This window comes from Mastomys coucha, unplaced genomic scaffold (assembly GCF_008632895.1).
Source record: "Mastomys coucha isolate ucsf_1 unplaced genomic scaffold, UCSF_Mcou_1 pScaffold20, whole genome shotgun sequence".
Classification (NCBI taxonomy): Eukaryota; Metazoa; Chordata; class Mammalia; order Rodentia; family Muridae; genus Mastomys; species Mastomys coucha.
This window is the reverse complement of record NW_022196903.1, coordinates 9,057,513-9,175,586: the sequence shown is the minus strand read 5'-3', so window position 1 is coordinate 9,175,586 and position 118,074 is coordinate 9,057,513. Positions and strand designations below refer to the sequence as shown.

Genomic DNA, 118,074 nt, shown 5'->3' with positions numbered 1-118,074 from the left:
GTCATTGGGTGGTCGCGTCGTCCCGAGACTCGAGTAAGGATCTCCCCAGTTCTGGGGGTCTTTCAGTAGGTGGGATACAGTGAAGTAAAGGCCCATATGTGCAGGGCTAGTTACATGAATCTGAATCTCAGCAAAGATCAGGAGTGAGAAGATACACCTCTCATTTAGTAATCAAAAATAATGGATAAATCATGAGAGAATAGTTTGTGAAAGAATAAAACATTGCCAAGCGTGATGACATACACTTAGAATCCTTGCATTCAAGAGGCTGAGACAGAATGATCTCCACAAAAGGTTTATTATCTAGTTAGATATCAGCAGCACTGACATGCATTGAGAATGGGTCTCTTCCTTCATAAGCAGGTGGATTATAAAACCAGTAACTGAGACTGCAGGTCTCTGGTCACCACTGATCCTTGAAGGCACCACTTCATCCTGTGTTTACTGAAATTGGAATACATCAGGAGACAGAGACTGCAGGGAATTCTAGCCAATGTGATACCTATATGAGTCTGCATTCTCTAGAGTAACAGAACTTATAGAATAAATCATATATAAAGGACATTTATACGAATGACTTGAAGGTTATCGTCCTGCTAATCTAACAATGCTGCTAAATAAGGTCAATGTCCACCACGACCAGATAGCCTCTGAGCTCCTTGCAAAATAGGGGATTTCCTTCATTGGCAGGGCTTCTCCTTCTCTGACCTTGTCTGGGAAATTTTAAGCCCTCACACAGGGCTCTACAAGAGGGATATGACATACCCTTAGTGAGATAACAGATTCAATTTCTTTTCTCTCAACAAAAGTCCGCTCAGCTAGCACCTGAGAATGCTTCCCCATGGCAAGGAGGCATTTCAGTACCTTAAGCCCTCAGCCATCCCGAACAGTCCTACCCTCAGTTCCCTGACATTTTATAAGCCTTGACTCTCTCCAAGATCAGTTGATCTGCCTCCTTATAGCTCTTCCTGGTGTGGTCATTCATGTAGATGCAGGGATTCCAGCTTTCCCTTTCGTCATCTCTCCTACCTTTGCCTGTATGAACCATATAGGCTTACCAATAGTCAAACAGAGCAGAGAGAACAGCTAGCAGTGGACAGAAAGCCCAAGAATTCAGTAGTTGCTCAGTCGTGAGAGTAGATGTCTCAACTGATCTTCAGTATACCCTGGGATCCTGAAGAAATAGGCTTTAGTGCCAGAGAAGGAATGGACTTGCTAGCAATGTAAACAGCAAGCAGGCAATGAGCAAATGCTTTCTTCCTCCATGTATTTATATAGACTTGCAGCAGAAGGTGAGACACAGATTAAAGACTAAAAATTTAATATTGGGGTCTTCCTGCTCCAAGATCCAAGTTAAAGTCAAGTAGACAATCAAGGATATCAATCACAACACCAAAATTCTTCCTTTGCCTCCTCTCCCCTCTTGTCTATATATGTCCATGGCCAATCTATAATACAAAAAAATTCATTCAGACTAATTTCAAAAATCTCCATAGGTTTTAATATCCCCACTGTTTTAATGCCCTAGCCCCATTTTACACTGTTCCAGTTAGAAGTACGAAATGTCTTCTGAAACTCAGGTCATTTCTTGACTGTGGTGTTATGTACAAGCAGAAAACAAGTTCTATATTTTCAGCATGCAAAGGCACAGAGTATGCATTGGCATTCCAAAAAAAGAGGAATGGAGGCAGAACAAGGAAATGTTGATCTGGAATTTTGAACTCATGATAGAGTTGCCTAGGACCCACAGTACTTGGGTGAAAATTCTCTCCATTTCTGCTCCATTTCTGTGTACGGGGTGCACATAATCTTTCTCTCTAGCCAGTTCTATACATGTAACTTTTTTCTGTCTCCTGTACCCATAGCCTTCCACTATAACTTAGTCTATATATTTATAGCTTCATGAAGTGGACTTTTAGGGTCACTTTGAAAGAATCCTGGCCCTGTCACACATTGTCTGGCCTTACATTTGCTTTTGCACAATATTCTATGATTCTCACAGTCTTGACTTTTTATGTCTACCAAAACAATGCTACATTGACCATGATACCAATGTTTGTTTGCTACCATCATGGGCTGGATCCTGGCCCCCTTTGGATCACTGTTGTGTCAGTTTCATGCTGAGCCTTGTAAGAACACTTCCATGGGCAGTATCTTTTGAACAGGGGACCACTCCAGCAATGTTGTCAGCCTAGGATGTCTTCTTTCAAATGAATTGCAAGATGATAGCTTGGATGGATGGGACTTAGTCATCAGGACACTATTCTAGTTGACCCCATACAGTATCAGGGTTCTCTTTAAAGGTACTTATCTCTAACAATTTTCAACTGCCCTCTTTTCATAGGTTTTGCTCTAGTTTTTGCTCTCTCACTGTAGCTCGGATGAAAGAAGTGAGCTACAGTCTTCATGCTCCCCTGTCCTGAAGGTTCTTCCACCCAATGAATTTAACCATCACTCCATTATTCCACTTCACTTGGGCTCTTAAGATAGGTAGAATGAAATTGGAGTCTTCATTGGACTATCTCATAAATGGCTACAAGTTCTAACAAAGATAGAACCCTTGTTCCCTTCTAAAACCTCATATTAGAGCCGCCACTGTCTGAGTTTCTCTTCACTCTGCTCTTCCAAACTCCCGCCAAAATGGCCTGTTAAGCTTCACTCACAGCTCTTTAGAGTTGCTTTAGCCCAAAGTTCTAGAATGCTCCCGCATTCCTTTAGCAAAACAGTTCTAAAGCTTGAAGAACCACGTGCTACGTTCATTACACTGTCTCGGTAGATCTGAGCTTGTATTAATCCCTTACCTCCTTAAAGCAGAGAAATAGAGATTGTGTTTAGTAGTAAAATGTTAAATTCTACTTCTTCTTACAGTCTTTCCTCAGGGATGTGTGACATAATACAACTGTTCGTGGAAGCACACTTACCCTCAGAAGCACACCAGGATGCTAGGTTAAAGATTTGATTGTAGACATAATCAGGGGAACTTATTTTTCTAACAGGATGGATGGCCTTACATAACTGCACTGGAAGGGAAAGAGGAGAGTGGAGAAGGAGGAGAGGAAGAAGGATAGGGGGAGGGAGGAAGAGGTATGGTGCTATATGACTGTGTGGGCCCCTGGCTGCAGATAAACTGTGCCTAGGCATTGATGATGGCCATGGCTCACAGGGAAGGAAGTGAAGCTTGTAACAGACAATATCAATGTTCGATGCAAGACTTGACCCCTGTACAACAGTGACATGATTGTTATGGTGGTAACCAACTGGCTGCTCTCTGCCTGTATTTGAGGAGAGCTTCATAAAAAGGATCTCTATGTGGTACTGTAAACCTAGTCACAATCTCACAGCCATATATGTCTTAGGCCTTAAAGGCTCATTTACTGCTATTTACTTAGATTTTCATGGTACCAAACTACTTTCTAAACATTTATATTTATACTGATAGATGTTATCAGTTACAGAATGTAACAGATGTTTACAGTTACAGAAACCTCTTATGTAATGGATACCATGGAATATAAGCTGCCTGCCTACTCAAGGTGCTGAGAATACATGAGTATTGAGTGCTCAGAACTGAACAGAATATTTATTCTACACTCTCTCTAAGGATCAGAGAATGCTGGAAAAGCATAGGTGGGATGAATTTAAAAGCTGAAGGTGGGTAATGGATCTAGTAAATGGCATCTTCTGGACATGGTATAGGCAATGAAGTTATAATCTGGCTGCAAAGTGTCTGTTCAAGACTGGGTCTACCAACAGTTAATCATGGATTTAAGAAGAGCATGTGGGGTTAATTATTGGCTCCTGACAGATTCTTAAAGAGAAACAGTCATTGTCTTCAGTTATATAGCAACAAGCATCCCACTGAACTTCAGTGGATATCTCTAAATCTGTTATAACATAGATAAACCTAGTTAAACTCTGTGGGTCTTAGACAACAATAGTAACAACAAAATTGTGACTGTGTGATAAGGATGTATAGGAGGGGGAGGGTAATAGAGTTTTAAGTATTGCTGAAACTACCTGATATTAGTTAAAACAGTGTTTGTATAAGTTTAAAACAAAATTCTATCCTCTAGAGCATTCATTTGGAAAATGATAAAGAAATATGAAGAAAGCAGAAGGAAGATTCAAAGCACATTACCAAACTCTCAGTTAAACACAAATGTAAGGAGTTATGAAGGAATCAATGATTCAAATAAAACAGTATTAAAGACAGTAATAAAAAAAGTGACAAGAGCAAAGAAGGAAATTATGTATTAATTAAAATATTATATCATTAGAAAAATGTGTAATGTTTTATTATGCTGAAATGAAGGGTAATAATGGGTAATGAAGTAGGTGAAGGAAAGATAATGAATTTAGAAAAGTAGATGTAGAGGAATTTTAATCTAGCAGCATGGATTCCCTGGTAAGGGATCACATCTAAAGACCTAGGTCTGTGTGATCTAGCTGGATTGCAGAGACACCACACACTTTTAATCCTGGCTGGAATACAGATATATCTTTTAAGGTAAAATTAATTTTTTGAAGGAAGCATCTATGTTTGAAAGTGACTCCTAATTGAAGGGCAGACAAAGTGATGAATCAGAAAAAGTTTGATAAAATGGGTCAGAAACAGGATATACCCAACTCTCAGGAGAATGGATAGAAAAGAGAGATGATTTAAGAGAGCAGCATACACACACACACACACACACACACACACACACACACACACACACACACTCACACACATACAGAGAGAGAGAGAGAGAGAGAGAGAGAGAGAGAGAGAGAGAGAGAGAGAGAGAGGAATTTACTAGGATAGTTTTACAGACACAGGTTACAGTTGAGGATAGAATGACTGAGAGAATGACAAGGAGCCAGAAGATTTGAACAGATTGTCAGAGTTATTTTGGGGCCAACTGGAGCAATTCAGTTGGGAGTAGAGAGAAAGAAGTCAGTTAAAATCAGTTTGCTTGGAGAGGAGTTTGAGCAATAACAACTGAGTTGAATCAGTCAGTTAAGAGATCAGATAGAGGAAGAAAGGGTAAGTTTATTCAGCAGTAAACCTCTGAGGCAACAATTGCATCTAGCAAATAAAAGTGATCTTTACAAGCGAGAAATGTAAAAAATTCTGTAGATGAACCCAGAAAGGTTTCAGGACCATAGACAGACACAGCCCTGCATTCAGGTTTTCACATCACTGTTAGGTAGGTTGAAGGTCAGTAGTGAAAGAGTGATGAGGGTTTTTCAGGCCTATACTCAGCAGACTTGTCAGTTAACAGTATTTTGAGGAACAATTCCTATATTGACTTTCAAGCTTGGTCTACTGAATAATTTTCTTACAGTTATGACATAGAATGTTATTCTTATAAAGTATGATCATCAGGAGAAAAGGAACAACGAGAACAAGTAGAGGAAGGATTAAAAAGAGCTAAAAATTATATGTCATCAATAATATGTTGTTTCAGAGAACACAGTTGCTAGAAAGACAACTGGTAAGAAACATAAACTCAGTCAAAACAAGTGTGTGGACAGCAGAATGATTGTATGGTAAATATTGTCTTCATAGAATTAACTGAATTCTTAAGTTTGTCTTGTACACTGTTGACATCAGATTCATCTCCATGTCTTTGAGCATACACCATCACTTAATATAATTAGTAGAAAAATTCAAACAATGCTTCCACAGCCCACCCTAAGCAGCTTTCTATATATGAATTTGATTCCCACCAGGAGACATCCCATGTGGTATTTTAAAGAGAAGAGTAATGTAAAATTAGATTTCTACCACCTTTATGTTGCTTTCCAAGAGAGCAGTGTGAAGTAGATTTTTAGTGAAAGTGCTTCATGCCAATGTCCAGTCCTTGGTTTTATGTGCTTAGGGGCATTTTAATCAGGATACAGCTACCTTCGGTTCCATTTTTTTCATTCAGCAATGTTGTAGCCATTAAGAGCAAAGTTAGTGATACTAGGGGCATGGACAGCTTCCTCACCTCCCTCCCTTTTGTGGTCAGACTTCTGTACACTGAAATTTCAACATCCAAACCTTGCAATAAAATCATGTGCATACAATTTCTCTATTAAATCTCTATCTATACTCTGACTAATACAAGGTTTTCCACTATATTAATGTCACACATATGTTGTCCCTGGTTCATCTCTGTATACACTAAATCATGCCTATCCTAAACAAATGTTTATTTCCAATTTAATAAACATTTTTTGGTTTTGTTATGATAGTAAAAACAAATTCAGCTGGTTTTAGTTTTGGCTTTTACTCTAGTACATTGTTTTTAGAGATTATCAGGGAAATTTGTCTATGTTGATTTGTTAAAGAAATTTTATCATTCTTTTGTAACAGGGATTTCATGAAGCCCTGCGAAAAGAAATGATTCTGTCATGTCCTTTTAGAAACTGTGTCATATGCAACTTGTATGGAGTCAATGACATACCTGTTCTAAAGAAATGAAACTTTAACATAGTGATTTATATTTTCCTTCCTTCTTTATTTAATTCCTATGATATACTCTGTTATCTCTACTAAATCCTTTTATTACAGTAGATTAGTAGTTTGTGACATTTTCATAACTGCCTAGAGTTGAAACTGCCACTCAACAAACACAACTTGTAAGTATAAGACATAAGAGACAGGAAACTCAGATTCCTGAAGACTAGAGGTACTGCATTTTGGTTTTGATGTTATAGAAGAAGAGACTTCTATTCAAAGGCTTCATCTCCCTGCAGTCTATGATTAAGACCACCTTAAACCCGGCCATTACAAAAAAGCTGCTTGTTTCCTCAACATGGCAATTTTTGTCAGCCTTTTGAAGTAAATTATATTCCTCTCTTTGCTTATTTCACAACATTGTCCCTTCCCCTTTCAAATTAAGCATCACAGTGGTATAAATGCAAAACAGATTAAGTGTCTTTCAGATTGGCTGCCCTTCGTGAGGCATGGTTGACATTGAAGCGTAGTTCTGAAGCAAATTTTAATTTGAAAATAACATATGGAAATTCATTACAAAGAGGATAGGTGGCTGATACAGAGTATAAAAATAGTTAACTGACTCAATTTGAGGCTGGCCTGGAAATAGAGTGATTTGTTTTAACATTCTTATTACACTTTTACATTAGTGCCTGTGTTGTGCAACTGTGTGTGTACATATTAATACCACGGCATGTATACGGGAATCAGAGCACAACTTACAGGAATTGGTTCTCTCATTCCACCATGTGGATCCATGGAATCCAACTCAAGTTGTCAGAGTTGGGAGCAGAAACCTTAACATGCAAGGGAGTCTCACCTCTCCCAAACTGACATGTTTTAACATGTAAACAACTGATTGTGCCTTCTTATCCAGGTAAGTCTGGTCAACTGATCTGAAATTTCTTTTATTTTTAAGACAGAGTTAGTACTAACTTTTGCCTAATACAACTGATTAGGGAATTATATAAAACATTACATGAGAGTTCTCACCAAGCATGGCATAGAGAACTGTATTTATTACTGTCACTGTTATTTTTTACTGTCTTATAAATGTGTCCTTATTGATTTGATGTATATTTGTTCGATGAAAAATTTTTCCTAGGGAGATGCAGAATATACACATATACCATACACACACACACACACACACACACACACACATGAGAGACAAAGAGACAGAGAGACAGAGGGACAGAGAGACAGAGAGAGACCTACTTACCGCAGGGAAGTAACCATTACACCAAAGTCCAACTTGATGAACCAGTGAGTTTTTATTGGGATAACTACCAGAAATTCAGATAAGAAGTTAGTTATAGGAGTGAACAACACTTAAAAAACAAAACAAAACAAACAAAAAGAAAAACAAAAAAATAGCTCTGTCCCCAAAAAGCCCACCCAACATGAGTGATGACTCACAAGAGCTGCAGCCCCAGATTTTGTTGCACAGTTTGCAGAATATCTCTCTTCTCTTCAGCATGGCTGGGCAGAATCTTTCCTCCCTCAGCTGCTTCTATTTACCTAGGGAAGGGGCTTAGAGAATGTTTCAATTATTCAGACATATGACTTTTTTGTATATCTCTGGGGTTTCATGAGCCCACCCCTTCCTCCTGGAGAGAAAGCTTTAATTAGGAGATAATTGCCCTATAAGACTGAGGAAAACTAAATCTCAAGAAATGATCAGAATATTTAGAGATTGCCCAAGGCCTCTGTGTGTGTGTGTGTGTGTGTGTATTTATCTTTTTCTGCCACACTCCTTATATTTAGCTAATGCATGATCTCTAGCAAATATCACTTGACTTTTATTTCTTGGTAAGACCCCCTTTTTAGAATATGCTTCCATGAGTTCTTACTACTTTGTTACATCCCATCCAGTTTAAATTTGACATCACACATGCTACTTAAACAAGAAAATGAAAATAATATATTATTTTCTATCAATGGAAGAGTACAAAAATTAAAAATATTATGAACATACTATATACACTGTTATATAACATTTTAAATCTTGATTGACAGACTACTTTTTATGTTGTGTTAGGCCGCTATACACCATGATGAAAACTACCTGAGTTGAGCTACTTAAAAGGAAAGAAGGCTTAATTTGCATCCTAAGTTTAGGGGGTTCAGTCCATGATCACTCACTCCTGCAATTTTGGGTTGATGATGACAATCAATATGGTACAAGTAGGGAGCAGAGGGCCTATTTCTCTCAGAGTAGCCCAGAAGCAAAAAGAAAGAGTAAACAAGTAGACTTTTCAGTGTCTCTGAAAGTACACCTACCCCCTGCAATCTACCCTCTTTCCAAATGTCCCCATCTACTAATAAGCTTTATCAGCTCCAAATAGTGCTTTAGGTTTGATAATCAAGCTTTTAGCACAGGTGCTTTGGGGAGGACATTACATCTAAGCTATCCAACCTAGCCATAAAGAACATGCTGAAATCTCTTCATTTGTGGTATCCCAAATGAGAACTAGCAGAGACAGATTCAATGTTCAGGCCTGAAAGTTGAAGTGGAGAGTAGTTATGAATTGTCATACTATTTCTCTTTAGAATAGAGGTTCTCAACCTGTGAGTCACAACCCCTTTGAGGGACAAATGGTCCTTTCACGGGAGTCACATATCATATACCCTACACATCAGATATTTACATGACGATCGAAAAGTTACAGCTATGAAGTAACAATGAAAATAGTTTTATGGTTGGGGTTCACCACAAGATGAGGAACTGTATTAAAGGGTCTCAGTGTTAGGAAGGTTGAGAACCACTCCTTTAGAGTGACAGAATATCTTTAAATTTGATGTTGGTGATTGGAGAGAACTGAAAATACATTAATGTGCGCCAAGGTATGTGTTAAAATAGGTGAACCTATGTATATACTATGTATATGTAAACATAGGTATCAAATTCTAAAAGAATAGTTGAATGTTGTTTATAAACTATGCTTCATCAGGATATCTTAAAATGGGTTTGTATCTACTATATCTTGTGTATTTCAAATTGAAATACTGTGAGTTAAGCATAGCAGAACAATAAGTGGGGGGAGAGAGAACTGGAATCGGTGTGTGGGATGGGCATCTCTAGGATGAGCTAGAAACCTACTGCAAAGAAAACTCGTAGGAATCTATGAGGGTCACTCTAGCTAATACTTGTAGCAATGGGGGATATGGAGCCTGAACTGGCCCTCTTCTGTAACCAGAAAAGACTTCCAAAGGAGGGACTTGGATACCTACCCAGCCACAAAACTTTGGGCCCACAATGTGTCCTGCCTACAAGATGTGAAGATAGAGCAGAAATTGAGGGGACATCCAACCAAATGACTGGCCCACCTTGGGACCCATGCCATGAGAGAGTCCATCTTTGACACTGTTAGTAATATTCTGCTATACTAGTGTGTCATCTGAGAGACTTCACCCAGAAACTGATGGAAACTGATGCAGAAACCCACAGTCAAACATTAAAAGGAGTTTGGGCAAACTTATTGAAGAGGGGGAGGAAGGATTGTAGGAGCCAGAGAGGTCAAGGGCACCACAAGAAAACCTACTGAATCAACTAAGGCCCATAGGAGCTGAGAGAGACTGAACTGCCAACCAGACAGCATGCATGGGATGGACCAAGGCCCTCTGCACATATGTAACAGTTGTGCAGCTTGGTCTTCACGTGGGGTTCTCAACAGCAGGAGCAGGGGCTGTTTCCTGCTCTGTTGCCTGCAACTTGATTTGCCAAAGTGGGTTGATATCTGTGGAAGGCTTCCCATTTTCTGAGAAGAAAGGACTGTACTGTAGGAGTTGGGATCAGGGAGGGGAGATGAGAGTAAGGGACTTGACGTAGAGGAGGGAGGGGAAGATGTTATCTATCAGGATGGAAAGTGAAAAAAAAAAAATAGCAGGACAAAATTTAAATTTACAAACATCTTTTAGACTGTTTTGCAAACCTGTACTCCCAGATACAAAGCATGCATTATGTTACAAGTTATAATCTTGAGGCTCAAATGCTTTGTGATTTAGAAAGAACTGAATACAGGAGTCATGTAAACAACTCCAGAGTGTCACATAGCATTGACACCTGCTACAGCGTTTAATTTACAGCTTCTGAAAGAATCTAAATCAAACAGAGCCCTCACCATTACTAGTCAGACGCTGATTTCAAAAGCACTTTCTAAGGTATACTTGAAATGTGTTACTTCCTGTGTATGGATACTTGCTGAAAGAGTAAGTTATACACTTTTTCAACTTCATTTAAAAGAAATGTAGCACTGCAAATCATATTTAAAATCATATTGTTGAAACAAATTTAATTTCTCCATTAGCCATTTAAAAAGTAGCTTTTGATTTACTAGCATGGTAAAAATTACACTTTTGAAAATAAGTTCCTAGTCTTCAGAATTTATTTGTTAACATTAAGTTATTTTTCCACACTCAAATACTCAAATATGATAGTATAAGAATTCACAGGAATTATATAGTTCAATTCTCTGATACAGTTGGTAAGAAAACAATGCACTAAAACTGCTATCAAATATTTTTAAAACCAATGTAGAAATTACACTTGTATTTGGGGACTTGCTCTTGGTCAAATATTTGTATTTGAGAAAGATAGCTGAAGTCTTGAAATCTGAGCTATAGTAGGAGGAACAATAGCTTCTGAAAACACACACACCATATGCCAAGATCCTAATGCAGCAATTTCTATGTTACTTCCAGTGTAAGTTACTTAACATGGTAAATAACTTTTGTAAAAGTGATTAAATTACTGTGGAAGATTATTGTATATAACACTGTTGTAATCCCAACTCTTCTTTTATTTATTTATTTTTTCAGTTTTATAACTTTCAGTTACTATAGCGTTTGTGTTTTATTACATTATGCTTCTCATTTTTGGGACTTTTTTTATTAGATATTTTCTTTATTTACATGTCATATGATTTCTCCTTTCCCAGTTTTCCCTCCAAAAAACAAACAAACAAACAAAAACAACAAGAACAAGCCTCTGTTGCCTCCCTCCTCCCCATGCTTGCAACCCCACCCTCTCCCACTTATTGGCTCTGACATTCCCCTACACTGGAACACAGAACCTTCACAGGGCCAAGGGCCTCTCCTCCCATTGATGACCGACTTTGTAATCCTCTACTATACACATGCTGCCAGAACAATCAGTCCCACCATGTATAGTTCTTGGTTGGTGGTTGAGTCCCTTGGAGATCTGAGGGTACTAGTTAGTTCATATTGTTGTTTATCCTAAGGGGCTGCAAACCCTTCAGCTCCTTTGATCCTTTCTCTAGCTCCTTCACTGGGGACCCTGTACTTAGTTCAATGGGTGCTGTGAGCCTCTACATCTTTATTAGTCAGGTACTGTCAGAGCCTCTCAGGAGATAGCTATATTAGGCTGGATTGTCCTTCCTTCAGTCTCTGCTCCATAATTAGTCTCTGCAACTCCTTCCATAGGCATTTTGTTCCCCCTTTTACGAAGGAATTAAATGTCCACATTTTGGTCTTCCCTTGTCTTGAGTTTCTTGTGGTTTGTGAGTTGTTCTTTCTGTATTCTGAACTTCTGGGCTAATAACTATTTATCAGAGAGTGCATAACCATGTGTGTTCTTTTGTGATTGGGTTACCTCACTCAGGATCATATTCTCCAGATCCATCCATTTCCTTAAGAATTTCATAAATTCATTGTTTTTAATAGTTGAGTAGTACTGCATTGTGTAGATGTACCACAATTTCTGTATCCATTCCTCTGTTAAGGGACATCTGGGTTGTTTCCAGTTCCTGGCTATTATAAATAAGGCTGCTATGAACATGGTGGAGCATGTGTCCTTATTACATGTTGGGGCATCTTTTGGGTATATGCCCAGGAGTGGTATAGCTGGGTTCTCTAGTAGAACTATGTCCAATTTCTGGAGGAATGGCCAAACTGATTTCCAGAGGCAACTCTTCTTTTTAAAGGGAGTAAGGACAACCAGAGATTTGAAGGGTCAGACTGAGGTCAAACAGACAAGAAGCTATTGGCTTCAGGATGACAGAAAGGCATGAATGCAGAAGGTCTCTTCAAGCTGGACACACTCATAAAACAGTTTCCCCCATGCTCCTCCATAATCCAGAGACTCCACAAAGACTTTAGGTCTGGTTGAAAACAAGTTGATTTTAAATAAATTCCCCTCTCCCCTTTTCTGTTCCTCTTTTTCTCATTTTCTTTCCTATTAACAGGGTTTTGTTCCATCGCCTACTCTCATATTAAAGGTGTAATCTTTCTCCTCAACATTCTGAATGGTGAGATTATCATCAGATTTTTAGGAAAAAAGCCTCACCTCTTGGAATTTAAATACTCTAGTCAAAGGGACAAGTTGTAGTGAGGACAAAGAAAAGGGCCTTAATCAATGTAGTCAGTGTCGGCTCCTCCTGGGTCCGTCCTAACGGGACTACTAGGAACTCTCAGATTTTATAGGAAAAGGAAACAAAAGAGATGGTTGGGGTATGCACAGTTGAGAGCAGAATGTTTGGGTCAGACCAGTGGTCTGAACAATCGTTACTTCAACTGTTCCCACAAGCTGTCTGGATAATCATTACTGTTTTCATTCTTTGTGGGGAGCAGTGTAGTAGTTCCCAAAGGTGATTGCTCTAACTCTTTGGGGCTATTGCTTTCACCTTGGGGTAGTCTGGTATGCAACTGTTTGTATTTGAAAGTACTTTCAAACAGTTATCCTCTTGATGTTAATTGATCAGTTCTGACATTCTTAGATGGCAGGGTAATCACCAAAGAGAATAGTTAACACTTCTAAAATTAGTTCTTTGAGTTTGATAATCGTCAAAATATGGATGTCTTACAATAAGACATGAAGATACATTGTGAAAGCATAAAGAAAATTTTCAAAATCATGCAAATTTAAACCACAATAACCTAACTCACATCTCACACCCATTAGAATGGCTGCCATAAAAAAAAAAAAATGAGCTGGGCGGCGGTGGCACACGTCTTTAATCCCAGCACTTGGGAGGTAGAGGCAAGCAGATTTCTGAGTTCCAGGACAGCCAGAGCTATACAGAGAAACCCTGTCTTGGAAAAAAAGAAAAAAAGAACACAAACAAACAAAATAAATAAATAAAAACAAGGGTTGGCACATTTTGGCACCTATGTGAAGAAAATGGAACTTTCATATAATACTGATACAGTCATTGTGAAAAACATTGCAGAGGTTGCTAAAAATTTTATGAACCTCTGTATGTCTTAGCAATGCCAGTGACAGGTGTATCAAAATGAAATGAAATAAAAATCGGAAGAAGAGGTCTGTACTCCTGTGCCCATTGTCACAACATGTGATTAAGCCAAGTTGTCTACTGACGAATGAATGACTAAATAATATTATGCCTGTATGTCGTATCCAGCCATAAAATGAAGGAAACACTGGCATTTATGTTAGTGAATTCAATAGCATCATTAAACTCAAACACAGAAAGGACAACCTTTCATGATTTCACATCCAGGATAAAAATCTAAAAAGTCAGTTGAATGGATAGAATCAGGAAGGAAGCAGAATGGTGGTTACCAACCAGAAGATGTTGGTCAAAGGACATAAATTCTCAGCTAGGTGGGATGCGAGAGGTTAGAAGGGCTAATGTCCATTAGTGTAACTACACCATACCCTTTGCTTGGAATCTGCAATGAGTGCATCTTAAGTATTCTCCTGACAAGAAAGAAGGCAACAATAAGATAAGAAAAGAAAGAAAAGAAGAAATTATAGGTATATTGATCATGCTATTGTAGTCACTTCATAGAGTTTGTGTTTATGAAAATAAACAGAATGCTGGGCCAGGACAATGGCGGCAGGCACTTTAGCCTGACTTCCTAAGTTACAGACACCTGAGAAAAGAGAATTACCTTCTTTCTGTAAGTTGTCCATTCATACCTGTGCCAAACCACATGCCTACCTCTCTCAAATAAATAAATGTAATGAAAAATCCATCATACTATATTTATTAACTGTATATTTTAATTTTCCAATTATGTATCATTAAAGTTGGGGAAAGAAAAAAGAAATAGTTCATAAAGAATGGAAGTTAACAATGGCAAATACGTATCAATTGATTTTATACTTCTGTTTTCAGAAGTGTAAAATAATAAAATGAAATAATTATATTAAAACTGTCATCTTTTAAGTCACTAGATTTGTAATTTGCTAAGCAACTGGAGCCCAATAATACTTGAAATGCTAAGAATTATTGTTCTATTTTGAAAATAAAATAATAAAGTTATTTGGAAGTATTTAGATGACTTGATATTTAATTTAAAGAAACAAAACTCAGAGTATAAAGCCACCCCAATTGAACATTATTCATGTGCTATTTCTTAAAAGATTTTTATGTTAGGGGCTACGAAAATTGTTCAGATGTTATGAAAGCTTGCTGCATAGTCATGAAGACCTGAGTTCGGATCTCAGAACTTAAGTTAGGCTTACTACAAAATACCAATAATAGGTCTGATAGGTATGTTTCCCTTAAACAAACTCTCTGTCTCTCTGTCTCTCTGTCTCTCTGTCTCTTTCTCTGTCTCTCTGTCTCTCTCTGTCTCTCTCTTTCAGTGAGAGAGAAACATACAGACAGACACACATATAGAAGTAACATATATTTTCTAATACTACAGATACAGACATTAAGACCCTTATTCCCTACGACTTATTTCATGGAAGAAAAAACTCTAAGATATAGATTAAATATTGAGTTTGCTTTAAATTCTAAAAATGACATAATTGGTCCAAAGCTAGATCACACCCAAGGATGATGTTTTCTGTACTGGCTCAAGGGCTTGTAGCAGTGTTCTGAACCAGTATAGAAATAAAACAATAATATCTTTGAGTTTCTTGCCAAATCTTGTCAAGGACTAAGCAGTATGAAAGAGCCAGTGACCAAGTCATTCTTGGTTTGTGATAAAGAATAGCAACTCTTGTCATTTTTTTTTAAGCAAGGAACATCAAAAGAAGACCCAGATAGAATCTGTCAGGCCAAGCAGGTGAGTGCTTTAGCCTTTTCCTTCTAAAGATCACAGCATCACACACTTTTAGATCTCCATGAAGCAGGAATAGTATGAGAGAAAGATTTTATAATGCGGGTTCTGGACTATTCTTTTTTTTCTTTTTTTCAATGGAATAAAGCTGGCCTTTTATTCATCCACATTTTATCATTAACTTTTATGGAATTAAGAAAAAGGAACCATTTTAATTGCAGGATAAAGACAAAATGGAAACTTAGCTTGGGAATGTGAGTATGTAGGCTCATCTCTTCTATGGCATTTCAGTTACACTATAACTGGTTACAATACCATTATTAATAATTTCTAAATGCCTATCACAAAGACCCAAACTTTTCTTGACCTTTTGTTTTTATTTTTGGATATTTTTTAATATGGCCTGCTAACTAGTCATTCTGCTATCTACAGATGACTCTTTATAAGGCATGATACTATGGTCCCATTACTCCACTGGCAAACTATGTAACAGCAACAAAGTACTTAGTAATTGTATCATTTATATTTTCTCCTGACCTCAAACAACACTTTTTTAGAGGTAAATGATAGTAATAGAAACAAAATATCCAAACTCATAAGCAAGTTCATGGGAAGTTTATTGGGGGGTGGGGTGGTCTCTCAGAATGGAGAGAGTTGATAGGAGGCATTATGCGAGTGTCTCATGTCTGGGTTGCTCTGTTTGTTTCTTTTTCCCTCTTCTTGTCCACATGCACCTTTCTGACCTGTGTCTGTGTGTGCGTGTGTGTATGTGTGTGTGTGTGTGTGTGTGTGTGTGTGTGTGTGTGTGTGTGGCTGGGGGTGTGAGTGGAATGGTAGGTAATGTGCTGTTTATTACTCTCGTATGTCTTTCATTCTCTTTGAGCACCTACTGTGTTCTTTCTTCTCCCCACACCCCTCACTATTTGATCACTCCTAGAGTAAAAATGGCTTCACAGCTGCTTTTGAGTGTGCCCTTATGTTCAGCTGCAATGAACTATGTAAGCAGTCCTATCATTTTTTCCTTTTTGGGTAAGAGAGTCTTCCATCTTTATTCTGTCAGTGTTGTGGCTAATATGACTTTGGGGAAAAGCAAGATTGCTCTTATTTAGTAAATCATGTAGAACTCGTATTATATAATGTGATTTCTGACTGTGTTTTAGATGATGCAATACACTATAATAGAGTAATAATGAGAAACTACATGTTTTTATGTAATTAGAGATAAAGGAAGACATAATTACATAGGTTTTATTCATTGTTTTAATAGCAGTAAATTATCATGTTTATTCATAATAGCTACTCGGAACCAGGTGCTAGACAATGTACCCCCTCCTTCCATTGCTTCACCCACACACAAACACACATACTCTTTTGATGCTTAAACTATGTAGTATCATTTTCATTCCTGTTGTACAGGAAAAATTGAGCTGAAGTGGGTATAAGCATGGTGTTTAAAGTTACACAGACAAGAAGTGTGTATTAGACCTGTAATCAGAGGGCAGGTGGCCTGTGCTCCCGATGTCATTGTGATAATTCTGTCTCTTTGTCTTTATTTCTCAGTGATATTTCAAAAAAATTTACAAGTAACATGAATATTGATGAGGGTATCACACTTACATTATGTTTGCTGGAAATCATATAAGTGTATTTTTCTTCAAGAAAGTATCTGAATTTATTCTACAGATATTGTTAATTTAATTCACAAAAAGCTGTCTGTAATTTGATCCTAATTATATTTATTATATTATTTCTGAAAGTTTAAACAATAAACCAAGATGACTGATATTTATTTTTCTTTCTCAATTTTATTTGTAAACTGAAACAACAAAAACCAATAAATTATAAAATTAAGAAATCTCTGAATTTTTTCTACTTGTATTAAGTTAATAGTTATCATGCAATCATAATATCCTAAGTAAGAAGCTAGGCTTTTATCTTTTAGTTTGTAATACTGGGTGCCCTTTTGACATAGAGGAAAAAAAACTTACAAACAAGTTTGTATGCCAAAGAGAACTTAGTTCCCAAATGGGTTAATGACTTCAATTTTGAGACATGGTTTAACTTTTTTCTTTTGTTTTGCTCTCACACATGACATTGAGACCACAGTTTTCCCTCCCTCCCCTCTCTCTAGTTTCTCCTTCCCACCTCCCTCATCCCTCAGATACCCTTCCGCTACTGCCTGTCTTCAGAAGGGAACAGGCTTCCCAGGGAAATCAATCAAACACTGCATAATATGCTACAATAGACCAGGTACATACCATCGTTTCAAGGCTGGACAAGTAAGCCCAGTAGGAGGAAAATGGTCCCACAAGTAGGCAAAATGGTCACAGATAGTTCCCACTTTCAGTGTTATGAGTCCCACAAGGCTACTCAACTGTAATGTAGATGCAGAAGACCTAGGTCAGACATCTACAGGCTTCCTGCTTTCTGCTGCAGGTCACCACGAGTCTCAGTCAGCTGATTCTGTGGGTCTTGTTCTCATAGCTTCTTGGACCCCTCTGATTCCACCAGTTCTTCTTCCTCCTCTTTCTTCTCCTATACCTCCTTCTCCTCCACCTCTTAGGCACTTCTACAGCTCTGCCTAGTGTTTGGCTATGAGACTCTGCAACTGCTTCCATCACTTGCTGCATGGTCTCTTTTATGATGATTCTGCTAGGCTCCAGTCCCAGAACACTGCAGATAGGACTAACTGTAGATTATAGATTTTGTGGCTGGGTTGGAGTCCCAATCCCTACACTTGAGACCTTTGCTTGCTTACAGTAGATGGACAGTTCAGGCTCCATGTCCCCTATTACCAGGAGTCTTTGCTAGGGTTACTTTCGTAGATTTTATGGAATTTTCATTACACTAGGTCCACCTTGCCCCAGGGTGCCCCGCCCCCCCCACCAATTCCAGTCATTCCTCCCAGTATTTTCTCCCTCCTTATTCTCACTACCTGATGCCTCCTTTTCATTACTTCAAGTCCACCCATGAAAGCTATTCTCTTTCTGCTTCCCAGGGAGATCGTCTTGTACCTGCTTTATCTCTCCTTTTATATAACTTCTCAGGGGCTGTGGACTGATTTTTTTAAGCTAATATCTACTTATAAGGTGAATTCATACCATGTTTGTCTTTCTGAGTGTAAGATAGAATTTCAAAATAATTTTGATCTGCATTTCTCTTATGGCTAAGGATGTTGAACATTTCTTTATGCGTTTCTCAGCCACTTGAGATTCCTCTGTCAAGAACTTTCTGTTTAGATTTGTACCTCAGTTTTAAATTGGAATATTTAGGGTTTTTTGAAGTCTAGTTTCATGGGTTGTTTATATATTTTGGATATGAGTCCTATATTAGATGTGCGATTAGATGTGTGTGGTGAAGATCTTTTCCTATTCTGTAGGTACTCTTTTGTCCTATTGACAGTGTTGTTTGCTTTACAGAAGTTTTTTAGTTTTTTGAGGTCCTATTTATTAATTGTTGATCTTAGTGCCTGCACTATTGGTGTTCTGTTCAGCAAGTTGTTTCCTTTGTCCATGAGTTAAAAACTATTCCTCACTTTCTCTTCTGTCAGAACTAGGTAGGGTATCTGATATTATGTTGAAATCTTTGATTCACTTGGATTTGGGTTTTGTGCAGGGAGATAGATAGGGATCTATTTGTATTTGTCTATATGCAGACATCCAGTTAGACCAGCACCGCTTTTTGAAGATGATTTTTCTACAGTATATCTTTGGCTTCTTTATGAAAAATCAGATGTCCATTGGTGTGTGGATTTATATCTGCATCCTTGATTTGATCCCATTGACCAGCATGTCTGTTTTTATGCCAATACCATGCAGTTTTTACTACTACAGCTCCCTGGTATAGCTTAAGATCACAGATGGTGGTACCTCTGGAAATTTTTTGTTATATAGGATTGTTTTAGCTATCCTGCTTTTTGTTTATTCGTTTTGTTTTCTATATGAATTTGAGTATTATTATTTCAAGGTTTATAAAGCATTGTGTTAGAATTTTCGTGACAATTGAGTTGAATATGAAGGTACCTTTTAATAGGATGGCCACTTTTACTATGTTAATCTTACCGGTCCATAAGCATGGGAGATGTTTCCATCTTCTGATATCTTCCTCAATTTCTTTCTTTAAAGACTTGAAGTTTTCATTATATATATATTTTACTTACTTTATTAGTTACTCCAAAATAGTTTATATTATTTGTGTCTTGTATCTCTGATCTTGCCAAGGCTTTTATCATGAAGGGGTGTTGAAATGTTTAAAGGATTTTCAGTATGTAATGAGATGATCATGTGGGGGTTTTTTTCTTTCAGTTTGTTTATATTGTAGATTTCATTGACAGATTTTCATATGTTGAGCCATCCCTGCATCTCTGAGATAAAGCCTACTTGATCTTTTTGATGTGATCTTGGATTCAGTTTTCAAGTATTTTATTGAATATTTTTCTTGTCAATGTTCCTGAGGGAAATTGGTTTGAAATTATCTCTCTTTGTTAGACTTTGTGTGGATTTGGATTAGGTATCAAGGTGACTGTGGCCTCATGAATCTAGCAGTTCTCCTTCTACTTTACTTTGTGGAGTAATGTGAGGAATGTTAGTATTAGATCTTCCTTGAAAGTCTGGTGGAATTCTTCACTAAACCCATCTGGGCTTGGGGACTTTTGTTGTTGGTGGTCGTGGTTGGGAGACTTTTCATGGTTGCTTCCTGCTTCCACTTTGTTAGAGGTTACACGTCTATTTAAATTGTTTATCTAATCTTGATTTAAATTCGGTAAGTAGTATATATTGAAAAAATTGTTCATTATCTTTAGATTTTTCAATTTTGTGGAGTACAGGTTTTTATAGTATAACCTAGTAATCCTTTGGATTTCCTCGATGTCTATTGTTATATCCACCTTTTCATTTCTAATTTTGTTAATTTGGATATTCTCCCTTTGTCACTATTACATTGGATAAGTGTCTGTCTATCTTGTTGATTTTCTCAAAGAACCAACTCTGCTTCATTGATTCTTTGTATTTTTCTCTTTGCTTCTATTTTATTGGCTTCAGTTTGATTATTTTCTGCCATCTACTCGTCTTCAGTGTGTTTGATTCTTTTTGTTCTAGAGTTTTCAGATATGCTATTAATTTCCTAGTATGAAATATCTCCAATTTCTTTGTAAATGCACTTAAGACTATAATCTTCCCTCTTAATAATACTACTTTAAGTATCTGGTAAGTTTGGGTATGTTGTGTATTCATTTGCATTGAATTCTAGAAAGTCTTTAATTTCTTTCTTTATTCCTGCCTTGATCTAGAAGTCACTCACCAACTAGTTGTTCAATTTCCCTAAGTTTGTAGGCTTTCTATTGTTTCTGTTCTTGTTGGTATACAGCTTTAATCTGAGGTAGTCTGACAAAATATCCATGATTATTTTAATTTTCTTGTATCTATTGAGACTTGCTTTGTGACCACATGTGTATTCAATTTTTGAGAATATTCTATGAGGTGATGAGAAGAAGGTATTTCTTTTGTTTGGTTGAAATGTTCTGTAGATATCTGCTAGGTCCATTTAAGTTATAACATCTGTTAGCTCCAGTATTTCTCTCTTTATGTTTTGTCTGAATGGCCTCTCCATTGGTGAGAATGGGGTACTGAAGTCTTCCATTATCAATGTATGAAGTTTGATGCCTGATTTAAGTAGTGTTTCTTTCACAAATGTGGGCACTCTTAGATTTGGGACATAGATGTTAAAAGAATTGAGATGTCATCAAGTTGTTTTTCCTTTGATGAGTATTAAATGTCCTCTTTTGATTCATTTTAGTTGCACATCTATTTTGATAGATATTACAATATTTATACCCATATAATAGCAAAGCCATCATGCTTCTTGGGTCTATTTGCTTAAAAAAAGTCTTTTCAGACCCTTTATTCTAAGGTAATGTTTATCTTTGACGTTGAGGTATGTTTCTTGTATGCAGCAGAAGGATCCTCTTTCTGTATCCATTTATGTTAGCCTGTGTTTTTTTATTGGGGAATTGAGTCTACTGATATTGAAAGATATTAATGGCCAATGATTATTAATTCCTGTTGCTTTGTTGGTGGTGGTAGTTGTGTATGCGTGTGTGTGTGTGTGTGTGTGTGTGTGTGTGTGTGTGTGTGTGATCCCTTTCTTTTGGTTTTACTAGTGTGATATTATTTATTGCCTGTGGTTTAGTGGGTTACTTTGTCTTTTTCCCTTGAAGTTTTAAATATTCTTTCATTGTTCTTTGCTTAGTGTTTTATTATGTGGCAGGAGAACTTTATTTTCTGAAGCAATCTAATCAGTGTTCTATAAGCTTCTTGTACTTTTATAGGCATCTCTTTCTTTAGGTTAAAATTTTTTTCTTCTATAATTTTATTACATATATTTTCTGAGTTTCTTGAGTTGTGATTTCTCTCTATCTTCTGTTCTTCTTATTATTAGATTTGGTCTTTTCATAGTGTCCCAGAATCCCTGTGTGTTTCGTGCTAGTTATTTTTTAGATTTAACATTTTTTTGACCCATAAGATGAACCTTATTTCTTCTATTGCATCTTCAACCCCTGAGAATATTTCTTCTATCTTTTATAGTCTGTTGGTGATGCTTGCATCTGTAGTTCTTACTCACTTACTTAGATTTTTCATTTCTAGAATTTCCCAATTTTCTCCTTTTGTGTTTTCTTTATTACTTCCATTTCCATTTTCAGGTCTTGAATTGTTTTGTTCATCTGTTTATTTTTCTTTCTTTTTCTTTTTTTCTTTTGTATTCTTTAAGGAATGTACTGACTTCTTCCATTTTTTTATTTGTGTTTCCTTTAAGAGATTTTTTTTTCATTTACTCTTTTTAAGGTCCTTCATCATTTTCATGAAGTTTGTTTTAAGGTCACTTTCTTGTGCTTGAGCTGTATTGAAATATTCAGGTTTTGCTGTCATTGAATAGCTGTGCTTTGGTTGTGCCATATTGCCTTGGCTGTTGTTGATTGTGTTCTTACACTAACATTTGGGTTTGAGATGATTATAGCTCTAGGTGCTGATTTTGAGTTTGTTTTTTTGTTTTTGTTTTTGGGTTTTTTTTTTTTTTTGGATGGTTCTTTTGGCCATTGGTTTCTTTTTTTACTTTCAGCTTGTGTTCTTTTTGGCCTGGATATCTGGTGGCCTACAGGACTCTCTGATCAGAAGGTAGTCTCTGACCAGGTTGGAGCTGGACTTCTGGGTGCTAGCCTGGCCTTTGGTGCATCAGTGGTTCTCTGTTCTTCTGACTGGTATGGCTGGCACTTGAACATCTGAAGTCTTCTAGAGTTGGGGACAGTGGCCTAGCAGCAGAGCAGGCACTGAGGTATGAAAGAACAGTGGAATGGGTCTTTGGTGTTGAATCTAGGGAGTGGGGCAGTTCAGATGACAGGTCACTTTTTTTTTTTTTACTGGTTTTGCCTGCACCAGAGCAGGGGAAGTCCACCAGATTGGGCAGTGAGGTAGTAGAGGAATGGGTCTTTGTGACAGAGTCTAGGCAGTGGGGGCAGTTGTGCTAGTAAATTGGTCACGCACCTGTTTTTCTGATGGTTTACTGAGAGACAATTTCTCTTTCACATTATAAGGAATAAGTATATAATTTAAAACAGAATTTCTTAGCGCTTGTGATATCCTCTGTCTTCTGGATCAAGTCCCACATTGTCTATATAGTTCTACAGGGAGAATTGTGATCTGAATCCAGCAGGTCCCTCCAGGAAACCCTTTGTTCACCAATGTTTCTTTCCTCCTCAGGTCAAAGTTGGTCAGGGTAAAGTCCTAGGTGATAGATCAGGGAATTCTGGGTCTGAGACTTCCAGAGAAAAATCTCTGGAGAATTAGAATTCATTTTAAAACATTAAACACACACACAAGCACACACACATGTGCGAATACACACACACACACAATTACAAAAGGATCTGCTTTCTTTACAGAGACAACTACACCTCAAATCACTCTCAGGTTTACCGGCAGCTAGGAATGTCTTTTCGTTTACTGAGGAACCCTGGGTTCCTCAGCACTAGATAATGGATCAATTCTACAATTCACCTACACTCACAAAGAGCCAGCACCACATTGACATCAGTTACTCTTTCCTTTCTGTGCCCACAACTCATCAGTGAATCCTAAGACATCAAGGGCATCTTGTGCGAAGCAGCTTCACCTGAAGAAGCAAAGCAAAGCTGCAGAAACAGCTGGAAGTTTAAGACTGCATCTACCCTGTCAAAGGAAATGACGGTTCAGTTACTAATGTGCTTGCCCTGCAATCACAATTTGATTCCCAATCCCCAGAACTCACTCAAGAAAGCCTTCTTGTAATCATAGCACTGGCTGAGATCCCTGAACCTCAGAGGCCCACCATCCTAGACTATTCCGTAGACTAACAAGAGAGACTATAACTTAAGTCAACAGTGCTTTGACAAATGACACCTTCGGTTGGCATCTGGTCTCCACAAGAAAAGATGAGTTTGTAATCAGATGGTGATGTCTTTTTCCTGTAATCCCAGTATTTAGGGGGTCAAAGAAGGAGGATTGTAAATTCAAAGGCAGTTTGATCTAAGATGCTGCACTCTACAGCCAACCAACAACAATAACAACAATAAAATCCTTTCCAAACCCCACCAAAAACAGTCTAGATTTTTTTTGGAGAGCTTGTATTCGAGGTTTTTCACTGATACGAGTCAGAACTAAAAGCCAGAGCTCCTAGCAGGCTATGCTAATGCAGATGACATCCTCATTGATGGGCTATCCAAGACCTGCTGGGTGATCAGGGTCCCCGTAGACAGCTTGGGCGTGGCTTTCAGAGAGGTGGGTAGCCAGAGTTGGGAGGAGTCTTGGGCCGGCGTTCTAGGGAGCAGAAGTCTCCCTTAGAAGGACCGATTTGGTACAAAGGACTGTAGGTCCTATGAAGGCTGGAACAGACTCTGACAAAGTCCAAGGAGTGGAGGGCAGAGGCCAGGTTCTCACGCTCGGTGGTACAAGCAGTGACGCACGCACAGCCCTAGCAATGCGGGGCGGAGCCTGGGCACGGCTGGTGACCGCGTTGGTACTCCTGATCCCAGGAGAGGGTCAGCAAGGTAGGTAGCTGGAGAGGGCGTATAGAGGCGCTGCCTGAAGCTGAGCGTGAGGACCAGTTTTGCTGCACAAACAGTGGCGTTTCCCTGACATGGCAACATCTCGGTGCCTTTTTCAGCCAGCTGCTCCTCGAATTTACTTAGAGCTCAGATTGTCCGAACTTCCTTTTGGAATCCCTTGGTCCTGTTTTGGTTTCTTTTGTTCCGTGCAGATCTCCTGATCCTTAAACTCCTTTAATTTGCTGCAAGAACCTTTGCCGAATCTGCCGGATACTATAGCAGAAAGTGGATCCAAATTAGTCAGAAACTAATGATCGCCACTCCCAAGCCACCTCTGGAAACAGTTGGTGAAAGTTGCATTTCCAATAGCTTTCCCATTATTTAGTTTCCTGTCGCGAAAGGGAACTTTATAGGAAGGAAACCCTCTCCTACTTCATCAAAACATGACAGAGAAGTGTTCAGCAGAGTGACGTTAATGACATAAAAAAGATCCGCGTCTCTTAACCTTTCTGAGTGTTTTTTGTGCTCTTACTGATAGGAATATTAAACAAAAGGTCATTTAGTCTTTCAAGTCAGTTTTTTTTTTTTTTTGGAAAGTAAATGACGTGCACAGCTATCTGCAGCTTGAAGAAAAGTCACATGCACCATTTCTAAAGGTTGAAGATATAATTGTCTTTGTACCTTCATGTCAATCTTGAGCAGTTTTATTAACATAAGTTTGGCCTGAAAAAGCAGGAGTGAGAAAGAAGCTGGCATTTCCCATGTGAATAAGAATAAGAATAGCATCAACACTCGATTTATTTCTGAAAATGCATTTCCTTAACCAGGTGGCATTTATTTGTGGCTTCTTAGTTTTGTTAGATTCACCGGGCATTCAGAAAAAGCTTTTCTTAAGCTAACATGATAGCTGTAAATATTCATGGGCAGAACAGTGTAACCAGATCCAGGAATCTAGATTCTAAAGAGCAGATCAGTCATTAAGATACCTGTCTCCTTTTAAAGCTGTTTTAGTTTGTTCTTTCTAGTTCTTTATAAAATATAGAACACATTTTAGTCAACTGTAGTCAACATATTATGTTGGAGAACATTATAACTTATTCTTTGTAGATATTCTCAGGCCCATTATTTAACCATCTTCCCCCCTCTCTCGACCATTCCTAACTCTGTAGAAGGAATGCCATGAGGAATTTCTAGAACTCATGAATATTAAGTACTAATTATGCAGCCATTGTGTTTCCAGAAAATGCTTCTAAACATATTTATTAGTACATTCTAATATTAAGAAAGATGTTTCTAAGTTAACTGTAAATCACATTAACAACTCTGTTAGGATGGTGTGTAGACCATACAAATTACTCACCTAAAGTGTGCTATGGTTTTAGTACATCCACAAATATGTACAGCCGTTTCATAGTCACAGGTAATTACTATTCTGCTTTTTGTTTTAAGTATTTGCCTTGCCTGTGTATTTTAACAAATGAGATCATATTAAAGGAATTATCTTTCACATAATGTAATGCTTTAAAGATGTATGTGATATAGAATGGATCAAAACTTCATTTATTTTTAAGGTTGAAAAGTATTTCAACTCTAAAGAGACAGTGAATTTTATGCATGTATTTTTCTGTCAATGGATTTATTTGCTTCTTTCTTTCTGCTTTTGTAGATAATGTTGCCAGGAACATCTCATATAAGTGTATGAACACATGGTTTTATTTTTATCGAGGAAGAAGCTTACTGGGTCAGAAGTTAGCTATGGTTAACTCTTTTTGGAATGTGTAGTGTCTTCCAAGAGTGACTGCACTATATTATATTCTTATAACACAGAAAGGTTTCAATTCATTTACATACCTGCTAACATGTGGAATCACCCGACATTTTGATTTTAGCCAACATAGTGGATGTCAGCCTGCACATTACATTGTGGCTTGATTTATATTTTCCAGGTAATTAATGGTTTTAATCATGTCTTATTCATTTGTATATTGACATTTCTATGTATTATTTTGAAAGAGCCCTATTTAGATCTTTGCCCTTAAAAAAATATGTTCTTGAGGGTTTTTTTTCTTTGCTCTTGTTGACTTATAGGAGTTTTTTGCATATGTTAGAATCAATTTTCTTACCATCTGTATAATATGCAATTATTTTTCCCATTTTATTCAGTGGATTATCCTTTTGTTTTCTGTATCCTTTGCAGTACAAAAATTCTTGGATTTTCAGCATACAAGGTTTTACTATATAGCCTATGCTTGCCTGAAATATTTACTCCTCGTCTTCAGCATGTTGGGGTTACAGGCATGCACCACCATACTGAATTTAAATCTTTAATTTTTGATGATGTTTGATCCCTATTTGATTAGTATCTTAAAATATTTCTCAACTAATCCTCAGGTTTAGAGAATTACAATCTGCCTATTGTACTAAACCAGAAAGCAATGCATTATTAGTAACAGTAAAAGCCCATTTGCATATGCTACCACTGTGGACCTACCATTTATAACTTAACACATTCTCTCAAAGTATTTGAAATCCAAGTATTGTAGGTCTTATTACAAGGTGCTTAGTTGACCTAAATCACACCGGAACATAGTGAACAAATAGCATTGTAAGTTTTCATGAAACTTTTGTTCTGGGAAAAATATACTGAGGCTTTACCAGAAAGCATGTCATCATGACATTGATGGCTATGAAGGATTGCAGATCTAGTCATTCAGTACTGGACAAAGATAAGCTTGTCCTTACATGAAAGCCTAAACCTCATCACAATGCTTACTTAATTTTATAATATAGTTTACAGCTAAGAGCAATCTTCTGCTTGCTTTTGGGACTTTTTCCTTCCACGGGGAAGCCTCATCCCACCTTAATATGAGGGGAGATGTTTAGTCTTATTCCAACTTGATATGTTATGTTGGTTATATCCCTGAGAGGCTTGCCCTCTTCTAAAGAGAAAGGAATGGAAGGGAGGTAGGACAGAGGGATGGGAGGGTGGAGGGACTGGGACAGGAGGAGAAAGGGGAAATTGTAGTCTGGATGTAACTAATACATAAAAGAAGAATAAACAGACAAAAAATGTGTTTTAGAAGCACGATTTTTTTTTGCCTTACTAAGATTTTTTTAAACTTTCCACTCAACATTCTGTGACAAACATTTTTTAGAAAAGAAATTACAAAGTAACATAAAAATAAGAACTATTATTAATTTTATTTACTAAGAACTGCTCTCAATAAAATAAAATAAAGTGAAATAAAATTCTCATTTAAATATTATATACTCCAATATTGAGAATATCACACAAAGATGTTCCCTAGAATTATTCTTTATGCTGCTTTGGATTAAGAAACATTATTTTAATCAGGAAAGTAAGAAGAAACGTGAGATGTGAGGACTATAAATGTACTGAAGGAAAAGTACTTCATAGAATTAAAATAGATCCAGGGGTTGGGGAAATCGCTCAGTTTTTAGGACATTTGTTATGTCACTGTGGTGACCTGAGTTCATATGCCCATGACCCACGTAAGTACCCTACAAGCATGCCTGCACAAAATGCAAACATGCATAGATATATTACACATGCCCATGAGAAAGAAAATGAACTTACTTTTCCCTAATGAAAACTATATTGGAGATAATAAACCACAAAATATTTTCAGTAATTTATATAAATCCCATTACTACTATCTTTTAACATAACATCTTTAATTTTTAACCATATATAATATTCTTACATGGAAGGATAATAGAATTCTTTTAAAATTAAATGAAATAATAGTGTGTGGGTATAGATATAGATATTTATCTGATACTTATTGTTTGCAATTATCAAAGTTATTGGAATTATTAAGGTAAAATTCTTCTTAGAAAATATACATCTATGGAGAAACAAGGCCCTTGAGGTGATTCAAAAATCCTATAGTAAGCAGGAAACTTAGGGGACAGGTACAATTATGAAAATTAAGAACAGCATTTAAAAAATTAGTTGAGTATATTGTGTTCTGCTCTTTGGCAGAGGTAGGATTTTAGTGCCTGCTTTAGAGAAAGTTTGTTCAAGAAAGGCCAGTAATGACATTTAAATCTAGACAACTGGGCCCAAGAGAAATCCTTTTAGTACTGGTGACTTCTGGCCACAATAAACACACCCTAACTCAAGAGCACTCAGCTCTATTGTTCCATCAGCTCAAGTCTAATGAAAAAGAAAAACCACAAAGCTTCAGTATCTGAGAATCACACTGTGACCTGTGACAAGATTCAAGTTGCTTATTGCATCTTTAGAAAGTGCAAACCAAGTCATGTTTGATTTGCTAGGAGTCCCTGCTATTTTGAGGGCCTTTTGTATGTGCGTGTGTAACAGTGAGGATATTTGCTTTCTTTGGGAGGTGCCACGGACTGGGGTTTCTTACAGGGTCCCTTGTTCCGTGGGACGATGGGTTCTGGCCAGGTGTGCACAGGATTCGGCTTTGACAAACAGACTTGACACGAGTGGTGTAAGGTCTGAGTGTATTTTCAAAAATGACATGAGGCTTTTACAATCATTGCCAAAGAGAGAAATGAAAAATCTGGCAGCTCAGTAGTCGAGGTACATCTGAGGCCACCTAAAACACACTAGGTCTAAAACAACAGCCATCTCCTCTGGACTGGTGCAGCACCCCAGGGCTCTGAGTATGTTCGGGCTGCATGGTCCTGGCCAGAGTCCCAGGGGAGGTCGGGGGGTGGGGGTGTGTGTGGCTGTGGGTGCGCCAGCCAGGAGGGTAGAGGCTTGAATCTCGAGTCCTCAGTGCTGAATGCTCAAATCTTCAATGTTGAATGCTCGAATCTCGAATGCTCAATCTCTTGAATCTCGACTGGTGCTGCACCCCTCCCCGCAACCCCCCCCCCCCCGTTGCCAGGGAGGGGCTACGGACTGCATGAATCTTAAGTCCTAGTCCACCAAAGTTCTGGTTTTAGTCCGAGTGCGAGCGAGTCTGAATGCTGAAAGTAGACTCTAGAATGCTGAATGCAGACTGTCTGCTGCTCAATGCTCTATGCTGTCTCTTTCTGTAAACTTTAATGCCCTACCCAAAATGCTGGAGGCAATTAGTTAGAATGGCTTAACATTCCAAGCCAGGGTTTGACTAGGAGGTTGGAACGTTGGTGAAGGTCAGAGAGCAATGTCCGAATTTTCTTTTTTCTAGCTGTTAAGAAATGATATCTTGGTGGGCCCCTAGCACACAAGTATGAGGACATATCTGGGCTACCTCTGAGTTTGGGGTGCCAGGCGACAATGCGGAGGCAGGAGACTGACTTTCCTTGAAGTTTACGACTCAAATACTGCTGTCATGCAAAGTGTGCGTGGCAGCGAGGAAGAATAAAATATTAGGCATAGTCTTAACTATGCTGGTGAACAGAACACACGGCACAAAAATTCTTATCTTTCTGTCTAGCTCAGGAGTGCTCTCCTGGGGGCCACCAGTTTCTTCAGAGTCCTTACAGAAGCATCCACTTTGACTCAGTATATCTCCAGCATTCAGCTGCTCAAAACCTGATCTGCGACCATTCTCTCACCCCTGGGTGGTATCGGTTTCTCATCTTTGACAGACCTGCTGAGATGCCAACCAAATGTGTTGAGGTACTTTTTTTTCTTACTGAAGTGTTATATTCATTTTAATTAGATTAATTTAATTTGAAATATTTCTGTAATGCCTACTTTTATGATAATAACTAATGATAGGAATGTTACACTCCATTTACTCCACAAATGTTTTAAACCATAATATCTTAGATAATTTCCACAGCTGTGGAATACAATGTAATAGAAATCATTCCCCATCAAATTATGCAGGACATATATATTCCTATGCTTAAGTCTCCCAGTTAACCCATTAGCTGGCCAAAGAGCCAAATTTTAAACATACGTCCAGGTATATAACTACAAGAAAACTGCCATTAAGGAATTATTTTGAAATTTTGCTTCAGTGCTATTCAGTTGCTACCTGACATTTCCTTTCTCAACTCAAAACCCACAAATCCATCACCTATTTCTTAAGTAAAGACAACTCATACTGCCAGTGAAATTTTAAATCATCTTTCACACAGTATATATGATGGCATGTGTCTGTATGAGAGAAAGTTGGTGGGGAGGGAGGAGTGGGAAGATTAATATTGGATGCTTTTTTTAAATTGTTTTCCACTTAGTGTTTGAAACAGGATTTAGTACTGAATCATGCCCTCTCCAGTGAGGCTAGACTATCTGGTCAGAAAGCCAGACATGTAACAATAAATAACAGCATACTAAAAATAACTACTTCTGAAAGGCTGGAGAATTTTAGAATTTTAAAATAAGAGCATTTAATAGAAATGTATTGAAAGACCCCTGGGGGAGACCCCCCACTCAAATCTCGGGAGGACGTACACCCAAGGAATCACGAGAGAGACCACATCTTGATGTAATTACAAGAGGTATATTTTAATTTCCAGGATGCCCTGGTTCGGCACCACAGTTATCTCATGCAGGAGATAATGGAGCCGACCACGAGGCTTGAAAGTTAGGGGTTTTTTATAGGAAAAAGGTATGAGGGAACAAAGGGATCAGTGTGGTCATACATGATTGGCTAGTTCAAGTATTAACTATTACGTGCAGAACAGAGTGGAAAATTCCTAAGGTTGGTGTTAATCTGAGTCAACAGAGCATCTGACCTTAAACCATATCTGAGAGGGCCAGATGGTCCATTACTTAGTGTCTGCCAGGCACGTCTTTGCAGGTCTGGGCCTTGGACATGTCCTCGTTTGCCTAGACATGTTTTCCTCTATGTTTATAGTTTTATGTCTTCTTGACCTGCCAGCTCTTATGATATCTAACAACTTGTTTGCTCTTTCCCAGGCCTATGTGGCCAGTTTGTGATGGATTCTTAGGCCCATAACTTTTCTTCCTAGTCAGCACAGGTTTAAAGCTTTAATTTCTCCTTACAGTATCAGTAGAAATATATGGTGTATAACCTTTACCTAAAAGGACATGGAGGGCCACTGTAGCCAGCCAGGAATGTAGACTGGCCAGTTCCAGGAACCTGGCTAACTCAGAGCCTCAGGGCTCTGGTTCCTGATACCTGCCCCTCCTGGCTCTCTACCCTGCCGACCAATAGATGAAGATTACATTCCTAGAAGGAATATGTTCTCCTCCCTAACTGACTGATTACCTTGGGTTGGGTCCCTCTGAAATTTTCCAGTGTTTTTTTTTTTTGTTATGTTTCCTTGGTAACCCCCTCACCCCCCTAGTTTGTGGTTTTTCCCTTTAAATATCCCTAACTTCTTGTGTTGGGGTCGAACTCCTCTGGCCTGCAAGGTCATGAGATCGACCCCGGTACCACCCCATCCCAAATAAACCTCTTGCACTTGCAGCAAGATCGGTCTCTCATGAGTTATTGGGTGGTCATGTCATCCTGAGACTTGAGTGAGGGTCTCCCTTATTTACTCTTTATTTTTTCTTTATTTCTTAATTATTCTTTATTATTTATTTATTTATTTATTTATTATTCTAAATTATTATTCTCTATTTCTTAATTCTTATTTATTCTATATTTTATGGTTATTAGTTAATTGTATCTATCAACTTTTCCTAATAATTTTCTTTTGCTTTTAAATGTAGAGATAACACGATTAATGACTATAACCCAGTTATTGGTTACTCCTGCCTAGATACTGCATTTACATTTATGCTTTAGCTGAGTTCTTTAAGCATGCACTGCTGTCTGTTCAGTACCAGAGAATGAGGGGTACCTGTAGTAGCCACCAGCAGCTATGTGAACTGGGTCTCTGGAAGAGAGACAGGGGCCTGGGAAATTAAGGGAATCAGACGGTCAAGAGAAAAAATGAGACCAAGCCATGGTTTCTGATCAAGGTCCAATGTGTATTTCTGAATCTGAGAAATATATAGGCAAGGAAACCCATCCTACAGTAAGCCAGGATCTTGTGGCCTAATTAGCATCTTCTTGTTCAGTCCAGAGGTAGATGCTGCTCAGTAGGGCATGGCTCCTAGCAGGAACTTTGAAAGAGGTAGAGAAGTGGCAGAACAAAAAGGGCTTTGTTTATCTCAGGAACTCCACCCAAGTGGGCTAACTGCTTTGTGGTTCAGGCTGGGCCAGATTGGTCCCCGCCTCTCTTCCAGAGATCTGTTTGCATAGTTGCTGGTGGCTAGTACAGGTATCTTGTCCAAAGTTATGAGTCTTTTAACTATTCTCAAAAGTTTGTCTTTTATTATAGCTTAATTGGCCATTGAGTAACATTTTTCTACCTAGAAAGAATGTTGATAGCAGGCTTCAAATATGTTTTAACTCCATTTTTTCAAGTTGCTAAATGACTTTTCTATATCAGATTATAAATAACACCTTTCTTCTCTTGTGGTTTTGTTTCATCTTGACTCTGAATTAATATCAAATATACGTTATCTCCAGCAGTTGTGAAAAAATTCTCATGATCAGTTAGTATCTGTGCTACATATTAATACACTTTTAGCTTAACTTGCTTTGTTTTCTGATATGTTGGCTAACTTAGTAAATTATCTGAAGGTGAATTTCTCACTTACAATGCAAATATAAAATAAAAATATTTATATTGAACAGGTTATATTAGCACTAATTAATATTATATTAATTTAAATGTTCCTTAAATTTACTTTTTTATGCAGTAGACATATAAGTTGTTTGTTTTTTAAATATGTATTTACGTGTATGATTTTCCTGCATGTATGCACTACACCACATGTATGCCTGGTTCCACAGAAGTCAGAAGAGGGTGTTGGATCCCTGAATCTGGAGTTATGAATAGTTATGAGCCACTATAAGGATGCTGGAATCCAAATCCCAGTATTCTAGGAGACCAGCAAGTGCTTTTTAACTGCTGAGCCATAACTCAAGCCCCAAGTTATTTTATTTGTAAACTAATTAACAATTTACTATTTTGAAGATTATTCAGAAAAAAATGTAAATCGTTTCCTATTTGTATGAAATTAAATGATTTTTCAACTTTTCTTTTCTCTGACATGAAAGATGAACCGCTGTGGAACTCAGGTCCCCATCTGGCTGTCTCTGAGTGATTCGGAAACCCTGCCTCTTCCTGGCGAGATCAGGAAACTGACTGCCTGTGCCACGTGGCAGTTTCTGTTTAGCGCTGAAGAAAACTGCTGCCTCTTTCAGATTCCCGTGTCTGTGAGAAACTGCGGAGACTTTTTCGTGTACTTACTGCAACCTACTCAGGGATGTATGGGCTACTGCGCTGAAGGTAGGGACCATCCATAACACTGTGAGCTGCCGACTGGAGAGATGTGCTTAAGTGCACTTGTAGCCTGAGTAGGCTGTCATGAACTAATGTGAGCAGGAGACTTGGCCTATCTATACTGATAAATTAAAACCAACTTTCTGGCTTAAATTGGCCAGGTTTGTTTAGAATATGTATTAATCTCTTAAAATGCTCAAAAAAACTCGTCGCTGTAAAGGTATCAAATCAGATTTCCAGCACAAGCTCCTAAGCTGCTTAAGAAACCTCGTTTCTTCTTGCCCTTTTCCTTTCTAATTAAGATATGACAAACGTGACAAATAGCAAGCAAATGCATGAAAATTTGGTCTTCTGGTTTGTTTTTGTTTGTTTGTTTTTGTTTTTATTTTATTTATTTATTTATTTTGATTTTTTGAGACAGGGTTTCTCTGTGTAGCTCTAGCTGTCCTGGAACTCACTCTGTAGACCAGGCTGGCCTCAAACTCAGAAATCCGCCTGCCTCTGCCTTCTAAGTGACGGGAATAAAGGCGTGCACCACCACTGCCTGGCTAAAATTTGGACTTCTGTATTATCTTATTGTTCATTAGCAGTTTACTGAGTGTTTATACAGAGTCAAGAATTACTTGAAGTCGTGGTTTGGCTTCTGTAAGAATCAAGATAAGTATGATCTCTCCCATAGAATAATACCCCAAATAAGTAATAAATAAGGTAGATGTAGCTCACAAGGAAGAGTACAAGTATCTATGCACTCCATATGCAGAGTTTCCCTAGAGAAGAGTTTGAGATTGTATTTGTAATGTACCTGCATGTTGGAGTGCTTGTCTAGCAACTACATAGCTTTGGCTTCCAGTACTACAAAAACTGTAAAGCTAGAAAAAAGAAACAAAACAATATCAAATCATGTTTGTAGGTTCTGTGCCACCTGGATAAATCCCTTTATTTTATTTAATTTGATTTATATGGACACAACTAGCTTGCAAACAATAGTGTATGGAAATGAAAACACAACAGTGATTTCCTAGAAAGGCTTCCCGATGCTCTGTTTGATCATACCTGAAGATGGAACCAGAAGGCAACATGAGCTTCTGCAAGCTTGCAATAAGGGACTGGATGTGTTAATTTTCTCCGGAGGCCAGTTTCTTAGCTTACTCATGAAAAAGTCTGTATTAACACAGATTAAGAAATCCTCTAGAGAACAGATGAGAATAATAAATTTCAGGAGAAACAAGAACCAGGAAACCCCAGAAAAGAATAAGAAACTGTCCTGTAGAGTGAAGAAAAACGTTTTGAATGATGTGATTTCCTGGAATGGATATTGGGACAGAAGGGGTCATCAGTGGGAGAAATTGTATTTGTTTTTTGTCTAAGGTTGTCCTGATGAGGAAGATCAGCTTCCTAATTTTGACAAATACATCTTGGCCTTATAATATGCCAACATTTTTGAAAATGACTCTGAGGTGTACATGGGGATGTTTTGTGTAATATTTGTGAATGTGTGTGAATTTAAAATTATTTTAAGCTAATTTATAGAAAAACAGAAACAAATTGTTTTGAAATTAATGCCTTATTAATTAAAGAAAGCCAGGCATTACAAGAGGCCCAGACTAGCATGAAGATGTTGTCTTTAAAAGTTAGTTCTGGAAATCTCTGAACAGCTGATGAGTCTGAATAGATTTCTGGATGAGGAGAATTAGGCAGACATGAGAAAATATGATGGGAACAAAGTAAGAAGACATACCAGAAGAGGAGTTCAGAAAACCAGTGGTACCAGCTGTGGGATCTTCAGTGCATTTAAGAACTTAGATAGAATAAGAGCCATTCTATAAAGTCTTAAGGAGTTTTCAAGTAGATTGATAATGCAATCAGAGGACTATATGCTAAAGGTATTATTTCTAGATAAAGATTTCTGTAGACTGTTGCATTTGTTCCAAAGTGAGGCATGAGTAGGCTTACAGAGAAGGGGTAGGAATGCCTTGTACTAATGGCAAAGCAAAAGGAGCACTGAGCTTAGAGGCAATTCTCAGACAAAATATGCATACATTATTTTATTTGTTTATATTGTTGGAGTAATATTTATCTTCTAACCAATAAAGCCTGTCCTTAGTATGGGTTAGACAATAAGTTTAAGGACTTCCATTATTCCACAAGGCATTTATGCATTCACTAATTGCAATTAACCATATTAATGGAAAGATTAAAAGTTGTTATGGAAGAGTATGCTGCAGGCAAGAGAAGGATGTTGTTCACAATCTGGAGCCCATAGAGAAAGCCTCTTCAGATCAGATGGCATTGGCACGAAGAGCTGGGGGGTGCATAGACCATAGTCAGAGCAAGTGGGTCAGGATCAGCTAATAGAACAGCAGGCAGCATACCCTCAGGGTGTGTGCTTAGAGTGGCAGCACAGCAGAAATGTTGGGTGCCCATGAGCAAGGGAGAACACAGGAAGGCTTCTAGGGTACGGCAGTAGTGCCATCTTCAGGAAGCTCTCTACTGTTTCATGAATTTAGGTTGAAAGGGGTGCTATAGCTGCTGGCAAAACACTTTGGGAAACTCAAGTGACATACAAAAAAAATGTGAGTTCAAGGGGACACAGGATAACAATTCTAAGTACGTAACACCAATTAAAATGTTGAGAGAGGCAAGAATACGATTGGAGAAAGTAGAGGGTAAAGACTATTAAGACAGGAAAAACAAGGTTTTTTTTTCCTTATGATAAAATACCAGTTCAATAACAGGATATAGCAATCCAAGGGACTGAACTAGAACCAGATCAATGTACACTGTGTGATGCAAAACTGGTAGGTCTTATATTCAAGAAAAAACAGACAGGCTTCCAATTAGACTGCACATCACCAACCACTTTGAGTAATAAAATAAAACCAGCAGAAGCAAAGAGGACTAGAGCAACTCTGTCAAACAATTTGATCTAAATAATGTTAAAGGCAACTCCATACAAGGGAATAAACCTTCTTTGTAAGTGGATCTACAATATTTACCAAAATACACATCATCCTGATCCCAAATCAGGAAAATGAGATATTTTTAAAATGAAGCTAATTAAAATTAATGTTGATAGAACCTTTATTCAATAAAATAAAAATTTACAAATTAAGTATCTCAACTCACAAATTTAGAGACTACAAGAAATATAAAGGAGAATCAGAACAATAAGGTGAGGAAATGAACAGAATAGAAGTCAATAAAATGTTCACATAAATGACAGTTTAATCAATCAAAATATAGTTCTTTGAGTAGTTTAATGAAAGCTATAATTCTTTACCCATAACTATGGTTTAAAAAGACCACATTGGGACCAGCTGTGTAGAGCAGGTGGTAGAATGAACGCTTAGCATGCTAAAAGGTTCATTCTCTAGGAACACACAAATGGAAAAAGGCTTGGGGAGGAAGGGAAAGTAAGAGAGAGAGAGAGAGAGAGAGAGAGAGAGAGAGAGAGAGAGAGAGAGAGAGAGAGAGAGAGAGAGAGAGAGAGAATTAGGGTTACAACTGAAACAAGGAACATATGAGCCCACAGAGACTGAAACAACAAATACAGGGTCTACATGGCTCTACACCAGGTCCTCTGTAAATATATTATAGCGTTCAGTTGAGTGTTTTTATGAGACTCCTAATTGGGAGTATGAGTGGGTCTCTGACTCTGTCCAACTTTTTGCTTCATTTTACCATATTTTACTTTGTAATGTTTAGTTAGCTCTTGGAAGGCTGTCCCTTTCTACTGAGCGACAGAAAGGGAGTGGATCTGGAGTGGGGTAGAACTGGGAGAAGCAGAGACAGGGGAAACTATAATCAGGATATATTGTGTAAGAAAAATCCATTTTCAATAAAAGAAAAAAAGGGAAGTAAAAGTAAAGGTAAAGGACCCAGAAAAAAAGATTTCACAGATAATATGAGAACAAAGGTATAACTAGGAACAATTCTATTATTACTTTGACATCTTAGATGAACTAAGTTCATATTTTAAGTTACTTAAAATATGCATCCAGCCACAATCACTTAAAAGCAATGGTTCCATTTGTATTCAAGAAGGTATTTTTCTAGTTCAGTACTATTTCAAAAAGGATCACCCAGGAACCAGACCATTTTAAGTGGGAATGTTACAAACATTTAAGTGGAAATAATAACAAATTTATGCAAAATCTTGTGGATAAATGAAAAGAAATCTCTAGTCCTGAGAGTCAGAGCTAAGTCTCTGTGAAGCCAGTGTAACTCAAAACAACCAAAGTCAGACACACAAGAGAAAGATATTAGTCCAAAAATTTTGGAAGCTTTAAGGTGAAAACTTAGTATTTGGGAAGCTAAGGTGAAATGAAGTTTATGAATTTGAGGTCAGTTTGGGTTACATAGCAAGTTCCCAGCCAGCCTGGGCTAATTAGTGAAACTCTATATTGAGAACAAAAATATTATGACCTAGTCACAAAAATCTTCTATGCCAAGAGACGAAAATTACTGTCTGCATAAAATCTCTATAAAATGAACAGTTATAAATATAATTTTTTATTCAGAAGAAAAGTGGTAGCATTATGGTAAGAATGTTTTGGTGTCATACGAAAATGCCAAATTGTCCTTCAAAGTGACAGTATCACTTTACACTCTTGCAGCCCAAACATTTGGAATTATCAATGCATTCTGATATTTAATAATGAAGACCCCAAAGAAGGTATGAAAACTACAAGTACTTCAAAATATAGTCCCGGACCATTGGTCATCTTTGTTTGACTGTATCTTTAGAAGGGGAAATTTCTTATAAAAAACAAAATCCCAGAGAGAACTAAGTCCTAAGCTTATGTTAAAATGTACTTTCCCAAGACCAGTTCTTAGATACATGTAAATTTACACATTTATGGTCATTTAAATAAAAATACAAATTTTAACCTTTACAGCTATTTCTGATGTGAAGTTACACACATGTGGCCCTGGAGAAACAGAAATTGAAGATGGCTGTGTTGGTGTGTATGACATTGTTTTTATATGACATAGTTATATGATAGTGACCTTTGTGAATAATTTTGTTCTGTGGCTTTAACTGTTGAGTTATGCAGGAATCACCAGTCTGATAAAAATCAACAATAACAGTAATTTTTGAAATGTGTGTATAATATATTCATGAGGTTGGTAGAAGTACAATTTTGTTTTGTTTAAAGAAAAACTGTAAATATTGGTAGAATCATTCGCAAGAAAACTGATGATTGAACTTAATTTTCATAACACTTTACATGTATTTGTACCTATTGTCTTACTTTCAAAGATCTTCCTTCTAGAACTGTTTAAGCAAGTGTGAAGCACAATAGTTAATACAACATTTTTAATAATATGGAGAAATGTTTTAAAACTATAAATAATTCAGGCACAGTGGTATATATCTTTGATCGTAGTTGGAAGATTATTGCAAGTTTTTGTGTTCATAGGATGGCCGTCCCTCAATACAAGCAAACACTAGTCATTTCATTGTGTCTATAAACAAATACAGTTCTTGAAAATTAGGAGGTCGAGGTTTCATTCAGTTACTATGGATGATAACAGATCTAAGTTACTTCTCCACACTCTTCCAGTTGCAGGTTGATTTTGCAGGCACCTTTCCCAGTATGTCTGGTATCAAACCATTACGCTATCTCAAATTCTCAGCTTCACTAGAGCCTGTGAAAATGAATAATTTTTATTGTTTCTTTAATATTTTAAATTATATTATAAATAATAAAACAATATTCCTTAAACAATGTAACAATAAGTACACGATATGGTTATTGGTCTATTATGTGTACTAGAAATGGATTTTCTTAATTAGGGATCTGTATTAAAGAAAAAGTCTATTATTCTTCTTGAATAAATAACACATTTCAATTGGTACTTGGGGTGTACACTGTAGGACAAAGCTTGTCTGTCCTGTGTCAAGCCCTGGGTTCAAATTGAGCACCACAGAAAGCAATAGGCAAACTTAATTACTTACTTATTTACTTACTTCAGCAAATTGTGATTATTTAAAATATTTGTGTAACTATTTAGAATCTAAGATATATAAAGCTATACAAATCAAAGAAACTTGAGCAAAAACTCACTATGACTATGGTCACTTGACTTAAGAATTACTAGGATAGAGCCGGGCGGTGGTGGCGCACGCCTTTAATCCTAGCACTTGGGAGGCAGAGGCAGGCAGATTTCCGAGTTCGAGGCCAGCCTGGTCTACAGAGTGAGTTCCAGGACAGCCGGGGCTACAAAGAGAAACCCTGTCCTGAAAAAAAAAACCAAAAAACAAAAAACAAACAAACAAAAAAGAATTACTAGGATATTTGTAGCTGGGCATATGTTAATCTCAGCATCTAGGAGACTGGTGCAGAAAGATCAAGAGTTTGAGACCAGCATGAGCTATGTTACAAGACCCTTTCTCCAGAGACTTTAACATGTTTGTTGTTATTATGTTAATTGTAAAATAATCCATTTGAAGTACTCCCTGGGATATGGTGTCTAACAAAATGATCCTTTAAATAAGCTGAAAGTATGTTTCTTTATTAAAAAAAAAAAGTCTTAAGGTTTTTCAGAATTTTCCAGTTAACTTTGTGATTGTCACAAAATAATAATGTATGTAATAAAACGATTACATACATTTCAGAATACAGGAAAGCACCTTGTTAAATTCTATCAGTCAAATTTTTTTTCTATTTCTAAAACAAAACAGTCTGCATAGATCTCTAGATTTAACTTAACAAATGCCTGGAATTAAAAAACAAACAAACAAACAAACTGTAAACTCTTGATACAGGTTCTAGAAGAAACTTCAGGCATATCTGTAGCCTCCAAAAAAAAAAAAAAATGAGCAGAATAAGACAGCTGCCAAGCACCGAGTGCAGTTCACTGACAGCATAACCACGGCACATGAGCTGCTCTGTCAACCCAACATTCCGATGATTAGGGTTAAAAGCATATTCCAAAATACATATTTGAGTTGATGCTATGGTAAATCGTTATCTTTACAACAAGAAATGACAAAGGCTAGTGACTAAATTTCGTCTGTTCTATATTTTAGAACGAATGATTGCTTGAGGAATGTGAATCTCTATTTGTTTCACAATCCAGGCTTTGCAAAGGTTCTACATGACTTACGGAAGCCTGATCTGTTACTCTAATGCCAATCAGTATTCAGCATGCTTTAAACTGGAGTGTTTCCCTTTGTTGCCTCCTAGAAAATAATCTTTTTTTTTTTTTTTTCAAATTGCTTCCCTGTCTTCTTAAAGTAAGTCCAGGATTGATAGTCTGTGGGTCCTTTTTTTCTAAGATTCTTTATTTTTCTTTCTTCAAGAAGACTGATTTAGCGACTGTGCTTTCTCCTTCTAGGCCAGCTAATGGCACTGCCTCCTTCTCCTCCTCCTCCTCCTGGCAGGCCCAAGGTCATGGTAGAACCGGTGGGCTCCCAGGTGTATTGTATGTGTACTTTTGATGTTTCCCCCACAAACAACTCAGTGGGATTTCTGATAGCCTGGTCTAGGCTTTCTTCCCAAGAAATCAAAGAAGAGCTGAGACAGGAGAGCACTCTTCAGGCATTCTCGCTTTTAGAGCTTGATGGCATAAATCTCAGACTTGGAGACAAGGTATGTACAAAAAAGCTTGCATTTTTTTCATGAATATATTTATATTCAAAAATGGATTTCAAGTCAAACACTGAAAGCGGCTTTTGTCCTCAACATATAATAAAGCAGTAGTGTCTTGGTTTTTCATTTTTTCTGCTTGGCAATTGTGCTAATTCTAGTAACATCTATATCTATATCTATACCTATACCTCTATCTATATCTATATCCATATCTATATCTATATCTATATCTATATCTATTCTATAGCCATATCCATATTCTATCTAATCCATATCCATATCTATATCTATATCTAGATATATTCTAGTAATATATATTATATATAATAAAACTGTACTATTCTTTATATTGAGGTTCAAATAACTAATAATTTATGATAGAATTTTTCTCAAATATTTAGGCTAGTATGTAAACTGTTCAATTTTTTAAATGTATTTTATCTTATGGGTGAGTGTTTTACCTGTGAATGCATTTATCATGTATGTGTTGGATGTCCATGAAGTTCAGAAAGGGTATTGGATCCCCAAATCTGGAATTATAGGTAGCTCTGAACCACCATTTGGGTGATAAAAAAATGGAACCTGAATCTTCTGCAAGAGCAGCAAGTGCTCTTAACTGCTGGCCATCTCTTTAACCCCTTGGTCCTTAATTTTATAATTTACTAACAATTACACTAAAGATTAATAGATAATTTGCATGTTTCTTTATAATGTCATTACCAATGATTCTTTCTTACCTGTATTCACAGATTTTCTGCAGTGCTGCCATCTTTTACTTGGAGAAACCAGATGTGCAAAGTATAGCTGTGGAAAGTCAGGAATTTTTTGTTGGAATTAAGGTCTGTAGCATTGAGTATGAACTAGAAAGGTTATTTTCTATAGTTTGACCATGATAGATTCTGGGCCTCATCATAGACTGAATCAGAAAGTCTAGACTAAATAATTTGCATTTTTGGAGAACAACCTGAATAATTCTTATGTACAACAAAGCTGGAAGACGCATGGGAATTTGGGGTGCTCCTTCTCTTTTGATGGTACTGTGTCCCAGCAAACTCATCATAAACTGAAAAACGGTGCACATCAAAGTTGTATTTACTGCATCATAGCATAGCAATAAGAACACTGTGGAATATTAGATGTTTATTCTTTGTGACACATTCCTTCCTGGGAGATGTAGATGGCTACCACTACCTAGCATCATGAGAAAGGATGCTGCAGAATATTGCCAGTGTCAGGAAAGACATAAATTCAAAGTATATCTTCTACTGAATGTAAAATTGTACAACATGATAAAGTAAAGCTTTGTGAGCCAAGCCATCAATTTCATGGACTTATGGGAAGGAGGGACTAAAGCTCAAATTAGAATATGTCGAAGGCTCTATTTTCATAAGTCATTCTACTAGATATTCTATTAGGCATTATCAGAATGCCGCTATTTGGTTATTGTAAATGTTTGAAGAGAAGTTTCAGACGAAGGGATAGCACCTGGAACTTAAGCTGAAATTTAGGACTCAGAGTTCTGGGCTTTATGGATTGCCATGATTGCGCTAACTAAACAACATAATTCTTTTGGTTACTGCTGGTCACAATGGATCTAGAGAGCCATGAGTTCTTCCCACAGGTAAGCAGAGTGTTAGGAAATCATAGCACTGGGTGGTATGGAAAGGCAGAAGCTGGAGAGCAACACAGAGGGCGGGAAGGGGGTGGGGTTCACTAATGAAATACGATTGCATGGAGTTCATTTCTGGTTCAAAGACAATATGGGAGATTGGTAAGTTGTGAGGACGGGATTTAGGGACAGGATAAAAACCATTGTCTAGCTAATGTCCATGCACGCATGGACAGATCCCAGGTAAAGAAGACTGAATTACATTGTCAGACGTTCTAGCAGTGGGATAGTAAGGAGAGCTCTGACCCTGGGAACACAGTGACCTTTGCATGTGAATTGGTAGGTACACAGCTAAACAATGTCAGTGGTCAGCCACGGTTTCTTATTAGACTAACAGAGCAATCCCACTAAGAAGCAATTCTCAGAGGCTCAGCCTCTTATGGCCCAGCCATAGATCCAGACATACACAGCCAAACAGTGGACAGAGCTTGGGGACTCTGATAGAAAAAGAGGAGGAAGGATTGTGGGCCCTGATGGGGATAGGAACTCCACAGGAAAACCAACAGAGTCAACTAACCTGGACCCTTGGGGCTCTCGGAGTCTGAACCACCAACCAAAGCACATACATGGGTTGGACCTAGGTCTCCCCTCACATAAGTAATAGATGTGCAACTCGGTCTTCATATGGGTTCCTAACAATTGGAATGTGGGCTGTTGGCAAAAGCTGTTGCCTGTCTGTGGGACATGTTCTTCTAGCTGGGCTGCCTTGTCTGGCCTCAGTGGGAGAGAAAATGCCTAGTCTCACAGAGACTTGAAGTACTTGGGAGTGGAGTTGGGAGATGGGGGGGGGTGGTAAGGATAACTAGGGGGAGCCCCAACCACTCACAGGAGAAGCTGAAGGGAGATGGGGGAAGGATTGGGGGATGTGGTTACCAAGAGGGGGGACAGTGAGCAGGATTATAAAGTATATAAATAAAAAATTCAATTAAAAAAGAAGAAGCAAGTCTTCTGAGAAACAGTTAAGACTTGAGGATGTGGGAAAACCAATAAAAGATCTCTGCTTCCACATATGACTGCCTGGCGGACTGAAGTGGACTCAGGCTGTAGCAGTACATGCCAGGAAGTCTAACTTAGAAGGCAGATGGTTGGAAACAAGCTGAAGGGTGGAGTAGCCAGGGTGATGATATTTTAGCTTATGTATTAAACAAACGTATATTTGGTTTATTTTTATTGGACATTTTCTTTATTTACATTTCAAATGTTTTCCTCTTTCCAGGTCTCCCCTTCAGAAACCTCCTATTCCATCTCCATCCCCTTTGTGAGGGTACTTACCCACCCACCCACTCACCCACTCATCCATCCACCCACTCTGTCTTCCTGTTCTGGCATTCACCTACGTTAGAGTATCAAACCCCATCAGACCCAAGGGCCACTCCTCCCACTGATGTCCAACAAGGCCATCCTCTGCCATATATGTGGCCTGCGCCATGGGTCCTTCCATGTGTATTCTTTGGTTGGTGGTCCAGTCCATGGGGCTGTAAACCCCTCAGCATCTTCGGTCCCTTCTCCAACCTCTTGACTGGGGACCCCCGTGCTCAGTCCAATGGTTGGCTGCAAGGCATCCACCTCTGTATTTGTCAGGCTCTAGCAGAGCCTCTTAGGAGACAGCCATATTAAATTTCCATTAGCAAGCACTTCTCAGCATCCACAATAGCATCTGGGTTTGGTGGCTGTATATGGGATAGATCCTCAGGTGGGGCAGTCTCTGGATGGCCTTTCCTTCAGTCCCTGCTCCACATTTTGTCTCTATATTTCAGTGACAATATATTGCCCTTGAAAATCACCAGATTCTCCTCTGGTTGTGTCAATAAGCATCAGCAAACAAATGAGGAAAAGGCACAATCTCTCGTCCTTCATTCTCCAGAACCAATGAAGCAGCTTGGTCACATGCTTCTCCAACCTATTTTAGGGAAACTAATGAGCCTAATCTCAGAGTGGGGCTGGTGCTGAAACTCTCTGGATGCTACTGCAATATGACATATATATATATATATATATATATATATATATATATATATATACACATATGTATATATGTACCTCTGTGCTTCCCAGAAGTAGCTTGTAGTATATATATATACACAACATATATATATATATATATATATATATATATATGTATATTACTGGTTTGAAGTTAATTGGCCTTGTTTACTTAAATAAAATGGAATGGTTAAGTTGTTAATGGCTCACTAAGCAAAAGATAGTCTGCAGGGTTAACAAAAAAAAATCATGTCTTCAAAATTAACTCCTAGAAATACATTCTATTTGAACTTAAATGCTGTATTTCTCATGCTAGTTGATACCTGAACTGGACACAATATCAGAAGATGGAAAGGAATACCAGCTGAGGATAGAGAGTACAGTTCCTATTGTTTGCTCTGAGTTTAGTGAGCTCGATGAAGGATGCAAAATCTCATTAAAACTGAAAACCATTGAACAAGGTAACATACTAAGTTCATTTTGGTTTATTACATTTCAGACAATAACTGATCCTCGTTCTGTTTTATAGAGAGTCCCTGTAATGTAATCATATAAGAAAATATGTTCCTTGCTTACATCAAACAATAGTTGCATCATATTAATGATCTGATATAAGGTTGAACAGATGATCAGCAAAGCAATTCATGTTTTTTATTTTTTTCTTTCTGGGTTGAAACACACTAGTGAACTATCTGCTTCGTGTCACCATTTGCCCTCTTTCCTTTCCCTCTACTTCTTCTTAGTTGATCACTCCCCTTCTCCTCTGTCTCCTACCTTTTCTTCTCTGCCTTGTTTTGGGAGATGGGGACAACTTTACAGTTTTCCAAGTTGCCTTCACTGAAAATACTCTTATGTGATGTGCTCAGAGTTGAAGCTTATAAAACACGGGTCTCATAATGAGTTCTTCACACTTCTCTCCCCAATGTAAGCTTCACGTGGGATATTTTGTCTTAATAGTCTTCATATAAATGACTAATCCCATGGATACCATGATACATGACCATTTATAGATCACTGCTAAGGTAATAGAGAGAGAGAATCCTCTCCCTAGAGCAAGATAGAACAGCCAAGAAATAAATTGTGTATTGCTGTGGCTGGGTTGCTTGAGTTCTTTCCCAGTTTTCCAATTGCTCTGACTAAAACAAGAGATTTTCTGATTAAAATAGAACCTGTAAAGAGAGATGATAGTTCTGTTGGCATAGCATACATTCTAGATAGAATAAAGCATGTTCGGTAGATCCTTAAACACAGGATGCCTAGGTGTTGATGGCTTTATAACACCTAACTGAATCAGAGAAGTGAAAAGATTAACAAGCCCGAGTTAGTCTCCTGCCTGATGTATACAAATAAATAAATTAAAATTAAAATTAAAATAAAGGTGAATCGAAAGACATAAAAAGTGTCATGCTAAGAGACTTGACAATTACATATGCTTAGAAGATACCTACCTGGGCACTTAGAATTCTGGAGGCCTGTGTACATCAGGTTTGTGAATTTTTTTACAGTTCAGACATTTAACACAATTCCAGTACAAGCTACTTCTGGGAAGCACAGAGGTACATATTCCTGAAACTGTCTAAATTATGCTAAGTAAAAATTTCTCTTAATTAGAAGTATACTTTCAATTATACTTGCACACTCTAGGTTTCTTTAGTTAATGCAATTATTTATATAATAATAAAAAACAGCATAAATATGCTCTTATAGCTTGAATATATATTGAATATATATATATATACATATATATATATCAATTAAAAGTTGCTCTCTCTTTCTAGAGAAAATTTTCTGATTTCCTTCTGGATATTCTATCCCTTCTCTTCTACTGAGTGTCTACAATGACAGAGAACACGTTTACATGCTTTTCCAGAGGCTGTGCAGCTGTTGTACAGACTCCAGAAGAACAACCTTAGCCTTCATACTGACAACTTGGGAAACGAAATCATAGACTGTACCCGAGCCAGACAGATTCCACACTCTCCTCAGGGAGCTAGCTAAGGAATTTGGATGTTTTGTTATTTTTTTTAATGTGTGTGAGAAAAAATGTATTTCTAGGAAAATAAAAAGGGAATTATAGGCCAGGCAGTGGTGACACACACCTTTAATCCCAGCACTTGGGAGGCAAAGACACGTGGATCTTTGAGTTCAAGGACAGCCTGGCCTACTGACTTAGTTTTAGAGAAACATTGTCTTGAGAGAGAGAGAGAGAGAGAGAGAGAGAGAGAGAGAGAGAGAGAGAGAGAGAGAGAGAGAGAGAGAACATTTTTCCTGGGATCTTAAACCTAGTACAGTATACTTTTATACAACTACTGTAATTTTGTACCTGTAAAATCCATGTGGGTGAAAAGAAGACAGTCTTTAGAATTAATTTCTTCCTTCTGGAGTCTCAGGAAGGCTTTATGGTCCTGAATTGAATTTGAAAACTTGCTTCTTTATACCCAATTTGGGAGCATGTTCCATCATTTATGGGAAGAACAGAGATTATGCAAATGAGCTATGCCACTTTTTAAAGTTCTGTTTTCATTTTTTGTTACTGTTTCCTCTCAAGATTATTTCTTTTTTCTTTGTTACTTAAGCAGAAGGTCATTTTGAAGTTCTGAATATATTCTGATTCTTATGAGGGAAAATAAGTTTATTAATCAGGGTCATCTTCAAGAGACCCACATCATTTCCTTATCAGATGTCAAAATGCTTCATTGCCTGTACTCACTTAGGTTGATGAAATTTTCTACTACAGTATTTATTACCTTCTCCTACCTGTTACTTATTGCTTTTGAATTTTATCTACATGCACATATATTTATAATTTTATTGAAAATAATAGTGTTTTTAAGTTTATATATTAAAAATTAATATTTATCTACAAAGATCAAGTAGATTCAGTAGCTTTATTTTAATTTAAACAAATATTACAGTAATTTTTAAATAAAAATATTTAGAATAATATTTTAGTCTGTTTCATATTAATCAAGTAACTACATTTGATTTGTATGTATCTTGGAAAAAAAATTTTTTAAATGTTTATTTTTCTTCTTAAATAGGTAAAGAATACCTCGGGTTGAATTTGGCATTGTCTTCCTGCCATGTGGACCTTCACCAGGACTCTTGTGCCGATGGAATATGTAGCCAGGCTGTATTGTACTACACTGCTGTGACAGACTTTTCCCGGGATGGAGACAGACTTACAGACATCACTGTGGAACCTATAGTCAATGATGTTTTCCTGTGGGACAGATACACTCCAGACAGCATCCAGGTGGAATAATAAGGAAAAGAACCCTTATAAATAACCATAAGATTTAAAAGATACGTTTGTGCCAACAATTACTTTTTTATTTATAAATTATTTGAGGAGATGGATGGCTAAAAGGCTAAGTTTATTTTCTCGCCTCCAGAGGACTCAAGTTTGGTTCCTAGTGCCATCTGAGGCAGCTAACAACTGCCTGTAACTTCTGCTCTAGAAGACCTGATGACCTCTTCTCGTCTCTGTAGTCACCTCTTTACACTTGGTGTATATATAATTACAGATGCATTATAGAAATAAATAATCTTAAATTTACTGAATAATTTTTTATTTTAAACAATTCTATATCCAGTAACTATAAAAATAGAATTTATTGAATATTAATTTCAATTGCTAAATAATTTACTAGCCAATGTTAAAATCAATGTTAACATTTAAATACATTTTTCTTCTGCAGATTAAAGTCAAGGATGTCCCATCTGCTTACTGCTATTCATTTACTGATCCACACATAATTACCTTTGATGGCAGGTAATTTCCTGATCTTTTCTTCTTTTGGTGGTTTTTGTTTTATTTGGTTTTTGGCATGTTTTGTTTTAAATGTCACACTCTTATCATTTATCTTTTCAATGATTTACACTTTTACTGGTTTGCTTCTAGATAGTGTATTTGTGTAGAATATTTTTGCTCTGATTCCAGTCCTTAGTAAATAATACAGCAACTAGTAGGCCTGAATTTTCAGATAATTTAAACAAAGATGTATTGAAGATTATTACAGATACATATGATTATTTGTGGCTTTTGATATTAAGCCATTTATTTTCACTGAGAGAATTTACTGTGTTGTATTTTTATAGAATTACAAAATAATCTATGAGACTTGTGTGAAATAACCAAGCAGAATCATTAAATTTACTTTAATACTAACTACTTTTAATTATTGATAAGAATGCCAATTTTCAAAATTGAAATTTTTCTACAATAAAACCCCTTATAGTTATTTCTGGAATTTAAGTAAAATGTTCAAAGTAATGAAAAAAAATATTGTCTTAGTTAGGGTTTTACTGCTGTGAACAAACACCATGACCAAGGCAACTTTTTTTTTTTTTTGGTTTTTTGAGACAGGGTTTCTCTGTGTAGCCCTGGCTGTCCTGGAAGTCACTCTGTAGACCAGGCTGGCCTCGAACTCAGAAATCCCCCTGCCTCTGCCTCCCAAGTACTAAGATTAAAGGCATATACCACCACTGCCCAGCTCCAAGGCAACTCTTATAAGGACAACATTTAATTGGGGCTGGCTTACAAATTCAGAGGTTCAGTCCATTATCATAAAGGCAGGAACATGGCAGCATCCAGGCAGGCCTGGTGCAGGAGGAACTGAGAGTTCTACATCTTCATCTGAAAGCTGCTAGCAGAATACTGGCTTCCAGGCAGCCAGGATGAGGGTCTTAAAGCCCACGCCCACAATGACACACCTACTCCAGCAGGACCACACCTTCTAGTAGTGCCACTCCCTGGGCCAAGCATATACAAAGCATCACAGGTATCAAAATGATACTGCTTACTGTCTACATAGGAACAGTTAAGCTTAGGGATGCTGCTCTGGAGGCCTCGTGATGCTGACATCCTTAAGAAGAGACACTCCTCATTGTCTAGTAAAAACCTTCTTCATGATACCTGACAGGTATATTAAACATAGTGTGATAGCTGTCAGTAAGATTATTCCTGACTGACATAATGGTAGAACCCTCCACTATAAATAGCACTTCACACATTTTGATGAGTATTGAAAAGTTGTCAGGACTAATCAGTTATGCAGAAATCTATTATGGTTTCTCAGTGAGGAGTCCGCAAGAAAGCGTAATGGTGATGTACTGAATCTGTCTTCTTTCAGTGAGATTACTTGTAAAATATCTGGGTGACAAGCCATGTTCTAAGTGCTGAGGGTAAGGCACTGAATGAAGTCAAGAACTTTCTTTGCCCTGGTACTGAGCTTTGGATAGGAGAAGAGATACAGACACACGATTCATACAAAAATAGTCATACTACAAATAAAACAGTGTTGGAAGAAAATTAAAACAGACAGAAAATAAGAGAAGGAAATAGAATTCATAATTTTATTAAAATAGTCTGGTTACTGAAAGCCAGTAAGTAACACCTACGTTGGAAAATGCTTTCTGTAAGGGAAGACAGCCAAGTGCCTGTGTACTCAGCAAGTATATTCTCCTTTAAGAGTGAAGCCTGCTCGCTGGACAAAGAGACAGAGAGAGATGTGGGAAAGCATTAAGGTATTTGTGGCCACTTCAAATCATTCACAGACATGTACCAATCTTCAGATCCATAAATGTGCTGAAAATACAAATTTCTTATTCTTAGAACAATATTCATTGCCTGCTTATACATACAGTAAAGAACTTTATATTACAGTTATATCATTATAATATTTTTATCCTTATTGTTAATGTAGTTGACCTTTGTTCATACCAGAGTATATGACAACTTCAAGACTGGAACGTTTGTGCTTTATAAGAGTATGTCGCGTGATTTTGAAATCCATGTACGTCAGCGGGACTGTGGGAGCCTTCACTATCCTGTGTCTTGTAACTGTGGCTTTGTTGCAAAAGAAGAAAGTGACATCGTGACTTTTGATATGTGCAGTGGCCAGTTACATGAATCCCCGCCATATTTACTTGTAAAGAGTCAAGAGTCATCATCAAGCAATATCAGAATAACCGAATCTTATTTAGGAAGAAAAATCACGGTATGTGAACAGAAGTAAAAATTTAATATTAGAAGGAGATTTGCTTATCGTAATTTTGGATGGACTTCTATTCATCCTTACAAATTAGGGACTGTTATGTTTTGATATTAGTTTGCTGAATAAATTAGCACTTAGAAGGTAAAGAATGAATATAATCAAAATACATTATATAGATGTATGAGCATGTAAAAAAGAAAGAAAATCGCTTTAGATTCCTTTCGATATTGGACAAAATCTTATATTTTAACCTATTATTCAAAATGGAATATACCCTGACATCTACATTGTTCTTTTAAAACATTTACTATTACAGTTTTGTAGATTATTCATGAAACTATTTGACAATGTCTAGTGGATGTATATTAGGTAAAATGACAATTAAAAATCAATATTCAGGAATAGCTAAACAGTTTTAAAATAATTACAGTCTGTTATTACTAATGGAAGAAGCTGGTAGATACATGAAAAAGATTAAAAATCAGGCAAAGGGTCCCAAATTACATTTTACAATTATTTTATTTTTTTTATTTTTTATTTATTTATTTTTTTACTTTTGGAGAGTCTTTATTATACCATTTATCAAACATGGCTGGTTGGAAAGCTGTCTATATTTCCCAATTTAAGAATGTATACTATTTTTCTTTTTTTTAATTTAATTTATTTTTTTATACTCCATGTTTTATTCCCTGCCCCCCACCCCTGAGCCACCCTCAGACTGTTCCATATCTCATACCTCCTCCCCACCCCCTTACCTCCATGTGGATGTCCCCACCACCACCCCACCTGATCTCTAAACTTCCTGGGGCGTCCAGTCTCTTGAGAGTTAGGTGCATCATCTCTGAATGAACACAGACCTAGAAGTCCTCTACTGTATGTGTGTTGGGGGCCTCATATCAGTTGGTGTATGCTGCCTATCTGGTGGTCCAGTGTTTGAGAGATCTCGGGGGTCCAGATTAATTGAGACTGCTGGTCCTCCTACAGGATCACCCTTCTCCTCAGCTTCTCTCAGCCTTCCCCAATTCAACAACAGGGGTCAAAATACTCTTTCATATCAGTAAGCAAAATATTTAGAACTTAAAGTCATGTTAACTTTTTCATCTTTCAAAAAGTAAATTCTTGGTAAATATATTAAAATTTAAATAAAGAATTTTCAATATGTTATAGTTTTATAACTTCTACTGAATAGTAATGTGCAAACAAAACATTATTTATCTGAATTCTGTCATCCAGAACCAAAATATGAATCATGAATTAGAAAAATCTTTGCTACATATATAAAACAATAAATATAAAAATGTATAGATCTGAGATAGATCTATCTGTCTATCTATCTATCTATCTATCTATCTATCTATCTATCTATCTATCTATCTATCTATCTATCTACCTATGTTATGTATAGAGTTAGTAGACAACTACAAACCTGAATCAAAAGGCACAAGTTGTTGTGCCACAAGACTTTAGAATTTTATGCCAACACTTTTGAAGCCAAGGCAAGAGAATAGTGAGCATAAGACAAGCCTGAGTTTCATAGCAAGACTCTGTCAAAACTAACTAAATAAGCAAGAACAAAAAGACAATTCACAAAGGAGTAACACTAAAAACTGTGTCTAAATGTACAAATAAACAACGAAATATTGAAATACCTCATCAGTAATCAAATAAAGAATACTACCTTTCCTATAATATTGCCAAAAATGAAGATAATGGGAAATATAATCTTTCTGGAGGACTTGATAAGTCACTTCTGCAAAAGTTTTACTGAAAGTTTGTTCTAATGAAGTACTTAAGGATGTGAATAACACCAGTGATGTCCATTGCATCTCTCCCTGAAAGGGGGAAGTTATAAGTCACCACAGGGGAGTTTAATAAAAAGCTAAACAAAATTAGACACATGGTAGAAGACATGGTCAAGAAAATGAGAAGGTGGGCGTTTGTTCATTGGTAGGCAGAGATACTCACAAAATGCAGGCTTTGGAATCATTATAACTATCTTACTGAATAGTTATGTAAGGTTTTTACACATGAAAAGAAATTTCCATAATAAATACACGCCATTTGTTTTAAATAAGGAGACAAGAAGGATTACATTTAAACTGAAAAACAAACCCTGGTGATGTGTCTTTGGTGCTTTTAAGAAAATTCATTTTTTTTTTCAGTTATACTTCCAGATGGTTGGCCTCAGGACATTATCCAGACCAGGGACAGAGCTCATTGTCAGATGGCATAGGCCATTAAGATAATATAATCTCTGCTTGTGCTCTTTGCCACTTTCCCAAGCAAATAAAATAATTTGGCTATTGATCATATTTGCCTGCTGGCAATAAAAGGATAGTGATTAGCTTCAAGGTCTTGTATTCCTCTTGAGTTATATTTATTGGTGTAAATTAATGATGGCAGTGCAATTCTATACTGCATTACTACTATCAGAATGTGACTTTGTTAACATTGACCTTACAAGTTTTAATCTTATAAAATATAAAATTTTAATTATTAAAGAAGTCAAGAACCATTTGTTTCAATAAGTAGTCCATATGATGGGGCCCGAAGACAATTAAGAGGACTGGCTAGAGGTTCAATTCCCAACACCCACATAGTAGGTCACAACTGTCTGTAACTCCTGTCTCAGAGGATCTGGCTCCCTATTTTGGCCTCTGAAGGTACCAGGCATGCATATGCTGAACAGACATACATGCTGGCAAAACATCCATGCATGCATATAAAATTAAAAATTAAAAGAATTGAAATTGTGACCAAATTTCAAATCAGCATAATGTGAAAAGGGATTTCTTTGAAATACACTATTTAGTGAAAGTTTTCATGTAAAAATAAGTATTTCACTCTTTATATGTATAGAAAATTAACTTTCTTATATGTTATATAACACTCTTTTTTTTTTTTAACTCAGTGAATTCAGTATTTCAGTATGAGTTTGTCTGCTTTCAGATTTGGTTTTCCTCTGGAGCGTTTATCCGTGCTGACCTCAGTGTGTGGGGTATGAGTATAACGCTCAGAGTCCCCAGTTTAGACTTCAAAAGCACATTGGGGCTTTGTGGCACCTTCGATGAAAACCCAGAAAATGATTTTCATGACAAGAACGGGATCAAAATTGATCACAATGTCAACAATTATATTGCTTTTATCAATGAATGGAGGTGAGAATTAAGCTATTATTCAGCTGTTTCTGTGTTACTATGAAACTTAAGAAGTGGCCATTCAATGTTCTGCCCTTTCATAATAGATTAGTGGTAAAAACATTCTTGTTCAAATAACTCTCCTGTCTTTCATCTGGAAGGCTTCCACCAGGAAGAAGCATGTTTGACAAAATACCAACCTCCCCACAGTTTCCTGCAAAACTATCCTACTGCAGCTGCTGGTTAGGTACCGCCATGCATCATCTGCTTTCTCACCATCTGGACAGCACATCTCACTTAGAAATGGCTTCCAGCTGCAAAGACATCAAGCACATTCAGTTCTCTACCTTGATACCAGACCTAGATATTACTTCTGAATATATCAATTCAAAAGCTCTTGTTGGAAAAAGAAGCCCTCATGTACCTAGAGAAGAAAATAATTTGAATTTCTTACTAAAGGAAAATGCCCACTCAAATCTGGACTTAAATTTACAGCATCCTGGGAATAAGACCCAAAATTCTCCTACATATTTGAGTAAGGAGAGGCATGCACAGGACCAGGAAATGAGGAAGAATCTACAAAACAGATGGAAACGACAAATTTTGAAGAACTTTCATCCCGTATTTACTTTTCAGAGTCTAGGACAAGGCAACCTGGAAGAGTTTTCTTATTTTTTTCCTGAGGACCACATTGAGGGCAGCCAGCAAAAGTTTGTCCCCTCTTGGCCCACAGCATCGGGCCTCACTGAATTCATTGTCTTGGCTATCTGTCAGCAGACTCTAGCCAACTCCAGCCTTGGAAGGCTCTGTCTTCCCTTTCTTGGCAAGACACCAAACCATGTTATAGACATGTGTGTGAAGGATGTACCGTTAAAGGACAACGTGAGCTGGGCAGAGGCAGGAGTGGCCTTGTTAGAAAATGAATGTGAGAGACGCATTTTAGAAGAAGGAAAAGTCAATGTAGAAGAATACAGGAAGTCAGTAGAAGGCATTCTAGAAGTGTTAAAATGTCCCAATTTATGCAGCGGACATGGACATTGTACGGACGGGGGCTGTGCGTGTTTTCCAGGCTACAGCTCCTATGACTGCAGTCATTCATATGGTATGCAAATGCTCTGGAACTTTGATATTGGGGATGGCATGTGATTATGGACATGTCTTTGTCCTTAGTGTCTATTAAGTCTATAGTGAAAGATATATTAGATTTTCCCCAAATGTTTATCTTTTTCAAATGTCAAAGCTAAAGTCTGTGAAACTGCCTATCTGGTTCTATACCACTTGATGGCCTCTTTCTGGTAGCTGTTGATCCTTTCCAGCTGATTTCATCTCTGTTGCTGTTCATTGGAAATGCCACGCCACCCAGACACAAGGCCTTTGCACACAACTGGTGCTTCTGTCTGCAGAGAATAACCTTTCGCCTAAACCTCATATATTTTAAGCACTATTTTATCTTATTTTACTAAGTACACTAATTTGCTCAAAATTGTGTTTTTTCAAGTCTATTTTGGGAACTCTTTTGTCTGAGTATTAACTTAAAAACTTCCTAGTAGTTTTTCTCACATGACCCCATGTTTTTTTTATCTCCTGTGACATAATTAATATAAAATTTCTTCATGTTACTGAAAACACATGTTTCTACATTTTTATGCTTTTTCTCTTTTAAAACAATCTTTGCCATCTCATGATAAAATTTAAGTAACATAGAGGCTTAATTTGCTTAATTCCCATGCCTCTTTACTGACACTGTATACAAATACATGAGTAAATAGACAGGAATTACAACTGTGACATGATAAACTAATATAAATTTTTATGAGAAGTTTGAGAATCCTGAGGTCATAGGCTTATGATTTTTCCTCCAGGCTAGCTGGTAAATTCTCTTAGGTTTGACAAGACTAGGACAGAGGAATATTGTTCACAGGTACACATCCATTTTAACAAGCAGATCTCATCAATTCAGGTAAGATATGCTACTTAGGCCACAACTGGAATAAGAGCCATATGAAAGTCAGGTAGCTATGAGTTCTAAGAGAGACATTTCCTGTCAGTGATTAATACACTCACAGTTATCCTTATGGGAGAACAAAAATTATGGAAAAACTGAAATAGGAGTATAAAGTATACTCCTATATGTGTGTATATATATACATACATATATATTTGTATTACACTTTGATAAAAAATGGAATAACGAAATGTTTTTTGAAATGCAAATATTGCACTGTTTAATAAACTATTTTATTTCAAAAGCTTAGCTTACCTATATTCATCTATTTGGCACAAACTGATATGGTAAAACCAAGATGTATTTTAGATATAATTTGTTAAAATCTCTTAATTAATAACAAATATTACTGAAACATTAGGGAAATATGTGTTTAAGTGTTATCAGTTATGACAATGCTTTTGTCTTGATGGTTAGCAATATCTATTTAAACACATTATGATTAAATGTTTAATGGGTTAATTACTATAAATAATGTTTTGAGTACATTTTGAAATGTTATTGGAACTACAGTTTTAATTTAGACACTCAAAATAATTTGTGTTTTTTCTGTAATTCAAAAAGCATGTGATTTTTTTTCTTTAAAGACATAGCTCCTGAAATTACTGAGGTTGAGAATGCTGGATTCTGTGATATTCAGAAGCAGAGCTGTGTCACAGTGAGAGTGTTTGGTCAAGGCTTCAAAGAGTCCATCAAGTGTGAAGTTACTAGACTCGAGGTATGATAAGCACTGGCTTTGGGTGCAGTGTTTAAAACGATTGAGTTTGCTCCATTTTAGATTAATTTTTTCTATCAGGGAGCAACATGATTTCAGGCAGTTCAACCCACTGATAGGTACAAGAAAATGGCCATACTCCTTCACTAGATAAGCTATCCTGTGATCATTACTAAGTATTTTACATCATTTTTATTGAGGCATTGGGCCATGGTTTTCAGTCATAATTAGTAAAAACTAAAGGAGTGTGAAGTTTGTTATATAGAAACATCTATCTTTCTTGAGCTATAAACCTCAATGAATGATGATGGTTTTCAGCCAAGATAATCTGGCAAGGAGTATAGGTGATTAAGATACCTGAATATGCCCTTCTAAAGCACAAACGGGTGTAACTGTGTTCACTGATTATATCTCCCTTGCTATGAGTCTCAAATACCCATCTGTCCCCAACCATTTATTTCTCTCTCACGATTCTTAAAACAGAAACATCATTCAGCTTGAATGGGAGCACATCTAAATATTCGTTATTTTGTAAATTGTATGATCTTCTTTTTCTTTATTCAACTAAAAAAGTTTTTAAATTTATATGCTCATTTGGACAAGTTGAAAATTTAAAACATGTTTTTGCATTCTTACTTTATGTCTAAGTCAATGAAGTGAAGTGTGAATTTGGTACTGAGAATTTGATGAAGGAAATAATTGGAAATATTTTTCTTGTGTAATTATGTACAAGTATGCTCATTGCATCATGTTATGCATGGGATCTCGAAGTCAAAAGAGAGAAGATATGTGGCTTTGGTAGAGTTGTTAATATCAGATCAGGCTACTAGTAAATGATTGAACAGAAAATCATTTTACAAATTTGTATTTTCTTGGAAAGTACATCTTGGGCTTACTTTTAGACGTATCTTGTGTGCTGTAATTTACTTCTCTCCCTTCCAAACATTTGACAGGGAATTTTCAAAATCCCTAAATATTATACTTAATTGTTAAAAAAAAGAAAGAAAGAAAAGAAAGAAGTTTCATTGGCTGCTAAATCCGAAGATAGCCTATGTAACAAATATTTATGTTATGTTAAAGTTGAAACATTCTCTGCTATTCCTAATTTTTTTTAAAATTGACATATATTTTCCTTCATACATATATAGCATTCATCTAGTACTGCTTGTATGTATATATTTATAAGACTGCCCACTTTCTATTGGAAAAACAACTTAGATAAGCATAATCTTAAAACCAAAACATGTCCAGCATGGGTCTTAAGGCTTTCTTGACTCATTCTTTACTAAGCATAATTTGACACAATTTTCATTTTGGATATTTTATTTATTTACTTTCAAATGTGACCAGGCTTCCCCGATGGAAATTCCCTATTCCGTTACCCCTCCTTCTGCTTCTATGAGAGTGTTCCACCACCTACCCACCAAATCCTGCCTCACTGCCCTGGCATTCCCCTTCACTGGGGCATCTAGCCTTCACAGGACAAAGGGCCTCTCCTCTCATTGATGTTCAACAAGGCAACCTCTGGTAAATACCGTGCTGGAGTCATGGGTCCCTCCATTATGTACTCTTTGGTTGGTGGTTTAGTCTTTGGGAGTTCTGAGGGGTTTGGTTGGTTGATATTGTTCTTCCTACGGGATTACAAATCCCTTCAGATCCTTCAGTCCTTTCTCTCTTCCATTGGGGACCTTGTGCTCAGTCCAATGGCTGGCTGCAAGCAATCACTTCTGTATTTGTCATGCTGTGGCAGAGCCTCTCAGGAGACAGCTTTATCAGGCTCCTGTCAACAAGCACTTCTTGGCATCTGCAATAGTGTCTGCATTTGGTGAATGTATATGTGATAGATCTCCAGGTAGGACAGTCTCTGGATAGCCTTTCCTTCAGTCTCTGCCCCAAACTGTCTCCATATTTCCTCCCATGAGTATTTTGTTGCCCCTTCTAAGGAGAACCGAAGAATTCACACTCTAGTCTTCCTTCTTCTTGAGCTTCCTGTGGTCTGTGAACTGTATCTTGGGTATTCCAAGCTTTTGGGCTAATATCCACTTATGAGTGAGTGCATAACATGTGTTTTTTTGTGATTGGGTTACCTCACTCAGGATGATATGTTCTAGATCCATCCATTTGCCTAAGAATTTCATGAAGTCATTATTTTTAATAGCTGAGTAGTACTCCAGGTGTGTAACTCTATCACATTTTCTATGTCCATTCTTCTGTTGAGGGACATCTGGGTTGTTTCCAGCTTCTGGCTACTATACGTAAGGCTGCTATAAACATAATGGAGCATGAGATGTCACCTTGTGATATATTGCAGCATCTTTTGGGTATATGCCCAGGTGTCGTATAGCTGGGTCCTCAGGTAATACTATGTCCAATTTTCTGAAGAACCACCGAACTGATTTCCAGAGTGGTTGTACCAGTTTGCAATCCCACCGACAATGGAAAGGTGTTCCTTTTTCTCCACATTCTTGCCAGCATCTGCTGTCACCTGAGTTTTTGATCTTAGCCATTCTGACTGGTATGAGATAGAATCTCAGGGTTGTTTTGATTTGTATCTCTCTGATGACTAAGGATGTTGAGCATTTCTTTAGGTGCTTCTCAGCCATTTGATATTCCTCAGCTGAGAATTCTTTGTTTAGCTCTGTACCTCATTTTTAATAGGGTTATTTGGTTTTCTAGAGTCTAACTGCTTGATTTTTTTGTATATATTGAATATTAACCCTCTATTAGATGTAGAATTGTTAAAGATCTTTTCCCAATCCGTTGGTTGCCATTTTGTCCTATTGACAGTGTCCTTTGCCTTACAGTAGCTTTGCAATTTTATGAGATCTCATTGTCTATTTTTTATCTTAGTACGTAAGCCATTGGTATTCTGTTCAGGAAAGTTTCCCCTGTGGCCATGTCTGCTAGGCTCTTCTCCACTTTCTTGTCTGTTAGTTTCAGTGTATCTGGTTTTATGTGGAGGTCCTTGATCCACTAGGACTTGAACTTTGTACAAGGAGATAAGAATGGACTGATTTGCATTCTTATGCTGATCGCCAGTTGAACAAGTGCTTTTTTCCACTGGATGGTTTGTAAAAGATCAAGTGACCATAGGTGTGTGGGTTCATTTCTGGGTCTTCAATTTAATTCTATTGATCTGTCTGCTTGTCTCTGTACCAACACCATGCAGTTTTTATCATTATTGCTCTGTAATACAGCTTTAAATCCAAAATGGTAATTCCCCCAGAGGTTCTTCCACTGTTGAAAATAGTTTTTGCTATCCTGGGTTTTTTGTTATTCCAGATGAATTTGTAAATTGCTCTAACTCTATGAAGAATTGCGTTAGAATTCAGATGGGGATTGCATTGAATCTCTAGATTGCTTTTACAACATGGCCGTTTTTACTATATTAATCCTGCCAGTCCATGAGCCTGGGAGATCTTTCCATCTTCTGAGATCTTTGATTTCTTTTTCAGAGAGTTGAAGTCCTTGTCATAAAGATCTTTTACTTGCTTAGTTAGAGTCACACCAAAGTATTTTATATTATTTGTGACTATTGTGAAGGGTGTTGTTTCCCTAATTTCTTTCTCAGCCTGTTTTTCCTTTGAGTAGGAGAAGGCTACTGATTTGTTTGAGTTAATTTTATACTTTTCTGAAGTTGTTTATCAGCTTTAGGAGTTCTCTGGTGGAATATTTGATGTCACTAAAGTATACTATTATGTCATCTACAAATAGTGATAATTTGACTTCTTCCTTTCCAATTGTATCCTTTTGACCTCCTTTGTTGTCTAATTGCTTTGGCTAGGACTTCAAGTATAATATTGAATAGGTAGGGAGAGAGTGGGCAGCCTTGTCTAGTCCCTGATTTTAGTGGGATTGCTTCAAGTTTCTCTCCATTTAGTTTGATGTTGGCTACTGGTTTGCTATATATTGCTTTTACTATGTTTAAGTATGGGCCTTGAATTTCTGATCTTTCTAAGATTTTTATCATGAAGGGATGTTGGATTTTGTCAAATGCTTTCTCTGCATCTAATAAGATGATCGTGTGTTTTTTCTCTTAGAGTTTGTTTATATAGTGAATTAGTTTGATGGATTCCCATATATTGAACCATGCCTATATCCCTGGGATGAAGCCTACTTGATCATGATGGATGATCATTTTGATATGTTCTTGGATTCAGTCTGCAAGAATTTTATTCAGTATTTTTACATTGATATTCACAAGTGAAATTGGTCTGAAATTTTCTTTCTTGTTGGGTATTTGTGTGGTTTAAGTATGAGCATATTTGTGGCTTCATAGAACAAATTGGGTAGTATTCCTTCCATTTTTTTGTAGAACACTTTGAAGAGTATTGGTATTAGGTCTTCTTTGAAGATCTGTTAGAATTCTGCAATAAAACCATATGGTCCTGGGCTTGTTTTTTTGGTTGGGAGACTATTAATGACTGTTTCTGTTTCTTTAGATTTATGGGACTGTTTGGATAGTTTGCATAATCCTTACTTAACTTTGCTATTTGATATCTTTCTAGAAAATTGTCCATTTCATAAAGATTTTCCAATTTTGTTGAACATAGACTTTTGTAATAGTATCTGATGATTTTTTGAATGTCCTTGGTTTCTGTTGTTATATCTCCTTTTTCATTTCTGCTTTTGTTAATTTGGGTACTGTGTCTATGAGCTCTGGTTAGTCTTACTAAGGGTTTATTAATCTTGTTGATTTTCTCAAAGAACCATCTCCTGGTTTTGTTGATTATTTGTATAGTTCTTTTTGTTTCCATTTGGTTGATTTGAGCTCTGAGTTTGATTATTTCCTTTTGTCTACTCCTCTTGGGTATATTTGCTTCTTTTTGTTCTAGAGTTTTCAGGTGTTCTATTAAGCTGCTAGTATATGCTTTCTTGTTTCTTTTTGGAGGCACTCAGAGCTATAAGTTTTCCTTTCAGCACTGTTTTCATTGTGTCCCATAAGTTTGGATATGTTGTGCCTTCATTTTCATTAAATTCTAAAAAGTCTTTAATTTCTTTCTTTATTTCTTCCTTGACTAAGTTATCAATGAGTAGAGCCATGTTTAGCTTCCATGTGTATGTGGGCTTTCTGTTGTTTTTGTTATCATTGAAGACCAGCCTTAGTCCATGGTTATCTGACTTTGTATGCTACTTGAACTTTTCCCCTTACTACTTTTATTATTCTTTCTTTGTCTTGTGCATTTGGTGTTTTGATTATTATGTGAAGGGAGGAATTTCTTTTCTAGTCTAGTCTTTTTGGAGTTCTGTAGGCTTCTTGTATGTTCATGGCATCTCTTTCTTTAGGTTAGGGAAGTTTTCTTCTATAATCTTGTTAAAGATATTTACTGGCTCTTTAAATTGGGAATCTATGGAAAGCTATGCCACAGGGTTAACTCTGGGATGCAGATAAACACAATTTTCAAATCATGCAACCCTACTCTTTTAGAATTTGCTGAAAGCTTAAGGCTTCACTTGTGTTGATGGTATAAGCTTTCACTAACCTAACATTTTCTTCTGGTTTCATCATTTTTTATTACATACTGGTTTCATTTTTTATTACATACATATTATAGACTAGTTATTGCTTTTAAGTCCTCTCAATGGATTGAGTATGTACACTTATCTACTATCTTTCTATCATCTATCATCTATGAATCTATCATCTATATTCATCATCTTTACCTAACTACTTAGCATTTAGCATCTTCAAGGCCTTGACAGCAATGTCTATGATTCTAATGGAGAGGCACAGGGTTTGCTCTAGTTTCCTCTTCTTATTTGTTTCTCTTTTCTTCACAAATGAAAAAACAGTTCTCATAATTTTCAATATATAAATCTACTTTGTCATTCTTTGCATATACATATATTTTCAGATATTTTACCCTCTTCTGTTAGCTACCAGCACCAATGTTAAAGAAAGGGTTCTTCTGGAAATAGGAATTAGAAATAGATAGGAAGAGATAGAAGGAGATAGGAGAGAGTGGCCACAGAAATACCTACCCACGTGGAAGGGTAAAAATTAGACAGCAGGCCTTACTGTTCAGCCATATTGAATTTAATGCTCATCCTTTGTTCCCCCAACAGGTAAAATATGTGGGGCATAACCACACCCCCCCCAAAAATATATCAGTGTGATAGTCCAATAAGCGACTTCCTTGTTACTCTGTAGGGGTGGAGCTTTCGAATGTAACTAGAACCCGATTGGAGGCATGTCTAATAGCAGGAAATGGGCAGAGAGGTGTGGCTATCAGAGGCAGGTCTCAAACCAGGAAGGTTACACTCTTCCTTTGAAAATCAAATTTATAAAAGGACATAATCATATAACAGTAAATGTTGTTTCCAATATGACATACTATTTTTGATTTCCTATTCATAGCAGTTATATATTTGACTGCAATATAACTAGTTTAAATGTTTTTGTTTCTTTGTAAGTATCCTACACTTTCTAGTTGACTTGCATTAAAATTATTTTGAGAGTATCTGGAATATTATAATTCTAAAATTTTGATCTGTATGAAAGGTATTTATAGAGTATTATTTATTTCTTCTCTTCTATTTCACCCACTTTTTCCATGATCTCTTTTATTGTCCTGAGTAAGGAGTTCCCATTATCCCATATTTTTATAGTATTCTCTCCATATACTGACATATGTGTCTAATGATCAATACTTTCTTTTTTATTAGATTTTTTCTTTATTTACGTTTCAAATGTTATCCCCTTTCCTGGTTTGCCCTCCAAAAATCCCCTATCCCATCTCCCCTCCCCCTGCTCACCAACCCACCCACTCCTACTTTTTTTCCCTGGCATTCCCCTACACTGGGGCATCTAGTCTTCACAGGACCAAGGGTCTCTCCTCCCATTGATGTCCAACAAGACCATTCTCTGCTACATATACAGCTGGAGTCATGGGTCCCTCCACGTGTACTCTTTGGTAGGTAGTTTAGTCCCTGGGAGCTCTGGGGGTACTGGTTGTTTCATATTGTTGTTCTTCCTATGGGGCTGCAAACCCCTTCAGTTCCTTCAGGTCTTTCACTAGCTCCTTCATTGGGGACCTTGTGCTCAGTCCAATGGTTGACTGAGAGCATCCATCTCTGTTTCCTTCAGGCTCTGACAGAGTCTCTCAAGAGATGGCTATATCAGGCTCCTGTCAGCAAGCACTTGTTGGTATCCACAATAGTGTCCAGAGTTCATAACTGTATATGTGATAGATCCCCAGGTGGGGCAGTTTCTGGATGGTCTTTCCTTCAGTCTCTGCTTCAAACTTTATCTCTGTATCTTCTCCCATGGATATTTTGTTCCCCCTTCTAAGAAGGAACTTTGGTCTTCCTTTTTCTTGAACTTCATGTGGTCTGTGGATTGTATCTTGGGTATTCCGAGATTTTGGGCTAATATCCACTTATCAGTGGTACATACCATGTGTGTTCTTTTGTGATTGGGTTACCTCACTCAGGATGATTTTGTCTAGTTCCATCCATTTAGCTAAGAATTTGAGACTAATAGAAAAGAAAGTGGTGAAGAGCCTCGACAACATTGGTACGGGGGAAAATTTCCTGAACAGAACACCAATAGCTTAAGCTCTAATATCAAGAATTGACAAATGGGACCTCACAAAATTGCAAGGCTTCTGTAAGGCAAAGGACACTATCAATAGGACAAAATGGCAATTAACAGATTGGGGGAAGATTTTTTTTTTTAACAATCCTACATCCAATAGAAGGCTTATATCAAATACATACAAAGAACTCAAGAAGTTAGACTCCAGAAAATCAAATAACCCTATTAAAAATGGAGTACAGAGCTAAACAAAGAACTCTCAACTGAGGAATACCATATGGTTGAGAAGCACCTAAAGAAATGTTCAACATCCTTAGTCATTAGGGAACTGAAAATCAAAACAACCCTGAGATTCCACCTCACACCAGTCAGAATGGCTAAGATATAAAACTCAAGTAACAGCAGATGCTGGCAATGATGTGGAGAAAGAGGAACACTCCTCTATTGTTGGTGGGATTGCAAGCTGGTACAAGCACTCTGGAAATCAGTTTGGTAGTTTTTCAGAAAATTGGACATAGTGGTACCAGTACTCAGCTATACCACTCCTGGGCGTAGAACCAGAAGATGTTCCAACATATAATAAGGACACATGTTCTGCTTTGTTCATAGAAGTCTTATTAATAATACCCAGGAGCTGGAAAGAAACCAGATATCCCTCAACAGAGAATTGGATAGAGAAAATGTACTACATTTACACAATGGAGTATTACTCAGCTATTAAAAACAATGAATTCAAATCATTATTTTTTCTAGTTAGTCGTCACTATACTTCTTTTATACAAAGACACATATATAAATTTTCTGCTTTATAAAGAACAGACTACCACAGCTTACATCTCTTTTCTACTTGTAAAGAATTCTTGGTCTAGAAATCCAGCTACCCACTCATTTCTTGTATTCTTTCCTCTAAAAGTCAAGTCCAACTTTTAAGCTGTTGGTTCACAGTATTCAATCAAAAATGTAAGGAGAAGGCTCTTTCTGACCTCGGTCCTGATCCCTTTTGTTGGCAGTTTAAACATTCCTCCTGTCTTCATCCTGCTCTACCATAGAGCATGATGTTTTGTTCTTTCTTCATTTTTAAATACTGGCTTCTCCCACCATGTTGGATTTCCCTCTCTCTTTTTCAGTTTTCATTATCCAAACAGAAGCACCCTTTATCTCCTTAGAAGAAAAAATATGATTCCTTTTCTGAAGCTTTCCTTGATTAGATTAGATTTGGGGCTTCCTCTGTATTATATCTTATTTTTATCTCAGTTATCGCAGAAAAATTATATACTCCATATCTTTTCTGTTATGTTTTGCCTCAGCAGAATACCAATAGCTGTTATGTATATACCCCTGAGCGCTTGGGACTGCATGGATATGGTTTAGTATAGGACACATGTGTGAAATTCTCAAAAATTAAAATATTTAAACTAAAAAGAATATCTTCAGTATATAATAGACATTCACAAAATGTTAAATATAACGGATGCAGAATCAAATTTGTTCATCACTTTCTCTCATAGAGGGATTGAACTCATATCTTAAAGTCCAGTCATTGGCCTCACTCTGACTTCACAGAGAAAAACAAGAGCCCCACCATGCCTTAAGCACAGCTATCAGGACAGCATTGTCAGGATATTTTTGCCATTCCTCCTCTGCTAGAGAAACTGACAGATCTGCTATAACAGACTGTTCCTCGTTAACTATAGATGTCTGCACAACTGAGCTGTCAGTCAAAAAGTCTTTAAAATGAGGTTACACTTTATTCCACATAAACTGGAGTGATGTCTCTCCCCTTCTAACCTACAATGCTGAGGCACTATATCAAGTTGCATGACCAATGATACATTTGAAAACCACTGTGCAGCCAAAATTCATTTTTATACGTTTGAATATACATATGAATTCAGATGCCAACAAATATGCCTTCCTAGTTTTCAATTTAGTTATCAGTCCTCAGAAATTCTTTCTGCCCTTTTGTCTTCACACACTAAGACATTTTACAATACTACTAAGTAGTTCCCAAAGTATACCTTAAGCATGACATTCCACTGGCATTGAGTAGGCTAAACTGGCTACAATTCTACTCAAAAAGAAAACACTAGTGTAAGCAAAATGGCACATTTTACTGAGGATAGTATTTTTTTAGAGAATCAAAATAAATAAATAAATAAATTCTTAGCCAGGCAGTGGTGGCACACGCCTTTAATCCCAGCACTTGGGAGGCAGAGGCAGGTGGATTTCTGAGTTCTAGACCAGCGTGGTCTACAGAGTGAGTTCTAGGACAGCCAGGGCTACACAGAGAAACCCTGTCTTGAAAAACCAAATAAATAAATAAATAAATAAATAAATAAAAATAAATAAATAAATTCTCCTGGGGAAAAATCACTTACTTCTATCATGACCATCATGAAAAATCAGTATAAAATTAGCACAATTATAAATGTGCATAGCTGCTTTTAATCCTTCTATTCTTCGTACACTTCAATTTTATATTTAGTCTATTAAAAAGCATGGCCGCCACTCCATAGTTTTACGTTTTGAAATGTAATCCATTATGGGTAGTCTGACCCTAAGTCCTCTGGCACATAGTTAAAAATGTTCAAATAGTTGAAGCATTGACCCATCTTAGTTATTTCTCGAGACCAGTCAAGGGTCATATAGTGCGTGAAAGCCCAGTGGCTGCCAACATACTGAAATGGTGTTCCAGGAAGATGAAAGTGGGAAGTGGGGGAGGGGGGGGAAACTCTTACATAAAAAATTCATTTACCATGTGACAAGTATGCACTCCATTGCTTGCCTCTTGCTCTAAAATACATGCTGTGGTGACTGAGTATATATGACTAACATTGGCAACCTTTTTGGATTGAACTTTTCAATAATGTATGCTTTGAGTGAAGGGTTGATTTTGTTTTTGAATTACCAAACTATGGTGTATACTTTTCTATTGTTTTGAATAAAACTACTTTTAATGTATTTTTCTAATTATTTATCTGATTGTATTGGATATATATTATAAAATTTCTACATTGACTATATACAATTCAGTAATCATAAAATATACAAAAGTACTTCCACAATTTAGAAATAATTAATTGACTTTTCATTTACTCCTTCAGTATAATGGCAGTAAGTGGGTACATGGAACAAGTGTCTACACACAGGCAGTCTTTCAAAATAGCAGAGTGGTTGACTGTCCACTCTTCCCACATGGACAGCATTCTGATACCATGGATCTGACAGCAGAGAAACCCTTGGCAAAGTTGCAATTAAAGGTAACAAATACAAGATATCATCCTAGGTATAAATAAAATTCTATAGTGAATTGATTAGAAAACATTTAGAAAAAATAATCTTACTATAGAACTGTATTTCATAGGTATCTAATGATGGTTATGCATTCAGTAATTCCAAGATAATGATCATATATGACGGTGCTTGTCAACTTTGTGGTCCCCATGAAAATGATTCATGCACTATGAAGGTATGTATGTTTACTTTTTCATAGAATATAATGCATATATCCACATGTCTTTTGCATATTTGTGTGCTTTTCCCAAACTTATGCTAGAATGACATGGATAAATTTTTACCTCACATTGGTGTTAGTCTAGTTAAAAACTTAATGAACTTCCTGTGACTCTTGTTGATTAAACAAGGACAGTGCTTCATCTCTTAATCTCTTGAAGTGGCAGAATACTTCTCCCTGATACTTTGAAGGAGGATCTATGTTTAAGTAGCAAACATCTGTAGTTCTAGCATTTACGAGATGGAGGCAGGAGGATCGGAGGTATAAGGTTGTCCCATCCTAGAGAACAGCCTGGGCTACATGAGACCCAGCCTCTTTTCTCTGTACCTCCCCACCACCCCCCGGAAAGAATCAGAGAAGGAATTTCACATTTAATTATTCACTCACGTGGTCCTACATACATACTTTTCTGGCAAGATTTGTCATTGTGCGGTTAACTAATCTTTTTGTAGCAAGTGATTTGTATTTGAAAAGGATTTATAATATGTATCTAATGCTTCTATTGTTTTTGTTTGCCTGTTTTATGGTTTTATTTTTCCTTTGCTTATCTAATAGGCTTCCAATATAGAAACTGATGACTTGATAAATACCATGGACCTAAAATCAGCCATCCCTTCAAAGCAAAGAACATAAAAGTAGTATACACACATAAGAGAACAATTTGTATACTTTTTTCCTTGACATAAGTACTCAGAATATGTCAAGAAGAAGTGTTGGTTGTTGAAAACTTATTTGAGTTTTATTTTATCTAAAATATTTTGTCTCTGCCTGTTTAAAAATACTTTCAAAGCTATCTCGTCCTCTCAGGCTACTTGTTTTATTTCATAGAGCACTCTAAGTGCTAGCAAAGGAGTTGTTATAGAATGAGCAGAAATGGTAAACAAGTGTGAATCTTTTGAAGAAGCCAAGAGATAGTTGCACTCCACTGCTTTCTCCACATGGCAGCATTGCTCTCAGGGATGCCTTGTAACTATATGTTATGAGGTTAAGTGATTATGCCATGGATCTAGACTGGAGGTAGAATTTAAAGAACAGAACAGGCTACAAAGGGAAACAAGTTAGCTATAAATTGATATCACTCTTTCAATTGTACAGAAAATGCCTTTTTTATTAATAAAGCATTTACAGGAAAGCTGACAGAGAAAACATTGGGGTTGTGTTTTCTGTTATTCATAAGCTATGCTATAGTATTTCATGGCTTTCCTGTATTTTCTTATTCTTCCAAATTAATCATTTTTATTGTTTTTAATGCTATGAATAATTTGTTTGAGTTTATGAAAACTATCTCTAAATCCAAATATATATGCTGCTGTCTTTCTGTTTCTAGCTTCTATATATTAAGCATAGGATATCTTATTGATATTTTTTCAAATTCCACTAGAATAATATTTGTATTATTGATGATCTCTGCTACACTGATGGGGATAAACATCCTACCAGCTCTTGTTTGATCTGTAGACCTCAAACTTCAAATTCTACTTGGTCAGTTTTAGATGGTAAGTTCTTTTTTGTTAATTCAATTATTTCTTATACAAAAGTCTTAGAGTGATTTTAAGCTATAACTGATACTAATGTATTTGAGACTGATGAACAATGTCTCATTACATCATAAATTTATTTGCTTTAAAAAAGTCAAAAGACAGGAGTATGTTTTTATATGTGGTCTTGAACACCAAATAATGAGACTTTGGCTAATAATAGGTGTCATATGTGTTTATATCAAGTGGTTTCATAGCTCTCTTAATTTGTGACTATACCCTCCATGGTGATACAATGATAAAACTAATTAATGATGTATATCTTAGAACTTACTCTAATATTAAGTGATATAGTAAACTATATATAATTTATATCACTATACAGTAATAGGTTATAAGATATGTATTTTAATATTTAATAATGAATATTTGAATAGTTCATAGAAGAATGAAATGGGAATTCTTCAGATACATACAATTTTCTATATCTAACTTTACTGTAAACTATATATAATTTATATCACCATACAGTAATAGGTTATAAGATATATATTTTAATACTTAATAATGAATATTTGAATAGTTCATAGAAGAATGAAGTGGGAATTCTTAATTCAGATACACACAATTTTCTATATTTAACTTTACTTTGTTCAGTTTTATGGCAAAAATTCAGCTATTTCAGCTCCAATGGACATGGATCTATCATTTGATACTTAAGATAGACTCAGTACTCTATAAAGTGCTTTTCAATACCTCTCTTCTGTGATTTGATAAATATGAGTACAAATAAATTAAGGATCCACTCGTCTGTCCAAAAGGTACCACAAATAGTGGTCACATGTCATAACATCTTCACTTTCCCAAGCCTATGGTAATTTCATGTATATATCTGAGTTCTTTCTTTGTGTGTGATTAGGTATTATTAGCTACATGGGATAGTAAGATGCAGCAAGACATGACTCTCAGAGCCTATATAACCTTATCTATAACTAATACTTTATATTTACATGCCATTATTTATGTAAATTCCATTACTTTGTTAGATAACTTCTTTTTATTCATTGCATAGCAACAAGATTTATAGAATATTAGCCAAAACCAGTGAACATTTGAGGGAAAATAGCAAGAGTGACAAAGAAAATGGAGACTACCTTCCTAGTTGGAGCCTTTCTTGTTTGTTTGTTTGAGACAGGGTTCCTCTGTGTAGCTCTAGCTGTCACAGAACTCACTCTGTAGACCAGGCTCTAACTCAGAGATCTGCCTGCCTCTGCTACCTGAGGGCTAGGATTAAAGGTGTGTGTTGCCGGTGAGTCTTTCTTTTAATGGCTATGGTATGACTGATTTGTGAGTATCTATCATGTTTAGTGGTATAAGTAGCCTTAAAATAGGTCTCATGTAAAGGATGAGGGAAATAAGGTCAATAATGAGGCAGCTTTCAAAATTATACAGGGACATATTAGTATCTGGACCTGGGGTCTCTTAGTACAGTGCATCATGTGTACATATAATGCACTTATAGTCCAATGCCATAGTATAGTTGTATCTCTTAATTATGTTTAGCTAGCAAGTGAGAAAAGTACATATGTTACAATATAAGACAGTATAATGTATATTTTAGAATGCTTTCTCAGTATAAAGAGAACATTTTCTTGTTCCTGACACAGCTTCAGTAGAGGTTATGTGAGCCTGGACACAGGAAAGAGCTCGGAGGAATAGGAGCTTGGTCTGACTGTTCACTCCCAATTGTTATAAATGGAGAAGTAGGCAGAGTGGAAGAAGCATTAGGATTTGGATGAGGAGTATAATCATAGAAAGTAGTGGGAGGTGCAGAGGGGGAAAGTGAGGCTGAGAGAATCCACACAGATAGAGTAACAGGGTCCAAGATACTCAGGATGCCCAAGCAGTGGAATGGTCAACACAAAGTTAAGACAAAAGAGGAATGCCTCTAACCTGCAGAGTGTAAAACTGTCTACATGTGTTATGCAGTATCCAAAGTATTTTAGACTAGGCTCGAAAAACTGACTCTGAACCTACCACTCACTTTACATTTACACAGAATGGAATGCGTTTATGAAAAGAAAAAAAATAGCAGCTCATAGAACTTTAAGCAGAATTTAAGTCCTTATTAGATGTTTGTCCCTGTGGGAACTATCTGAATTCTTTCATTTTCTATCCAGGTACAAGATTAAATTCTTTCTCTGTTACAGATAACCAGCCCCCTGTGATTCAAACACTGCAAGACAAATTACAGGCATTTTATGGTGAAGACTTTGAATACCAGTTCATGGCCTGGGATCCAGAAGGCTCTGAGATACATTTTACACTGGATTCTGGTCCTGATGGAGCAGGTGTTTCCTCTGAAGGACTTCTTAGATGGAAAACAGAGTCACGGACTCCTCAGACATTCACTGTCCGTCTTAAGGATGGCTGTGAGGGTGAATCTACAGTCACAGTGGAGGTCATAGTTACAATTACATAAATGTCACTGGAACTTTTACAAATAGAGCCACTTTATTTTAAATCCTAGCCCAAAACATAGTCATAATGTCAAAGGGCAATGGTGACATTAAACGTTGCATGTTTGTATTAAATGTTACTTGTAACAGCATAGCACCTTAAAGACACATTTAATAAGTCCTAAAGCATGGGTCTAAATTTAGGGCCCAACATCATGCTCTGTACTTGCAAACAAGAATGAGTATCTCACTCATTTCCACTCCCAAGCAAATCCTGACTAAAATAAAACTGATAACTACATCTTTTTCCTTCCAATGAAAAAGTCTTGGATGCTGAATTAGAAACCACAAATACAGAAAGAAAACACGGAAGAACTCATTGACAATTTTTCCTTTACTGATATATGTAGCATGTCTGCCACAAGGCTTAAATTCTTATAAACTCCTTGTGATGTGCATGCATGCTTGAAGTTTTGCCTGTATATTTTCACACAGACACATGTGATGAAAGATTACTGGGTTTAACTGTATTAGCCTAGCAATTGAAGATATTGTCAGCTCTTAAATGGAGATAACATGGTGGCTGACTGCCTTCCACATTACGGATTTTGTTTCCTAGAATTCTGTTTGCACTTAAAAACTGATGATTCTATCCATGGGGTATGGTGTTACTTACATAAAATATGTGTCCTTGGGAAGATGACAAAGGTGGAATATAAGTTCAAGGCCACTTTGAATTATTATTGAATGTATTTTAAAAATTAGAAAACAAAGAAATTGTTCTGTTAGGAACATTTCTAAAAGTATTTTATGTATCACCTATATTTTAGCTTCACTCTTGAAAGGAGGTGTAATTTTTTTAAACAAGAATTTTGCAGAGAAACATGACTTGTTTATCCATGTCCATAAGCCCTCAGACCTATCCTGATTTCATGGAGTGGTAACTAAACGTAATTTTATTCAAAATATCACATTCAATACTTTCCTTTTATAGGTGACTGTGAAGTCTTGTGACTGCTTGAATGGTGGATTATGTGTGTCTGATAGGAAATTTCCTCCAGGAAGTGGAGCCTACCTTTGTGACTGCTTGCCTGGTTTTTATGGCAATCTTTGTGAGGCTGAAGCCAGTGAGTGCCAGTCAAACCCTTGTGGCCTTGGAAGATGCATTAAAGGCTTGCACAGGTACTCCTGTGACTGTCCTCCTGAGCTCACAGGTCAGTCTGGGTTCCTTATGAACGAAATGAGAATGTGAATGAATTAGACAGAAAATTTCCTTGGAGTATTTTTTTGGGGAAACTATGCAAATCTATGTTCTTAAGATTTTAAAGCATATTTTTTAAAGTCTGGCAAAAAGTAACCTAGACATAAACACTGCATATATCCTCTGATAATTTTTAATTATGAATTACTTTCAAATACTTCTGCACTTTTGCTTTTATATATTCTTGCAATTTTGTCTATTTTATGATTCCGACAGCAACCAAGGAAACTCAGTTGCATGTTTATAGGCATTCCTAAATCTTTTTGGCAAGTAAAAGTACATTTAAGTGTATTGATATTGAAATATAGATCAAGGAACCCCATGGAAGAGGAGGTGAAAGGAGCATGGGAACCAGAAAAGATAGAGAACACCAAGAGAACAAGACTCTCTAAATTAACTAAGGAAAGCTTGTATGAACTTACAAAAGCTAAATCATGAAGTTCAGAGCCTACACGGGTCTGCACCAGGTCCTTTGGGCATATATTTTAGCTTTCAGTGTAGTATTTTTATGGGAATCCTAAATGTATGAATGAATGTGTCTCTGAATCTCGTACCTTTACTTGGGGTTCATTTACTTCTGTAGGTTTACATTGACCAACTTCCATGTGATGGTGTTTGTTTTATCTTTTTATCTTTTATTTTTTTAAAAAAACAAATAGAAACATTTACTTAAAGTATCTTTAAAAGAAATATAATGTAGAATAATAAAAATGTTTCATGAGAATAAAAATGTTATTATATAAGAAGTGCTTTATTAATAATTTACTAACTTAGAGACATCATGGGTTTAATCACAGTTGGAAAAAAACAAAATGCAAGCATAGTCACAAATTCATTACTTGTCCTGAGATGTCTGACTCCATAAATAAGCATATGATAATAATAAGCCTAATTCATCAAAGACTTGAAAGTCATGTATGAATAATTTTTTGGGTATAGAAATGTAATATTAGATTAACATACAGTCATTGAGCTGACTTTTCTAAAATAAGTCAGTTTTAACATAGATGAGCAAAGCAGAAAATTTACTTGTATTTAACCTTTTTGTTATTTTAAAATTATCACTTAGGCATATGAAAGACATATATCTCATTGGTTTTGTGTTATGGACTATATTTAAAATTATTCAAATATTAACTTCCTCAAAAATGTATATATAACAAGGACCCCTTTCTATTCATAATATGAATTTATTCATTCAAATAAGATGCTAAGTACATCACAGTATCTTATTGGGAAAATTTTGAATTTTTTAACATGTAAAATTAAAATTTTCAGAGTCCAGTATTTTCTTAACATTAGTGAAAAACATTCTAAACAATCATTCAAAAAATTCAAGTTTTTAAAGAAAAGTATCAATTTATAATTATATTATTTAATTATATATCATATACTGTAATTCTTCCCTCACATATTAATCTATTTGTGTTTCAAGACATACCTTGTTGTATTACTTATTCTGACCAACTCAAAGTCTTCCTATCACATCCTCCTGGTGATGAGACTACTTATTATATTTATAGAAAAAAATAAATTTACATGTCTGAAGAGTTGAGCTTATTATTAAAAGAAGTCTAAATGATTTAAATTTGATCATATAGTAGTTTTTAAATAAATAGTAAATGTATTTCCTCAGTAGAGGTGTGGAAGTATTAAATAAAGGAGCAGGAGAACCTGCCAGGCAGGTACATGCTTGCCACCCCAGAACTCAAGAAGCAGCAGTATGACACATTTTTGTTTAACCTAAGCTACATAGCTAATACCAGGAAAGTATAAGTAACCAAACAATGGGATGTTAGACATTCAATAATTTAAACTATTGGTCTCTTTCCTATAGGCAAGAACTGTGAGAAGGATGTAGACGAGTGTGAATCTTGGCCTTGTTTCCCAGGTGTGGAGTGCATCAATGTCTTTGGTTCCTATCATTGTGGTCCATGTCCAGAAGGCTTTCATGGGGATGGGAACATGTGCCATGGTAATAGCCCTTGCTCGCTGCTTTGTTTTATGCTGCATTTATCTACTTCAGGTCACTCAATAGCATTTTCTTCCACTTATATGTTTCTTCAGTATATATACATCATGTTACATCTAGAACTGGATGCACAGGATACCAAAGTGCATCTCATATGTCCTCACATTTAATTAGTATGTGTTAGCAAGAGATGTGATGAATAGCTCCATGGTGCCAAAAAGATGGTTACTTTTTTTTTGTTTGTTTGTTTAGTGTGTGTGTGTGTGTGTGTGTGTGTATGTGTATGTGTATTTTGAATGAAGGGCACAAAATCATTCCTACCAGAAAGCATAATGGAGGACTTAAAAGAGGCATGAATTGAGGGAAGGGAAGGGGTGGGGACTGAGAAGACTATGAAGGTCAAGAGAGAGGACTGAGTTACAGATGAACTTTTACGGTTGTTATCCAAGGAGACAGAATTTGTAGAGGATGGGGGACACAAGAAACTCAATATTTTAAAAGTGAGTTCCAGAAGACAGCATTAAAGAACTATATATATGTTATTGTTAAGTGAATAAAGATCCCCTTTTTATGAGATATTCATCAATCACCCAATCTTTATATGATGGTAAGTGTATATGTCAAGGTTACAAGTAAGGAGGCCTGTAAAACCTCCTCCTTGTTTTCCATAAGATTAAAGTAATTACCCCTAGTTCATTTTTGTGGAAAGATAAGAATTGTATAATGCACCACTAAGTATTTTCTTTTCTTTCATCATCTCTACAATCTTAAATCTCATATTACAGAAAAACATTGGAAAAATAATTTCTTCCTAATTCTGAATTGTGGAAATTCAAGAGCAAAGGTGTAGTTTAGTTGTCTTCAGGAATATTTCTTCTTGACCATCAGACAATGGTGTTTACACTGTTGTCTACACTAAGGCCCTTCCTTCTATGTGTACTTACCAGGTACCCCTTCCTCTTCTTAGGACAACTATCTGCTTAGAGCAGAGATGTACTTTTTCACCTTGTGCAACCAGAATCCCTTTTACAAAGGCCCTCTCTCCAAACACAGCCATGTTTAGGATTCACACTTTTACAGATGAATTTTCAGGCATACAGTTCATTCTAAATCTGAGGATTTCTGGGAAAAAAACTTAACTTTGATCTAATTTCTAGTAGTTAAGTCCAAGAGACTCATGAATCCCACATTATGACTCATCAGACTTTGTTTGCATTAGTTGAACTCTGATGTGTTTGACCTACTGATTTAGAGTTGAAACAGAGATTTTAAATGACTTTACTACAAAACTGTGGTTCTCATGAGGTCTCACAAAAGTGTTATTGAAGAAGAGGATGGTAAAACTGCCAAAAACATAAAGCTGATATTAAGCCAATAGATGACAATGTCCCCAATAAGACCGGATCTTGGGTCAAGTCTAATACAGAATACTTTCCAAATGTCTTCCCTAAGACTAACAAGTTATACCTCAGTTATTTTTACTTTTAGAAAGATAACCTGAGGGTTATATGAGATAACTTGAAATACGTTTTTCCCTTGCTAACCTCCTGACTGCTTAGCTAAATTTAACAGAATGAGCAATGTGAATTTCAGGGAAGCTTATCAGTGGATATTCCATAGCTTTCAAACCTGTTGCCTTTCTGTATTACCTCATGTATCCAAGTATGTTGCACATTCCTTGAAGGCTGGAACACTATGATGACTTTTTATTACTATATGGTTCTTAGTTATAAATGCTATAAACCACACATAAATGAATGGATAACTTGGCATCAAATGTGGGTAGGGTAGAACATTGATAAACATTCTGATGAACATTTCTATTTATTTCTTTGCTCTTTAGACTTGAGCTTTCAACCACCATCCATGGAGCCTTCACTGGCAAGCCCAAGCTTCACTCAGAGTCCTGCAACAACTTTCAATGACTTCTTAAACTCAAGGAGCACATCTCACTTGTCAATAAAATCAGTTATAACTCAAATGGATAATACGAAGAAAGATGTTTCTCATCAGACACCAGCTTATGAGTATGTGGATCATGTTCTCAGTTCAGATCTTACTGTTGATGAGCTTGAAATTCCAGCACACAATGATAGTTCTTTAAGCATCAAACCTAACAGTTCTTTTGGCCAGGTAGATCCTGTCCAGAGCACTATTCCAACAGAGACAGAAGGGCACAATGCTCCAATTAGCAAACCTTTCCAAAATTTCTCTGGGCAAGAGTTTATATCATTGACTACTAAAGCTGCAATCACTATTTTGCCAGAAAAATTTGGATCAACCAAAATATCAACCTGCACAGAATCATCTTGTTTCCAGGGTGTTTCCTGTGTGCCAAGCACAGGTGGTCACTCCAGGTGTGGACGCTGCCCCTCTGGGTATTACGGAGATGGTATCACTTGCAGAGGTACTGTGAGAATTGTTCACCATGCGTAATGTAAACTAACTCACTTAAGTTTACGTGTAACTAAGAAGGTGTAGTTCTTTGATGATTTCTACTCACTCTGCTTACTTTAAAACATTTTGGAAAAAGTGGGTTTTCTGAATTGCTTTTAAAAATTACTGTTATTATTAATTACTATTAAAAATATCATTACTATATAAGTATTAATCATACAGTTGTACTTGCTCTATTCTAAATTTCTAAGTTCTTTTTTTGGTTTTTTTTTTTTGTTGTTTTGTTTTTTGTTTTTTTGAGACAGGGTTTCTCTGTATAGCCCTGGCTGTCCTGGAACTCACTCTGTAGACCAGGCTGGCCTCGAACTCAGAAATCTGCCTGTCTTTGCCTCCTATTCTAAGCTCTATAGTAACATCCTGGTTTAGCCATCATACAATCTATAACCTCCCATTTTGATTGCTATTTTTCCGTTTGTACATGTGACAGGGCAGGTCTTTGTGAGTCTAGTTATCTAGTATCAAGCAGCTAAAAAGATGAGACACAGTTCTGAATATAAACCTGTTGTAGGAATTTAAAAGATGAATCCACCCTGCAAACTTGCTTCCTCCCCCTCCCGACCATGTCCTGATGGGCTCTTATTATTCTCTCCCAGCTGTTAAAAACATCTTGCTCACTCTCCCAGCTTTTAAAAACATCTTGCTCATATGCAACTTTTTACATACCCCCACAATCATTTATCTAAAAAGTGCCTAAGTCCCAGTAAGTAAAATGTGGCTTTCAATGCCTTAATAACCAATCCAATTTATATAATAATAAATTCACAACTTACAAGATGCCAATACAATAATTTCTGAACCAAATAATAAGGACAATATTAATAATAAGGACCCAATAATCTATTTTGTAAAAAACCTTTGCTTGTTTGCATAACCTCGTGGGGTCAGACTCATCTTTATTGTCTGTCTCCATCATGACCTCTCTCCTCCTGCTCCTGACCCTTCTCCTCTCTTGCTCCTGACCTTTTTCTTCCTCCAACTCTAACTCCAACTCTCTATTCCTGTCCAGTCACAGGCCTGTCACTGCCCTATTGTGATTGGACAGAGAAAATGCTACAGCACAAACCTGATCAGTGTTGTGGCTCAGATTCTTGTCAGTCCACAGCTGGCATGTAACACTTCAAATTACTAATTCTGACATACTTGCTTATTTTCATAAACTAGGATTTCCTGTATTGCCTCCAATACTTTTGACACTCAATTTTACAAGCATTGCTTATATGTTTGCTTTGTATAGTCATTGCTTTTGTTTAATACAAATACAAATTTTGGCTTTGGCAATGAAGAATCTTTTTCTTAGGTGTTTTGCTATTGCTTCTATTATTGCTTTGTTAAGAGTAACTGCATCTTTTATGGTTAACAAATAGAGCAAAGCCATCTCATTTATGGTGGTTACATGAGAAGTGTTAAAGACCCAATGAAATATGTCAAGTACTCAAGATGCTCAAGGGAATCTAATCTCATTAGCTTTTGACTCCTGGAACCTTGCTTTTTGGTTGAGCATCATTGTCTATCCATCAATATTTAGTTGTGGTCCATCTGAAACTTCACTGAACTCTGTAACACAAGTGAATGTCTGGCTGCTTCCTCTACTGCAAGCTATGGTTATTGGAATAATTGCCACATAATGTTTTTCTTTCTTAGTCTAGTAATTATTTTATTCAGTCATTCTAATCATGAAGCCAGTATAAAGAAAATAATTATGTGTAAATGTAGTAGCTGTGCATTTAATAGATCATTAAAATGTTCACATTAGAAAACTTCAGATTAGGGGGTTGGAGTTCAGTACTGAACATGGTGACTTACAATCATTATAACCCCAGTTCCAGGAGATTGTATGACCTCTTTTGGGCTGTGTAGCATTTTGCCAAAACAGCTACAAAATAAAAAATTTGTAAAACAAACCAAAAAAAGAAAAAAGATAAAGGAAAAGAAATTTTGGCTTGGTTGTTGTGGTACACACCTTTAATGCCAGCATTTGGGAGGGAGGTGGATCTCTTTAAGTTTGAGACCAGCCTAATCTGTAGAGCAAGTTTCAGGACAGTCAAGGCTACAAACCGTTTTTGGAGAGAGAGAGAGAGAGAGAGAGAGAGAGAGAGAGAGAGAGAGAGAATGTTCATATCGATAGACAAAATACACACACACACACACACACACACACATACACACACACACATGCTACATTTCTGACTTTGTTCCTTGTTTTTGTAGCATTTTGTAGATCCTCCTGTGGAAGAAACAGAGAATGTGTTGCTCCAAATATATGCAAATGTAAACCAGGTTATACTGGTTCCAACTGCCAAACTGGTAGGTACATGATTCACTAGTTTGTATAATAATTTTATTTGATAACCAATATTTCTAAGCCGTGGGCTTTATTTTTATGTAGCCATCTGTTACCCTGTTTGCAAAAAGCATGGAAAATGCATTAAGCCTAACATCTGTGAATGTCCTCCAGGGCATGGTGGAGCAACCTGCGATGAAGGTGAGAATTCCAATTACAGTCTCAAATATGGAACTAAGTACAGTGTTATTTCCTTGGAAATATTTTTTAAAGGATAATTGTCTTGCTGTGTTTTTGTTAATGAGTACTCATCTGTGCTAGGATAAAAGCTCACAGTTTAAAAAATATTCATACTAATTCTTTTTAGGGGAATTTTTGTTTTTAATTTGAAAAAAATATTAACTGTACAGGTGTTTTGTCTGGATGTATGTCTGGACACCATGTGTATACAATGTCTCCAGAACAGAATGTCACATACCTTGGGACTATATTTACAGAAGGTTGTGAGCTGCCATGGATGGATACAGGTTATCTGGAAAGCAGCCAGTATCTCTTAACCATTGAGCCATCTCTCCAGCCCCTAACTTTAGACTTTTGAACACCCATACTTAAGAAATCGTAGATCCAAAGAATAATTGTTTCTCTTCCAAAATATTTGCTTTTTGAGATTTAGGTATTTGGTGAAAATTAATTATTTAAATGACTTAGTATATTAAATGTAAAACTCAAGGCTATAAGGTAATAAGAAGAAACCTAAAAGATGACCCTAAATATATATCTGTAGTCATATGTACCCTGCATGGTTTAGGATTAATTATTAAGTCGGGAATCTACAGAATACAACTGATAAAAGTAGGTGCTTTTTAAAAATTAATTTGCTATTTTTAAAACAGTTTTTGGGACTGAATTCTAGTAGGTGATACATATAATCGTGAATGATCTTAGAACCCTGTTAAATTCATTAATGACAAAGAAAACTACAAAGTAACAAAATAATTTTAGAACTAGTAGAAGTCTTCAAAACTAATACCAAATGAGAGTAACTATGGAATATATAAACCTGTTTTTGAAGAGGAATTCATAAGTCCAAGTTCACATTTTAGAAGCTGAAAGTCAAGTATTTTTATTCAATTAAACAGTCTTCATAAACCATTCATACACCAGCATTGTGTTTTTTTTTTTAATTTTCATGTATAAACCAAAACATGGTGCTGATTACTAAGCTTCAGACCTGCAAATTCACATAGTGGATTCCACTGAAGGGTAACTACACAGTAACGGGAACTGAGTTTAGCCTGAATTGTTCTTATAATGGAGCTTTACTGCAGGCAAGTTTTACACATGCATGTATACTGATTACTGAAACCTGACTTAATACTATCTGTGTCTGCAGAACATTGTAGCCCTCCTTGTCAACATGGGGGCACCTGCTTGTCTGGCAATCTCTGCACTTGTACTTATGGCTTTGTAGGACCAAGGTGTGAAACACGTAAGTAAAACTCTCTTACAATCTGCTGTAATAAACATCTTCTTTGGTAAGTTGATGGCTTTCGTGATAAATAAAACAAACTAATCCTTAAGCAACATTGATGCATTAAGGGAGCCAAGGGTTCCTAGAATGGAGGTCAAGATGCTTACATGGGTGTTGCTGTAATATTTGGGAGGCTGAGAGGTGACAGTCATGAACTGAGGAGTTGTCTGAATTACACACAATGAATTTGTGTCTCACGAGAAAATGAAGAGCTGTTCTATGAATAGCAACGTCACTTTCTTTGAAATAAGTGGAAATCAGATTTATTAATTTGTTTATAAGTTTATTTTATTTAATTTATATCTGATTATGTACACTAGTTACTAATAATTTTCCTAAATAACTAATTCTTGTTTGGTGCTAATAATTTTCTAATTTCTCCATCTCTATCATCAAGAAAATAGCTGAACATAAGAGCCTGAGTTCTTATGAATGAATTATCCTGACCTTTCTCTATGGTCAAATTCAATTACTAGTATTTGACAGTTACAAGCTGAATTTGTCTTTCTTTTATCTTTGTTCTGTGACCTTAGTGGTCTGTAACAGGCATTGTGAAAATGGAGGTGAATGTGTTGCACCAGATATTTGTGAGTGCAAGTCTGGCTGGTATGGACCCACCTGTAGTACAGGTAAAATCAGAATTATGTACAATAAAGGTATCAACAAAAAGAAACTTCATATGCCCCAAAGAGTTACATCTAAGAAACAAAACTGAGCTGACAGTAATGATATGAGGTAGTTATGTATAACACATTTTTAAAATTTTTACCTTTCATCCTCACATTTCGCGTTATCTTGAACCTTACGCATTATGTTACCTAATCAGTACCTTCTTGCTGTTGTGTTTCTATGGTATGTGTTATATGCAAAAAACACAGAACACTTGTGTTTGTTGCAATTTCCCCATTTTAGTTTCTTTTTCCTTTTCAATCCAGGACATAGACATCCTACTTTACTTAACATCTGTTCAATTCTAGATGTCATGGACAGCCATTACATAAATCCATTTATTAATCAGTATCAGGTGTGCTTCCTTAGCAGAGGTCTGCAGTTGGTCATTCTAATCTAACTTACTGTCCCACATAATATCTATCCTCCTATGCTTAGAAGGAACAATGTTTCCCTTATTTATTACAAGTTCAATATCCACTTTAAACTCTAACAATAATTTCATCTGTAATCCCAATCTAATGACTTTTATAATGTGCTGGCTATACATGAAGCCTATAGCAGAGGAAAACAAGATCAAGCCGATCTTGCCCTTACATCAAGTCTCACATCATTATTGAAAGAGACAAGAGGTACAAGTATATTTTTTAAAATACAACTGTGAAGCAAGTTGGCTTATGATAAGAAATATAGGTAAACTATATATTACAAGTGAAAACATTAATACCAGAAAATGGAGTTTGGAAGAAAACTGTGTCTGCATGCCTTGGAGACTGGATAAAATCTAAGCTGAAAGTAGAATTAGAAGTGCTTTCAAAGCAAATCATTTGTGACCAAGCATCAGCCTTCTGAGCATGGAAGGGCTTGAGTGAAGTGACCATGTTTTATTTGCAAAGGGATAAAGATGTGTGCATAGCCAACACCGGTGCTGTTCAGTCAAACAGCCTTTCTTAGCCTACAGTCATTACCAAAGCATTCTAAATTTTAATCATGCTCACTCTTCAGTCTTAGTTTTATTGCTAACAATGTTAGCACACCAAATAAACATACTTACAAGCAATGACAATGTTACTTTGCTTCCTTTCATTTGGTAAAGTCTAGAATATTATTGGCTCCTTTTACTTGTAGTTGAAAGGTACATACCATCACACTTCCTTCCATCCATCTGTGCCACATTCATTCTTAAAATAACAGTGCTTGAGTCCTCTTTCTCTCCTGTTGTTCATTAGCAATATGTGATCCCATTTGCCTCAATGGTGGTTCCTGTTATAAGCCAAACACGTGCCTTTGCCCTGGTGGATTCTTTGGAACACAGTGCCAGAATGGTAAGCATTCCTTGTGCATAAGTATAAAAGGCAAGTGGAAAAGTGGAAAACTAGGAATACAAAATGGGAAAGTGAGCTCTTCAAAAACACGTGCCAAGTTTTAGATGGAAAAAGGGTGACTGTGTTCCCTTTCTGTTTGTTTCTTATTATTATGTAGATATGGCCATGTAAACCAGCTAGTACAGATGTATCAGAATTGTCAATAATTCAACATCTGTTAAGTTAACAACCAGGGCATGGTCTGTGAAGTTTTGTCAAGCCAAGATATGAAGCAAATGTACATCCTTCTAGTACAGTTTATAAGTAATGGTAGTGCTTCCATTGTTTTCGATCCAATAATTTTTGATACATATTTTATCTAATGTCTAATGTTTTCCTGTGGCCCCTCTTGATTTTAGATTCATTAAACATTTGTGAAATGCATCGATGTATAACTCTAATTAAAATGACTTATTTCTTCCTTTTTCTTTTCTTTGTCTTATTTATTTTTATTGTTTACTTAAGATTTATTTATTTACTTTATGTATATGAGTATGCTATTGCTGTCAAACTAGAAGAGGTCATCCGACCCCATTATAGATGGTTGTGAGCCACCATGTTGTTGCTGGGAATTGGACTCAGTAGAGAAGAGGCATAGGGACTTGGTGGCACCATTTAGGCAGAGCCAGGAGGGTGAGGAGGAGTGGAAAGTGGAGAGCAAGGCTAGTCAATGAAGCAGTAGGGAGCATGTTAAGTCCAAAATAGGATCTGGAGAGTGTAGCTAAGAGTCAAAGGGGCAGGGAGCCAGGAGAAGAGGGCAAAACATTAAAGTGGTGAGAACTGGAATGGGGGTCAGGGATAGAGTCAGAGAGAGAGAAAGACAAAGAGAAATAGGAGATAGAGAGGAGAAAGAGAGAGGGAGAGAGAGAGAGAGGGAGAGAGAGATAAAGAGAGACAGGGAGAGAGAGATAGAGAGAGAGGGAGAGAGACAGAGAAAGAGAGAGGGAGAGAGAGGGGCAGAGAGAGAGAGAGAGGGAGAGAGAGAGAGGGAGAGACTGACTATGCCTGGCATAGACTTTAGAAGATGAAAGCTCACCTGCCCCCCCACCCCCAGTGACACACTTCCTCCAACATGGCCACACCTTCTAGTTCTTCTAACCTATCAGAGTCCCATTCCTTGGTGAGTAAGCATTCAAATATAGCAACCTATGGAAGCCACTCTTATTCAAACCACCACAGATATATTACACATCTTGTAATTTTCTTTCCCACGATTAACAAATTATATTAGATACATATTTAGAAAAACAAATTTATCTGTAGGGCCAATGAGATGGTTCACTAGGTACAGATGCTTGCTATCAAACCTCAAAGCAGAGTTCAGTCTGCAAAATCTATACAGGGGAAGAGAGAGGTGTTTCCTGAAGATTATCTTCTCTGATCTGCATCACACATGCACACGCGCGCGCGCGCACGCGCACACACACACACACACACACACACACACACACACACACAGACTCAGTATGTACCTGCAGAGGTTCAACCTAAAGCAATACAAACTATCTATTTGTTGAATTAATTCTTAGTTAATAAATTTCAGCGGTGGGGATGCTACCCGCCTCAATGGTTGATATTCCTGAATGAAAGACACACACACACACACACACACACACACACACACACACACACAGTCTTTATATTTTAATATGCCTTAAGCAGCACAATACCTGGATGACTGACTGCCTAGCGTCAGTGCTGCTAGAATCTACCTCCCATCTATAATTCTGAGTTACCACTTAGTAATTTCTGTGTTCCCTCGTGGCTGCTCTTAGTCAACTGTTTGAGCCATGTTTCTTGACCCAGAGACCAGGGCGCTCTCGTGGCTTCTCTACCCCTTGGCAACCTCTCTGTCTGCCTCTCTCCAAGCCGGGAAATCCTCAAATCCCGCCCCTGACTGTCCTCCTCAGCTATTGGCTCTGGCATCTTTATTTACCAATCAGAACCACCTGGGGCAGGTTCCCAGAAGCTACATGGAGATAAATTTGTGCAAATAGTTTTTGGAGGAACATAAATAGCATTTGTAATACAAGCAGCTATATCTATTCATTAAAATATCCAGTTGCATATTTTGTATTGAAAATGCTATTTCATTCATAAATCTTCTTAAAATCAATTTTGTTTTTAGGGATAGTGGAAATTAAGAAAACAGTTATTAAAAGGATCTGATCCAAACTGGCAGTCTAAATAGTTCTTTTACTAAAACACATTAATTTATAAAACAAACTAAAATCCACGAAACAATCTATCAACCGAGGAGAATTAAATTTAAATTAAACAAAATAAATAATCAATACAAGAAAATCCAGTATTTATGGTCTATGGTATAGCTTGGTGTCAGAGCACTTTCTTAGCATATACAGAGCTCTGGCTTGATTCTCAACACTGCATAGAAAATCAAGTAACATTAAATTTTAATGTTTGGGAGAAACAAAGCAATAAGAATTACCTCATAGAAATGATAAACAATCAAGTTTGTTTCCTAACCTAGCTTCCCTAGAATGGTCAATATGAGGAAAGTTACATTAAGCAGCTAACAAATATTCCCAACAAAGGAATTTTATTTTATTTTATTTTATTTTATTTTATTTTATGGTTTAAAAGATTTTTACCCAACATTCACAGGAATCAGTCATAGAAAGTTACATTGTGACATAACTAGATTAAAGTTCCTTTAAAGTGTTTCCTACTAATTTTATAGTAGTGTAACAAATGGTAACGGTCTTTCTAGTTTGCACAGGAGGAAATATAACCTAACTTTGAGCTAAGTGTGGGTTCACTTTCTTAATTCTCTTCAGATCATTTCACAGTTGGCTTCCCATGCCAATGAAGTATAAGTTCCATTTCACAGTGCACTCAGGATTACACTGAAGACTCTAGCTGGCACTAAGGCGTTTTAACGATGCTAACCTCCTAGAAGCCAATGGCTCTGAGTTCTGCATTTTATTACTTAGGAAGGACAGTTGCAATGGCTTGCACTTGTGATCTTTTATTTTTATAGCGCATCTCTCTATCTTATGGCTCCATAGATAACAAGCCCATGAAGCAATGTGCAATATATAATAATTCAATATGCGCTGTTCACACATTGCTGCCACTTGTTCTTTTAGCTGTCTGTCACCCTCCCTGTAAAAATGGCGGCCTGTGCATGAGAAATAACGTGTGCACCTGTCGTGGCGGGTACACTGGAAAGAGATGCCAGACAAGTAAGACACCACTAAAATATTTGCATTCCACAGGTAAAAGTGAATCTTTGTTGTCTGACACGTATTTTGTTGGGTTTGTCTTTTTAACTTAAGGCATCTGTGAGCCTGTGTGCATGAATGGAGGAAAATGTGTGGGACCAAATATTTGTTCCTGTGCTTCTGGTTGGAGTGGGAAACGATGTAACACACGTAAGTAAAGCAAAGAAGACTCTCAGAGTGTCAGCACAGACCTTCATGAGGGCAGCATGCAGTAGAATGTATGACAGCCAAAGTTCTGTTTTCATCTGTTTGTTTTTATTTTTGCTCTTTTATTCCTGCTCTGGGAGATATCACTTTGAAATCATGAAAGACCGAGTCATCTGAAACAGTGTCCAGCATTTTCTAGTTTTTCCACATAGGCCAGCATAAGCCATGGATCTGGACTAATCTGAAATTGGGTTATGAGGAAGATTTGAAATGAAATCACCTGAACTCTGTAGTTGAGCTCTTTGCAGGCTGAGGCCCTACCCATCCCAACAGATTAGCTGCAGAGCTAGTGACGACTCCCCTCACTTAAATGACTCCTTTATTCTTTGTATAAAATTGTTATTTAATCTGGAGGTGAAGGTCCATGCCTTTAATCCCAGCACTTGGAAATCAAAGCAGTAGGACCTCTGTGAACTCAAGGCCAACTTGGTCTACATAGCCATTTCCAGGCTAGGCACAGCTGCATAATGAGAGTCTGTCTCCAAATAAACCAAGATAATTGTTTTAAAGTAATATATGGTGTATTGCTTTAAAATGAAAATCACTGTAAAACTCCAACTGGGGAAGAGGTAGGATGCATCATGGTACTCTGAAGACGATTAAAATCACATTTTTCTTTCTTTCTTTTCCATTGTTTTTGATACTGTAATATAATTACATCATCTCTCCCTTCCCATTCTTCCCTCCAAACCCTCCCTTATGCTCCCCCTTGCTCTCTTCCAAACTCATGGCCTCTTTTCTCATTGATTATCCTTTTGTGCATATCTGACTGTATTAGTGTAGAAAGACATAGATAAATAGAATAGAAAGAAAGAAAGAACAAAAGAAAGAAACAAAGAGTGAGAGAAAGGAGAAAAGAAAGAACAAAGGAAAGAGAGAGAGGAAGGGAGGGAGAAAGGAAGGAAGGGAGGAAGGAAGGAGGGAAGAGAGGGAGGAAGACTACTCAGTCTGAATCATTTCTTTTATGTGTGTTCTCAGGGCTGACATTTGCTTTTGAAAATGACTTTATTCACTCCTCTCTGGGGAAAACTTCTCCTGATTTTGGTCTTCCTTAGTTGTCTGTGGTTCTTTATGTAGAACCTTTCCCAAATCACTTTGGCAGTTCTATTCTTGTCCTTGTTCAGCTCTTGTTTAGGCAGACATGTTGGTAGGACTTTTTCAAGATTATGCCTGATATTGGGAACTGATATTAATAAAATGTTTTCCTTTAGTTTTTTTTATTCATTTTATTTTATTTTACTTTGGAGACAGGTGCTGGTATCATTTAGGCTGGCCTTGAACTTTCTATGTAGCTGAGGTTGAACTTGAACTCCCGATAATACTGCCTTAGACCCCAAAGTGGTGGAATTACAAGTGTATCCTGTCACTCCTGGCTGAGGAAAGATATTTTAATTCTTGATTTGTAAACTTTTCTTCTTTTAAAAAATTTCTTCTTAAAAAAAAGTTGGTTGTTTTATAGTTTATGTTATAATTTGACTAGTAGTTTAAATTTATAATTTCTTTACCTTTGTATTTTCAGCAATCTGCCTTCAGAAATGTAGAAATGGGGGTGAATGCATAGCCCCCAGCGTGTGTCATTGCCCCTCCACCTGGGAAGGGGTGCAGTGTGAAAAACGTAAGCAGCATTCTCTACTTCATCTTCTGCAAATGAACACATTGGAATAATCAATCTGTAGTTTATGAAGAAGTCCACAGTAGAGACAAAATTTTAGATAACTGATCCCTTTAAAATTAAAAAGATGGGCCCACAAGATGGCTCAGTGGATAAAACTGGTGAGAACAGATCCCACACGTTGTTTTCTGACTTCCACACACATGCCATGAGTGTTCCTCTCCCCCATACTATCCTAATTCTGGTGTATCACTCTGATAAAATATCCTGACAAAAAGCAGCTTAAGGCAGAAAGCATTTATTTTAGCTTACAATTCCAAGTTATATGTATCACTGGAGGGAGGTCACCATGGCAGGAGCTTAAAGCAACTAGTCACACCCCATCCCCAGTGATGAGAAGAGAGAAGCCAATGCTACAGTGCTTGGTCAGCTTCTCTTCCACTCTTATACACTTTGGGGCCCTAAGCCTGGGAATGGTGCTATCCATTTTCAGACTGGGTGTTCCCACACTATTTAAGACCTAATCAAGATAATCCTCCATAGAAATGTCCGCAGGCCAACCTGATCTAAGCAAACCTTCATTTCAACTTTCTTCCCAGGTGGTCCTAGGCTGTGTCAAATTAACATTTAAAGCCACCTGTCACATATACAAAATAAAAATAAAGATTTCAAAGCAAAAATAAATGTTGGGCAATTTTATATCCATTTGAAAGAAGTAAGAGTTTATTTAATAGTTCATTTCCCAATTCTCTTATTTCCTTTTAAAGCTTTAAAACAGCATGCTAATCACACAAATAATGGGCTTCATTATGACATTTCATAGTGTGTATAGTGTCTGCTAATTATTTTCATTTCCATTGCCCTCCCTTGCCCCCTCTCTGCTCCTGATGATCTTCCATGGATGTGGAAGCTTCTGTTACAGGTGCAGACGGATATTCTTCAAACATAGCCAGAAGCTGGGACTGTGCGTTCTCCACACTGCAGGGCCTTTATGTGAATCACATGTAGTGACAGTTCTAACTGAGCATAAGTGTTACCGCCATCTTCTGGGAAACGGTGGTAATGCCCATTCAAAAATATGCTAGCTGGAGGATGGAACTTTGTTAGTGTGGAACCCTGGGGTGTTATGTTCCTCCTCAACCACATACAGCAGCAGGGATAAAAACGGCTTCTCAACTCTTGAATTAGGTACTTTCACAGTTACATTTGGCAGCAGAGTGACTCCCATGAAAAGTAACTACATATATAAATTTTGTTGTGTTTAGTTTTACTCAATATTATTTAAAAACGTACTACCTGTCCTTAAAACATTATTTTTTAAATGTCCTTTACTGACATTTTATTTTTAAAAGATTTATTTATTTTATATAAGAGTACACTGTAGCTGTCTTCAGACACACCAGAAGATGGCATCAGATCCCATTACAGATGGTTGTGAGCTACCATGTGGTTGCTGGAAATTGAACTGAGGACATCTCAAAAAGCAGTCAGTGCTCTTAACCACCAAGTCATCTCTCCAGCCCTCATTAAAACAATATTTCAAGAATTATATTAATTTCTGTAATGCCACTGAAAAGTATTTATATTTAATGCAATGACCTTTACCTTCCCCTTATGGTAAACATTTCACATATTGACAAGTAATTATTTTACTACAAGCATTTTTATAGATGATTATGCACAGATAGGTATAGATATTTTTAAGAACCACTTTAGGAGAGATTTCCACAAACACCTTTCTTGTATGAACAGTGCAATCATAGTCCAAGAAGTAACTGAATATCTGGGCATGGTGGTTCACACTTGTAATCCAAGCACTTGAAAGGTTTGGTCAGGGGTACTGCAATGAGCCTGAGTAATTTAGGCTGCATATGGAGTACAAAGCTAGCAAAGGCTCAGAGCAAGATTCTGTCTCTAGGAAAAAAAAAAAAAAACCAGAAAGGGAGAAAAGTCAGGGTATTTCCAGTTACTGTCCAAAGTAGGATATAAATTGTTTCATATACATACCAGTATCAAATTGTCTCTTCGAAATGCTTTTTAAAAGATATATTTCAAATAACTTAGGACATAAGTAATACAGTTTTAGTTTAATTTAATAAAGTGTACCTTGAGTTGGGAGTATGGGTTCTGGAGTTAAGAGAGCTTATAGATTAGATTTGCCAATAGACCAATCACTGACAGATTCTTTGTATCATCTATTTTTTTCTACTCTAATGTAACTACCAGAAAATTTAAACCATACATGGTTCATATGCACTTCTTTCCTATAATCCTTTATAATTTATCTTATTTATTTTTAAGTGGCACAGAAACTGTACATCTCTCTTTGTGATGTTCCAATCCATATATGCACCATATGAAGTAATGACCATTGAGAATCACAGTAAAGACTCCAATCTCAAGATAGCTTCAGGACAGTAGAACACAGTGTATTATGGTATTCTATTATAAAGTGTGATGACTATAAAATCTGCTTGTTGCAGCCATTTGTACTCAAAAGTGTCTTTATGGAGGAAGATGTGCATTTCCTGGTGTGTGTTCTTGCCGCACTGGATATTCTGGAGCCAAATGTGAAAAGAAGATACAGGTACTTGATAGTACAAATGATAGATGTAGGCTTCTCTGTCTGTCTTCTACCTGGTAATGGATTACTGTTGATATCTTATTTCAAAAACAGAGCATACATGGATTCAATGTTTGCCTCCAAAGCCAGAAAATATTATCATTTTACACTCACAGAAATGTCTTGTATTCATGTAAATGAGTACAATGTATATGTCCCACCATACAATGGGGTGCAGGATTCCGAGACACCAAAGGACAGCTACTCCACAGTATGACATAGGACACATTAACTTATGCTTTGATCAAATGCCAGACTCACTTCGCTCAACATACTCACCACTTTATATTAATGAGCCACTACCTTGGTGATTAAAGTACAGCCCTACAATTTTAATGGCCATGTTTCACCAAAAGCAAGTATGTTCTCATAATCCACCCCCAAAACTTCTCTTGCTTTATTTGCTATGTATAAAAATCTATTTCTAAGCAAAGAAATATGCTTACTACTAGAATTGGGGATTCTTTGTGTTTCAGATACCAAAGAACCAAGGGAAGAAGAGAATTTCTTGCTGTAGGAGACACGGACTCACCTTGACCTATAAAGCAATTGTTGTAATGCATTTATTCCAAAACTTCTATCTACAATTTTGCACCATATCTACTCAGTCACTACTCATATTTTAGACTAGCTAGATGCTATTTGGTTCTGATTTCTATACATATTAGAGGCATGAGGCAATGACATATGAGGACACATATTTGTGCACATGCATAAGACCCTTCAAAAATGTCTTACTCTATGAGTTTTGATATAAAAGCCATCATGTATTTACTCAGTACTTCAAAAGGCCCATGGGCCAACACTTGAGATATGAGGGCTGGAAGATCTGAGGTTTAAGTTCAACTTTAGCTATGTAGTAAACTGAGACACTATGTCAAAATAAAACAAAGTAGCCCAGAGATCATGGAGCTCTAAGTATATTGAAACATTATACTACTTAAAATGTTTTTAAAATGTTCTTCTTGAAGTTTGAAACTGGATCAATCTGTTATGGGATGCACAGTCATTTTCTGTATGTTTTTCTCCCTGCCCTGTTTTTCATCCAGGGAAAATATGACCCCACCCTGAGAATAGTAGGGACACAATAGAGTCATGGTGTGAAATTTAGGATATCAAGCTATTCAGTGCTTAGCTGGTTAGATCTGAGCAAGCCCTCTGCAAGTCTGCTATCATGCATTGCATTGAACACAGGACTGGAGAATGGTGAGGGAAGAAAAGGATAGGAAATGAAGCTGGGAGAAATGTGTGAACTAGTCTGAATATGTAGTCCTTCCGAAAAGATATAAAAGTTGGTTTTATGGGACATTGAGCATTTCAATGTAATACTTACCCAGTGTGCATCACATTGTTCGATCTACAAGCTCCAGATACAGGTGAGCTTATTTACCCTCATTTGGATCTATTTTATGAAAACAGTACTGAATGTAGCAAATTTGACAAAACTAAAGGACTTTGTGTGGCATGCCAGAGGAAGGGAAAATAAATAGATAATAGTAAGAGTTTCTACTGCTTATTGGAATGTGACTTTCTCTTTCTATTACAGATGAAACATCGTTAAGAAACATCTGCTATTTACAAGCCTCTATCATTAGAAATGCAGTTTTATTCAGAAAGAGTCAAGATAGTTTTTGAAGCTTATTTGGATATTGCTTAAAGTATTATGAAGATCAAATAAACTAAGAAAATGTGGAATGATCTAAGTTGTCAATATCAAAGAAAAATAAAATAAAAGCTCCAAGTAATTTGAATTTGACTTTGAAGTATGGTTTGATACTTGATATTAAGTTCGTAGTCCTGATACAAATATGGTGATATTTGTGAGTTTTAGCAGTTGCAGCTGTGACTATGTCTGTATCAGAGGTCAGTGAAAATGACATGCTACTTAATTTCTCTTAGATACATAATGTTTAATGCATAAGTATAGATTGCCAGGGTTTTTTTTTATAAAAATTGGGCATGGAGATAGAGACCTAGAGGTTGGCAAAGTAGTTGCAAAATGTCTGAAAGATTGATTTTGAAGATTTCCACCTCAAGCACCAACCTAGTACTTTCTAGTACAGTACTTCTTAAACTGTGAATAAGGACCTTTCACAGGGTTACATATCTGATAGCTGGCATATTGCTTATTTATATTAATATTAATTAAAATTATGAATCATTTAAGTTGCCCATCATTAAATTACAGTTATAAAGTAACAATAAAGGAGCTGAAGGGTTTGCAGCCCCTTAGGATGAACAACAATATGAACTAACTAGCACCCTCAGAGCTCCCAGGGACTCAACTACCAACCAAGGACTATACATGGTGGGACTGATTGTTCTGGCAGCATGTGTATAGTAGAGGATTGCAAAGTTGATCATCAATGGGAGGAGAGGCCCTTGACCCCATGAAGATTCTGTGCCCCAGTGTAGGGGAATGCCAGGGCCAATAAGTGGGAGAGGGTGGGGTGGCAAGCATGGGGAGAGGGGAGGCAACAGGGGTTTGTTCTTGTTGGTTTTTGTTTGTTTGTTTGTTTTTTGGAGGGGAAACTGGGAAAGGAGAAACCATATGACATGTAAATAACTAATAAAAAAAGAAATATAAAGTAAAAATAAATAAATAAATAAATAAATAACAAAGTACCAATAGAATAATTTTATGGTTGGGGGGTCGCTACAACAAGAGGAACTGTATGAAAGGCTAGCAGCATTAAGAGGGTGGAGAACTTCTCTAGAACTCTTGCTGTTGCCGCAGCAGTCCTTTAGAAACTTCAAACTCTAGCACCAAGTCTCAAGCACAGTAGGCTCCTCTGAAGCACGTATTACAAAGTGGCTGTGAGTCTTTCAACTATCTCAGCACCCAAGCATAGATACTAATAGAAAAAAATAATAGCTTGGTTCAGGAGATATTAAGGATGAGGTTGTGGGAAGAACACAGAAGCTGTAGGATGGGGGTAAGTGTTTTGAAATACTGAGTTCTGGATGTGACATTGGTATCACAATTGTAAACACATTGCAACTGGAGTTACTGCAGCTCCAGTGAGTAGTTCTAGACCCAAGCACACATGGGCACTACAAACTAGACTGGGCTATGCAAAACAAACGAAAAGATGTATAGTTAGTAGAGAATCCTTTGGGAAGAATGCTGAGAGTTGGAGATAGTACGTGGGAATAGATGCAGAATACATTTTCACACCTGGAGAGGTATTACTAAGAGCACAGTGCAGGAACAGGGCAGGAGATCCACTAGAGGATAAACCCAGCTGAGGCCTGTGACAGACACACTTTGGATGCAATTCAGCTTCAAATCCTGGCTCTACTTCATCCCAAACATGTGGACTTGTTAAGGAAACTTCACCTTCCTATACCCTTGAATCCTCTCATTTGCAAAATAATGGTGAACATACTTACTTCAGAGGGCTACTGGGTAATTTTAAAGTTAAAATGAGGTTATTGTAAATTTTACAGCACACAGCAATTGAACAAAGGTCAAGCATGGTACTAGAGTATAGCTCAGTAGATAGCACTGGTATATGTAAATTATCTTTTATTTGATTACTGCTGAATAAGCTTATTCTTTCTAGTTCTTTCTGAGCTTTGTCTAGCAGGTTCAACTTAGCTGTTTGGGCATAAACTCTTTTCCAAACTGACTAATTCAATCTGGCTTCTCTTAGTTTCTCACTAACTTGCTCTAGTTGGCCTCAAACTAACTCTAGCCATTTGTTATAGTTTTCTGAATCCTTCTAATTCGCTGGCTTCAGCTGCCTCTGCTGACCTGCATTGTACTGCATGAACTGACAAAGGAACTCAACACCATTGCACTGCATTTGCTGCCCTGACTCCCAACTCTGGCTGACCAATAACTAAACTAACTCACTCTCTCTCTCTCTCTCTCTCTCTCTCTCTCTCTCTCTCTCTCTCTCTCTCTCTCTCTCTCTCTCTCTCTCTCTTTCTGTGCTGCTTCTAAATAGCTTTACTCCTGAAAGAGTTGGGTATATTCTATCCCTGGCTCATTCTGTCAAATCTTTCGCTGATTCATCACTTTGTCTGTATCTCAATTAGGAGTCATTGTATGAGAATAAACGTGCGTACCAAGGGTGTGTCTGTATTCCAGCCAGACCATACAGGTTTAGAAGCTCTTTGGATGTGATCAGAGCAGCCATGTAGCCGGATTAAAATTCCTCTACAGGTCTATCATGCATAAAGCTCTGGGTTCTATCATCAGTACTAAAAAGGAAAAAAAGAAAACCTATCATAAGGGTCTTATTCTTGTTATTAATAATATTATTGCTAATATGTACTGGTTTGACAAGCTGGAGCATCAGTTACAGATGTCCGTATTTGGTTTTGCATTTTTCAGTGATTACTATATTTGCTAGGTATGATTTGTTGCCAAGTTTAAATATTTACTCCTAAGAAATACCAAGTCAGCAATGTATGAGTTAAAAAAGATAAAAATTTGTGGACAATTCTTAGTAACTAGACTACTCTGATGAAGGTTAACATATAAAGAGAAAGACTGGAGAGCTGAGTGCGTACCAAGCTGGTCCACATGACTGACAAGTGTCAAGTTGACGGATCCGTGAGGCTCCCTATGTAGTTTCCCCTGTGTGTTTTCTCAGCATTTACTAATTGACCTGTGTGGCTTTAGTGGACCTTAAGGCCAGTTGTCATCACGTGCTTCTTCCATTTAAAAATATTAAAACCTAAGCCCAGGCATAGTGCTCAAAGGAAGTGGACACACATAGCATTCAGGAGGGTTATAGTTCTAATCCCCAGCCTCCCAAATGAACACAATTATGTATTACAGCCATGTTGGAATAAGGATGAGTACATCACTGTTAGTTAAAAGACCACACTTGAAACTCCGCTCTTCCCATTTCCATGACTGTCTAAAGCATCGTGGGCCATGGCTGCTGTACTGCTAAATAAGAAGGGTTCTCTGCAAGACAGAGGTCGGCTTTTGTTTGGTGTTGTGTTTTGCTGTTTTGTGGGAGGGATCGCACAGCTTAGGCTGGCCTCCCATTTTACATAGTACTCGTTAAACCTCTGTCATTCTTCAGTTTAAATCTATTGTAATCTCCTGCAGTTTCTACACGGAGGTGAAATTAGCAGACTTGGCCTGCAGATGGTGCTAGAACCTCAGTTCATCTTATGTGCCTTAGGTATAGGCAACCACTTTGATAAAAGCACAGGAAGCATTTAGTGCAAACATGACACTTTCAATAAGAAAATCATTTATGAGCCTAGACATCTCCATTACATCGTGTGATTGCCTGGTAATTGTAGGCACTTGCTTTGGCAGTTCCCAGTTCCCACTGTGCTAGTAAGGGATATTGCATCCATGTAAAGATGTAGTGATGTATTGAATTCATCAGAGGTTTACCTTGTCTCGAGTAGTATTTGGTTAGACAGAATTTCCCCCTTTATTCTGTGAATTGGGAAATGTTGATCAATTAAAAGAGACAGTGCTCCAGGTAGTTGAGAGTATATTTTCTGGTGTCATTGAGAAATAAGAATATAATCAAGCCATAAAAGTGACACCCTGAAAAGGATCTCTGTGAGGCAGAGTGCTGAAAAGGATCTCTGTGAGGCAGAGTGCTGAAAAGGATCTCTGTGAGGCAGAGTGCTGGAAAGGATCTCTGTGAGGCAGAGTGCTGAAAAGGATCTCTGTGAGGCAGAGTGCTGAAAAGGTTCTCTGTGAGGCAGAGTGCTGAAAAGGATCTCTAGGAGGCAGAGTGCTGAAAAGGATCTCTGTGAGGCAGAGTGCTGAAAAGGTTCTCTAGGAGGCAGAGTGCTGGAAAGGATCTCTGTGAGGCAGAGTGCTGAAAAGGTTCTCTAGGAGGCAGAGTGCTGAAAAGGATCTCTAGGAGGCAGAGTACTTGCTGGGACATGGTCCTTCTCTACACTGTAGCTTATTTATTTATTTTTTGAGACAGGATTTTTACAAGGTAGCCCACAAGCTGGCCTTGAACTCAAGGTGAGGCTCCTGCCTCAGCTTCAGCTATACTGGTATTAAAGACATGTTCCTAGGTTTTTGTCCCTTTATTTCCATCAAAAGTAAGTACAGTTTCCCTGACTAACTGTGAATCTAATCATCAGGAGAGTCTGATCTGAGGCACTATGAGTTTAAGGAATAATAAAATTATAACTATTTTAAATTAGTGCTAGAGATCAAACCATGGCCTCTCAACCGCTAGGAAAAGCCATGACCATTGAGCCAAACCTTTAGCCATTATTCTCCAACTTAAGTTATGATAGATATAGATAAGACTTGTGAAAAGTAATGATATCAAATTAAATTACCCTCCCCAAAGCGTCAGTTAGATAACTCTTGCCAAGTGTGGCCAAAGCTGTTGTAACTGCCCAGTTTGCTTTGTCCTTTTTGGGGTCACCTCGAACATCTACTTTTCCTTCACTGACTTCTCTTCAAGTTATTCAAGTTGAGGTTCTTTCCTGGACAATAGCTCTTATGACTTCTAAAAGCAGATTCTAAGGTTGCCTTATATTCCACAGACCAAGGTTGGGACACTGGGGAATAAGAACTGTGGATTAATTTATATGGCTGATTCCGTGTTAACCCAGTTAACAGAGAAGGTGACACATGCTCCACTTCACTATCTGATTGCCCTGTGGCTTGTCAGCATCCCTGCTGACCCTGTGATGACTGAAATTATCTGATGACTGTAGTATTCAAGAGATTTTTTTTCTTTTATTTTTTTAATGGAGATTTTCTTTATACACATTTCAAATGTTATCCGCTTTCCCAGTTCATTCCCCCCCCCCCCGAAACACCCTATACCACCCCCACCCCCTGCTTCTTTCAGGGTGTTCCCCCACCCACCACCCACTCTTACCTTCCTGCCCTGGCATTCCCCTACACTGGAGCATAGATCCTTTGCAGGACCAAGGACCTCTCCTCCCATTGAGGACCAATTAGGCCATGCTCTGCTACACATGCAGCTGGAGCCATGGGTCCCTCCATGTGTGCCAGGGTTGGAGGGAGCAATGGGGGAGTGTTTCTTCTTTATTCTCAGTTCTTCTTGAGGCAGTGGAGGGGGAAAAGCATAAGCGGGGGTGAAAATTTGTCTTAGGAGATTCTGGGGTAAGACTTTGTCTTACAAGATTCTGGGGTAAGACTTTGTCTTACTAGAAATTTAGAGTTTCTATATAATAAAAAGTTTACTTATCTAAGTCTAATTTACTATGCTGTTATAGCTGACCTGCCTTCTGAGATCCTCTGAGGCCAGAAAATGCATTTTCTGGCATTTAGCACCTCATCCTAAAACAGCAGGAGATTAAATAAGGGATTAATTGCTAGAGCCTTTTCCCTATTGTCCAGATGCCTCTTGCTTGTGGGGTTAGGAGGATGTGTGGAGCAATAAACTTCTATTGAACCAGGAGAAGAGAATAAGACTCGCAGAAGGAAAAACTTTTACATAAGTGAATATGCATAATCTCACATAAATTCATATTCATATCATATACATGATTCATTCATGCCCATTTATTCATTTATACATTTCCATTTATACCCAGTTGGGCCCAGCTTGCATGCATTCTCACAACTACTTACACACATCCATATTCACATATACATATGGAGCAAAAGATCAAGCACCGGTGCAGAAAGAACTCACTTATTCTGGATAAAAAATGGAGCTCCAATCTTTATTACATAGAGAAAGAAAAGGCTTCTACCCTTTCAATGCTAAGTAAATTAAACCCATGTTTGTAAGAAAAAAAGCTTTGTTTCTTTTAATAAGACTAAACCTGCCTTATCCTTACCATGGGACCTGTTCTGTCCCATGGTAAGGAGAAGCCTGCCTGCTCCTTCTGCTCTCTGCAGCATCTTCTTTTTTCCTCTTTCCCTCTGCATTCTGCACATTTCTCTCACAGTATTTTATGTTACCTATAGTTTCTAAGTTATTCCACTCTGCATTCTCCTTCTAATCTAAAAAGATGTTCTGTCTAAAACTTCTCCTTAGCTCAATTCCTCTCTCAGCTCAGTTCTTCTCACCTCTATTCCTCTCACCTCAGTCTCCCACTTCTGATTCTTCACTTTGTCCTCAGACCTTAAACATCTTTCAGAACATGATCACATGTTTAAAAGTTCGTCAAAAGTTCACATAGAAAATCAAATCATAAATTGAAATAGAAGTTTACAACAGAGAATGTTTACATGCGTATCCATTAGGAGTAATTATCTAGCTAAACAGCCATCACATGTCTCAGCTAAACAGGTTCACTGAAGGTTTAAAACGATAAGTTATAAATGAGTTTTGTATAGATAAACCAAATCAATATTTTATCGTCTATCCTAACATCTATAATTTATGACCTTTGGTTAATTGTTCTTAGAATGTGCTCTGAGTAGGAGAAAGTCTGGTTACTATCTAAGAGCAATAAACTGCTGACACTTGGGAGACTGGCAGAGTTCTCATTGCAGTTCTGACTATCAGAAAAGGACCTAATAGCAGTCCTGTTATGAAAGAGCTTAATAATCACTGATAAAATTTTAGGAATTCTTATGTAATCATCATTAAGACTTAAGTTATCTGTTTATCTATATAACATCACTACAAGACAGTACATCTTCATGGATCTGCAGAGATCTGCTCCAAAGGGGTGTGCTATTACTTAGTGATTATTATATATATATAATAACAACAGGAAAATCATGTTAATAGCAGGAACCTTTCCTAAAATGGATCCCTTACAGCCTTTCTTAGTAAGAGTGCACCTGTTGGAGATTATATAATAATCCAAAGCAGGCCATTTCAGGATGATCACCTGCTAGTTATTGCTTGTCCCATTATGGCTCCAGACACATGTGTACTCTTCGGTTTGTGGCTTAGTCCCTGGGAGCTCTGGGGTGGGGAGGTCTGGTTGGTGGATATTGTTGTTCTTCCTGTGGGATTGCAAACTCCTTCAGATCCTTCAGTCCTTTCTCTAGATCCTCAGTGGGGACCCAGTGCTCAGTCCAATGGATGGCTGTGAGCATCTGCCTCTCTATTTGTCAGGCTTTGGCAAAACCTCTCAGGAGACAACCATATCAGGCTCCTGTCAGCAAGCACTTCTTGGCATCCAAAACAGTGTCTAGGTTTGGTGACTATATATAAGATGGATCCCAAACTGGGGCAGTCTGTGGATGGCCTTTCCTTCAGTCTCTGCTCCACACTTTGTCTCCTTATTTCCTCCCCTTCGAAGAAGGACAGAAGCACCACATTTTGATCTTCCTTCTTCTTGAATTTCATGTGGTCTGTGGATTGTATGTTGGATATTCTGAGCTTTTGGACTAATATCCACTGATCGGTGAGTGAATAATGTGTGTTCTTTTGTGACTGGGTTACCTCACTCAGGATGATATTTTCTAGTTCCATCCACTTGCCTAAGAATTTCGTGAATTCATTGTTTTTAATAGCTGAGTAGTACTCCATTATGTAAATGTACCACATTTTCTGTATCCATTCCTTTGTTGAGGGACATGTGGGTTATTTCCAGCTTCTGGCTATTATATATAAGGCTGCTATGAACTTAGTGGAGCATATGTCCTTATTACATTTTGGAGCATCTTCTGGTTATATGTGCAGGAGGGGTATAGCTGGGTCCTCAGGTAGTAATATGTTTTCTGAGGGACCACCAAACTCTGATTTTCAGAGTGGTTGTACCAACTTACAATTCCACCAACAACGGAGAAGTGTTCCTCTTTCTCTATATCCTCACCAGCACCTGCTTTGACCTGAGTTTTTGATCTTAGCCATTCTGACTGGTGTGAGGCAGAATCTCAGGGTTGTTTTGATTTGCATTTCCCTGATGACTAAGAATGTTGAACATTTCTTTAGGTACTTCTCTGCCATTCAAGTTTCCTCAGTTGAGAATTCTTTCTTTGTACCTCATTTTTTTTTTGTATAGGTTATTTGGTTCTCTGGAATCTAACTTCTTGAGTTCTTTGTATATATTGGATATCAGCTGTCTATCAGATATAGGATTGGTAAAGATCTTTTCCCAATCTGTTGGCTCCTGTTTTGTCCTATTGACAGTGACATTTGCTTTGCAATTTTATGAGGTCCCATTTATCAATTCTTGATCTTAGAACATAAGCCATTGGTGTTCTGTTCAGGAAAATTTCCCCTGTGCCTATGTGTCCGAGGCTCTTCCCCACTTTTTCTTCTATTAGTTTTGGTGTATCTAGTTTTATGTGGAGGTCCTTGTTCCACTTGGACTTGAGCTTTGTACAAGGTGATAGGAATGGACCAATTTGCATTCTTCTAAATGCTGACTCTTAGTTGAACCAGCACCATTTGTTGAAAATGTTGTCTTTTTTTCCACTGGATAGATTTAGCTCCTTTGTCAAAGATCAAGTGACCATAGGTATGTGGGTTAATTTCTGGGTCTTTAGTTCCATTCCATTGATTGACCTGTCTGTCTCTGTACCAATACCATACAGTTTTTTTTTAATCACTATTGCTCTGTAGTACAGCTTGAGGTCAAGGATGGTGATTCCTCCAGAAGTTCTTTTATTGTTGACAATAATTTTTGGTATCCTGGGTTTTTTGTTATTCCAAATGAATTTGCAAATTTCTTTTTCTAACTCCATGAAAAATTGAGTTGGAGTTTTGATGGGGATTGCTTTGAATCTGTAGATTACTTTCAGTAAGATGGCCATTTTTACTATATTAATCTTGCCAATCTATGAGCATGTGAGATCTTTCCACCTTCTGAGATCCTCTTCGATTTCTTCTTTCAGAGACTTAAAATTCTTTTCATACAGATCTTTCACTTGCTTGATTAGAATTGTACCAAGGTATTTTATATGAGTTGTGACTATTATGAAGGTGTTGTTTCCCCAATTTCTTTCTCAACCTGTTTATCTTTTGAGGAGAGGAAAGCTAATGATTTGTTTGAGTTTATTTTATATCCAGCTGCTTTGTTGAAGTTGTTTATCAGGTTTAGGAATTCTCTGGTGGAATTTTTGGGGTTACTTAAGTGTACTATCATATCATCTGCAAATAGTGATATTTTGACTTCTTCCTTCCCAAGAAGTGTCCCTTTGACCTCCTTTTGTTGTCTTATTGCTCTGGCTATGACTTCGAGTACTATATTGAATAGGTAGGGAGAGAGTGGAAAGAGGAGAATTTTTTAAACCCTTTCTTGAGATAGGCCAATTAGTTCTTTATATCTCATCTGAGACCCATATCCCTAAATTAAAGCATCAATACAGAACTAAAATATTATCATTCCAGATGAAATAGGTATGCTAGATGAGTTTACAGTTTGACCATTTTCTTTATGGTAGGAAGCAGTCCCCTCAGAGGTTTGAACTTGAGAGATTAAAGTTAGGAAATAAATATAAGGTAGCCACAGAACTTGCTGAGAGGATTTCAACTTACAGGCAAACATCTTAAAACAGTTTCATTTTCAGATCCTCAATGTAAACAATAAAATAAGCATAACCATAAAAGTTAAGAAGTTGCAATTACCCAAATGTACAGTCTAAACTGGTTATTTTGAAGTCATAGATCAGATGTATGCTTGGTTCTCTTCACTGAGAGTGGGGGTTTCTAAAGGTAAAAGATAGCATCAATAAGAACACAGGGAGGGCCAGAGAAGACAGAAGATGAATTGCAGTTCAATGCTGGTGCTCAATATTGTTACAAAAGCTTCCAAACATGGGTCTGAACCGAAGGGGATGCCAAGCCAATCCTTCAATAATTCTTGCTCTGAAATAAGAGGACTGATTCAAGCTGGGCATGATGATGCACACCTTCAATTTCAGCATTCTTGAGTTGGAGGGCAGCCTGGCCTACAAAGAGAGTTCCAGGTTGGGACAGCTAGAGCTGTTACATGAAGAAACCATGTCTCAAAAAAGAAAAAAAAAAGAAAGAGAGAGAGATAGAGAGAGAGAGAGAGACAGAGACAGAGACAGAGACAGACAGAGAAAGAGAGAGACAGAGAGAGACAGAGAGACAGAGAAGGGAAGAAGGAAGGAAGAAAGAAAGAAAGAAAGAAAGAAAGAAAGGAAGGAAGGAAGGAAGGAAGGAAGGAAGGAAGGAAGGAAGGAAGGAAGGAAGAAGGAAAGAAAGAAAGGACTAAGAGCTGTCCCCATCAGTCCTACCCAAATGAGCCAGGCTTGAAGTTGTTTCTAAATGTTTTTCAGGTTCTCACTGCTCTCCAAGTGAAGAGCATAGGATGGCAACTCCATTGTTAACCTGTGACTGATGCAGAAGCAGCTCTACCAGGCTCTATTACTAAACAGCAGTGAGAGGATGTGTTAGAAAGATGTTTCCTCTCTCAGGGACTGCTAACATGACAAGCACGCTTGAAGCAAAAATGAATAACCAGTTTGTAGCTTCCCACACAACAGTTATGCTGAAAATATACATGTACACTTCTAGCTAATTAGGCCCCAAGTTCTTCTTAAAAGCCACATTGTGATTAACTAAAATGATTGCCACTCGTTACTTTAAAAAGAATAAATTCATTATTATGTGTACACTGTAGGTACCATATTGCAATTTCTGTGTTGGACTATTTATAAGATCCATTTTATGTCATTATTCAGCTGTCAGTTTGGGTTGAAATTGTCATAATATTACAAATCCTTTGGTTAATATTTAGCAGAATTTGAACTAACAACTGGAATTAAAATTCAAGGTTTGTTATCTTTTATTGCAGACCAATTTAGGAAGAATGATTACATCCACTTTGGGTTCAGTGCTGTGAAGAAGAACCAATCAGTGGAAACTTTTACCACTTACAGAATAATTTAATTAAGTGTGGTGATCCACTACCACAAATTAAAAACAAAATGGCTGGGTTATAACCCTATACATACACATATGTATATGTTTATCCAAATACTCTCTGAAATATTATTATAATATAATTATCATTATATTAATCATAATTTTATTGCTAATCGTATGTATTATATCATTTTAAAATAAAACAAAAATTATTATAAGTAATAGTATATATGTATAAAATGAAAATTGGCAAGCAAATATTCAAATATTGTAAATAACTATCAAATGGAAAATAGTTAACTAATTATATATCCATAGAATCATTATGCATTTAATACAACAGTAACTAAAGTAAAACTGCCTTGATCACGCAGAGAGGTCTGCATTACATTTTTTTATTATTACTTTAATTATTTTACAGTCTAGTCATTACCCCTCTCAGTCTGTCCTCCCACAGTTCCATATCCCATTCCTCCTCCCTGCTCCCTGGTCTCCAAGAAGATGTCCCCAAACCCTCCACCCCAAACCCCTCCCCACCAGGCCATCCCACTCCCTGGAGAAAAGAATGTGGTACTAATCCGAGTTTCTTCAGATTAACAGAACTGAGACAATGAATAAATGTTGCAAACATTATTAGATAGGTTTAAACAATATGGTTTGGGTAGGCCAACACGACCATCTACACACTAGAGAGGCTGGGAAATCTGATAACTCCTCCGTGCCCAAGGCTGCATCTCTTGGGGATATCAGTCTGATGCTGAAGGTTGGGAGGTCTTGTGGAGAATTTGTTGTCTATATTGGAAATGAGAGAAGCTGGGTCCCAATTTCAGAGAAGAACCGAAGCAGTGCTAGCAGCAAAACAGATTGGACAATAGGCAGAAGCTGCACTGATTTTCTCCCAGTCCATTTTATACACGAGCAGCCGTTATCAGGTGTCACATGTGCTGGGGGAGGGGTCTTCTCCTCTCAGTCCAAGACATGCCCTCCTATGCCCTCTCATGCCCACCTAGAGGTGTATCTCCTAGCTGATCCCAAAGCTAGACCAGGTGATATCTAGCAATCATAGATGTAAAGGAAAGTTTCCAGACACAGTAAAAATACACTTTAATTTTAAGCATGTTTTCTAGCCAGTTGGGAAGACAGTCACTGACAATCCCACAATCCCAGCACTTGGAGAGTTAGACAGGAGGATTAGAAATTCAGTGTTGTCCTAGCTGCATTGCAAGTTTGATGCCAGCACAGGCTACATTAGAAAAAGGTGAAAGTACACATTTTAGAATGTGTAACCACAAACAACCTTTTAAAACCATAGAAAATGTCTAAAAGTACAGATAGCTAACTTTAAAACTGATTATTTCAAGAGAGTAGGGCGGAGAAACAATGGGAAGGTGGGGGAGACTTCATTTACTACTTTATAAGTAGCTATATTGATTACTAGTTAATTTCATTTCATGGGCCTAGGTATTTTGCCTACAGGTATATGTGTGTACTGATGGTGCCTGATGCAGAATGAAGCCATCAGAGCCCATGGAATTGGAGTTACAGATGTGGAGAATTACCCAGATGTAAAGTCTGTGAATCCAGGTCCTCTGTGATTAACCACTGAACAATCTTCTCTTCACACTTGATTGATTACATTTTTATATTATAATGATATAGGGAGGGGAAGAGAGAGGATCAAGCTCAGGGCCTTGTGTGTTCCTGGCAGGACAGATACCACTGAGCTGTCTCTAGCTCGACCATGGTCTTAAAGTGTTGGGTTTTTGTTGGTTTTTCATTTCATTTCCTTTTCCTTTTTCTTTTTCCTTTTTTTTTCTCTACCCCACTGTAGTAGGTTTGACCAAATGCTGCTTGCATTCTAATGTTAATTTGGGTCCGCCAAATTGTTTTCATGAGAGAGCCCACATTGGTACATAAGACACTGAGGGACCCTGCCCCCAGTTGGTTCTGACTGGTAAATAAAGATGCCCTCAGCCAATGCTGGGCAGGGCAAACAGACGCAGGACTTTTAGGATTCCCAGGCTTGAGGGAGAGGAAGAAGATGGAGATCCACCTCCCTGACAGTGTGGACGAGAAGAGAGATGCCATGACTGAGAAGAGTGAGGGACAGAGAGGTATGGCCACCTTGTGAAGGAGCCAAGAGAGCATGGCCCAGAGTGCAGCCCGGTTGGTTAGCCCTCTGGTTCCAGAGCAGCCAAGATAGAATGCAGAGTTTAGTAAGTAATAACTCGAGATTATTGGGAGGAGGTGGATTAATTCGTGGCAGTTAGGCTGTAGCCCAGCTATTGAGCTGATTAAGGTTTATCAAAATACAAAGGCTGTGTGTGTGCCCTTCATTTGAGAACCTAAACCTTGAGACAGGTAGCAAACCCGTTGCTGGGATTTTATTAATTAAAAATATTGCTACACCCCACCCCAACTCCTCTCTTCCCTCTCCAGAATTTTCAGTTAGCTACAGTCTTAGTTGCTGTTCTTATTGCTGTAATAAAATACCATAACCAAAGGGAATTTGGGGTAGGGGGCAGAACTCATAAAAGGTAGAGAGCTAATGGTGGGAACTGAAGCAAAAGCCATTGAGGAGTGTTGCTCACTAGCTTGATCTTCATGGATTGCTCAGGAATCTTACACCATACAAGATCACAAACAGGAATGGTGTGTTCCCATTCATGTCAATTAAACACAAAAGAAAATTGACCAGAGGCTTGTCCACAGACCAATATGGTGAAAGCATTTTCTAAATGACTCTAGCCTGGTGAGAGCAGACATAAAAGTAGTTAGCACAGCTACAATGTGTCTTTATGGAAATTAGAAGCAAACCAAATGAAATAAAACACACACACACACACACACACACACACACAAACACACACACACTCACACCAAAACCAAAACAAGTAAATTGTATTGCTTGCCTTAAAGGAAACAATTTAAAATTTAAAAATTAATGTTATTTGTGTAACAATTTATTTTGTGATGGGTAAATTCTGCTTGAACATTTAGACACTATTTTTAGGAGTCATAAACTTGGAAATTGTGCAGTTTAAATTAGGAAAACTTCATTAAAAACTCATCAGTTAATTACTTGGTCTTCATGTGAGGCTAAACTGGACAGGAGGTATCAGTTATAGGCTGCTATTTCTATTATGAGTAACAATTGCTGAACTATATCCTAAGAACAGAGAATTAGTAGGAAGGAAATATACAGACTCTGGTATCAAAATGATATGGCTTTGTTTCTATCAGTTTTAGTGTTTGAAGGTCTCAACAAAGGTCTATAACAAAGAGTTAAGTTGATAGCAGAACAATTCAAGCAGAAAGATCATATTTATGTAAACTTATGGGCATAAATAAGACTATAACCAGTATTTTTTATTAAGCTTAAAGAGCATCTTTCACTGAAAATTCTAAGACCTTCAAAGGACTGAGCCATTATTAAGTCAATATTAACTGACAAATATTTTTATTTAAAAGAAAAGAGTCAAAATGCACAATTTTGTTTATTTGAGTTACATGTGTGTCTTAATTAGGGTTTCCATTGCTGTGAAGAGACACCAGGACCAAGGCATTTCTTATAAAGGACAACATTTAGTTGGAGCTGTCTTATATGTTCAGAGGTTCAGTCCATTATCATCAAGGCAGGAGACACAGTAGTGTACAGGCAGGCATGGTGCTGGAGGAGCTGAGAGTTCTACATCTTGATCCAAAAGCTATCAGGAAGATTATCTTCCAGGCAGTTAGGAGGAGGACCTCATTGCCTATTCCCACAGTACACATGTCCTCCAATAAGGCCACAGCTACTCCAATAAGACTACACCTCCTAGTAGTGCCACTCCCTGAGCCAACCATACTCGGATCCTCATAGTGCAGTCTGCAGGAATAAAACCTTTCCAGAGACTAAAAAATCAGATGACATGTGATTATCAATTCACAGTAAGAACAAGTTATCTGGACTCAATGACATTTTCCCCCTTTTATTAAATTATTGTTAGATTCTTTTCTTATACAATATATTCTGATAACAGTTTTTCTTCCTTTTACTCCTCCCAGTTCTTCTTCATTTCCTATCTCATCCAGATCCATTCCCTTTCTTTCTCTTATTGGAAGAGAACAAGCTTCTATGTGATAACAGAAGAGTAAAAATGTAAAATACAATACAATAAAACAAAACCATCGTACTAAAGATGGGCAATGCAAGCCAACAGAAAAATGAAGGAGCCCCAAAGCACAAGAATCAAAGACCCACGCATTTATATACTCAGGAATTTCACAAAATTAGTACACTGAAAGCTATCTGCAGAGGGCCTCTTGCAGACCCATGCAGGCCCTGTGGTTGCTGCTTCAGTCTCTGTGAGTTCATATGAGCTTGGCTTAGTTGTTTTAGAAGTCCTCGTTCCCCTGGTGTCCTCTGTCTTCTCTATCTCCCGCAGTCCTTCTGCCTCCTCTTCTGCAGGGTTCCCTGAGCTCTGAGAGAAGGGATTTGATGGAGACATCTTATTTAGAGTTGTGTGTTTAGAGCTCGCTCACTCCCCACCTCCTCTCTCTTGCTGTGGATCTCTATATTTGCTTCCATCTGCTGCCGAAGGAAGCTTCCCTGCTCGTGAATGAATAAGGCACTGTTCTATGACTGTAGCAGAATGTCAATAGGAGTCATTTTATTGATACCCTAGGTCTCTGGGCTATCTAACCTTTGGTTCCCATTCACCCAAGCAGTGTTAAGTGTGGGTTCCATCTCGTGGAGTGCGGCTGAAGTCAAATCAGACATCAATTAATTGCTTGCACAAGACTTGTTCCACCATTGCCCTCAATTATTCTACAGGCAGGACAGATTGCATATTACAGGTTTTATGGTGGGACTAGCATTTACTTTTTTTTCTTTTGGTATCCTGAAGAGTATCTTTCCTTGCTATAGACACTAGAATGGATTATATAGGTACCAGTTCTATCTCTCTATGTTCAATGAGTTGTGTAAGTGTTGTCTTTGGCAAAGGTGCCTTGTTAGTTTCTGGAGAACAAAATATCGTCTTGGCAACAGGCTGAGATATTTGGGGATTCCCACTGGACCCTTCCAGCCAACACCCCAGTTGGATGAAACCCAGTCCTGGTCAATAAGGGTTTTTTCTCCCTCATTATATGGAGGCCTCATTAGGATTGCCTTCATATATTAATGGGAAGTTTTTAATGCACTAGGGTTCCATACTGCCTCTCAAATTTTCTTCAAATCAAGCTGTCTCTCACCTAATTTCCTCCCTCAGTGTAGTCTCCCATCTCCATTCCCATCTGATCCTCCTATTCTTGTTCCTCCCCCTGACCACTGTTCCAGTCTACCCATAAAATCTATTCTATTTCCCACTTGAAGGGAGATTCACATGTTCCCTGTAGTACCTTCTCTATGCTTAAACTCTCTGTATTAGTGAATTATAGATTGGTTATCATTTATTTAATGGTTAGTATAGAGATATAAATAAATACATACCAAATTTATTTTTCTGGGTCGGTGTTACCTTACTCAGAATGATTTTTCCCTCTCTCTGGTTCCATTGTACAGGCTGGTTTTGTGTGTCAACTTGACACAAGCTGGAAGTATCACAAAGAAAGGAGCTTCCCTTGAGGAAACACCTCCATGAGATCCAGCTATAAGGCATTTTCTCAATTAGTGATCAATGAGGGAGGGCCAAGACTATTGTAGATGGTACCATCCCTGGGCTGGTAGTCCTGGTTTCTATAAGAAAGTAAGCTGAACAAGCCAGGGGAGCAATCCAGTAAGCAGCATCTCTCCATGGCCTCTGTATCAGCTCCTGCCTCCAAGATCCTGCCCTGTATGAGTTCCTGTCCTGACTTCCTTTGGTGATGATCAGCAGTGTGGAAGTATAAGCTGAATAAACCCTTTCCTACCCAACTTGTTTCTTGGTCATGATGCTTTGTGCAAGAATAGAATCCCTGACTAAGACATCCATCCTTTACCTGCAAATTTCATGATATCGTTCTTTCAAACAGCTGAGTAATACCCCATTATATAAATGTACCATATTTTCTTTATCCATACTTCTGTTGAGTGACATCAAGATTGTTTCCAATTTCTGGATACTATAAAAAGAGCAGCAATGAACAAAAAGCATACACACACACACACACACACACACACACACACACACACACACAGTCATGGAGTCTGCTTTGCATTGGCCAACAACTTTGGGACATGAGGCCTGCACTGAAGTAGTGGTGTTCCATTGGAGAAAAGAGATTTCCCCCTTCCCACTAGGTATCAATTGCAAAGAGCTTCTTGGTCAGCAGTTGGACTTTATGTTCACTGCCTCTTCAAAATACTGGGAATTTGTCTGGCTTGAACTTGTACAGGACTTCTGTATACTGTCTCATTGAGTTTGTGTGTATTGACATTCTTGTTCTTCCATATGTTCAGACTGTTCTGCAGCTTAGATCTTGAGCCTAGAGGGTAAGGCTTTTATGAAAACATTTCACTAAAGTCTAAGTGTACCAAAGTCTCACTCTCTGCTCATTGGCTGGACAATTTCCTTACATCTATTTTTCAGATCCCTCATTGTTTTGTAGACTGTGTCTCTTGTGCTGTCTAACCCATCTGTGCTAGTGTTTAGCCATGTGAACATACTGTCCTCTATACTTGCCCATGAGCCATGCAGACTGATTGTTCATAAGGTACCTTGGCTGTGTTTCCTGGTAGTATGAGAAGAGGTGTCAGTATCCTCAAAGACCAGTCAAAAAGAGAGGTGTCAGGCCCTTTGACCCTTTTCTCCACCCAGTGTTAATAAGACATTTGTGTTTTAAGAGTTAACACATGCATACTTCATTGTGAAGTTGTGATCTATTTTTAATAGATGAAAGGTACAAAGAGTACTTTACCTCAAATAAGGCCAGGTTAAATTCTGCAGAATCGTGACCAATTCCTAAATAAATGAGAAAACAGAAAACATTTTTTGCTTCACTTCACTATTACCATACCCATCATCAGTATTTTATGTGAAATTGCTTCAAAAAATGTTAAAGATGAATAAACCCTTTCCACTCTAAATGAGAGGCAGAGCAATTCTCTTTAGTTGCACCACATCTGGAAACAGAATAACCATTGTTGAGTGAAGATGGGGAAACTGATTACAGAAAAAGAAAAATGTTTAGCAACTGCAGAATATGATCAAAAGCTTTCAGAGAGGAAATGATGCAGATAAACGAAGGGGAAATTTCTGAAATAACTTCTGTTTCATTTTGCTCAAATAAAACATGGATGATGATAATAAAAATGCTTTCCTCCTTCCTGAAATTTTGTGTTGCTCATTTAGATGCATCTGCCACAATATTAATGGAGCCATAAGTAAGGTTGAAAAATTATAAGTTAACTTTTAATAGAATTAAGAAGAAGCAGAAGCTACTCAATGTCATATACTCATATCTCAGGATGTGGAGCAAGAAACAACAGATGAGAGAGAAGATGCTCTGTTTGTCTTTCAGATTCTGGGTCACTTCATTCAATATAATCTTTTCTACGTCCATATCCATCCATTTACCTGAAATTGTTTTGACTTTATCTTTTTGAGAGCAATAGTACCTATCCCATTGTGTATATGTATACATTTTCATTGTCCATTCATCAGTTAAAGGGCATTTAGTATGTTTCCACTTTCTAGCCATTGTGTTTAAGGCAGCAATGAACATGGCTAAAGATGTGTTTCTATAAGAGGATGTTGAGTCCTTTTGGAATATGCCAAGGAGTGATATAGCTGAGTCATATGGAGGATTTATTTTTAGTTTTTTGAGGGTTCTTTATCCTGATTTCCAGAACGTCTGCACCAGTTTGCATCCTCCCAGTAGTGAATAAATGAACCTCTTTTTCCACAGCCTCACCAGTGCTTGATGTCATTTGTTATATTGATCTTGGCTTTTCTGATTGAGGTAAGATAAGATCTCAGAGTTTGCAAATTGCCACATTTCTATGCTTACATGCTTACATGCACCTTCCCTCTACTGTTGTTTTAGAAATTCAAACAAAAGGATATCACTTTGTAGTGAGGCCTTCAACAGGGAACTTCATTCTGCTTCTGTTGAACAAATGCTTAAGCTGAACCAAAGGTCTATAAATGTTACTGATACATTAGAAAAGAAACCAGGCCAATTTGTGAACCCAAACCTTGTTAAACATAGTCCTGTACTGATGCTTTCTTTCTGACTTAACTGTACTTTTAAGTGAGTAAAATGACCAGAAATAAAATAGTAAATGACACCTGTATCCCTTGAGTCTACCTTCTATATACAGAGGTCTACTCTCAAGTTAAAAGGTCACAACTTATGTGAAAGAGACTGTCTACTTTTTTTTCCAACACATATGTGATTCAGCAGGCAAAAATATCAAGCATCTACAGGGTGTATTAATCAGGTTTAAACCTCAAGTTCCTGTGTACCTATGTATATAGACCACACAGACACAAACAAGACTAAAAATTAATGATACAGATAGCTGCATTTTAGTCATGGGAGTTGAGTTTGGGACAACCTTAGGTTGATTTCATCAGGGTAAACACCTAGCCATGTGCAAGTGATTGTGCTGATGACAAGCTGTTTCCATACAGTCTAAAATGCTGTGTGACCACTTTGTCTCAGGAAGATTTGGATCTCTACAAGTACTAAAGGCTTCTCTATTCTAGAATTATGAATACAAATTAATCAAGATCTTTAAACAAAATAGGCTATAATTTTCCCTTAGATATAGCAAAATCAAGTGAGATCTGACCCAAAGAATTCCAAGAAGCTGCGGAATGAGAAGACCTACCTGTCAGAATTGATGAGTGAAGCTTATCTTAGAAATTATATATTTATCTGGCCAGGAACCCTAAATTCAAGGCCTTATTGGCTAACGCAACAGTGTAGAATTTGCTTCAAGTCTACCAAGTCATTGGTTGCTTCCTTAGTGCAGAGGACACAGCAAGCAGCGATATTTCTAAAACCAAATCCAGTTTGTTCTCATTCTAAATAAATTGACTGGAGCATCACATCAGTCTGACCTTATGAAAGAGTACTGCTGGCTTTTCTGAAAGAGAAGCATGGAAAACCATGGACAAATGTATGTGCTTTGACAGATATGTTACTGGATTCGGCAAATGAGATGCATTTTATTAATTATTAAGGAGGCGTGGAAAGGGACTCTGCTCGGCACACTTTTCCAGCATATCCCCTCTATGTTAAGTGTGATTTATTGTTCTGTTTGTGCTTTCTAGCTCCAGAGTCATCCTTAAGGGGCAGCTAAAATTAAGGAACTAAGGAATACTCTGTCAGTATTTGCCCATGGCTGGAATGCAGCCATGAAGAAAATGAAAAATGAAGTGCCATTAGGAATAAATTGTAGGTTTTTAGTGCGCTTTTATTCTCAAAATGGATTTCTGTTTTGAGATTCGCTTCTTTCCATTTGCACTGGCTTGTGTTATAAGCTGACGGTGCCATTCTGTTCCCAACTGAGTCTCCCCAGATGTTCCCAACATTTACAGGCTAAGTTTCCACTTCTCATACAAAGCTCTTTGTGCATCAGCCCATCTGTGCCATTAGGTTTTAAAGCCTTTAAAAAGTTTTCTGGAACTTCTTAGAAAATTGTGAATGTGTCAACATCAAATACAAGTCTCATACAGAAAAACAATAAGAAAGACGTAGTTTGTTATGAGTCAAATGTGATCAACCATGGCATGGTCTATGGATTTGAGTCACCAGAATGGCATGTTCCACCATGGAAGTGGTTGCATGAACTTCCATAGTCTCAGAATGAAAGGCACTTGTGCAGAAATGCATGCACCAAGAAACACTGGTGGAGACAGCATGTTAGAGCAAATCGGGTAAAATTGTAATAGGCTTCTGATGCTCTCTGAGGACATCCTTGTTTTTTTGTTTAATAGAAGCCACTGGTCTTTTAAGAATACATTTGAAATATTTTACCTGATGATCAAAGGGAACACGAGGTTTGATACAGAGATGACTTACAGATGTATCACTATACCCTAACCACATGTGGTTGTTCACAATTCTGATCCCAACATTTATGCAGAAGGTTGGGGCAGAGGATCACTTCAATTTCCAGGCTAGCTTGGCCTATGTAGTGAATTCTTGACTAATCTGAGCTAGAAAGTAAGCCTCTATTTTAGAAACTAAAATAATAAGCTAAAAAAGACAGTCCAAAGTAATCTGGGCTCTCAATCTGCAACAACTCAGACTCCACAATTAGGAAGTTCTAATTAGTCAACCAATCTGCAGAATCTTCGAGACCAGTGTGACTTTTTCAGAGAACATTTTGCTCACAGATCTGTACTATGATTTCTAGTGTAAATGGAGCATATAAGTCAGGTACTGGTTGCTTTTGTTTCACTGAGCACTGAACATTTTTCTGCAAAACCCATGGCCATCTCTGGCCTCAGTCTTTCAAGTGCTGGGTTACAGGTATATGTTAAGTTGACTGACTATTCATGTTTCACTTCTGAATATGAGAACATGATAATTACATTAAGAAAGTTAATGAGTTATGGTATTCAATGAGAACCAATGTAAAATATCTTACTTATAAAACAAATAGAAAATAGTTTCAGACTTTTCTTCATGACTCTGCTAGTCTTTGTGCCAGTCATAGCCTTTGAGTCCTGTGGGGTACACACAGGACTCAAACTTAGTCAAAACTAACATTAAACACTCTTTCCAAGTTACTGGGTACAAGGTACAGTCATTGTTGCTGTTACTGTTTGTTTCTTTTATTGTCTTGTGATGTTAAGCGGACACTGCATGCCTTATCTCTTCCATTTGAATAACAAACAAATAATGTAAGAACTTTTGTTTGTTTGTATGCTACTCTTAGTTAACATTGAGCTTCACTTGACTTTGTGTGTTCTGGAGCATTTCTTTTTTCTTTTTTTTTTTTTTTTTTTTTTTTTATTAGATATTTTCTTTATTTACATGCGAATTTCTCCATTCCCAGTTTCCCCTCCAAAAAACAAAAAAAAACAAACAAAAACAAACCCCTGTTGCCTTCCCTCACCCCATGCCTGCCACCCCGCCCTCTCCCACTTTCTGGCCCTCGCATTCCCCTACACTGGGGCACAGAACCTTCACAGGGCTGAGGTCCTCTCCTCCTATTGCTGATCGAATTTGCAATCCTCTACTATACACATGCTGCCTGAACAATCAGACTCCTCCATGTGCAGTCTTTGGTTGGTGGTTGAGACCCTGGGAGCTCTGAGGGTGCTACTTAGTTCATATTGTTGTTCGTCCTAAGGGGCTGCAAACTCCTCAGCTGTTCTGGAGCATTTCTAGAGCCACCAGCAAGAGTCTCCCTTTAACTCCACACAGAACTCATACCTTCAGCCCAAGTCTGTTTATTTACTAGAACTTGTTGACTCCAGGAAGAAGATTAGATATCAACATCCTTGAACTTTGTGCATAGTCTAGCTGCTACTGTTGTCATATTGTGTCATGAACTCTGGAGACTGTCATCCCTTGCATTTAAACAGTGATCAGAAATGTCTGGTAGATTCATGAAAGGATCAATAGATCACTTCATTCTATTTGCATTCTACACTGATGCAAGGTTTAAAAGATAAATCGATGTGTGAGTTAAGGTAACTCTTGACATTCTTAAAAGTGATCATCAGCTTCATGCACTTTTAAAGTGTTAAGTTTTATAAACCATACTATAAAACTTAAAACACTATAAAATCTAGATGAAAACTTTATAGTACCAAAATAATCTAAGTGTTACTGCTATTAGCTTTCATGGATTCAAATTCAAATATTGTTTCACACACACACACATACACACACACACACACACACACATACACACATACACACACACACAGTAGGCCTCTCAGGTACCCATGATGAGCAAGTTTCAGGGCATCACTTTAGGTCCTATTGGATAGTTGGAGAGTATAAGCACTTTTGTCATACATAAGCTCTGTGACTAGAGTAGAAGTCACCTATTAGAATCATGTATACACTGTGACTTGAAATGTTACCCATCGACAGGCAGTGGTGGCACATGCCTTTAAGCCCAGCACTTGGGAGGCAGAGGCAGGCAGATTTCTGAATTTAAGGCCAGCCAATGACAGAGTGAGTTCCAGGACACCCAGGGCTATACAGAGAAACCCTGTCTTGAAAAATAAAATAAAAAATAAAAATAGTAAATAAATAAATACTACCCATCAAAAAAAAAAAAAAAAACTCTGAACTTTATATTCTAGTTTCTGAGTTGTTCGGGGCTATACAATCTTAAAGTGATTATATACAGATTTTTCGTAGGTCAAAAGTTGAGCTTATATTTGGAAAGAAAACAATTATTCTGTGTCTATGTAATTAGAGAGCCAAGTCTTACGTCCAGGATGTCATTGCACTCACAAAGACGCAGAGACGGAGATCGATGCAATAAGCAAGAGGTTTTTAATGATCTAGTATACGAGGGTCATCCTGCAATCCTGGCAAAGGCGACCCCGAGGAACATAAGCACACACTTTTTATACCCTTTCAGAAAATAGGTTTACAGCATGAGTGGGTTATCTCTCATTGGTGGAGCTTGTTGTTATCAGTTTCCATTGCCCTTTGTACCCTAGGAGATACCTGTTGCATGTAGAAGGGGTGGGGGGAGATTCACCCCTTACTGGGGACATTTCTTGGAACTGAGCATTACTCCCTGCAATTAGGGCATCTCCTGGGGATGGATGTTTATTCAGTAAATTCTTTTGAAGCTCTCTGACTTTGAGCTTAATGGACATTCCAGGCTTCCGGGTATTTTTATGAGGTGTCCCTGTTTGCTCAATTCTTACATCTATGTGAAAGACAGTGTAGAATGAAGAACTATATTCCAGATAAATGTATCAACATTATCTTCTCTTCCAAATTATTTTGACTTCTACATGGCATCCTTATGACTTTTATGCTTAGTGGAGGAATCCACTCGGGTCTGTTAATGTTTTGCCATTTCAAGAACAGAGAAAAAAAACTCACAGTGAATTTATAGGAGATAAAATCTTTATAAATATCTTGTGGTGTCTTTCTGTGCACTGACTGGAGAATTGAACAGCCTAAGACCATTGTTTCTGTTTTTCTTTGTAGAACTTAAGATAGTTAATTCTAATAAATTTTAATTGATACTAAGTATCCCTCTAGTCACAGTATTACATACACTTATCCATCACTTCTGACCTGAGTGCTATCCAGGATTTAACATAGATAAAGAACTTGATGCTGCAGAATTCTAAGGGATTATCCAATCTTATGTGACAACTGTGAGTGGACTTTGATGGTCTTAAGCTAGTTAGTCATTTAATTCTGCTATTTCATCATAAGAATTTACCTTAGATATCCATGGTCAGTATTTTTTTTCATGAAAAGGTGAAGTCTATATTTCCAAGGCTCAAGTGGTCCTCCTGGCTCACCCTCCTAGGTAGCAACTGCATTACAAGTGTATACTACCATATCTACCAATAAATTAAATTACAATTGTTCCTACTCTATGTATCCCCCAAAATAAAAATTTGGACACAGATCGATGATACTAAGGACATCCTGGGAAGCACTGTAAGGGTTACCAAAAATTTGTCAAGAAATTTAGTACTGTTCAATTTCTAAAGCCTTGCCTCAAGGTGTTGTATGTGTACCTTAAATTTACTTAGAATGGGGAATAGCAATGGAATTTATCCATAAATTCCTATTAGTCATTCAGGAATGTTTTGGGGAAACAGAAGGCATTTATTCACCAGTAGTTTAGTCTGTACAGACATAGAAAAACAGCAAGAAAGTGTATATGTTGACAGCTGAAAGTCAGGTCATTATGCTGTGTTTGTCCATTGAGCCAGACTCAAGGGGCTGCCCTGAGGTTGCTTCTTGACTTATGTATTCCTCCAAGTCAAGAAAAGGTGGGTAGCAGCCTGATAGCTGTTGCCACCAAAGGAACATTGAGACTAACCTGACTGAGGGAGAATGCAGCATTCTTGACAGGTCCTGTTCTAAGCAGACCCATGTATTGACAGATTGAAGCTACGACAGGCAGGAAATGGTGGGGGAAGGATTTTCTTCTCAGGTGTTTCTGCTCTGAAGCCTTCTGACCAGGGTACTCTCTGGTATTAGAAGAAGGTCCCCAAACCTCTGCCGGAACCCAGACAGCCTTCCAGATGTTGGCAAACACCTCCTATCTTCCTCTTCTTCTTCTTCTTCTTCTTCTTCTTCTTCTTCTTCTTCTTCTTCTTCTTCTTCTTCT

General features: G+C 37.3%; 1 protein-coding gene across 2 annotated transcripts; it reads left to right on the top strand.

Moving 5' to 3' along the window:
* Nucleotides 1-29,959: 29,959 nt before the first annotated feature.
* Vwde (von Willebrand factor D and EGF domains) lies at nucleotides 29,960-92,843 on the top strand. 2 transcript variants are annotated; one of them, XM_031380762.1, is made up of 29 exons: nucleotides 29,960-30,138; nucleotides 33,551-33,782; nucleotides 38,675-38,740; nucleotides 41,121-41,374; nucleotides 42,124-42,213; nucleotides 45,343-45,487; nucleotides 48,068-48,282; nucleotides 48,728-48,801; nucleotides 50,755-51,028; nucleotides 53,975-54,183; nucleotides 54,324-55,264; nucleotides 56,755-56,885; nucleotides 67,524-67,679; nucleotides 67,784-67,888; nucleotides 69,315-69,429; nucleotides 71,622-71,872; nucleotides 72,865-73,084; nucleotides 74,969-75,106; nucleotides 76,947-77,510; nucleotides 79,769-79,864; nucleotides 79,947-80,042; nucleotides 81,235-81,330; nucleotides 81,906-82,001; nucleotides 83,271-83,366; nucleotides 86,516-86,611; nucleotides 86,705-86,800; nucleotides 88,377-88,472; nucleotides 90,953-91,056; nucleotides 92,639-92,843. In XM_031380762.1, exons 1-29 carry the CDS (start codon nucleotides 30,118-30,120, stop codon nucleotides 92,651-92,653), a joined length of 5,088 nt encoding a protein of 1,695 aa, XP_031236622.1. In that variant the 5' UTR covers nucleotides 29,960-30,117; the 3' UTR covers nucleotides 92,654-92,843. The 2 variants fall into 2 exon arrangements, with proteins under 2 accessions (XP_031236622.1, XP_031236623.1); XM_031380763.1 differs by lacking the exons at nucleotides 29,960-30,138; nucleotides 33,551-33,782; nucleotides 38,675-38,740; ... (2 more) ...; nucleotides 45,343-45,487; nucleotides 48,068-48,282 and adding an exon at nucleotides 91,569-91,646 and having other exon boundaries at nucleotides 48,430-48,801.
* The last annotated feature ends 25,231 nt before the right edge of the window (nucleotides 92,844-118,074 follow it).

What these genes read in the sequence shown, in the direction of transcription:
- Vwde (XM_031380762.1), top strand. Translation starts at nt 30,118, where the DNA reads ATGCCAACCAAATGTGTTGAG. An exon ending in ATCTCAGACTTGGAGACAAG is followed by an intron (nt 41,375 to 42,123) that starts GTATGTACAAAA and finishes CTGTATTCACAG; the next exon opens with ATTTTCTGCAGTGCTGCCAT. An exon ending in ATAATTACCTTTGATGGCAG is followed by an intron (nt 48,802 to 50,754) that starts GTAATTTCCTGA and finishes TGTTCATACCAG; the next exon opens with AGTATATGACAACTTCAAGA.